Source organism: Leiobunum rupestre, chromosome 5 (assembly GCF_980474605.1).
Source record: "Leiobunum rupestre chromosome 5, qqLeiRupe1.1.hap1, whole genome shotgun sequence".
In the NCBI taxonomy this organism is placed as follows: domain Eukaryota; kingdom Metazoa; phylum Arthropoda; class Arachnida; order Opiliones; family Sclerosomatidae; genus Leiobunum; species Leiobunum rupestre.
The window spans coordinates 72,370,369-72,514,547 of NC_143388.1; the positions used below are offsets into that span (position 1 = coordinate 72,370,369).

At 34.1% G+C, this 144,179-nt stretch overlaps 3 protein-coding genes across 3 annotated transcripts; 2 read left to right on the top strand and 1 right to left on the bottom strand.

Annotated features, from left to right (window-relative positions):
• Positions 1 to 15,854: 15,854 nt before the first annotated feature.
• Positions 15,855 to 16,729, bottom strand: LOC149945816 (uncharacterized). The gene is made up of 2 exons (XM_090176723.1): positions 16,160 to 16,729; positions 15,855 to 16,106 (listed from the first exon to the last, which is right to left on the bottom strand). Exons 1-2 carry the CDS (start codon positions 16,727 to 16,729, stop codon positions 15,855 to 15,857), a joined length of 822 nt encoding a protein of 273 aa, XP_090032849.1.
• Positions 16,730 to 31,911: 15,182 nt separating this feature from the next.
• Positions 31,912 to 85,542, top strand: LOC149945817 (ATP-binding cassette sub-family C member 1-like). Its single transcript, XM_090176724.1, has 17 exons — positions 31,912 to 31,941; positions 38,698 to 38,835; positions 48,718 to 48,972; positions 49,827 to 50,030; positions 52,012 to 52,158; positions 52,884 to 52,977; positions 53,041 to 53,225; positions 62,199 to 62,375; positions 65,082 to 65,249; positions 69,166 to 69,380; positions 70,517 to 70,619; positions 79,873 to 79,953; positions 80,605 to 80,706; positions 81,077 to 81,223; positions 81,442 to 81,767; positions 83,546 to 83,740; positions 85,427 to 85,542. The coding sequence occupies exons 1-17, from the start codon at positions 31,912 to 31,914 to the stop codon at positions 85,536 to 85,538; spliced, it is 2,679 nt and encodes an 892-aa protein (XP_090032850.1). The 3' UTR covers positions 85,539 to 85,542.
• Positions 85,543 to 105,029: 19,487 nt separating this feature from the next.
• LOC149945818 (uncharacterized protein F54H12.2-like) lies at positions 105,030 to 106,343 on the top strand. The gene has a single exon (XM_090176725.1). The coding sequence runs from the start codon at positions 105,030 to 105,032 to the stop codon at positions 106,341 to 106,343; it is 1,314 nt and encodes a 437-aa protein (XP_090032851.1).
• Positions 106,344 to 144,179: the final 37,836 nt, after the last annotated feature.

A 144,179-nucleotide genomic window follows, 5' to 3' on the forward strand; every position in this document is an offset into this window, starting at 1 on the left:
TCGCGATTACCAAAATATTTTATTCTTGATTTCTTTTCAAGTTTCTTTTCCATAAGAGCGATGGAACGTCAAAATACCCTGAACCTCTCCTCATCTCACATGTTTTTATTTATTTGTAGGTAATGTTAATTAGTAGGCGTGATCCTTACTGCGTGAAGCTCTCGGTGAAACCAAAACCAATTTGCTACTCTTGGATATCGTGTCGTGTTACCCCTGTCAGTGAAACATCGGGAAACGTGTTTTATTTTTTAATATTTGGGCGTCGTCTACCGGATTAAGCATAAATAAAATAAATACGTCAAATTTGTTATTGTCTTCTTACTTGTTATACCATTATTTTTATTTATGTTGTGTAGCGTTAACATTTAAATTGGCTGCCCTTTATATGGCAAAATTAAGAGGCGTATAAATTTCATAGAATTAGGTATGAATGTTATATAATACTCAAACCTCTAAAATTAGTGATAAAGGTAAAGTGAAAGCTTTTATGTAGACCTGGAATTAAAATTGGACTTGAGTATTAATCCAACTACGGCTTAGCTTAAGATATCTTTCCGATGGAGAAGGTAGTAAATCTATGAACTGGAACATGGGATCCAGACCCCATTTTTTATCTGTATCTCTGGGTGGGGGTATGAAAAATACGTTTATTGTGGAGATATTTTTAAGGTTCGAGTAGAGATGTTTGAAAGTTCACGTACACAATCATGGCACCAAATTTCAAACACAAATTAAGGAATTCCGCATCCTTCGCTTTGATTACAATAGATTAAATCCCAATCGCGAAACCCTTTTCGATTAAATCGACATTTCCCCACAAGACTAAAACGTTTCCCCACGTGAGTAAGACGTTTCAAACGAGAATAAGACGTTTCCCCACGGGAGTAAAACATCTCCACACCGGACGTATAAATAATTTGGTCTCGTTTGGCGTGCCATACTATTGTTACACCCGTTGTATATTTCAATTTGGGACCTTGGACAGAGGAAGTGCAATCACACTGACCGAAAATGAAGTTACGAAACGTTGGGGAGAATGTCATAATATTATGTCATTTTTTAATTCGATTCTACAAATATTCCGTCTTCATGGTTTTTCGAAGGGTCAGAGACCAGAGGTGGCCAAAAATTGTGAGCTCTCGTTTTTGATAATACCCTCGCAACGAACGAGAATTTGAAATTCGAAGGTCAGTGATCTTGTTCGGAGAGAAAGCCAAACTGAGCGAGCTCTAGGCGAGCGCGGAACATTTATATCTGTCAGTTATGTTTCACGGCGCGGTGAGAGAGATCGGCCTATCGTCGGACTAGTCTTCTCATTATTGAGCGATACTCCCTCTAGCGGGGTAGGGGTTTGTTCAGATGTGAGAGATGGCGGCCCGCTGTGCAAGATCACGCAGAGATAGGGTATATTTTTCTCGTAATTGAAAGCTAGCTCCACGTGGGTAAAAAAAGAGACTTTTACTAAATAAATTATAATTCGTGAACGGCGAATAAATTTTATTTTATCTCCTACTCGCGCATATTTTCTGTATTATTTATTTTTGCTACCTGGGATTATTGAACTTGTTCAACCGTGTTGTTGGGCAAGAAGGTCTGAAGAACTTGTACATTCTAAAATATCAAGTCAAGCATAAATAATAAGAAATGAAATTTCAAACGTAAACTTTCAGAAAAAAATTGAGTATTTATAATATATTTAATTTAGCAGAGCGCCCACAAAGATATAATGTCTGGTTTCAACGTTCTATATAATAGTCTTTAATAGAAAGGGTAACTTTACAAAGAATCGACAATGAAGCCTCGCTGGCCGCCTGCGAGTGCCTTTTTCGTCTTTTTTGGGAGTACGGTGGGACTACGCCGAGGTATACACTACGAAATGTTACGTGTAGACTAATAGGTAGTAGACTTTACTATCCAATTCAGCAATGCGCTCATATTTGCGAGTGTGAACCAAATGCTACGATTACAATAGAAAAAAAAAACATTTATTTTAGATTCTGTTTTCGCAAAACAACCATTTGCTTTACATGTTTTTACTATTCACAACGTTGTACTTTTTATATACACAAATACGATTAAAATGTTTTTTTTATCAACGCCCTAGATAGATTTTCCGAAAACAGTTAATTATACAAAATATTAACACAAAGCAAATCACTTTTGAAATATAGCTCGCAGATGGCCGTACTAAAATAGCCTGCTTATGCGACTTTATTTTTAAAATTCAGTCAAATATAAAGTCATCACTTCTAGGTTTAACATACCAGCTCTGATTTTGTTTATTGATAGCAATGGTCAGGGTCAGCGCGCTCACTAAACCTAACCATGAAGTCAGAATTCTGGTTTGACTGAAATTACGTCGAGTTAGATAAATTTTAAAAAAGATGTTTCAACCAATTTTTGCACGTTCCTATAACTACTTCTCAAATTATTTAATCGGAATTAAATATTGACTATTGTAAGCACTGAAAGTAGCGCGGTTAACTGGCAGCGACTTTTCCGATTTCACAATCATTCTATCATTAACCAAAATCATATTTGTTGTTATCATGTTACTTATGATATGATATTATTTGAAATAAAAATTTAGTTTACATTTTATACCAAGGTTTATAATGCAATATACATATTTCTTGTTAGAAGGCATATTTATTCGAAAAAAGGATACTTTAAATTTAGATAGAGGCAGTTCAGAAATAACTAACTGCGGTTTACTTAATGTTTAAACTTAAAAATTATATTTTTATTGTAGTATTTATTCCATTTGGTATCTGTTTTGTTTCACGTTCTTCCCTTTTTTTGTCACACGCGACATGCTTTAAAATCTCGCTCTTATTAAATTGATATGAATAGGCTTAAACAAGTGGATTGATAAAGGGCCACGGCTCGAAACGTCTCCAAATAATAAATTATACCGTGTGATCTTCTCCAGTTTCATTTTTTAATACATATTTCCCTTTTTAAATATATACTATACCTTGCTATTTAATATGTCGTGGAACTTGTCTACCACGTGGCTTTGGGGAACTTAGGGATATGAAGTGAAGCGAGCCTAAGATGGTAACACTCATCAAATTAAAATCTTATATAGAGGGTGACACTTTTTGAGTTACCATACCGGGTGTCATCCAGTAATGTTGCAACTATTCGCAGCGACATATTTTGACTTTACGTTTGCCTCAATGTGATTAAGTTGAAGAATATTCGTTTCACGGATGCTCGCATGCGTTTTTCGGCTTTCCGGCTTGAAATGAAATATAACAAATATGGTCGAACGACGTCGAGAATATACGAGCATTCAGGCAAAACGGGTTTAATTTCTAGTCAAATTTAATGATCGTTCATAAATAATACAAAATCTAGTTGCAAATTGAGTTTGTGCAATAAAATAATTTGCGATTTGACCTGTATGTAATTGTAATTTTATTATTTCTGGCTTTTTCGTTATCAATTCATCATTATGACTTGGATGCTTTAATATATATATATATATATATATATATACGTATTTACCATTTTGAACACAATACACAGCGAAGAGGCTGCTGTAATGGTTAAAGAAGCGCGTCTGAAATTAACTGTCGTGAGTTAGAATCTCGATGCTTCTAATATTTTTTATTAGATTTTTCATTTTCTTTTTACTTTCAGTTTGAACATTTTCTCTGATTTTTATATCAAATAATTTATATTACTTAAATTCCTCGAGTTCTATTTTGTCATTTTAACTCATTTTGGGCTCCCAACGCCATCTCGTTACCAAAAAATAACTAAGAATTTGGTAATTGCTGTATTTTTCACTTATAATTATTTTTAATACTATTTAATTTCAGTAATATTTCCAAAAATATTGTTCAAAATATTAAATTACACTCTTTAAACTAAAATAACGACTAACAATAAACAATCTGAGCAAACCAGCCCCTACACACGGGTACACGATTCATATTACAAAAATTTATTTTTGTTTCCTCTTTTTTAATTTTCGCAATAAAAGTATTTGAACTCTAAACTTCTGCGTCGTCGTTTCTCTACGTAACAATATTATCTACGACTTATAATGGAATCGTGTAATTATAGTAAGAATGTTGATTAATTTACGTTATACATGTATACCCACAGCGAAAATTTATCTCCCCACGGTTTTTGAAAAAGGGGATTTTCTTACTGAAGTAGCCCTGCCCGGCGAAACCAGATATTTCGTCTGTCCAGCCAGAGGTAAAGGTCATCGACGGTTCGCGTTTTAGGCACCCGGTTTTTATAAGGAGGGATTTCTCTCTGTCGTTTTCCTCGTAGCCTGTGCTAGGAATATGAAAACTCGGTACCCTGGAATAGAAAATTGTATTCCCCCACTACGAGCTCCTCTCTCTCTCACTCTCCACGGCAACTTAGCGCGAACCAGAATCACGGACATTATGCTATTTTTCGTATATGAAAATTCATCGACTATTCCTACTAAACACACGAGACTAGAAATACGCGAATATAAAAACTGGCAGACGAAATGCCGATTAAAAGTGTAAAGGTTCTATGATAGATGGCGATACTTGTTATGTCCGTGAATTTTTTACTGCCCCGCCTAAAACGGGAGGCACCCACTCCCGGTTAGCTTGAATCCTCCTAGGCCTGTGAAGACCAGGCGATCGACGGTTCACGATTAAAGCTCCCCGGGTTTTGAAAAAAGGGGATTTTCTTAATGAAAGTTAACTCTCACAAAATAGCGTGGGGAAAGAGAGGGCCCTATCCATACGTACAGACTTGACTGGCCGGCCCGCTACCCAGTGAAACACGTTTAAAACAAAACAAGTGCTGACGACGTCGAACAGAATGGGAGCGGTGGCGGCGGCGGCGGCGTCGTCCTAGTTCCTCTCCCAATATTTTGGTCCACCCCGGGTGGGCGGCCAGAAATAAAAAATAATGTCGATTTTTTTCTTTCATGAAAATTAATTAACTCATCATGGCGAGAGTTTTTATATTGTTTCCGCGCGCTGTTTCTTATTTAAGTAAATTGTGTATTTAAAGTTATGTTAAAATAAGGGGTCATCCATACATCGATCATTTCGTAACTCGAAATGGTGGCTTCAATCTAAAAATGTCATGGAACATTTACGTCTCAAAATAGAACCCGTATACGCTCGGTCCTACCACCTGTTTACCACTGAAATTGAGAATCTCCAAACCTTCGGTGGTAAACTCGGTCGCTTGGTCAGTGCTATTTATTAAAAATATTTCTACGCCCCGACCTTTGGTGGTAAATAAACGGCCTTTGAGGATAACCTGAAGTTCATCTAAAATAGGGGTAACTAGAAATTTGGAATTTAACAGGCTATTAGCGATATTTTATGGGATTCGAGAACCGTTAAATTTTTCTACATTTCATTTAGTTTTGTACTATCCAAAAATGTGTTTTTAACTATCCAAACCTGGTTCTAAGTTTTAAAGCAGTTAAAAAATATACCTCAGATGGCGGGTCAGGTGCATATGTCTTACCAAATATCTCACACATCTACATGTATCCTCAACGTTTGCCATTTAAGTCTTTATTTGGATCACCAAAGAGCACGGGAGATGAGCTGCAGGGGCCGTGACAGCTGAAATGTAAATAAAACATTTGTTAGCTTTTTGTAGCATCTACTTCGTTCGAAACAAATATAGCGGTTTCAAGAGTTTTTTAAATACGACTACATGAAGTAAGCTGCAGTTTAAACTTCATTTAGGAATTTTCAATATAACGCTGTAGTGCTCTCACCACCAGTACACACTTAACGTGGATGGAAATGGACTTACAGGGATTTTGTAAAACAGCCTTTTGGGTAAGTTTAAAAACCAACCTCTTAAAGGAAAGGCACATGAGATAGCAGCGAAGCATTTATATCTATTATTTGTGATTTATTATATAAGGCTTTATTATTTAGTTGCATTTTTGAATTTGGTCGAAATAAATTTTGAGTGGGACAATTTTTTTAACCAAAGTTATTTATGGTTATAATAAATGACTAATTCTACGAAAATCTCATGACTTTATTTTGAATATTCAAAATGATAAAAGCACGCACTAAAATAAAGCAACAGACCGCGGCGACACAACGTTTCGGATCTGACGAGATCTTTTGTCAAGTGTAAAGGTAAACAAAATCATACAATCTTATTCAAAATCAAAAAGAGTATAAAGACGACACGTTTCAAATAATATACATTTACCATATTACTGATCAGTATATGAAGACGATCATGACTGGCGACATCTATGTCTGCAAAAAAATTCGTTTTCTATGTTCCAAATTGCTATGTTTTACAAAGTGGAGTATTTTTATTATTAAAGATAATATTATGCCCTGATGTAAAGGTATGATAAGCGAAACCATTATTTTGGTCGAGATTTGTTACGGCACGTTAATGTTATTTAATGCGAGTAAGAACAGGACGCATTGTTTCTCCGACATAAGTGTCGCTGCAGGCACCGTAAAGAATTTGGTATATAATACTATCTGGATTTTGTTAAATGTTTTGTTTGTTAATTATATTTCTGTTGGACTTTTTAATACATTTTTAAGGGTTTTACCTTTTTTATAGACAAAATTGATATCAATATTTTTAAGTTTGTGTTCTAACGCATTATTTGAACAAGTAGGCAAGCCATAATAAACCTCTCCTCGGAAAAATGGTCCCTAGTGTTTTTAATTTCTCGAGACTACCCTTAAAGATATATCCGCGATTCAGAGTTATTACTAAAAACGTAATCCCGGTTCAATACCGCCAGGTATAAAATTTTAATTAAAATAATTGAGATGAAATAACCGAGTTTAATTTATTCAGAATAATATAAATTAAGTAGTAACAACAGCGAGTTAGACGTACTAAAACAATGCACAATTGATTTTAAAACTATTTACAGAAGAAGTTTATCAGTTAAATATAATACGAAGCAAATTTTAATGAAAAAAATATCTACAGAGGGTATTTGTATTTTTCTCACCACATCTTGAACACTCATGTTATTTCAACACTCGCCCTGAAGTAGATACCGTAGAATAACTATATTTGGCAGCTGTTAGTGGACGACTCGTAGACTTCCTGTTAACGTTGTGACACATACCGCATTAAAAGGACCAATACCGTCCAATTTCCAATATCATATAGTAAATAACGAAGTAATGACGACCCAGTTTAAAACCTCACCAACATAAGTGTAAGAGCACGGTGTATACAACTCAATATTTTCTTCATACTAATACGCTAAACACAAAATAGATAAAAATATACGAATTAAAAAACGAAATGAAGTACAAAAAACTAACGGGTACTACCATTTAACCATCTTATCTGCGGACTGCGTTAAAAGAAGATTTGACCGTTTAATTTTCATACGTAACAAATTTAGACTTTAAAAAAGATTAACATAATATTCCGCTTACGCTGAGCTTATATTTTTTTGAACCGTAACATGAATCGGTGATTCTGTGGTAGAACAATCGCTTGTCATGCAGGAGGGCTCGGGTTCGAATCCCGCCCGATGCGATCGCAAATTGATACTAAGACGCATTGCGTTTATCGTAAGCCGGTCCGTCCCAAAAGTCAATAAGAAGACGTTGTAGAGTTAACACCCATAAATACAAAACGCATACACAACAAACTCATCACCCACAACCGCCATAACACAAACAATACACATAAAATTTACAAAAAACACACTTGCCAATAAAACTGAGTTGAAACCGTAGCGACGGTGACCGTAAACGAAAAAAAAAAGAGCAACCGCACCCAACCCAACCGCAAAATTTTCCGTTAACGCTCACCGTCACACTGTGGTTTTGCCTCCCGTTTAACCTGCAAACAAGGTTTTTGAGTTTGCCCCGGTAACGCGTTCGCAGCACACAGACCCACAGACACGGTGATTGTAAAACCCCTCCTAGAGGACATTGTCCCCTCGGAGAGGTAATTACCCAAATATGGGAGTTTTCAGTATTTATTCTCATTTTTTAAAGGTAGTGGTTTACATGTAAGTAAGTTAGATTTGAAGTGGGAATTATTTATAAGTCTATTTGGATAACCACAAGTTTTAAATTGTTTAACAATGTTATAATTGTCACTCTTATTCTAAGACCTGTATTTATTTTTCTATTAAACATATTTATAGACACATTGGATTTAATTTTGAAAGGTTAAAATGAATGAAAATTGTATATCTTTCAGCGTGGGTAGTTTTTTGGTACAGATTTGTTTTAAGCGTGTTTTTGGAATTTATTATGTTAGTATCTAGGAAATATGTGGGTCATATGAATTCAGGGTGTCAATGATACGGGTTGGGGCCATTCATTAAGGATGACAGAATCTCATCAACAAACCAAAACCTAAACTTAACAAATTTATCAATTTCTTTCTAAAAACGTTTTTTAAAAGCTTGCATACACATATTAGCTAACACAGGGGAAAAGGGGCCACCCATTGGTACATCTTTGATCTTTTTTAAGTTTTTTTAGTAAATTTAAAGTAGGTAGAGTTTAAGCATAATTCCACAGAATAGAGAATATTCATGAGACTAAATTTGGAAGCATGTCTCCATTCAGAGTTAGAGCGTAAATTTTGTTCTAACACTTGAAGGACACCATCTATGGGTATATTGCCTCATAAATTAACGACGTCGAAACTTAAAAGTTGATAATTTTGAAGATTTATTTGTTTTTGAGTTTTCAATTCCTAGCGGGGCTTCCAAGGACACCTATGTCGGCAAAATAATGCGTCCAGTTTTTACTCGCATTAAAGAACATGAGCGTGCCATTAAAAATCTCGACCAAAATAATAGTTAAGCTTATCATACCTTTACATCAGGGCATAATATTTACTTAAATAATAAAAAAATACTCCACTTTGAAAAACATACTTATAAACGTAAAATAGTGGAAAAATAATTATATACGATATTGGTAAATTAATTAATACAGAAGGTGAACTTTCACCAATTTGGAACATTAAAAGCGTTGAAAATATTTCGCAGACTTAGATGTCTCCAATCATGACCGTCTTCATATACTGATCAAAAATATGGTAAATGTATATTGTTTGAAACGTAACGTCTTTATACTCTTTTTTATTTTTAATTTTTGATTTTATAAATAAACTTGTATGATTTGTTAACCTTTACCCTTGACAAAAGATCTCGTCAGATTCGAAACATTGTGTCAGCGCGTGCGATGGTAAATGTTTTATGACGATACCAAAACGAAGGTTAAATCCTTTATAGCAGCAGTTTATACGCTTACGCTTCTCTGTTGAGTAACTGGTTTTAGAAATAGATTTAGTGGACTACATTGATAGTTGCTTTTTGAGTCACAGCTTGTGTGAACAACTTTGAAAATTTGTTTGTTCCGTGTAGAATTTAGGGTTAAGAAACCAAGGTTATGAAAATTTTTTTCCGAGGCTTGTTCTTAACAATAATGTCTTAAACATACTAGGATATTAAAATAAACAGGATTTTTTAGAAAGATACAAGGTGAAACAATTATTGATGATTTCGATAGATCAGCCATACAAAATTTGGGGTTTTTCAAATAATTTTAATTTCCTTCCAACAAATGGTTAATTAATAGATGCTTAATGAATATTGAAGTTGATTTTGTTCTTTCACCAAGAAATAACTATTTAAAATTATATAAAATATGGATTTAAAGTCATTGTTTATTTACTTGGAGCTTTCGGACCGCGGTCCTTCCTCAGCCAAAATTGTTCGGCTGAGGAAGGACCGCAGTCCGCGAGCTCCAAGTAAATAAACAATGTTTTAAATCCATGCAGTAACTGATCTTTTATTCAATTTTATCAAGATATAGGAACATAAACCAAATATTTTGGATAATAACTATGTTAATCTTTTTTATTTTTTATTATAAACTATGTTCATAATGATAGAATAAACCCCCAACCGAAGGGTTAAGAAAAACCGTAACTTTGGTTAGTTTCAATCGCGTTGGAGGAGAACCAATGAGATACCGGGAAGATTGATTTTTTTCTGAGCACCCCTTGGAAAATAGCGAATATTCGAAAACAGCTCCAACAAGCTATTTTTTTTTCAAAATAAGCATTTCCGTAGTTTAAAAATTTAAAAACCTGTGTTGCATTGTGAAAAGATAAAAATATTCCCCCGACTAGTTTCGTTAACCGTACGGTAACATCATTAGGTGTGTTACCGTACGGTTAACAAACCTAGTCGTGGGAATATTTTGAAAATAAAATATTGTTAACTTTTCACTATGCAACAGTGGTATTTTAAATTTTAAACTAGTTTTAATGCTTATGGTTAGAAATTCGAAAGAAGTATTTCCGTGCCAAGAAACAACATTAAAAAATTTTCTTTTGATTATCCTTGGCTTTGGGAACTGGAAGTAAAAATAACACCTTTTACCTTTTTATTGTTCAAAGTTTTTACAGCAAATAACACAGGATTCATTTTTCTCTGGATTCTTTATCAGAATTTAAAACGCGATTTTAGTATTATTAAATTTTCGGTTTTATTAATGCATATGGACAATGATTAAATGAAGACGATTTGAACAGGTACTCCCAATCCTTCGTGCCGGAAGGGTAAGCTACTTCTCTCTCAAAATGTCAAATCAACCCGGTTTCTAATTGTGTCCCTGATTTTATTAACAAAATAATTCATTCAAAAAAACTATGATATTGAATGTTTAATATTTTTTAATGTAAAGGGATCCGTTATTATTTAAATTAAAGATTATTTTGAGTTATTTTTTATTTGAACCTCAATTTGTGATTTTCAGGACGCCAGCATTACCTGGTACACCTCGAATCCTGATTTTACTGACTGTTTCTCGAACACAGTCTTAGTCTGGATTCCTATAGCCTTCATTTGGATGATGACACCAATCGAAATCATGAAATTCCGAAAATCAAAGCGCAGAGACATTCCATTTAACAGACTTAATATTTCAAAAATTGTGAGTTTATTTGTCTTATCATTAAAATGAACGGTTCAATGTCAATTTGACGTTCCAATAGACCCAAATGAAACTATCTTTATGAAAACTGATTATTTTAAGGAAATTGGGTCTTTGTTAAATGTTCGCCTTTCAGCTCACTTTCAGACGCGAAGGAATAATTATACCGTTACATCTATCGCTGCTTTTAAACGTAAAGTAAGGATATTTCTGTCCAGCTATATGTTTCCTCATTTTGGATGGTCGCATTTTATTTTGTTATGTTCAAAGAAATAATTTTTCGTATAGAATTAAATTGAGGGTATAGATTTTGGATTTAAAAACAAAATGTGTATTTAATTCAGATGTTTATTGTTTATCACACTTATAAACCAGAAGCTCAAGAAATTAACACGCTATGTCATCCCTACTCTCTCATCTGTTAGAAGTTGGACAAAAATGGATCCAAGTTTTTGTCTCTAGATCGACACACTAGGCAGATTTTTTATTTTTATCATGATGATTTCGGTAAACATGTTTTCTTAGTGACCAAAGTTTGGAGTACACGCTTTTGCACGGTACAAAAGCACACTTTAAACGAATATAAGATACATGTCCATGAAGTTTTTGTAAACGTTTAAGCCAGGCTTGATGGGTCACAGTTTTGTAGGAGTCCGGATTTTCTGCCTACAAAGGCATGTATATAGGGTGATTTTACAAGTCCTTAAAACTCCTAACACCCCAGTGCAGCCTGAAGTGGTGGAAAGAAGATTTAGCATGACATAAAGGTATTGATTACTCAGGATTTAAAGATAAATCGTGAAAACCTAAGACAATCTCATAGGTCTTGTGCTTTCTATAGATGCTAAGAAAAAGGAGAATCCTCCAGATCACTGCATTTTTCGTAAAGACGAGGCCGCATTACAATAAGAAGTATAATTCAGGAAACCTGCTAATTATTTGCGCTACGCTGAAAGATTCCCATATGCCTGTGAACGATTTATGGATAATTTTTTTAATTATTCTTGGGTACTCAAATCAAATAGATGGCGCAATATTGCCAAAGATTTAAATGAAAGATGGCAATTTCTACTATGCTTGGGCGCAAAAGATGAAAAACAACGTAGCCATGCAATGCCTCGATAACGCTGGATCAGATTTATATAATTATAAGGCTTCCACAGTAACGTAATGTTGTCAATCGCGGATGCTTAAATACCGATTTCGGTTTGCTGATTTCGAGGGTTTGGCAGAGAAGGTGACGCGAGGTTTTCGAAGATTGTTCACAAGACAAATGCTAAATAATGAAAAATTGGATATACCAGAAGGTCACCAACCATCTTCATTAGACGCAAACGCCGCGTTTCACTTAATGAAAAACTCGATTAAGCCGTTCAGTGGTAACTTCTTACCCCAGAACCGAAGAGTTTTCAATTTTCGGCTGTCTTGGACACGTTTAATAGTAGAAAACGCATTTGGTTTAAAAGTTTTGAAAAGATAGTAGCACTATTATTTTTTTTTTAAATGTAATTTGTGAATGGTCTAGGATCTCTGGCATGCAAAAGAAAAGCATTCAGGCGTCCAATTGACTAAAAAGTTGAGACAATAAATTCTGTTGTAAAAGCATGCTGCATTATGCAAAATTTTATCATCACTGACTCTAAAAATAGTAACGGAATCCCAGAGTACATGACTGGGAAATGTCAAATTCTAACGATTCCTTTTGTTTAAATTCCGTTTCAAACATGAGATCAAACAATTCTACCTACTATGCTCAATACTGTAGAATATAATTCAAACGGTACGTCATGTCACCTATGGGTTAACTTGAAAGGACACACAGACATTCCGACATTGGTTAAAACAAAATTATTTACCAAATATAAAGCAAATGACAAGAATATTAGCTATTTATTTTTCAATAAATATTTACTATTGGAATTAGATTGATATGTCATTACACAATATATTTTAAAATTGGTACTTCAGGTAGTTTTAGAAGAATAAAAACAAATAATCAATATATAATAATAATTAGCTAGGCTAATACCCAAGGCACCACCACAGGCCTAAGTTATCCTGAGAACTTTAAGACCTTAAAGCGGGTGGCCGAGTTAAATTGAGTAGTAGGGTTGAATTTCTTCTCCAGGATTTCTTTTAGAATAAAATGTTTTTTATTTTTATATTTACTTAAATATTTGAATAAAACGATTTTTCAAACGAAGTTAATTCCTAGAATTCGATATTGAAATAGCAATTGAAAGTTATTTTTTATTAAAGTTAGATTAGTCACCCTTTGGTACGAAAAGCTCACTGCTGTTTTAAACAAATTACCAGAATAATTATTTAGTAATAAATGTTCATAGTCTTATATTTGATTACACTTTTCGGGTATTAGAGTAATTTGAGCCCTAAGACATAAATTTAGTGCATTATATAACGTTGGTGAATTTAATAATAATAATAATAATAATAATCAGCTAGGCTAATACCCAAAGCACCACCTTAGACCTAAGTCATCATGCGACTTTTGAAGCCCTTAATTCAGGTGGCCGGGTTACATTGCGTAGGAGGGTGGTGGCAAGCCCTGCATGCCACGAGATCGAGCCATCAGCTCCCTACACTAACTATTACCCTTAACCTCTACAAGTTTTTATGGGAAGGGGAAACCGAAGAACTCGGGGGAAAACCCCTTAGACCAGTGGGGAGAGAACTTGCAAACTCAACGCCTAAGCCCATTTAAACATTATCATTTCATATAGTTATTTTGCATAGCTTGCATCAAATCTTCAGTATATCGCCGAGGACTATTACCAAAGCATAAGTGAAAAAAATGCATATAACCACGAAAGGCCATATTTTAAAATTAATAAACATCATACCGTTTGAAAACTTAGTCAGACGTATCCTTGAAATTTTTTTTTTAATTATGAATTCAGATGGTTTATCCAGTGCCGTAACTAGCCTTTTATGCACCCGGTGCGAGCTTCTACAACTGCGCCCTTGAAAAAAATTGTTTAAGAGGGGGTTTACATACGTAGCGTCGAACCATTCGAAGTCGCACCGTTACTTATCCTTTTGCTGGACGCGTTTTCGAAACGGGTTTACAAGGTCGAACTTTGACCAACGGGAAATCGGGGCGATCTTTTTTAGGGTTTTTTTTTGTACTTTTAGGAGGACTTTCCAGAGTGGAAATGGACGCGAATCAAATTGGTCAAAGCTTATTTCAGTTGTTTAATATTTTTTGGTTTGTGACATATATACAAAGAAACTATTTGATGAAAATTATTTTACACTCGCGTCTAGTGTTAATAGAAATACTTAAAAATCAATTGCAAGCTAGACGGCGTATCTTTTACAACAAGTTAATCATGGAAAACTGTAACATCGCAATAATGTTGCGCATACCAACGCAGTAAGTGACAGAAATAATAACTCACGAATTAAAAGTACCGAACAGTAATTTATTGATCGTTCGTATCTACTTCGAGTATTTAACAATACTGCCCATAAATTGACAGATTATGATATTTATACAGAAAATCAGAATATAAAAAATAAAGTTTAGATAACAATCATCTTACTCTGCGATTAAAAAACACATTACAAATAATAAAAACGTGTAGTTGCGAACATCCCGGTGTTCTTAAAATCTCATTTTAATTATTCAGATTACATTATTCCCTTGGTAGTAAGCATAATTTATTGATGAGTCACTGCAGCACACGGACAGTGGTCTTGATGGTGACCACTCTTACACAACCGTCTGCGCCAGGATGTATCTCCGGTATTCTGCCCAGCTTCCATTTGGTCGGAGGAAGATCTTTGTTCTTAAGTAGGACTAATCGCTGACATGTAAGCTTCGTTTGAATGAAAGCCATTTAGGGCGTTGTTGTAATCGGGTGAGGTAATCATTGTTTCATCTACGCCAAAAGCGCCGAAGGAATTGTTGTCCCAACTGCCATCGTGTGAGATTGTTTGTTTCGGTAATCGTTAGGTCTGGTTCTGGAATTGCAGTCAAGGCATCACCAAACAGGAAATGTCCGGGTGTTAAAGCCACAGGGCGATCGGGATCAGTTGATAATGCTACAATTCAGGCACGCTTCGACTTGGCATAGTAAGGTATTCATCTCTTCGAACGTCAAAAGCAGTCAGTCCCACGATTCGACTTAGATGAGACCACCAAAGGTTGGCGTGCTGGGTGGATTAAAATTCCAGCGAATACTTCATTCGATGTCGACCGTGAAATTGCACCGCGACTACTCTGTGTTGTCGTGGACTTTAGAAAAACCTTAAGTTCTCGATTTGCACCGTGGAAGTTGGACCCACAGTCAGTATAAATGTCGGAGCTCTATCCTCTTTGACCTGTGAATCGTCTCAAGGCAGCTAGGAAGGCATCTGCAGTCATGTCGCTAACAATTTCAATGTGAATCGCTCGGGTTACAAAACAAACGAAGAGAGCTACGTACGCCTTGAAATGGTCCGGCGTAGTCCACACCGCATCGTGTGAACGCTCTAGCTGGGTTGACTCGTGCTGCTGGTAAATCTGCCATTTTCTGCTGGAAGATGGTCGCTTTCTGTCGGACTCATGGCAAGCAACGTCGAATATGAAATCTGACCGCATCTCGAATGCCGAATACCCAGAAGCGTCGCTGAATGACTGATATAAGTAGCTGCGACCGGCATGTAAATGCCTTAAATGTTCATGGACAAGTATCAGATCTGTTAATTGGTTTCTTCGTGGTAAGATCATCGGATGGAATCGATCGGTATTCATTTTTGCTCTTCGAATCCGATCTTCAACTTGAAGTTATTCATCTGGATTAAGAAATGCATTTAATCACAGTAATTTACTTTTTGACAGTATTGGTGAAGATGTCTTTAACATGTTATTTCTTCACTGAAATTTTGTTGTTGAACAGTCTTTACTCAATATTGGAGTGCGGAGTCGATATCGGTTGCAGATAACGGACCAGTTGTCCTGTTTCGTTTGGACGTTCGAGTGTTTTTCAGGAATCGATGGATGTACGCCGTAACTCGAAGTAACACGGACAATGATGAGTAATTATCAAGTAAGGACGCATCTACCTTACCCAGCGAAGAAAGTTCAGGAATAGGTCGACCCTGGAGTAGGCGCTCTTCAGATTCGTCTGGAATGACCTGATGGTGGGATTCCCTAGCCTGATTGAGCCAAGACGGCCCATTCACCATAATAAATAATTGTGGAGTTCAACAGCTGGGATGTTTTCACTTTTGACATGATGCCATTGTACTCCAGTGACCGAACCATGGATCTCTGATACTCGGTTAGCGATAAATGTCTTCCAACGTTGTGGTGGTGAAGCAAGCCATCCAAAGACCGTCATCGAGTCTGTCCAACAGTAAGTGTCTAAGGTGGTTTTCTTAAGTGCGTCATGGATTGTCTTGACTAGACGAATGAGAAGCACGGCGCCACAAAGTTCGAGCTTCGGTAATGACACTTGTTTCATGGTTGCTACCTTGGTTTTTGCTGCGATCAAATGCGTTTGTACTTTACCATCCTGATTTCTGATCCGTAAGTATACTGACTCAGCGTTAGCCTTCTCGGACGCAATGCAGAAACCTTGGAGGCTGAATTCTTGAGCTCGCTGTTGCGAGAAGTGACGCTGAATGTTTAATCGTTTGATCTCCTTCAGGTCTATCTGAAACGCCTTTCTATTCTTGTTAACACCTTCATGGAGATGATCGTCCCAATCCAACTTGAGTTTCCATAAACCTTGAAGTAAGAGTTTCGTTTTGATGATTATCGGGTCTAAGAGTCCCATCGGATCCAAGATCTAAGCTACTTCAGAAAGAATGACTCGTTTAGTTATCGGCTCTGGTCATCAAATCATCGACATAGAAGTCTTCGGTTAGAGCCAGTGCTGCTTTAGGATATTGTTGTTGAACGTCTATCGCTAGTTGCTTGAGCAGACGCAGTCCCATAGTAACTTGTAGTCACGTAATTGCTCTGATGGACTTGTTCGCCAGACAATTCGTTGTAGATTTTTGTCCTGTGAATGGACTAAGATTTGTGTGTAAATTTTCTATATGTCAGCCGTCATTACGACAGCGTGTAGCCTGAAACAAATCAATAACAATATTAAGTCGTCTTGAATTTTGGGCCTGAGAAGCATGAGGTCATTTGTTGATTTAGCTGACGCATCGAAAATTACTCTTAATTTTGTAGTAGTACTGCTCGCTTTGACAATGGCGTGTTGTGGTAAATAGAATCCTTTATGAGCAGTTCTTTCTTCTTCATAGAGCAAGGACATGTGTCTGAGGTCGATATTTTATTTCACGAATGTCCGATATTGTTCGTATACACCAGGATTTGTTTGTAGTCGTCTCTCTTGGTTCGTAAATCTTCGTACTGCCATGTGTCGGGATTCTCCAATTCTTGATGACCCTTTAATGAAAGACGAAATACGTATCTTCCGTCAATGTGTCGGGTGGTGAATTTTGAGAAGCTTCCTTCGCATTGAAGTTCGTCGACAGTGAGTGTTCTTTTCGGACATATCTCTTCTAGCTCCCAGTATCTAGACAATTGGTCATCGATTGTACACGAATGAATTTGGACCATCGGATGTCGTTGTTCTGGAATCATCAGTCCCTTCGGACCGCAAATCACGCAACCGAAGACGGTGTTCAATGCTTTGGCCGTGCCCGGTCGTCCAGCGCGAATACCATATCGTACTAGATTAAAATAGCACTTAGCAACACGTCGATAGGACCAGGTTGATGAAATGTTGAGTCCGCCAATTTTAGGTTCTTGATATGAGTCCAGGAACTAATGTTAATCGAAAAATTTGGTAGATCGTTAGTAACAGTTCTCTTTACCACTGCGTCAACCTGGATTGGGCCATCTCCATCGTTTAGTTTGATGGTAAACTGGACGCTTCCTCGTGATGTGCTAACGTCGCCGGCTCCAACTCCTGATATGGCAACCGTGAGACGTTTTCGTTTAAGTTGTAGTTTCTTGCAGCATTATTCAGAGATAAAACTGGCTTGTGAGCCTGAATCTAACAATGCTCGTATTGATCGTAGTTGCCCGTCTGAGGGTTCAACCTCGGTCACTGCTGTGGCTTAGACAACCTGGGATGATGTCCAAGATTCTCTTGATACCAAGCAATCGACTCCATTAGAATTCATTGATGATTCTTCAGACTGACTTGGTTTGTTACGCTGTTGCGGCTGTTCGCTGAGCCAAAGGATCGTTAAAGAATATGCGAAGTGTCTCTGCCCCTCCAATCTGGTCGTTGAACTCAGTTTCATTTGTGTCAAAATCTATGGCAGTACTGGCTAATATAAAAGACGTTTGAAGCATTTCCAACTCATGTACAACTCTCTCCGCTTTGCCTTGGTATAGTTTTACTGCGGTGTCCGTGAATGTTTAAGTTGCGTGACTGGTGACGATTCCTTCAAGTCTTGTTAACTGCCCCTTGATGCCATATCGTTTGTTGATCAGATTATCAATACTTCGTTGAATTAGATGACTATCACGAACCAAACTGTCCCACACGCCTGGATTAGAAGACCAGATCCCCCAGTTTGAGTTGTAGCGGCTCACTGATGTAACAAGGATCCTGCTCGACGGACCAATAGCTAGAAACTGATAATAACAAATATGAAACTTACTGTTAATATCTTAAGGTTAGCTTTCGAGTCCATCTTCTTGCGCTTTGGCTATCGTTCTTGAGCCTAAAATTTCGTGCATTTCATCGAAATACTTGAAGCCTGAACAAGACGCGTCTCCCGATCCTGATTTCGATCGCTTAGATTTTTCCGTTTTAAATTTTTCCATTTATTTATAATTTGTTGCCAATCCTTATTTTTACAAAGTCCCCTAGGAGGGGTTATACAACCAGCGTGTCCGTCTGTGGGTGTGTGTGTGTGGCCTGCGAACTCGTTCGCATTTTCGGGGCAAAGGGTAATCACTGAGTACGCAGTTTCTCAAAGCATTGGAAAAACCACCGTGTGACGGTGAGCGTTAACTGATTGTTTGCGGTTGGGTTTGGTCTCGTTGGTCTTTTTTAGTCAACGCTCACCGTCGCGACAGTGTTAATTCAGTTTGATTGGATATTCCGTTATTGTAATGTTTATGTGTAGGTTGTGAATGTTGAGTTCGTGTTGTGATGGTTTTGGGTGTTAAGTTTGTTGTGAATGTGGTGGGTGTTTAGTTTGTAGTGTTTGTGTTATGATGGTTGTGGATGTTGAATCTGTTGTGTTTGAATGGGCGTGTTCTCTCCAACTTCTTCTTAATGACTTTGGGACGGACCGAGTGCTGAGTGTTATGCAACCTCTCAACGTCCAATGGCAGGGTTTCCACCAATTGTACACGGTATTCGTCTTCGTATCAATTTGCGATTTATTGGCGCCGGCCGGGAATAGAACCCGGGTCTGCCTCGTGCAAGAGATTTACTCTAACCACTCAGCCACCAACGCTTGTTAAAATGCGGTGTTTTTCCAAAAAACAGCTTTGACGAATGTCCTTTACAAAGTTATAACGTTAGGTACTATAATGTATTCTACATCATTTTAAATATTTATAAATTATATTAATCTTATATTTATAAATTATATTAATCTTATATTTAATTAAATATTTATAAATTATATTAATCTTATATTTAATTAAATATTTATAAATTATATTAATCTTATATTTAATTAAATATTTATAAATTATATTAATCTTATATTTAATTAAATATTTATAAATTATATTAATCTTATATTTAATTAAATATTTATAAATTATATTAATCTTATATTTAATTAAATATTTATAAATTATGTTAATCTTATATTTAATTAAATATTTATAAATTATATTAATCTTATATTTAATTAAATATTTATAAATTATATTAATCTTATATTTAATTAAATATTTTAGTACTTTAATGTAAAATTTGATCGTGATCAGGAATTGAACTCGGGTCGCATTGTAACAATGCGGATAGTTCACCGCCGAGCCATTGACTTCCTTAGGAAATATATTAAACAAAAGGAACAATTACGATAAGGCGTTTTTTTACTAAACGGATTAATAAAATATCTGAATATATTGTTTATTGAACTTTGTTTGTTTATTCTTTGGTACGATTTTTGTTTTGTTTTAAATTTTTGTTAAATTCTCAACAAAATTTCGTTAAAACACAAAAAGTAGTTCATTGTTACCTTTTAATAACGCTTAGAAAAAAAAATTATTATTTAAAACTCCCGCGGAAACTATATCAAAGTAATATAGCGCTAATTTTCAATTTTTCGAACTTTAGTCAAATCTCGACGGGTCAAACAAACACAAAATAAAGGTATATAAAGCCGTTGCCGTCAAGAACTCGTCTTTCTTAGTTCTTGGCGGTCAGACGAACTACTACAGGACGGGGTCCTGGCGTCGGGCAAAAGTAATAAGGTATCTTTGCGGTTTTAGTTTATATGTTCGGTCTTCGGTCAAGAAAAGAGTTAAATTGTGTTTCGCGTTTGGAACGAGAGTGAATGGACTTAAGTGTATCAACAGTGCGTATTTAAGACTGAAAGTGCTAAAGTAATTGTAAACTAACTCAAGTCAGCTGTAAGATAAAATTGATTGTTATTATTTTTTGAATTGGAATAACTTAATTATACCCTTGAAGTTATCAACTCAACCTGTGAGGCTAATTAAGTAGATTTGAAGTAATTAGTAGCTCTCAGCTGTTAATTAAGACAGTATATAGTTAGGTAGTTTGAATTTAGTTAAAAATACTCAGTTTAATTTATGATGTTTACTTAAGTGTAGGTGTGTTTTGGTTAATGTTTCAATCACGATGAACTAAGACAAATCTAGTCTTAGACACTTGAGTACCAGTTCTGTACAATTACGTAGAAGTTATATATATTGTTGGTCATTGATGAAAGTTAAATCTAGAACGTTCCATAGACTGTTCTGAATAAAAATAAACATTTATAATTTTGCATAATTCTGGTTGCCATTTTATTTTCTAATCATTCGCAGTTCTTACAATCCCGAATCAAATAAATTTTCGATATAACGGCGACGGGAAATTATTCTCGTAAATTTATCGCGCGGCCTTAGGGAATATTCTTTTAACAAAATTTCGATAAACTATCGTTTAATTAAAATCGGCCCATTCCGTTAAAATTAAAAAACCAAAAAGCGAACGGTCGTTATAATACCCTCTGTAGATATTTCTTTCATTAAAATTTGCTTCGTATTATATTCAACTGATACACTTGTACTGTAAAAGGGTTTAATTCAATTGGGCATTGTTATAGTACGTCTAACTCACTGTTGTAACAACTAACGTATGATATTCTGAATAAATTAAAATTGGTGGTTTCGTCTCAATTATTTTAATTATAATTAAAATTTTATACCGGGCGGGATAGAACTAGGAAAACATTTTTAACAAAGATATATCTCCGCAATTTAAGAGTTATTTAAGGGTTATCTCGAGAAATTAATACCACTAGGGACAATTCTTCTGAGGAGAGGTATATTTTGGGTTGCCAACTTGTTAAACCCTAATTTTTTCAACTCTTTTTCGGTATTTTTAAAAACATCTGCATTATTCTGCCTTTTCCCTTCTAAAATACTTAGCAGCTTTCTTTCATGAATAACATAAATCAAAGCTTTAATTCCGAATCGTTAAATCTTTTGCGGAGGACTTTTTAGGGAAAAACCTCTACGAAAGGGTTTGACAGCGTCTTTATGGCGATTTCCGGTCGCTCCAAATGAAAAAACCTACCTCATGCTGTCCGACCTTTCTACCAAAATTGGAGCGATACTTTCTGTCAATTTTTTGCGTTTACATGACGAACCAATAAAAGATCGCTCTGCTTGTCGCGTAAAGTGCGACCATGTTAACGCGGTCTAAATATAGGTCCGGGTCTGGTCTTTATGCGCCCCTGGCACCGCCCTAGTTACGGCACTGGGTTTACCTTCCCCATTATACAAGATTATTCGAAACTAAAATTGAAACAAAGAATAACTTATACAGTACTTTTTAATTTGCATTGCGCTTTTTGTTATGAAAGGCGAATAGTATTATTTTGTTAGAAATACCAAAATAACCATTACTATTTCAGCCTCTAATAGCGTAAATATACCCCAGTTATTTTCAAATTATACAAATAAAAGTAAGTAAATTTTACGTCGCTTGGACTCACGTGACGGTGGTCGAAAATCTTTCACTTGAATATTTTTTCTGTCCCTCCCGCGATTAGGGATGACACAAATTATCTGTCAAACATTGTCCATTAGTCCACGGCCTACCTTACACTATTTTTGGAGAGGTAGGTGAAGAAGATTCAGTCTGAGTCTATTAGTAGACGGATTTTCATAAATAGGAAAATTTTGTTCTGAATAAATTAAAGGAAGTAAATGTAGAAAATCAAACCCTCCAAAGCGAACCAAAAAGCTAAACACACAAGAGTTAGTCTGTAAAGACTATGGGATGAGGTCTAAAATTGTCAAAATCATAATGAATCAAATGTCTATAACGAAATGATTTCTAATACGGTCGAAACAATTGTCGATCAAGCTATTATTCAATCCGCTGAGCAGGTTATTGTGGTCTGAGAAACTAAAACCTCCGTTTATGTGATTGACGAAATAACAGCCTACTAACATCTAAATGTGTCCTTGGGCAAATTGAGTATAGTTCAGTAATTCATATTCCAATGAATTATTTTAATTTTTTGGGTTAGTTAAAATCAATTTTTAGGTCGTACTTGTGGAACTATCGGGAAATGGTAAACACTACGAATCTCAAGAGAAAATGGAAGGATTGAGAATTATAGAAGTGTCTCTTATCATGGGTTGGAGTATGAAACTACAGCGAGAGCATACTGAAATTTGCACAATTGTAAATCTTGAATTTCACAGTGAACACCGTGAGAGATTACGCAGCACCAGAATTGTCATCCCTATTTTTTACAAATTTAAAAAGCCCGAGAATGTTATGGCGGTAGAACTTAATTCCGAGATGGAAATACAAACACGGGCCTTACAGTGGACTGTATCCCAGTAATAATAATAATCAGCTAGGCTAATACCCAAGGCACCACCCTAGGCCTAAGTCATCGAGCGACTTTTAAAGCCTTTAATTCAGGTGGCCGGGTTACAATGCGTAGGAGGGTGGTGGCAAGCCCTGCATGCCACGCGAGCCAACAGCTCCCTACACTAACTGTTACCGTTAACTTCAACAAGTTTTTATGAAAGGGAAACGGAAGATCTCAGGGGAATACCCCTTAAAACAGTGGGGAGAGAACTTGCAAACTCAACGCAGAAGGAGTTGTTCCGAGTATTATGTCACCACTTGAAAGAGTGGTGAGAAAAGCCGATCGACTGGCAGAGAACGAAACAAGCAATCGCGTGGAGCTCTTGATGGGCAAAATTTTATCTGTAAACAGAATCAATTATTCTTAGCGAGGAGCGTACAATCTAAAAGCTACAATGACTGGCCAGAGCTACCAGACGGGAGGTTCCGTACAAGAGACTTCAAAGGTAAAATCAGGGGATACATTTTAAAAAGTTCGTAGCGAGATCGGATATAAGAAAATAATTATCGAGGAAAAGGTTATTCGGTACCACGTCAAAGCAAGCTCTGCCAAAATACCAGAAGAAAAGAAAAACCAAGAAAATTTTCATTGATCGCTATAACATTCGTCAGCCCAGCAGTCGCCAATGAGCCCGGAAGACATGAAGCTTGCTATTAACAACAAACTCGCGACTCTACTGGTTAGTTGGCCACTTTAATCTTAGAGTCAGAAGTTGACTTTTGGCTATTATAATGAAATATTGATAATCAACGTTTTTGCTTTAAACTTAGGTGAGTGAGAAAGAACGTGACTATATTGAGATTTTGTCGCGTGGTCAACACGGAAATCCGTAATACGACCGACACATTAACCAGCGTTTGACAGCGCCTAACTTTTAGAGCGATGTCCAAAAAATGGCAACGACTTCCTCTCATTCGTTGGTGAATTACATCGTGTACAAGAAGCCTATTTTAAGCAGCGGCACAATATGGGGAAAACAATAAGAAAGTGGCGCTGTACCTTGTTCAGGAGATGTATAACATAAAGGTCAGACAAACTGCGTAAGAAATCAACCTCGAAAACGGATTCATCGGTGCTAGTCCCGGCGGAAAAGAGGTTGAAATAAAAACAGATCCATCAGCTAGAGGCCATATGATAACGGAATATGCGGGTGGAAAATGATAGTTTTTGTTCTCAAGTGAAAGGTTACGAATTTTGTTTAATTCAAGGTCAATTGAATATAACATAACGATCAAAAAGCTTATTTCATTTTGTACACAAGTCAAAAAACCCCTATCTTTCTGGAGAGGATCTCAAAAGCCGAGGCACTGTGGCAAAACTTCATATTCCCAAAACTAGAGAATTCCTATTAAGACGCATTTTGGGAGGAATTATTGATCAACAGGTTTCCTTGGGGAAAAATTGTCGAGATCCGGGTATTATATCAAAAGCTTCGGTCGTCGCGAAAAATAAACCAAAAAACGGAAACGTGGCGACCTAGATTCAGATGAGGAACCCTTGATCAACCAAGGAAATCATGAGTATACATATATCTATTATGTATTTATGTATGTACATAAATACATACATACATTACATATATGTTTGTATATTTCGCCAATCCGTTATGCATATTTGTTTCCGTCCATCGCCCTTCCTTTCTTTTGTTTCTATTATTCACCCGATCTTTAATCATACTTAACTTGACCACCAGCGCGAGGGGCTGCTAACTCGCGAATCTGGTGTACATCTCTAGATGAATTAAATGAGAATTCCCTACAGATAATACTTGAATTCTGTAAATTAATTCATGCATTCCAGGAATTCAAGTTTTGTAAATTTCTTATAATTCACTTGAATTCCTTACAAATTACGCGAATTCTTTAAAATATACAAGAATTCCCCTCGGTATTTCCTGAAGCATTGTATGAATTCCGTAGAAATATAAATGAATTCCTTCAACTCCTAGTGTAATTTGTGAAATCCCAATGAATTCGAACAAAGATTGTAATTTCACGTGAATTCCAAAATTTTATTTTATTTCATTAAAAACTCCCGCGAATTCCTTAAAATATGGCGTGAATTCAATGAATTCTGCGTTGAATTCTTGGAAATTGTGTTATATTTTTCCTATAAATGGGAGAAGCATTTTTTAAGAACCTTGGCTAAAACCGTCCCCTAGACAGCAAAAATATTTCGAAATTATTTGAAATAAATTATTTAAAAAAAAAACGATTATAGTTTATAGGAATTGATTGAAATAAATTATTTTTGAAATATCAGTATGATTATTAGGTCAACAATGATCAAATGATAAATTTTAAATATAAAAAAAGACTAAATTTTACAAAAAATCTCAAAAGTTTGAAATAAAATATATTTTTTCAAAATTTATGAAATTGAAGAAATGCGTACCAATTTGATCAAAAGCAGAAGTTTTGATCAAAATTTAAAGGAATTAATTGAAATTTATTAGTTCCGTAAAATTGGATTAATATATAGATAATTTTTTTTAAGAAATTTATTTATTTTGATCTATTTGGTCAAACTTGACCAAAATTGATAAAAATAAATCAAATTTAGCTAAATTTTAAAATTTTGAAAAAATATTTTAAGAGTAAAATTTATAAAAAATTTATTAAAATTTTGCCCATTGTGATAAATTAATTCGAATTTTGATCATTGTTGGCCAAATTGACCAAAATATTTTTTTAAATACAATACTTTATCTATATATTATTTGGATATTTCACAAGTAATCTATTTCTATCAATTCCTATCAATAATAAACGTTTCTCATAAAATTTACTGCTTTTGATAAATATTTTTTTTTAATTTGAAAAATAATTTATTTCAAACTATTTCGAAATATTTTTTCAATGTTTGTATGATTTTAAATTTGCTCCCAAATTTTTCCAATTTGAGTTATTTTGGTTTATTTTCACCCATTTTGTTCAAATTGATCAAAAGTTAATTTTGATTTTTTTTCGTCAATTTTAATCTATTTTTTTCTATTTTTGGCATTTTAAAAATTTTGAAATTTGTTCATATTTTCAATCGGTCAAAATCCCATGTTATTTTCAATGGGAAAATTTTAATTTTTTTGTTTTCAAAAACATATTTCGTTGCCATGGCAAAACGGTTGCCCATTGAATAAATTCCCTTAAGGATTTTCCATGATACAGTCATGAAGGTCTACCAATTCCCCGAGTTTGAACAAAATCGGTGGGTTACACTTCAGGATGTCTCCTTGTTAGTAATAAACTTTTTAAAAGGATAATTTTTATTAAATTATATTTTATCAAATACTGTAGCCCAAAAGGTGTTATTGCTTACAAAGAGTGCTTGGGTTTTACCTTGAAATTATTGAAACTTATACACTAAATTCTTTAGGTAAGTCACTAAATCCAAAACTCAGCCTAGAGTGCTGCCGTTGTGTTTCGTTTACAATTGAATTTATTTTGGAATTGTGGGATATCTGACTAAACAAAAGTATGCCTGTAGACGTCACTTTAAATTATTATTTTTTTTTATTAATAGGCGTAGGTATATAGTGTAATAATTTTCAATATACTAAACAAATAAAGGATTTTCTACAATTCAGCTCCAAATAAACTCGATTTTAAATTTACTGTGTGCTGTAGGGTTAACAACGTCAGTATATGCCCTAAGTTATTCAAAAAGATGAATTCCGGGTATTCACTTGCATGGGACTAACGAATTCCGTGTGTTCACTTAAAAAATTACCGAATTCTGCTGAATTCACTTCAAATTTTACGGGTTTCAGCTGAATTAACATTTATTTTGTGAATTCATTTTGATTCTTTGAATTCTCACAAACATTCAGTATTAAGTCGAAATACAGGAATTCATCAGGTTAAAAAAAGAGGAATTCACGAATCTGAAATCAGGTGTAAAAATCTAGGGAGAGAGAGCAGCCCCTCGCACCAGCGTTGCCAACCCCCAAGTCATTCTCGCCCGGATTTGTAGGCCAAAAATTTTATAAATACATAAAAACGCTGCGAAATGTTAGTAAAAATATATTATACAAAAACCAGTTCTACAAACTGAAAAAACAGTGTTTATTCTTGTAAGTGTTACGGCTAAGAAGGGACAGACATTAAAATAAATTTAGAATTAATGTTTTTACGAAACATCATAACAAAAAATGTACGCAAAGTTTATCCAGAATAAACTCTATAAACGTTAAGAGATTATATACAAAATTAAAGAGTCGAATAATAATTATAAAGAGCGATTCGAATCGCACGTCATAATTATTTCTCCACTCTTAGGAAAACGTTTATTGATAAGACGAAAAATATTTATTAAGCAAACATGCCGATCATTAGGGAGTGTTGTGCCGTCTTATTGTACGAAAAATAAAATTGCCGAAATGCGCTACATTTTTATAAAGCCAGCCGAAATTTAAGGCACCATTCAAAAGAGAAATAGAGAATGCGATATAAAATTTAAAATTCAGTTCGTACCTTCCCGCTAGTTCTTCTGCTAGACCTCCTATACTGTTATTTGACCGCCCGAGAGGGCAAAGTACAAATGGACTCGGTGATACGCGTGTTTTCGTCCGTAAGGACAAAGTGCCAATTGAGTCGTTGTCACGTGCATTTAAGTCGGAGCGTCAGTCGAAAACAAAAGAGACCATAGTATTGGATATTTGGAGCATCTAGAGTTAGGATGGATTCTGAAAACTGTGTTTTTTGCAATAAAACAATAACTGCTAATGCCAAAGCTTTCGGATTAACTGAAAAAGGTATTGCGAGTATACATACAGCGTGTAAAAAAAGACACGTTCCATATTTTAAGTTAAAAATGCCAAAAAGCTCATAGCAAATGTCGTTCCGATTTCATCAATGCAAAGTTGATAGATCAAGCCAAGATAGCCTCGCAAGCTACGACTAGTAAAGCAACTCTTCACTTCAGAAAAACTGTTTATTTTGTGGAAATGAAGTATCGGAAAATGCTAAAGCAAATAAAGAAGCGTACACTGTCAGAACCAAAAATTACGACCATACAAAACAAAGCATTTGCTTAGAGCGAAATGATTCTTGGGCACTTGAAGTTAAAGAAAGATTCGACATGTCCTATGATTAACACGCGAGCGACGTGGTTTATCATAAATTGTGTGATACAAATTTTAGAACTTTGCGCAACGTTCCATCGCAGTATTCTTCAAATTAAAACGACCCACTAAAACATCCCGGAAGACCAATTAACGAAGTAAGGCTACGTGCCTATAATCAACTCACTAATTAACTAGAGGATAATGACAAGGAACAAACTTCCGTTCACGACCTAAGGGATTCATGGAAACCTATTTAGAAGAAACAGGCTACCAGCCATATTCCGCGAAATACTTGAAGAAAAAAATTAATGGATCGTAATAACTGCTATCAATGGAAAGGATGACATTGTAACGTTTCGTAAAACAGCTGCCTTTATATTGAACAAACTCCGTGAAACATGTGATAAAGCATCGAAAAAGAGAAGGAACGACTTTATAAAGCAGTAGCAGAAATGATAAGAAGCGATATAAAATGCGCTCAAATACCGAAACGGTTTATAGAATCTACACAGGTTTGAGCACCCTGTACTTTCGTACATGCTAGCGATTAGATCCCCTTATTTTCTACTGCCTGCCAACCCTGTTCCAGACTTCGCTATCTATGCGCCACCTGTTTGTTATAAAGAGTAGTAATTAACTTTATACACAATTTGTTAAAAATTAATTTGAAATATAAATACCACAAAAGCTTCACCTGTTTTTTATTCAATTTATATATTTTAAAATTTTAATTTAAAACCAAGATTATAGAGAAAAAATACACGTGTATATCTACGCTAACGCCTAATAATAATATCATATTTTTAACAGGAAGCTTAAAACACATTCCAAAATACAATTTTTAAAATTATAAGGTGTTTTAGGATTAAATAATATGAAAAATAAAGAATTAGTATAAACAATATATTTACCTTAAATATGAATTCAGGAAACCTTCCATGATCCACGTTTCTATCTACGGTAAGGCCTAATAATAATATCATATTTTTAAACAGGAAGCTTAAAACACATTCCATAATACGATTTTGAAAATTATAAGGTGTTTTAGGATTAAATAATAAAAAAAAATTTCATCCAAGGCTGGAGTCCCGAAGCATTCAGTAAAATTAAATAACTAGGTTTCGTTAGATGACGCTTTCGGCGCCTTAGCCTGATTTCAAACTTCTAAACGCGGGAGTAGAGAGTAAGTGGACCCTCCCAAATCCCAAGCGCCCCAATATACAACCTGTGGAGATTCTATAAACCGTGATACCGGAAAGGATATCTACGCTTCATTATTCGAAATTGCGGACATTTCTGATAAGAAAATGTTCTGGTTAATATTTTACATTGTTTGTTTCGATTTTTATTCACTGGCAAAAACGTTGACGTTAAAATCGCATCCGTAGGTCAATGTATAATGCAAGCTGTCCGACCACGCATTTTAATCGCGTCTTTACAGCTTGGTCTTGGAGTTTTAATCCACCACCAATAAGCTTCAAAAAACGGTAGTAGTTTTACACGTTATGGGATTCTGCTGTTCCTACGAAGAAGTACAACGCTTTGAAAAATGCGCCGCTAAAAAATCTCAAACCAATGTTGGTGAATTTTCGTCGGAACATTTTGTACAGTAATAACGTTGATCATAATATATGTACGATAGATGATTACGGAACTTTTCACGGAATGGGAAAATATCAGCAATAACACCAGCAATCAAAGATAAAAGCGTCATCCAGCGGGCTAAAATATCGGAAGAAGAGATTCTTCAGGCGGGAAAGTAAAAGTAGCGCAAACGGAACATTTGTCTTTAATTAAATATACAACTTTACCAGAAGAAAGTTTCGAAAAGCTTCCGACAAATAATCTAGAATTTCCCGTTTACTTAAAACCCCGAGACCAAATTTTAATGGCTATATGTAAACTGCCAACTTCGATATACACCCTGGCGTGGCATCTTTTTGTTACTTACCTATGATTGACATGGATCCATCGAATGAAATCTGCATATATTCTACTCTTTCATTTGTGGCCGATAATGCGGCGAAATATAATTCGATACCCATATTAACATTTGATCAGCCACTTTATTTAAAAGCATTTAGACTTCTTGAAAATGAAGCGCCCAATGGTGAACTTAAAAATATTGTCCTACAATTTGGTGGACTCCATACAGAAATGAGTTTTCTAGGAACAATCGGATATATTATGGCAGAGTCTGGAATTATATAACTTTTTGAACTAATATGCGCGAAAAATACAGTGGTGCATATCAGTGGCGTAGCTGAGAATTCGGAGGCCCCCCGAAAAAATCTCTATGAGGCCCCCCTTTGATTATTATAGTTAGCGGGGCCCCCTCCCGAAACTCGAGGCACCCCCGCACCGCGGGCCCTGCTGACAATCAGCTATGGCACAGGTGCATATGCTTTCAAGTACTGCTATATCTAGAGCTGTAAGAGCGCACTTGCTTTTAGAAAGTGCAATATGGTCAATTTTAATTTCAAAGTGCTTCCCGGATTTTTCGAAAAATCCGGATATACCCGTAACTGAATTCTCAGATATTTTAGATGCTATTTTATCGTCAAATATTTATCCCGAAGAAGTCTTATCCTACGATTCACTAAAAAAATTGCCGTCGCTCTAGCAGAGCACCTAGTTAATCTCAGTCAAATCTCAGAAACTGTCCGATTATGGACTCCGTATTTGGATGGTCGTTTATAAAAGTCGAACAAACTATTGACTGGACTTTACATTTGAAATTGGTTAGTTTAATGTTGCCATATTTCGCCGCATCTGGGCATAATAACTACGCGAAATCAGCTAGAATATACGTTCAAAACATGCAAAGACTTGAAAGTGAATCGCCAAAAACGTTCCAATTCTTCGAGGACGGCTATCTCGTTGTTAGGCGGTCAAACAAATTTTGGGCAGAACTCTCAACCGATTTAATTATCGAACAACTTTTAATGAGAGGAATTAAAACATCCGGAGGTTTGACTAGAGATCGTGGTATGAGGGAATTGCAAAGAGCTATTTGGTTGCTCTGAAATGACTAACGCCATGGAAGAACTCACAAGTTAACACATGCACTCTCGAGATCAACATGTGGATTTGGCTTTGTCGCGACAAGAACACGACAAAAATGACACTAAAGTATTAGAAGACCTTTTGCTTAAAACCGATCTTTTTGAAGAATATTCTACGTTGAAAAACATTGCGACTGAAATAGTACCGAGCGACCGAGTGAACGTCTACGACTCCAAAACAATAAGAGTTCGTATAATGCGTGATATGGATGGGAAAAGTGCTAACTGTTTTAATATCCAATGAGAATGTAGAAATCGACTCTTCAAAGGCTGTTGATATCCGCTCAAGCCAACGAAGTTGATTTATCAGAAATATTTAAGTACGAACTATGTAACCACCCGGCTTCTTTATTTGACGATAAGGGATATACGCGTTCAGCTGCTAAAAGCACGCTAGCAGATTCATTATGGGAGATAGAGAAGCGCGATAAAGTGGAAACCACTGAAAACGCCAAATACGTACTAGATGGAGGAAGTTTACTTCACAAATTACCGTGGCTTAGAGGAAAAACGTATTTGGATATAATAAAGTTGTACGTTGACTACGTTAAGAAGAACAACTCGTGTATTGTGGTTTTTGACGGTTACGAGTCTGGCCCATCAACGAAAGATCACGTCCACGAACAACGAAAACACTAAGCCCCAGGTATTCGAGTTTCGTACGAGTTGGTTAAAAATTGTAATATTAGAGGATGAATTTCTAAATAATGACGAAAATAAACAGCTTTTCATCACTCATCACAATGCAGTTTCTGACACCAACTAGGATATAGTCATGGCTGCTATTCAGCAATCGCAGCAACAGGTTACGGAACTAATCGGTGTAGATACCGACCTTCTGATACTACTTCTTGAGCGTACAATTGAAAAAAGCAAAGATATACATTTTAGAAGTAAATCAAAAAGTCAAGCTAAGAAAAACAAAGTTTTCAGTATCAGAAGTTTACTGGAAAAGTAAGGTAAAGAAATTTACCCTAATATACTCGGATGTGATACAACTTCTAGATTTTATGGCGTCGGAAAAGCACTTCGTTTAAAGTTACTAAGAAAAAGTAAGATATTCCGAGAACGCGCTTCAATTTTCCGTGCACTGAAACGAAAACACGAAAACAAGGCGATATAAAATTAGGTGTTGAAAAATGTATGTTAGAGGTCTATTGTGGTCGAATGAACGAAGAAATTCATAAACTAAGGTTTAGAATTTTCACAGAAAAGGTTGGAAAATCGAAAAAAGAAATAAACGCTTAATCCTTGCCTCCTACATTAAATGCGGTAACGTATCATAGCTTCCGAGTTTACTTACAAGTCCAGTATTGGCTGGGAAATACGTTAAACCCTTTAGAATGGGGCTGGAAACTTGTAAATGATGTATTAACGCCAATAAAATCGAACGAATCGATGGCTCCAAGCTACCTCTTAAATATCATTCGATGCGGCTGTAAAACTGACTGTTCGAATAACAAAAGTTCATGTAGAAAAAACAATTTGGAGTGTAATTTGGCATGCACCAATTGTAACAATATGTGTAAAAACTCCCCAATGGTCGACATGTTTGCTGAATAAATATTTTTTGACTTAATCAATAAACGTTTCCCTAAGAAATCGATTTTTTCATCATTAAATACGGATAGATTTGTATTTCTAAAAAAATATTAAGAGTCGCCCAACTTGTTTACGGCTAAACGTAGCGATATTTACTAAATAACCTTAATTATAGATAGGAACGTGAGCATTCCAAAAATGTATTTGGGTATCAAATAAGTTACACAGAACTTGAGCTACAAGGGAATAAGTACTTTTACCACCAAAAAGGGGCAAAAGGGGGAAATAAACAAGATAGAGCGGCAAACTTTTTTTTATTGAAATCAGCGAATTTTTTTCATCTAGAACCTAAAATAAAAAATGATCTTGCAATTTGTTCTCGGTCAAACCTTATATCGATTCTACTATATTTTGAGTTTTCGCTATCCCTTCTAAATACGGAACAACGAGTGTTTAGACCTTTTTTGAGAGGGGTTCATTATTGTTATATTTAAATGACCCTCTCCACTGTGGGGGAGTTCCAAGACTGACACTCACGAGTTTTCTATTCTAGCCCGAAATAATGGGATGGGTACCCTAAAACCTAACCCAATGAACGTTTGGGCAATGGGGAAATAAATAGGCCGTTTAGATGTTAAAATTTGATATCGCTCATTTTGATCGGTGGCGCCATGTGGTGTGCCAGATCTGTGACTTTTGGTTAAGGAGGGGCCTTTAAATTATAATCGTGATTTCATAGTGATTCAACTAATTTCATTTAGTTTGTACACTTAACTTCAAGATTGATTAACCCCTCGGTACACCACTCCTATCAGAGTGCTTCTTGTTGAGGTTCGCGGTAATAGTTTGTGTAGGGAGCTGGTGGCATATAGGGCTTGCCACCATCCTCCTACGCATTGTTACCCGGCCACCTGAATGAGGGGCTTTAAAAGTTGCTTGATGACTTAAGCCTAAGGTGGTGCCTTGGATATTAGCTAAGCTGATTATTATTATTATTATTTTCACAAAATGTTTACCTTCATTCGGAAACGGAAACTAATGGGTGATTCTTATTCCTACTTATCCCGTAATGACTTAACCCCAATTAGCGTGAGGACTCTATTTCAAAGCCAAGGAAGAACTATACTTGATGATAAATGGGGATATCGAACACTCGGTGATTCGCCTTTGTAGGAGCTAAAACCTAACCAAGCCTCTTTGACTTAGGCAATTCTTCCCACTGCGGCTTTCCTGTCTTCTAGTGCCATTGTGGCTTTACCAAATGTAATGAGTGCAACTTAGGGTGGGTGCAAGGGTTTTTCGGGGTGCAAAGTTTTATTTAGTTAATAACATAGCGCAAAGTCTTAAAGGGTGGGGTCCACCACCAATCAAAGCTTTGCCACTGGTTAAGACCTATATGGTGTCTTTATAGTGTCCGTCGTTGAATAAGCTATTGCGTTTAATGATTACATTGCCTCTGCTGTTCAACCTCAGCCCCTTATCTCTACTCTATCTCGTTCTCCTACAAGTTGTTACTATTAAGAGCATAGGTCAAGCAAGTTTTAAAACCCTTAGTTGTGAAAAACCGGATTATGTTTTATATCCAGAGTAATAACAATAATAAGGATATAATAAAGGATATATTTAAAATATTTCTGCGGAAAAGGATAGATACGTAAAAGTCTAGAATGAAACAAAGCAACACGTGAATAGGTCTTTGACATGAAAAGAGGAACGGGATTTTATCATAGGCTAAAGTGTAAAATAAACTGTAGATATCCAAAGAGTGTAAATTAATTAATAAATTGATCTTCTTTTGATTCAATGAATAGGTTTTTTCGATACTTTTGATTGTTACATCAGCTTGCAACATTTGGTATTGCGTTTTTCTTGGAAGTTACACCCAGGACGAACTATCGGCATATGTTTTCAAAGCAATAAACTTTGCAAGTATTTTTTAAATTTTACCTACCATAAAGCTGTAATCCCAACATATCGAAATCTTAATAACGATGCAACCGTAATTCACCCGTACACCAGTTGTCCCAATAGACAGAAACTTTAATCGATCGAAACCGTAAAACTGTACAACAGTTATCCCAATCAATCGATAGAAACCTTTAACCGTACAACCGTTATCTTAAATAATCGATTGAAAACGTATAATTGCACCACCGTGATCGCAATGTATAGGAATTAGCAACGTATTGTTTGATTTCGAAAAAAATTACAGAACAGCCCCGATGTTCTTTCGTTTCGTCTATTTTAAAAGAATAAGGCTGCTAAAATGAGAAAAATTTCAATGTGGCAAGTCCGAGTTTTATACATACCCTGTATCCTAAATCAGTTGTTTATGAATAGGTTTTGTTACTGATGTTAATAATGCTATCTCGGAAATATGGCATTCGATCATCGGGAATTCAATTAATGTTTTGGCTGTTGGCCTCAGTTGCGGCAATACTCAGATTTATATCTCTCATTAAACACGAACTAATTGAGGTAAGTTGCAAATATATATATATATATATATATATATATATATATATATATATATATATATATATATATATATATATATATATATATATATATATATATATATATTGATCACATTTCGCTATCTCAGGGTAAACGAAGAAATAGAAATATAGTAGAACAATACTAAAACCGGCGTTATGTAATTGTTTAAGTATTGTGGAAATACATTTGCTTCTTTGTGTTCCGGGGTGAAACGCCAGGTAAAATGAAAAATCGCACAACTTGCACTTCTAACGAACGAATTGAAAGAGTTGCCAGGTATTTTTGATGGTCCATGGCCCAAATGCAAATTCATTCACTATTAAAAACGTTCTTGATAAAAAGGGGGCAAAGTTCCAATTATCACCCATTTATTGAAATAAATGAGAACATTTTATGTCCAGTTTTTAAATATTTTAATTAATTTACTGAATGAATAACTGAAAGTGTTTTTTTTAATAATTTGTCATTTCTATGTAACATTTATCGTGCAGGGGACGGTTTATAGTGTAAAACTGAATTACCTTGAATTATGTCTTCAAGGTCATTCATTTGATTTAGTCACATTAAAACGAATCAGATTATTTTATAATCAAACACTGAATTCATTAACATTCAATCGGGCGGCAAAATGTCTAAACAAACAACCTTAGCTTTAGTATGCTTCTTTCCCATTTACAAGATATTATTCCATTTATTCGCTAATTTTCTCATTTTAGGAAACAAATCTTACCTATTTCCTCTCAATGTGCAATTATTTTTATAACTGCAAACAACAAAATTTTACAACTTTGAAATTGTCATGAAACTTAATTGATAAACGTGTAAGATCTGTAATTATTTCCCTTTTTGGTTTCCCCAGACCGCGTCATTTTGGACAGTTCTTAGCGCCTCCTATCGAAACTGTAGGTTGCGAATAACAATATCAATTTCATGTATCCTACTGAACCACTTTCATTAATATAATATACAATCTGCTTATGTCGTGCGCTATATTTGATTACGGTTCAGTATAAAATCGAAATAAAAAAAACCGGTGAAACATATTTTTCATGCTCCACGTCTTCTAATTACTCTGCAAAAGTTCTTTTCTGTAGGGAACCAGAAAACTTTAATTTAATGCAACTTCTTGGGACAATTCCCAATGCGTAACGTAACGGTTGGGGTACGGTTTATAGAATCTCCACAGGTTGGGGCGCTTGGGATTTGGGAGGGTCCACTTACTCTCTACTCCCGCGTTTAGAAGTTTGAAATCTGGCTAAGGCGCCGAAAGCGTCATCTAACGAATTCTAGTTATTTAATTTTACTGAATGCTTCGGGACTCCAGCCTTGGATGAAAAAAAATTTTATTATTTAATCCTAAAACACCTTATAATTTTCAAAATTGTATTATGTTTTAAGCTTCCTGTTTAAAAATATGATATTATTATTAGGCCTTAGCGTAGATAGAAACGTGGGTCATGGAAGGTTTTCTGAATTTCATATTTAACTAAAGTAAAAATATTGTTTATACTAATTCTTTATTTTTCATATTATTTAATCCTAAAACACCTTATAATTTTAAAAATTGTATTTTGGAATGTGTTTTAAGCTTCCTGTTAAAAATATGATATTATTATTAAGCGTTAGCGTAGATAGGCACGTGTATTTTTTTCTCTCTAATCTTGGTTTTAAATTAATATTTTAAAATATGTAAATTAAATAAAAAACAGGTGAAGCTTTTGTGGTATTTATATTTCAAATTAATTTTTAACCAATTGTATATAAAGTACATTAGTACTCTTTATAATATACAGGTGGCGCAAAGTCTGGAACAGGGTTGGCAGGGAGTAGACAATAAGGGGACCTAATCGCTAGCATGTACGAAGGTACAGGTAGCTCCAACCAGTGTAGATTCTATAAACTGTGGTTGGGATAACGATTATGGTCTAGTTAATATTCCTAACCCTCGCCCAACGATATTAATTCACCAAGGCTGTAGAAATGGCGAGAAAATGCGAGTCGTGTCCTTTAGTGTCTACGGAAAAAGTTCAACTTGAGTCTCGTGATGGTTAGGTCACCACGACTATTGTTACTTTCTCTACTCAAAATATTATGAGCGGTGAATTTAAACAAAATAATACATTTGGCCCATAGATTAATTAAAATTTGATTATTTTTTACTATCTTCCAAGGGTTCAGTCCCTGCATTCATAGCTTCTGGCATCTTGGGCTCGAAAAAGCGAGGGCAAAACAATTTATACACTGAACACTAAATATATCAATTAAAATACTGATAAAAGCGAGGGCCTATGCCTTTTTCTAAGCATTTTCTACGTTTAACTGGCTATTTCCGATTGGACCCTGGTTATTCAACAAAGGTGGGGGGGGGGGGGGATGGAAAATTTTGACTCATCCATGGATTACTTTTTTATGGCTGCTCTTCGCTTACGGTACGGAAACGGATGCTTGGATGGCGCAAGACCCGCACACCCACACATTGGGGGGGGGGGGGGGGGTTGGAAATGGGGTTCTTGTTTAGCGGTGACATTTCTTCTCGTCTTACGGCACGGATGCCCGGATTACGGTATGAAACAGGCCAAACTACAATACGGATGTTCGGATGACGATGGCTTGAGGATGGAAAAGTCATTGCTGTTCCCAGATTCATGGTTAGCGATGATTATTTCGTTTGCGACATGGCGCGAGGGATTAAGTGAGGGTAATTGAATATTCGAGCGCAACTTATCGAGCGTTCTTTTATCATGGCTTCTCTCGCTTTCGGACTGTCAGAATCTTGAATGTTTGGTGCTCGGTTATCCGGTTTTTTTCCGGGAATTGTTCGGCGGGGTTTGAAAAAAAAATTAAATAAAGACCATGCTTTTTGCGGGTTATTGGTTATATTTAGGACTTCGTCTGATCTAGAGTGTCTCGGGTAATTTTAACTTTCGTTTCCAAGTAAAAACTCGTGGTTCACCCTAGACATTGAGTACAAGCGGGGGAGTACGCTGAAGCTGGTAATATCTATCGCCATACTGAGATACGTGGTACGCCTGAAGCCGCGAACATGTAAATGGTTTCATGGGATCACTGTGAGCTAAGGAAATGTCGCATGTTTTGTCTTTTGCCAGCTTGAGAAGGAGAGGGGCGGTTTTACACCACGGTCATATGACTGAGATAAAAACACTTTCACTAGCACTTTATGGCGAGGGATTCAATTTGAGCCTTTCTGAAGGCAGGGATTTAATTTATTCAAGAAAACTGTTTAATTAATTATCCGTATTTTATATTTTTAACCGAGGGTAGTCAAATTTCTTCGATCTGTATAAACTATATTTAATTCGTATTAACGTTAATTTTATATTTAACTATTGTGGAATAACTTTTATTATTTAGGCTTTTGCATTCTAAGACTTTTGATTGATTGAACTCTCGGTATATTAAAGAATAACTATCAGTAAATAGCTAAATTAATACCGTATATACGAGTTCGTTTCAACTCCTCAGTTCTAGTAAATATCAAACAAAAATTTTATATTTTTAGGACGTCATAGACGATGTAGCAAAGTTCGTGCTGAGTTCCAGTGAATACATTTTAATTGTTGCCCTATTTGCCTTATCGTTTAAATCAGATACTTTACCTCGGTATCATCTGGGACACGAAGGCTACATTTCGGAGGAGGTAAGTTGCAACTTATTAGTTTAATTTTTGGTAAAGTATTATAAAGATTTTTCAACTTTAAGTCCGATTGTCTCCCCCCGCATTAGCTGAAAAGGGGTAAATTAATATGAATTTGCTAATTGTTAATTAGTAGAAACTCGTGAAATATTAAAAACCAATGTTGTCAGGACCACAAACATTTTTAGATCATTTTCTCAATTGTGAATAAAGTTGAAATCTCTGAAAAACTAACAAATATTAGGCATTTTTGGTTTTGATCAACAAATTATTAGGAAAAACTTCAGGACAATCAAGAATAAGCAGTTTTGTATAGAGAAATAATCTGATCTTGATCAAGTTTATAGTCCTCCACCTCGAGCAGCTCCTGGTGGGTTCTTTAAATCGATAAAGTAATTTATCCCACTAATATACTTTTATGACACAAACTAAAATTAAATCTTCTATATAAATATTTATATTAAAAAATTGCATTGTGATAATTTGTTAATTTAATTATCTTAAAGTTTAAAGCGCCTAGATAGCGCTCGTATGTAAGAACTATAAAAGCGATGGAAGAGAGGGGGAGTCGGATCGGAACTTTCGGCGGCGGTCCAAAGCGCCCGACAGCCAACCTTACAGTTGGATAATCTTGATATTATTGTTCAGTTGGTTAACGAACTAACGAACTCTGTTGATCCATGGATCCATTTGATGCAAAATAACGCTTCTGCATTTTTAATAAAGTCTAAAATTTAGTTTTAAAACCAATGTTTTTATTACAAAATGAATGGTGAATTGACTTCTTTGAAGCTTCCCAACTCTGTCCACGAAGAAAAGAGCTTGGTTGGGATCCACTGGTCCTTGTATTAAATTCTATACTATTAAACTACTTTTGTCACGTTGACTACATATTTAAAATTACTGGGCCAAATAAACATACTCGATAAACAAAATAAGCCTAAAATAAATCCATCGAAACTTATGCAATTTATTTTAAAATATATTTTATATTTTGTCACAGGAATGTAGCTTTCTTATGGTGTTAATAAAAACTACAACTGTTAATAATATAAGGAAACATAACCACTCAAAACTATCGCAGAATTATTTAATAATTATCTTTCCGTCTCTTAAAGGAGAATGACATTCCTTCTGAAATACAGTGCAACACGTTCTGTTACAAAAATTTCACTGAAACTTGTATGAAGTTGAGAGTTCAGTTGAATGCTCGGTAACATCTTTTACAGACCGTGTATAAACTCAAGACGGTTATCTCAGTTTTATTTATTTTAAAAATTTTAAAATACCAAATCATCCCCTTTCAATATTTCAGTTTTGTTACAAAAAATTATTTATCTTTTAAAGCATCTTTCGCCCGAAGAGGACGCGTCCGTATGTTCAAAGTTAGTCTATCATTGGATGAATGGGTGAGCAATATCTGATTCAAGGTATCAAATACTTAGAACGACAGTCGTAATAGTGCTCGGGGCATCGTTTCTTAGGATATTCTGAGAAGTGAATATTACATATTAGGCGGGAGTTTAATAGCACAGATGTAAGTGGAAGGCTACCGTAGAGTAGAATTTCTACACACTGGTGAAAGAAGTTATTTTCAAAGCAGTGTCGGTGAAAAATCTTTATTTTGTGGTTTCCAAAGACAATACGCTTTGCACAAGTGCAAGCACAAGCTTCAATTTAAGCTTAAATTATGCGTGTAGATCAAATTTATATTTGACTAAAGTAATATAACCACTTGTTAAACACAATTTAAAACGAATTGTTGAGTTAAATCTAAAGCTATAGGTACGATTTTTCGAGAATCCGACATAAACAAAAAAGATCGTGTTTCAGAATTCCAAAGACCAAACCATAGGCTTTATTATACGGGTTATATTATTTGCCCAGTTCGACGAAGAGATGCCCGTTGGTTCACCTTCGGAATTTTATCCCGGTAATTCAACTTAATCAGGTTGTATTATGAGGTTATGCCAGTATTAAAAATTCGTGTCCTACAATAAGTCATATTCCCCCCCCCCCCTGTGTAATGGATTCTATGTTGATTTGTAAACCACTCCTTCCATTGCAGATAATAAGAAGATCTTTAATAATAAGAAAATAAAGAACTTATTCTAAATAAAAATTTACTTACATTTTTATTTCCTTTAACGCAATAACTGAATATAGAAAGTTAGAGGTCGCTCCTGTGCAATAACAGAGGGATAGCTAAGGTGAAAGCAGATATAAATTATGGGCAGCAATCAAATTTTGTTTATCTAACTTTGATTAAATGGCCCTTAACGGTCGAAGGAGTGCTTTACTGGGTGTCGGATCCGGCACTTGTTACCCATAAGGGTGGTGGTGCACTGTGGCATGTTACCCTTGGTCAGATAGTCCTATCCTCCCCTTAGCTACTTCGGTCAGGTTAGTTCAGGGAGTGGGCTAAGGCTACTGGAGGAGGTTCCCGCACTGCCGACGCTCTAGCCAACGCGCACACTAATGAACTCTCCCGGAGGTCGGGTACGGTTAATCATTATCCATGTTTAAATTGATTTTTTTCGAGGGTAAAATTAAACTAAGAAATTTACCGGTTAATATTTCGGAAAAGGATTTAAAAACATGGATTATTCGTGAAATTTAGCTTTTTATCGAAAAAACGTCGTTTTTCCGATTAATTTTAAAAACTTATCAAAAAATTAGTCGGATAACACAGAAATATAAATTACGTGATCAAAACGTACTACGCATAATTTTGAGAGCTTTATCTATTACATAAATGTTAACCATCCCCGACCGCTACCGTTGTCCGCCTTTTGCTACCTTCACTTCGGATCTTTTACTCCCGCTCTATGCCAACTGGAGGTCTATACTTGGCCATCCCGCAACTAAGCGCAAACTGGTGGAAACATCTCATTGCTGCGTTTTCGGAGGGTCCGATGGATTATGTCAGCTGTTGCTCCGGGATGTGGACGCTATTGCGTTGCATTATGAAGAGACTATTGATAATTAGAGTATATTTGAAATCCCAGGATCACCGGAATATAAGCACTGACCCTAATGGCCATCTAAAGTTGAGTAACCCTACCTAAATTATGGACCCACTCGTAGCATAGACTAAGAAATGCTGCTACAAGCACATACTTCTTTTTCCACCTTTCCCTGTCTGAAATGGTCCCATGGAGTGGTTGCTAAAGCCACGCACTAAGTGGATATTCGAGAAAGCCCTAATCACGAGGCCATGCTATGTTTTTAATAAAAAGATTTAGGGTTTTAAAATGTGGAAAACACTCGTGCCAAATGGAAAATATGATTTTCAGAAGGTGTTTCCTAATATAATCTAGGACATTTGATAAGATAATTTAATATTAATACCCATATTCAATTACACATTTTTAAACCAAATCTTGATATGTTGTTAATTGTCCTGCTCAGAGATCCATATGCCAATATTACTTTGAGATTTCTTAACCAATGTTTTTTGTTAAGTGTAGTAAGTAATATCAGGAAACTATACAAAGCGACGAATGCGTCTGGGAAAACGGGTGAACGTTGGATGTAAGAAGTGGCGTCTGTTTTAAAATTCATTAGATTACTGGTGTCGCTAACAATACCTTCCACAAAGTTAATGAAAGAAACTCACCAGATAATGATTTGAAGAAACAGATAATTTTTCTTGTTCTACGATAAAATTATCTATTAAAATGAAATGGTTTGAAACGGAATACAGACTCCGACAAAGCTTAAAATCAACTCGGCGGCGTGTTTAGCTAACCACAGCTTTCAAGGAAATATCGGCTGTAAACCATGGCCATTTCTGTGATACTGATATGGGCCACGTCTTCCTGAGACATTCAAAGTGTATAAATAAAGAGTTTCCTGGTAATATATTTATGATTTAAGCTACTTTAATTTTATGTGGATGATTGGTTTTCTCGATCATCAATTTTTTTACGGTTATAACAACGATACTTTTAATTTTGTTTTGTGTTAATTTTTTTAATTTTTGTTTTGAAAATATTAAGGGTGATTTATCAATATATCAACAAAAGTTTAAAAAAATCTGAGATTTCCAAATGGTGGATTTCGGAACCTACTCATAATAATGAACCATCAAATGCAAAAATGAATTCCGACAGGTAAAGCATTTTTTTAAGCAAATTGTGGTAAGATTGCACATTAAAAGATCGACCTAGTAATTAATGGTCGATTGGCTTTTACGCGTGATTATTAACATCGTGATAATTAAAATAATAAGATTTTATCGAAGGCGAACGAATTTTGATATTATAGTAAATATGGAGCCTGAATGTGACTTCTAATTGAAAAATGGAAAGCAAATTTGACAGAGATATCACCAATTTTCAAAAAAACTCATCACTGTGTTAGCCTATTAGATTGGTTTAAATGCGAATTGAACATGGTCGGTTATACACGTTGAGATGGAAGTCATTTAAACGGACCTTCAAGGGAGGTGTGAGAACTGTGAAATCGATTTAAAAACGTCACCGAAACGTCATCATAGTGGGACTTTGTGAATGCGACGAAGGTAGACCTAATGCCGTATTTTTAAATAGAGTTCAACACCCCGACAAATCTTCCTTGAAAGTACATTTAAGTATTCAGTTGCGCAAGTGATATGAAAATCATTGGAATTCACTAAGGCTGTGCGAGTAGTGGTTTATCGAGTACTCGTAAAAGGTAACATTTTCGTTATTCGAGTAATTGAGTTTTTATCAAAACAATCGGGTACACGTCCTTCAGTATTTATCATTCGGGTAATCGATTAGTTAAGAAATTCACGCGATATCTTGACAATTAATCAAATAATTAAGTCAATTTATTACTTATAAGTAATTATTGTTCAAAGTGATAATCAATATATCACATTATATAAATATATCACATTATAAGAGTAGAAGTGTTCATTGACATTTCAAAGTTCGGATCATGTTCTGATTTTTCCAGATTTTTTATTCATTTCAATTAAATTAAGTTTGACTAGATCACCCTTTGTCACAATTTATCATAAATTTATAATTTGTTTTCCAAATCAACTTCAAGTTATCAATAAAATTAACCAAGTAATAACCACACTATTTTCTGTAAGTTTTTATCATAGTAATTAAGAAGTTTTAGCTTTAAAATTATAAGGTTATTAGGTGTTTAACTTGAAAACTGTTTCGTTTTTCTCAGTCAATTACAAACTTTACAATTACACCCATTAGGCTATTAACTTTTTCACCATACTCAATCGAACTTTCATCAAAGAAGTGCTAAAGTTACTAAGAAAACCTGGGGGTCATTACAAGATTTAAGGGCAAAATCCTGTGAAATTTAAAAAAATTTGGATTTTAAATCGAAGTAGTATTGCAAAAATCAGGAAAATTAGACAGAACAAAACATTTTCCCAAGTTAGTATTTCTTGCTAAATGTTTTGTTGTGTCCGAGAAGACCTAGAATTAACAGGAAAGTCTGATAAATACATTTGTTAATCTAACAAATTTGAGGATTTTCGAAAATAATTGAAAATTTGAAAACGAGATATATCAATAGAAACAACAGAAGAAATCAGGTTTTTGAGAAAATTTGTTTAAAATCAATGAAATTTATATAAAATATTCCAATATTCGATAATCGGGCGTACGTTTTCCTTAACATTAGTTTTGATCCTAGAGTTTGTTCCAACTCTAGAAATATAAGTCAACATAATTTTAGTATTAATCAGAAATAGTGTAAAAGATTAACAACAGAATGGTAGTAGCAGAGATCCTGGCAGTTATAGAGATGCGAAACTCCCTATACCCTAAGAAAACCTTTTTTTTTTTAATTTTTGCCGATCGCAGCGACGCCTGTGCGTGGGAAGTAATCGCAGAGATCCTAGGCTTGAAACGGGCGTTTCCTCCCGGCCGAAGGGCGGCGCTGATGCTTGCATTTTTTGTAAGGTTTTCGACGGAGTTTCGCATCTCTATAACTGCCAGGATCTCTGGTAGTAAGTTTGACCTAAACTATTGCTGCTATCAGATGAAAATTTTCTAGATTAACCTAAACTGGGCGCTATTTACCGACAACAAAGGGCGCACTTGATTTTAGCATTATCACTATCGCTACACGTATTTTCAGCTTACTATATTCTTTTTTTTTAATTGTCTCGTTATTTTACGAAATCCGATATCCATTTATTGCGTTATAGTACAATAACTAAAACCAAATTTGATTTTCGTTTTTAGTGTACCGGAACTTTCAACTTTGTTAAGATTACTTGGGAAGAAGTATTTCTTTTATTATCTCTTTGGTTTATTTATTTTTATAATTTCCGACCTCTTATACACAATTCAAGCCTTCAATATTTTGTAAGTAATTTTTTTATATATTTATTGACACAAGAAAGTAACTATAGTTATTCAACTGAATAAATACGATAGTATTGTATATATTAATACCGTGGACTTTTTAGCCCGACCCCGATAATGGCGATGGAAAATCAACTGCGGGATTGTTTCGGGGTTTTTTTTATTAGTGATTGTAACGTGTGGGACAAATTCAGTCCGCTCGTCCACCTGATTAATCAGGTCGAGGGATGTGTAACGGCCACGCCAAGGGGGGTTACGCGGGGACAGCTAGGGGTGGGGACACCCGTGGCGGAAGTATTCCGACCATCCGTTGCGGGATTGGTGGTCGTTCTCAAACGGCCATCCACAAACTCTGCCTCCCAAACGCTTGGGATTACAGGTGTACGCCACTGCTCCCGGCATTGTTTTGGGGTTGAATCTAAGGAGGTGGAATATGCCTTATATGAAAATAAAATATTCCGATTATTAGTTCTGAAACAAAGTCTTCGTTTTTTAACCGGAAGTATAGGGAATAGATTTTTCGGTACCTTTAAAAAAATTCATCCCAAAAAATTCCATTGAGTTGATTTTTTTGGCAAAGTAACTCAAGTAACATTTGTTTATACTGAAACAATTAAAATTTCTAAATATTTTTCTTAAAATTTTCTAACCCCGTTTTCTACTTAATGTTCCAGGATAACATTACCACGACTTCATCACGGATCTAAATACTTTGCTAAACACGTGCGAAAGCTTTCGAGGAAATTTATGTTAAGATCGTTAATTATCTAACTGAAGTTAGGCCAGAAATGAAACTTTTGAAATTGTTAAAACCTTTAACGTGGTTTAGCAACGACCTGGCAATTAACGGACAATTAACTGAAGCTTTGTAAAGAAAAAGTCCGTCTTTAATTCTGACCAACAAAGACTTTAAACATTTTAAGTAGTCACTTAAATTTTGATAGGATTCTGCTCTGCTACATATGGAGCCATTGTTATGTGGATTCACACTCCTTTTCTCAGTGAGAAGCTGCGCCCACTAAAATTTGACGTTTTTTAGCTCCAGTTCTGAGGGTTCATCACCATTTTATTATCTTTAAGTGTTGGTTGCACGAAATTTTAGCTATGGCTAATTAATGATATATAAGAAAGTGCAAATATTTTATACACTCTCTTTAGAAACGTTTACTGGGCCCCGCCATAATCCTTCAGACAACCAACGAGCAAGCCCTCTACCAAAGAAATTTCATCCCCCCCAAAACCGTTTTTTTTAATCACCCTCCCCGTAGACTGTAAGGTGATGGCGGTCGATTGGGAAGGCGCATTTAAGAGTCTAATTATAGCAAGTACAGAAAATTTCATCAAAAACGTTTTATTTTAAAAATAAGTCAAAATAGTGTAAATCGAGTTATTCGGTATCATTGGCTAATTTTCTGAAATACACCTAGTATTAAATGCAGGTTGATTTAACACCCAGAAAAAATTCTACGCAATAGAAATTGAGATAGGCATACACAAGGCTACGTAGTAGAAAAATTATATGAAACCGAAGGTTCCTCGCCCATAAAAAAGTCTTGTCGCACGCGTCGCGAAGCCCGCGCGTAAAAAAAAACATTTTATTTTGATAATAAGCCTATTATTATGATTAGTTCTACAAGTAACAGAATCACTCCAATTCAGTTCCTTTTACTTAAGGAATAAAACTACAGCTTGGGTTTGCTCGTGCTACGGAGGAGAAAATTATCCCAAAATTAGTTCACTTAGGCTTGGAAATTTTTTCGACAGTAACATTTTTGGAAAGAGAGCTTCCAGGGCTTCAAAACAAGCCCTCATTAATTCGATTTTATTAATATCGACTTTTTGTGCAACCAACATTTTAAAATGATAATTTTATTTTAACAATATCACCTTAAGATGATAATTATACTTAAATAATATTATCTTAAAATTATAATTTTATTTAAACAATATTACCTTAAAATGATAATTTCATTTTAACAATATTATCTTCAAATAGAAATTTAATTGAAATGACGTACACTAAATACAACAATAATATGAAGTGTTATACTTTTCAGTTTAATAACTGATTTTGTGGAAAACAACGACCCAATTTGGAAAGGAATTTTCTACACTATTATCTATTTTGTGATTGAGTTAACCCAAACCATAACTTATGAAGTGCACTCAAGAAGGATGCTGAATGTTAAAATTCATCTGAAAACTACACTGACAGCAGCTTTGTATAAAAAAGTGGGTAATTTAGCAAAACGCTTATTCCATCATCATAGCAGCATGCTACGAAACATTTTCAAGCGATACAGATTTCGTTTTAAAAATCGTTGCTAACCCTGACACTAGCTTTGACTTCTTAAAAAAGATAACATATTATTTTTATTAATTATTATTTGCCTTATTAGACTATTTCGTAGAAATTTTGAAAAACGTCTGTATTCTTTTTCGATATAAATCTAATTCTTCTTTCTAACACTTATGGAATCCATCCATTTTAATTTTAAGTTGATTTGATAGATTTTATGGTTACATTGGCAATCCTGTTTCTCGGTTACAGGTAACAACGACTCCTTATTTAACCGAAATCTGAGCTTGAAAGATATTGCACACGCGGAAATTTGATTAAGAATTTGAACCAATTTCAAGACCGCCTTTAACCCAATGAAGTTAAAGAAATTAGGAACGTATTTTCAAACTCTTGTAGTGGGCGTTGATTGCCAATCAACAGATGTCCAGACTCTCAGGTCATAACTGGACTCTTCTCACTGCTCTAGACACGTAAAAATCCCAATTTAAATAATGTATCAGTACCAATATTAAAAATTCATTAAGAGGTCCTGATTCTAATTTTCGATGGCCCTGAAATTACCTTATATATGTAAAATAACTATAATTAGCTCTCGAAAAGAATTGGTTTTGGCGAACGTGAAGACAATAATGAACGCGTAATAGTTTATATCCGTTTCTGGATGCCAAACATAAAATTAACTAAGCTTTGAAAAATAAATCTCTAATCTGCTATGGCGAACTTTTTTGCTAAGTGAAAAATTGTTCGTTTGTGATCGAACTGACGTAATTTGTAGGTTTACAAGTTTGCTCTACAATTTGCTCATTTAAAATATGTATCTAGCCCCTATCATTCATAACATAAATTTAAAAGAAACTTGAAAACGTTTTCGAGTTTTCTTCATTTTTCGATTTTAAACGTTCCCCACTTAATATGCATACCACTGAAAACTTAAATATTAAATCTCAAATAGTTTTTGAGAAAAAAGCCTTGTCATAGCAAATATAGCAACCCTGTAATACTCTTTTGTGAGCGGGTTAGGTTTCCTACTCATTGATTTTTCCCTGCTGTTTTGATTGGCATAACTCTTTAGGGCTTTTACTCCGCCGAAATTTCCTACCTCATTATCTTTAAATTTCTAATGAACTCTGATGCACGGTAAGATAACTCGGGCCTATAAAATATTTTCTTTCGCTAAACAAGAGGTGGGAAAGTTTTGCATATGTATTATCCTTTAACCTAAATGCATTCTTCTAGATATTATTGTATTTTTAGGCCCTTAGATTATCCTGCTCAGCCAAATGCAAATTTTCCAGTGGTTCTCTGCTGAATCTTGTTTCCGTGGATGTTCAACGTGTCGCAAACGCATTTTCACAATTGCAATATATAGCATCACTTCCTATTCAAGTTGCGCTGATCTCTTACTTCACTTATCTGTTCATGGGAGTTTCCGGGTTGTACGGAATGTGTTTCACCTTCGTTGCCTTTATCATCGTTTGCATTTTGATGAAATTGAAGAAGAGATTTGAAGTATGTATTTATGCGCCATTTTCTAACGATTATCGCACACAAGACAGCAACTGGATAAAAACTTCGTTATATTTCCACATTTTCTCAAGTTAGTTGGTTTTTGCGATGATTTAACAGTTTTGGAGAGGCCCAGCCTTTCACCATCATAAATGGAATTCGTGTGTACTATTTGTGTGGCCTCAATAAGAGTCACGGTCATCAAGCAAAAAACAAAAAATCCAAGGTTGTAGAAGCCTAATTTGTTTTTGTAACAAGAATAAGGCATTTGAAAAGCGATACGGCCAATGGCCAAGCGGCAAAATCACCGATCTAGAAAATATTATCTAATACCATTAAGGCGGATGGCTAACTAATATCATCAATAATGCAGGGGGAAATCAACAATAATCATAATGTTTAATGACCAGGTTGTGTCTTCACTGATGCGGAGCAAGCATTATTATACTCAGTAATTGTTCTGGACATGCTTACGCTGATGACGGCTTGCGTTAGGAGTCATCTGAAATGTATAGTCATAAGCCAGAACTAATTGGAGATATTTGTAATTCAGTTAATCGAAATCATTGATTAATCCTCATTACAAACGAAAAGAGCTCTAAACATCGAAAATTCTTGTTAACAAGTTTATTACAATGTAGCCACATGGATTAATGGATTTATATACCCCCGTACCGTAAAAATACATACCGGGGGTGACAATGTAGCCACAATGACTTAGAATAACAGCAGTATACAAAAGCCCGCAACAAATATGAACCTTACATCCGTTCCCATTCCTTACAGCAATGATACGCGTCAATGTATATCAAGCTGTTTTTCCGGTTTTAGTATTACTTATATATGTTCATTTGCAGCTTCGTTTTATAAACATCGTAGATCAGAGAGTGACGAAAATGAACGAAATACTGAACGGAATCAAAGTCTTGAAACTCTACGGATGGGACATGTCTTTCGAGAAGCAAATTAACCATTTGAAATCGCAAGAAAATATCATTCTACGAAAAATAGCGATATTAAGCACCTTTACAACAACAATTGCGTTTGCCCTAGCATTCCCGGTATAAAAAAATATTTATATTATTGTCATTTTGAATTTGATTACTTTATACGAAATGCGTATTATGGTTCTGCTAAATGGTCATATTAATTTAAACAATGTGTCAATGACATTTAAGTACACACAATTGATATATTTACCTCTTTTTTATTAAAGTTTATGGTGCTCCTTTTAAAGAAAAGTCCAACCGTCTGGATTCAATTCCTTTATAATTAATTTAATGCTGGGAGATTAAGTTTGGGAGTAAACTAATTTTAAATACTAATAATAAGCGGGATTTAATTAATGTTCCCAATTTGTGGGCTAACTTAAATTTTAATGTAATAATTTGACTTCGTAACAAAAAACCATTTTATTTTTACGAAAAAATGTTCTGCTCTGAAAGAGCTCCAAATGCGAAGTGAGGATGGAGTTCTTTTTTCTCTGTCCTCAAGAATACAAATTTCAAATCTCAACGGAACTTTTTGTCTATTCCCAACTGCCTTTCCTAAACTCCTTAAACTATGACATGCCTGAAGCAAAAAGCTTTCGGTCATAAAAGGAGAGATGACTTTCTCCGAAACCATTATCCAAGCGAGATAACCAACGCGCGGTGTATCAATCGTCCCGCGAAAGGTACGCCACTTTGACTTAATACAATAGTACCATGCCCGGACGGCCCGAGAAGTCGCGAAGCCTCTCCCGATATTCCCGAAACCCTTTCTTCAATTTCGCCAAGCACCTGTCAATAGTTTTACGACCAATTTATCATTTGGACAAGTTGGGGGTTCTTCTAATTTTGTTATACCTACATTTTATACAATTTTAAAGAAGTAATATCTTTTTCTTCTAAAAAAAGATTTAATTATTAAATGTTTGAATTTTACCTTTATTTTAATTTTAATTTTAAGAAATTTTAGTTAATATTTAGTACACTTTTTAACACCTTTAAACTTTGTTTCCACCAAAAAGTGGACAAACCATTTTTTTTAAATGTTATTTTGTGAATGTTCGTTATAAAGAGCTGCACGGAAAAAGTTTATTTTCAAACACCACCTTAACCGTGAGAATACCACGGAAATTATACGTTATTTTCGGTTTAGAAATGTATGGATATTATATTTTTAGCTCCTGAATGGTTGGAAATGGATTTTCTATCCGGTCACAATATGTCAAATGAAATGCGAATGGTTGGAGGACAAATATTTGAATATAAACGGGAATCGATTATATTATGTTCCAAACTGGAATGGGTGGAAATGGCAAAGTTTATGCTTGTAATGCGAATTAGTGATAATAATATTCTGTTTGCATCCATTCAGAGCATGAAAAATATGCCGTTTCCTTCTTTTCCTTTTTACTTCCTTCAATCAAATGGTTAAGGTAAGCAATATGCAGGATACCGATTTCAAATAACGCTTATAGTGACGTCCTCTTATTGTTGCTAAAACACTTTATAAGCGAAGGTCGAAGTGGTAAATTCCTAAGAATAATTAAAAATTAAATGTTTTCAAAAAAATAAAATTTATTTTAAATCTTCAAGGTCAAAATCATTAATTTTATCATCGTGATGTGTGATTTAAACCAAAATGATATTTTAAAGGGTTTGAAAACTAAACCTTTTAATTTAAGAGCGTCAAAAGTGACGTAATAACCAAATACCCAGCTATTTGAGTGGATGATTGATATCCCAGGTGTATAGTTAACAAGTACTGAACCCAAAATCATAAATTGGCACGCGGAAAGAACAGAACTAAATACAAATGGCGGCTCTTCTATTCCCGAAAAACCTTAAAATAAAAACTAAATCATAGGGTCTTAAGGGCCTCAATTTCGGACAGTGAACATAAATAGAATGATTCTCTTAATTTGTACACTAAGAACAATTGTGCAAAGTGTGTAGACGACAATATCTAGAGAAACATAGACGATGGGCAAATACGCTTTCGAAAATATTCGACTTACAATTAGAAACATTGTTTTGCATCTAAGTATCATTTCAGGGATTTCTTTTCGCATTGGTGATGTACACGAAAGACGAAAACTTTGGTGTTATATCCGCCAAAACTCTGTATTTTGTGTTCCGGCTATTCGCCCAAAGTCGAAATATTTTTAGGTATATGCCCCCGGCGGTCAATTCTCTAATTTTGGTAAGTGGTTTTAAATATTTTACATTTTTAATTTAAAATTAAAGTAGTAATAGCGTTTTAATGCAAATTGAAAAAGGTTTTTGGGCTATAGTTAAACCATTGATATAACTTACAAGCAAGATTTAATGGTCTATTAAAATATTTAGTTCATTAGCAAAACCAGATTCCAAATATAATTGCTTACACAAAATTGCGCAAATTCGAAATTTCCGTCAATAGTGGTGTTCGTTGCAGAGGCAAAGACTTCCAACCGAAAGCTAAAACTATATTTTTTCATCACTAACCCTTAAAGATAGAACTTCTACATGACGTCTACCGACTTGAATATCGAAATAGATGTTAGAAATATTAAGCGTCTGGAATATAATTGTGAAACCAATTTAAATTTAAATCAGTCTTTGGAGCTATTTGAAGTAACAGTTTACATGGACACGGTATTTAATTAAATATCTCTTTACTGTAAAATTAACACGCAAATATGCCCAAACTTCTTTATACTAATATAACGAGAAGCAGGCGCTCAAAGAAATGCCACTTTTCGCCAAATCTTATGTCCACTTCACGCTCAAACATAAAATTCGTTCGCTCTAAAAAAAAATAAATCATTCCGGTATTTCATTGCTTATCTAAAACATCTCTTCTGGGGAAATACTAAACGTGGTTCCTGGCAGATCATCCAATCTACATAAACAAATAAATGTGCATTAAAAATTAATCTTTTTCAGGCTAAGGTTTCTGTTGATAGAATAAGATTTTTTTTAAAAATCGAAGAAATAGAGAACTACATCAACCTTATCAATGAAAATAAAACGAATGAAGGTAATTTTTAAATCATTTAAAACATATGTTGATTAAAAATTAAACTGTCTCCCTTTCTTTCAGTAATTTCTCTTTCCGACACGTCCTTTTCTTGGGAGGAAAAAAATTTGACCATTCAAGACATAAATTTTACAGTCACGAAAGGAAAATTAGTGGCAGTTATCGGAGAAGTAGGATGCGGAAAGTCATCCTTGCTAAGTGCACTTTTGGGAAATATGGAGAAAGTCAAAGGGACAGTAACAGTCCAGGTAACTAAATATAGTTTCCACATGCAACTTCTGTAGGACGCTAACGGGTAATTTAATGGTTAGCAAATTTGGCTTTTCTCTTTGACTGTCACTTTAAAGTGGGTCGCAGTACATGAAATTTATAAGACACAATTTCATTTATATGACGATTTTTTAAGCCACTTACACAGATGCAATTTAGCGCACGATAATTTTATCCCTATTACATACGACTTGCTTACGGTCGCTAGTGAGCAGTGATGTCCACGGATACTATTTTGGTCATAAAACAGATAAGAATTTTAACGACATTTTTTATAAGAGCACATTAGTTTCAGATAGTCCTGTATCGTGGTATCCATTCACGGTTCCTCCCAAGATATGCGTGATAACCAAATATTGTCCGGAGCAAAGGTTTGGACTCTGACCTTTACTCTCCGCCATCGGGAGTGAGAGATTTAACCTCCATAATTTGCCCACTGGAGTAACAGTTTCAGAGGCCGTCTTAAGGAGCAGATATGAGGGTGGATAGCGGCTATTGTACCCACGTGTACAAGAGTTGCGGTTGAGCAAATTATAATGTATCCGTAAAACGCTGTTTATATAAAACATTTCTGTTGGTTTTAAAATAAGGAGTGTATCTATTCGACTTGTTCATGAAGCACCCCGCTCGTTTAACATCAAAATGTGTTTACCGGTTATTTTCTGGAAATTTTGTTTAAAGATAGATCTTGTTGCGCCGAGTAATGTTTCAATGTACAGAGCTGTACCTTTGCCTTACTAATGGGATTACGCGTAATCTTTGAAGTCCCTGTCTTTGGCAGTGCTAATCTTAGCGAAATCCGGCGTAATCGATGTACATACTTTCTAAGTGTGGTTAACCCCTCGGTGCAAGTATTCGCACTACATAAGTTAAGTCTAATCGTTTAAATACTATTTAAAATTTAAGTTTTATGTTTTATATAAATGTTTGCGGAGGTTGTTAGTGTGGCCGAGCGGTTCACGCTCTACCATATCAACCTTCCGTACGTTGTTCGATTCCTGAGTGACCAGGTTTTATTTTCTTAAAATGTGTTTTTTACCTCTCCGAGGGGACAAAGTCCCCTAGGAGGGGTTATACAACGACCGTGTCTGTCTGTGGGTGGGTCTGTGGGTCTGTCTGTCTGTCTGTCAGGACTGCGAACGCGTTCGCATTTTCGGTGCAAAGTGTAATCACTGCGTACGCAGTTTCTCAAAGGGTTGGCAAAACCACCGGGTGACGGTGAGCGTTAACGGATGCATTTGCGGTTTGGTTTGGATGGTGTTTTTTCGCTCACCGTCGTGACGGTTTGGTGTATTACGTTTTTGTAATGTTTATGCGTAGGTTGTGAGTGTTGAATTTGTTGTGTTTGTGTTCTGATGGTTGTGCATGTTGAGTCTGTTGTGTTTATATGGGCGTTTTCTCTCCAACTTCTTCTTAAGGACTTTGGGACGGACCGAGTGCTGAGTGTAATGCTACCTCTCAACGTCCAATGGCAGGGTTTCCACCAGTTGTACACGGTATTCGTCTTAGTATCAATTTGCGATCGCATCGGGCGGGATTTGAACCCGAGACCTCCTGATTGACAGGCGGACGTTCTACCACAAAACCACCGACACGTGTTACGCCTTATTGAAAATTAGACCTTCAGCTTTATCGGAAGCGTATTTAATAGAGTAGGAAATTTTGGTTTAATTGAAATAGAATTGAAATTGAAATTATTGCATCGAAGAAATTCTAATTTAGCGTTTCTCTATTGATTAAAAACAAATGCGCCACCCAGGTTTCGAACCCAGACCATTCGGCTTAGCAGTCGAGCGCTCTACCACAGAACCACCGATAGCTGCTTAGATTCACTGAAATTAAGACAGGCATCGTAAGCATAATAGGTAATAAAGTCTTTTTTTATTAATGAATTTATGAAGGCCTAATCTGGTATTTTTTAAAGGTTAAATCTTGTTTTAGCGCAGTCAGCCGAGATTAGAGGGTTAAAGGGTAGACCCTGTGGGTGGTCCACTTTCTTAACGACCTATATATAGTTCTGTTAATTCAAAGGAGATAATTTAACGTTAATTGCTTTAAGAGCTGGCGGTTTGTCAAGTGGCTCTCTGTGCTTTGTTGATGGTAAGGTTTTTGCTTCTTGTAAATACATTTGGTGTGGATATTTGGATATCTACGATTTCTAACGCATTCAATGATTTCTTGGGTGTGCGAGTCATTATATGATATTGGAAATTGGACGGCATTGGTCTTTTTCATGTGGTATGCGTCACAACGTCAACAGGAAGTGAACGAGTCGTCCACTACCAGATATCTACGGTATCTTCATCAAGGGCGAGTGTTGAAATAAAATGAGCGTTAAAGATGCGGCAAGTATTTCGTAAGCGAGTAATTCCAAAAAGCCTCTGTAGATATTTATTTCATTAAAATTTGCTTCGTATTATATTTAACTGATAAACTTGTTCTGTAAAAGGGTTTAATTCAATTGTGCATTGTTATAGTACGTCTAACTTACTGTTGTAACTACTTAACTTATGATATTCTGAATAAATTAAAATTGGTCGTTTCGTCTCAATTATTTTAATTATAATTAAAATTTTATACCGGGCGGGATAGAAATGGGTTAATATTTTTAACAAATAACTCTAAATTGCGGAGATATATCTTTAAGGGTTATCTCGAGAAATTAATACCACTAGGGACAATTCTTCCGAGGAGAGGTATATTTTGGCTTGCCAACTTGTTTTAATTTGAAACCGTGCTCTCGAGGAACTTAGGATGCATATCTTTTAAAAAATAATATTTTTAACTTATATATGCATTATATTGGTGTGGCGGAGGGGTTAGCAGCTTGGGGCACTGGGTGAAAAATCGGAACAATTCCTTCTACTTTGAATTTGCAAGTTCTCTCCCCACTGGTTTAGGGGTTTTCCTCCGAGTTCTTCGGTATCCTATTCCATAAGAACTTGTTGAGGCTAACGTTTATAATAAGCGTAGGGACTGTTGGTTCGCGTGGCATCAAGTGCTTGCCACCACCCTCCTACGCATGCGGCATTGTAACCCGGCCACCTGAATAAATGGTTTCAAAAGCCGCTTGATGACTCAGGGCTAAAGTGGTGCCAAGCTGATTATTATTAAAGAAAATAGTATAACTCGGAGATTTCAAATGTTATTTTTCAAGTACAAAATCTCTGAAGCATAATTATATAGAAATACCTATCGCTTGTGCAAAATTATTGTTAAGATAAAAGAACAACGTATTTTAGTGCACTATAAAGTTTTCCTATAATGGTAAAAATTAAAAGCACGACTCAACTAGTTTCGGCTTCTGCGTATTACGCTGCCATCATCCGGAGTGAGAAAAATCGTTATTTCGTCTTAAACGAACACGTCAAAAAGGCACGTGATATCAATGGAGAAAAACATACACTTATTAAAAGAAATCAGTCCAGGTTACAATATTATCTGTGCCCGGTCTTTGATCGCGGTTTAAGTTATTTTTATTTTTAAAAATCTCAATTGTTTCCCAAAAATTAAGCGCTTTGTAATTGGAATTTTTATGTATAAGTTTAGATCCCCTGTTCACCCCTTGTGGAATATATTCTTAAAAATACTGACAAAAAAGTAACAATAAAGAAACTCGCATTATTGATTGTAAAGAAGTTAGACTTATACATAAAAATTCCAATTTCAAAACTCTTAATTTTTTGAAAACCATTAAGATTTTTAAAAACAAAAATAACTTGAACCACGATAATATTGTACCCGGGACTGATTTCTTTTAAAAAGTGTATGTTTTATCTCCATTGATATCACGTGACTTTTTGACGTGTTCGTTTAAGACGAAATAACGATTTATCTAACTCCTGATGTAGGCAGCGTAATTCGCAATAGCCGAAACTAGTTGAGTCGTGCTTTTAATTTTTATAATTAAAGGAAAAATTGATAGTGCACTAAAACACTTTGTTTTTATTTATTTTAACTATCTTTAGAGTGATTTTGGATATTCGCACATTGGTTTCTCTAAAACCATTGAGGTTAACTCTAAATTGTTACCCCGGCACATCCTTGTGATTTTTACTGGAAGATTGGAAAAACTCCACAAATATTCGCCTTCTTTGTTCTGAAAAATTTATTTCGTAAACATTTTCCCAAACAAAGGCAATCCACTAGGATCCCTTACTTTATTAATTGGACATTGTTAGATGACTTACCTATTCTACGATAAATATAATTCTAAAAGGTTTGCGACTTATGTACACTCTGTTTAAAAAGTCTTCGACAGGTGAAATTTTTGCCCTCTTTTTAATTCTGCTAGAAAAATATATTAGATAGATCGATGAAACCAATTGCAACTATTATTTATTTTCCAATATCTTTCGTTATTTATCGGTTTCGTCCGCCAACAATTAATGGTTTAGGCGGGTACCGTCAAAACTCATTTTTGACAACTTTTTAAATATTGGTTCTACGGCACTGACTCGCGCGTTTTTGAATTCACAATGGTCGATTCATATTTAGAAAGTGGAAACATTTTCCCTCTACAACCAACGGTTGAGAAGTTATAGCATTTACAAACTTTCGTCGAAACTAGGAAACACCTAAAATGCATCAAGCGATTATTAATAAGGCAACTTCCCATTTAGTACGCAAAGATACACCAAGATATGTCCCTTTGTTAGAGTGTTGCTTTCTGCTACCTTGGAGAAACAAGGGTTGGCTGGTTCCATTGTTCAGCCCACTAATCTGCAGAACATGACACTTCTATCCACTAAACTCCAAGCCACACTCAGACGCAAAAAAGCTAGCAATGTCCAACAGACCTTGGAGGTCCACCAAATTCTACGCAGTTGCGTAAATATCATCTGAAAATAACTGGCTACAAATGATAGTTCCAACTTCAGACAACGGGTGCGGTAAACAAAAGCCTAAGTTTGAAGTATAAAGTCGCTGGTCAAGTGGCTGAAGATACAGTGCAAACAGCAAGGGTGACATTGGAGATCCCTGCTTCAGACCAATATTTGAACGAATATATCCAGTTGAGACGTTGTCGAACCAATAACGGTAAAAGGTATTCGCATAGATTGCCTTTAAGTGATTCACAAACGCAACAGGAACGCCAAGGTTGACCAAAATCCTCCACAGAATATCTCTGTTTACACTATCGTAGGCTTTCCGTAAGTCCAAGAAGGCGATGTAAAGTGACCGGTTTTTCAAACGTGCAATTTCGATCAGCTGAGATAGCGTAAACAGACCCTCTGCGGTCTCTGCGAAAGCCATTCTGAAGTTCGCCCAATATTTTCTTATCTTCGACAAACGCACTGAGTCGACTTTTCAGTATGCTTAAGTAAAGCTTCGATAGGCATTGAGATAACGCAATAGGCCGCACAGTGTTTTAAAATCGACTTTTTGCGGCCAAAATTAAATACCGATAAAATGTAACCTAACATTATATATTCTTATTTGATTTTGTGCGTAGAATCTGAAATCGTTGATCATTTTTTTCTAAGTGACACCAGGAGGCCAAATGTTTTCTTTACGGAATTGTTCAGGATTTTTTAGCGCAATTTATGCTAATGGTGGTCATAGACGTTACTTGAAAGTTTGGTAAGTCTATAATAAATACAACCGCTGAAAATTGAATATAAAGCGTCAAATTCCATCAAAATGTGGCATTTTCAAATGGCTTTTTTTGCAAAAACTAAGTGAGGTAAACATCGTCAAGGTGTGTAGATACAGCAACTTTTATAACACGCAAAAAATCATATTTTAATCGGGGATTTTATCGCGTCTTTGATCATCTTGTTTTCTTTTAAACTTCAACAAAACGCACTATAGGAGGATAACATATAACTTTTCCCACCATCTGTTCTTATCTGTCGGTTTATCTAAAACATTATATACGAGCATAGTCCAAAATAATACCTGTAAATAGTTAGCGGGATTTCAAACTTCGACGGCTTACGTTTACATTTTTATGTCGATCGCCGCGCCTTATCATAATTCGAATAAATTACGTATATTTAAAAAAACAATTGGTTTGCCATTACAAGTTAGGAAATTTTGTCCAAAACAACCAAAGAAACCGGTAGCCCAAATGTTTTAAAATTGGCATTCGCTACGCAGTTGCATCTTAACTTTTTAATAATGGGGAAAATATAATACAACTAGTGTTAAGACACTGAAAGGTAGTTCTGGACGGACTTCACATCGGCGGAAATTTCGAAATCGACCAGTTTACGTTTGAATGAATAAGTGTAGCCGCGCGAATGAACGTACTTGAACTTAAATTTATAATAATATAATAAACTTTTGAATTGACTTAAATTGAGCCCTACGCCTAATTATAATCATAAAATTTGCGCATATCCATATTCCGAAGGTTTAATTTACACTTTACCTATTCTTTATTTAGTCTGCTGGAATCGCGTAGAGGAAGTTATGAATGGAATATCTTAATTTTAGTTAAAAAAAGGCTTCAAAGGGCTCTAATCTTCAATATTTTTTTAATTGTCACCAATTGCTTTTTAAATATACGTAATTTACTCGAATTAAGATAAGGCGCGGCGGTCGACATAAAAATTAAAACGTAAGCCGTCCAAGTTCGAAATCCCGCTAACTATGTACAGGTATTATTTTACTATGTTCGTATATAATGTTTTAGATAAACCGACAGATTAGAACAGATGGTGAGAAAAGTTATATGTTATTATCCTATAGTGCGTTTGGTAGAAGTTTAAAAGAAAACAAGATGATCAAAGGCGAGATAAAATTCCCGATGAAAATATGACTTTTTGCGTGTTATAAAAGTTGCTGTATCTACACACCTTGACGACGTTTACCTCGCTTAGTTTTTGCATTGTATTCTACAATAATTTATTCACGAGATAAATCTAAAATTACTCGCATTCACTTGCACTCTTTTACAAAAAAGCCATTTGAAAATGCCACATTTTGATGAAATTTAAAGCTTTATATTCAATTTTCAGCAGTTGTATTTATTATAGACTTACCAAACTTTTAAGTAACGTCTATGACCACCCTTAACATAAATTGCGCTAAAAAATCCTGAAAAATTCCGTAAAGAAAACGTTTGGCCTCCTGGTGTCACTTAGAAAAAAATAATCAATGTTTTCAGTTTCTACGCACAAAATCACATAAGAATATATAATGTTATGTTACATTTTATCGGTATTTAATTTTGGCCGCAAAAAGTCGGTATGCGTTAAGATCTTCCGGATCCTTATCCCCGCCTCTAAATAGCAACTGAATTTCAGTTGCCGACCAAGCCTCCGGTATTTCATCTGAAGCCAACACACGATTGAAGAGTTCACACAACGTACGGCGAGACAGTTCAGGAAGAGCGCGAATCAGCTCATTTGAGATTTTGTCTACTCCGGCGGCTTTACCCAGAGGCAGAGCAATAATGGCAACGTTCAGTTCTTCTGTTGATATTGAATGCTTGAGTGTATCTTGTGTAGGTTTGTCGATACAAGGCGGCACCACCGAAATTGATTCGTGTATCATACGAAGCCTCCTTTCTTCATCCAGAACGTAGCTCTCTATGCGTCCTGCAATCCCCGTACTCTTCTTGAGAACCACACCATTGCCGTGTTTAATACCAGGCAACGAAGGTCGAGGACCTAACTTATCATCCTTAAAGAGTTTCCAAAATTGACCACCTCGCCACTTCAAGCACAGCTATGGGAATAAGAGCACATGATCTAGCACCTCCAGTCGACATCCTATCTACGTAGGTAGAGTGCCTAGCCCTTAAGAAAAGGCTTCTAAAGGGGAACAACGGGCACACTGCGATCAAACTTAACCCGGAACAATTGACATCGGAGATCCCGTTGGGTTTAAAAAGGCTGGGAAAGAGGACCACAGCGCCTCATACGGAGATCTGCCACCCCACAGCTGGCTACCAATTCCGCTGAGGTGGCCAGGAGGCCGGGACCCTCTCCATTAGCCGAAGCCCAGTTTCCAGGCCATTCATGACTGAAGTCGTAGGTGGAGATAGCATCACTTGACCACGGCTTACATCTCCCAGCGCGCCACCACCCTTATGGCTTACAAGAGCTGGGCCACGACTGCATGGTTAAGTCACCAGTTATTGCACACTCCGAATTATTAAAAGCCACTCCCGCAAGTAGCACGGGATTTGTCGATACTTTTGGAGATAATCCGGAATGTACCCTTAACGGAACGTCGGTAGAAGATATCGCTTATGAATGTTTTTCTAGAGTGTCCGAGCATCGTGAATGTAAGAAAAGATTATATTTTCGCTGACGAATTAAATCAGTCGATTGTGTGTCTTCTTTACTAAGGCTAGGGTGTAAGTGTTGAGTGGAGAAACTTGAACGTCACCAAAATAATCACTGTCAATGGGAAAGCCTCCGAATACAGCCATTTAAAGGGCACGAAATTATATCTTTCTTATTAAATAACTTTACTATCGGTAGGGCGGCTATTGTCCTCACATATTTCTCGTAAACTTTGAATACATCTTTTAATTGCAATGTTATACATGTAAATACAGTAAAATAATTATCTTTATCTTTTCATACTTTGTTTATTTCGATATCAGAGAACGTGAAGTTTTCGGTTTTTCATTCAACCTGCTCGCGGATCCAGTAATTGGATTCCTCCCCGATTTAAAAGGAATTTGTACAAAATACATAGAGCTAATAAATATTCATTTACCTAAAGTATCGTTACACTTCTATCTAAAGGTCAAGACAACTTCTAGATTTCGTTTTCACTTTGCTTTTATTTTTTATTTTATCTACGCAATTGCTTGTAGATATTTTAAAAGTATAATAATAGTTATAATTATAATAATTTCACTTGACCCGAATGAGAAGTTTGTGATATCTTTTAATGGACATTTTTTTTCTAGGATTAGATTGACTATCCCAACTATAGTAGAAAAAAGGTCAGCTGCTAATAATTAAACTTTAATTATAATTTCCCAGGGTTCAATTGCTTATGTTCCACAATTACCTTGGATTCTGAACGCTTCGGCGAAGAAGAACATAATAATGGAAGAAACATTTGACCCAGTCAGTTATCAGAATGTGGTAGACGGTTGCGCTCTTACACAGGATTTCAAAATCTTACCCGCGAGCGAAGACACAGAAATTGGAGAAAAGGTATTGTGTACCTCATCAGTAAGAATATTTTATTGCATATATTTCCAAGTAACACGGTAAAATAAAACTTCTAAGTTCAATTTAACGCAATAGTTTTAACTTATGTACGCAACACATTTTAGCCCCATGGCTTTCATAAAGAGCCAGATACTGCGTTGAACCTGCTCCAATGTTCTATAACAGTGCTTCAAAAAAGTTAACATTTCTTTAAAGGATCAATTTCTATTATCCAACAATGGTCTTGACTTCTTAAAACTTCGGCAAAAAATCCCTTACAAATACTTTCTTAAGAATTTTCATAATATCTACAATATAAATTATTTGGAATTTCCTTAGTGATTTTCTTGGTAAATATTTCAAATAATAATTTTAAACAACATGCGAATGAATATTTAATTATTTTATGTTAAGTAATTTATAAACATTGAATCTGAGGGTTTAAATTTACGCGTATCAATAATTGGTTTCCATACATTTAGAATTGAATAACCAAAATTAAATTTTCTATATCATTTTACCGACACAACATTATTTTTACCAACTGAATTTTTAAAATTAACATTATGTGACATATTTTATTTTCAGAAAAATGTTTAAATGATGAATGAGCAATTGAAATTTCAAAATTGATATTAAGCAATTGTTATTTTAAAACTGCTAATGCAATAACAAAATAATTTTATAATTTGAATGCATCAAATTCTGAAATAAATTTTTTTTTATTCTTAATTTCTTACTTTACCAGATATGTAAAACCTTACTAATTAAGGTGCCTATCTTCACTGGATCCAGTGGTTGTTTCGCGGGATTATTATTAAGAGCTTAAGACTGCTAACCCGTATTTGACGTGTTTATGAGTTCACTTTCAGAGAATTAACATTAAAGAATGCTCCTTTCGAAAATCTCTTAATAAGCACGTTTTTTCCAATGTCAACCTTATTTTAACTCCGTATTAGCATAATTTTATACACTCTCAAAATAGGGTTGCAAATTATTTTAAAATAAATATTAACGGACCTTTTTAAGGACAAAATGCGTTAATTTATAACTTCATATTTTACTTATATCACTTAACAGAAGTAAAAGAATTGACTTTTGCTTATGTTTTAGTATAAAATATGACTCGTTAAATTTAAACTTTTTATAGCCACATTCAAATAACGTTTAAAAAGTTTTCACGATGAATTTAAATTTGTAAATTTTTAGGCCTAGTTTATAATTTATCACTTTTCCCGGACCTGTGGCAACCCTGTTGAATATATTTTACTCGCACCATTTCAACCTGTTCCTTTGTTTTCTGTTACTGCTGAACTGTTTTTCACTAAATTATTTAACTCTTCAGCGAGGCTCGTTATGCTCTGACCGGGTTTTTTTTCTTTAAAACCATTTGAGATATAATTCTGAAATTTTCAGGGTATGCGTAATTAGTTGGAAATGCTTTAAATTGTAAATTGCGGTAAACTCACGTTTTGTTAAAAACAATTTGACCATTAGGTGCTATAGAACCATTTTCAATGATAGATGTGTACAGCTTACTTTGAAACCTACAAATCCCGTTTGTTCGATATTAAACGAACAATTTTTCACTTAGAAAATTAGGTCAGCAAAAAAAAACAAGTTCACCATAGCATGCTCGTAACAGGTGTCACTAAATCATGAACTTGGATGAAAGCCCACTGGAAGAAGTCCATCGGTGTGAGGTTAAGCAACCTTGAAGGCCATTGAACTTTTCCATTTCATCCTATCAGTCGTTGTTGGATTTCCGCCTAAAGGTAGTCTACTACAGCTCGAGTTTGATGTGGAGGCCCACGGAATTTCCGTAGTTCGTCGATTTTTGACAACTCCATTTTTCCGGAAATCTCGAACAGCTCCGATAACGGTATTGTGACTGGGTACACTGTCAGGATACCTCATACTTTAAAGTTAGCAAACCCTACGATCGTTTCGATGGGCTTCGCTAAAAAAATAATTGAACCATTAAAGCGCGCTGTAAAGCAGAAAACAAAGGCTTTGTTGATCTTTGCAAAATTGCGAGACTCAGACTGCGCTTCATTTTGGGTTTTTTCACTTTAAAAACATAAACTAAACTAATCCTTTGTACACATTAATTAAGAAAAAAACATGTTTTGTAAATTTTAAGTAGTTTTAAGTATAATTAAGATTGATAAAATTGGGGAATATGTAGATAAGTCCATAATGAAAAGGGATTATAAAGCTAAACCCTAAACAGATCTTCGAGTGAATAATTAAATTAAATTAAATAAAATTGCCAGAAAATCCAACGGTACACCGGTTTCGTCCTATTTAATTAATTATTCCCTCGAAGATCTATTTGGTCCGAGTTTCGCGTTTTTGCTTGCTCGAAGACCTATCAGTACGAGCTATTAGTAAGTTCTTAAATGTCTTCAAATGTGTTAAGGGTTTAGCTTTATTATCCCTTTTCATTATGGACTTATCTACTTATTCGCCAATTTTATCATCCGTCACAATGCAGTCCATAGGGGTTTCCTTTTAACTAAGCAAAATGGTTTGAAAAATGTTGAAAGTTGCAAAAAAAACAAAAATTTAATCTATTAAACTGAAAAAACTAATATAATTGAAAGCTGATAGAACTTACACAAATTGATTAGGGTGACACCATATATTAGTATATTTTCTATAATTTAATTTTAATAAAGAAACAATTTAATGTCGATTTGTTGTCAGGGAATTAACTTGAGCGGAGGCCAGAAGCATCGCATGAGTCTGGCCAGAGCAGTGTACTTGAACGCCGATGTTTACTTGTTGGACGATCCTCTGGGCGCTGTTGACTCGCATGTTGGAAAACACATTTTCGAAAACATCATTGGTCCTAAGGGAATGCTCAAAGATAAAGTAAGGATTTAAATACTTTAAAGCAAAATTAATTTAGGTAGTAGCGCTATGTTTTAAATATTAATCTTAATGAGAAGAAAAAGCATCTAGACCCCGACCCCAACAACTGGGAATATATCATTTTTATTTTTAAAATTATGTAGCTTTTTACCTCGATTTCGATACAAAAGAGGACGGCGAATGTTTCTTATTAATAGCAAACAGTAATCAGCGATCACTTTACGACTGTGCTTTGTGTTTTAAATGATTTTTATTGTAATATTAAATATTTAATCTCAATTCATTGTCAGTATCAGTGTCGTATTTAAAAATCTTTAAAGGAATTTGTAAAAAAATATTTTTTTTTAGTAACCAACCTTTTTAAACAGCTGTTTTAGAAACTGCCTACATTAACAAATTGCCTAATTTATTAACTACCCTTCAAAAACTGCTTTTTTAGAAACTTTACGATTAACAAATTATCTTATATAGAAACAACCCTTTTAAAAACTATTTTTCTAGAAACTACCCGTTTTTGCGAATTAACTTTGTTAGAAATCATCCTTTAGAAATTTCCGTTTTTAGAAACTACCATTGAATACAAATTGTGTTATTTCGAAAATACAATTTTTTAAAAATTCTGTTATTTAAAAACTACCATTATTTACAAATTTTATTATTTAGAAACTACTATTTTTTACAAATTGTATTATTTCAAAACTACCATTAATAATTATCCTGATAAGGAAACTAACGATTACAAATTGTATTATTTAGAAACTACCAATAACCATATGTAACATAATTACTCATAAGTATGCCACTAGCTCTATTTCTTCACTAACGGTTTGTTTCACAGATATTGCGTCATCCGTACCCTACGTAATATATGACGTCATATTTGATGTCATATTTGACGTCATCGAATCTCAAATGCGGATAATGCCGTCGTATAATTAGCTTTACTTCTGATAAACCGACGGCCATTATTTTAGTAAAAAACCGGTTTGAACAACCAAGCCTTAGGAGCTAAAATGAACTACAATATAGTGGCAAGTTCTGTTAATGTAATTAATTTGCAAATTAATTAAATTCTCGGAGACTCACGTTCTAAAATTGTCCAATTAAAGAAGCAAATTTATTGAAAAAATAGTTGAAATTCAGGTTGAGCTTTTCTGGCGCATCATGGAGGAATAGCTATTCCTCTATGGGCGCATCTACAAGTATGGAGTCTTTGCAGATTCTTTTGAGACTAGTCCTACTTCGACGAATTGTTCCATTTTCGGAAAGCGATCACTAGTTGGTCATTTCCCTCAACTTTTTATTTTTATAAATTACTCATAATTTAACTTCCTCCGCACAAACCGAGCGAGTTTATAAATTTAAATAAAGCTACATTGGGCTGACTAAAATTCCGACCCAAAAATATCCTTCTCAATTTCGAAGTTTTCCATGGCTTAAATAAATATGGTACTAGCCAATAGTATGACTCCCAAAATTACTAGGATGAATAAAAAGGTTAAAATCTAACGTAGTCCACCTTTTTACTGGTTCGTGGTGAAATGTGCTATAACAAACCACGTTTTTGGGAAACTACCCTTTTTACAACCAACCATATTTATTTTGATTTATTTATAAACTACCCACATCGAAAAATTGCCTGATTTAGAAAATACCCTTTTTAAGAAATTGCCTTATTTAGAAACTAGACTTTGCAAACTGTTTTTTAGATACTACCTCTTTTAACAATTATCCTTATAAAGAAACTACCGTTTTCTAACTGGTTTTTTTAAGAAAAAAAGCTTTACAAACTGTTTTTTTAAAGAACCCTTTTTTACAAATTGCCTTATTTAGAAAGTACCCTTTACTAACTGCCTTTCTTAGAAACTAGCCATTTTACAAACCACCTGAAATAATTATCGATTTCATGAATTGCCTTTTAAGGGTTGGCGATTTACGGGATCAGTAACGTTTGAGATTTTTTTTCAATGGCGGATTTATGGTACTGTGCTTAGGAGAATTGTTGAAAACTCTTTTTGATAGTAAAATCATGAAGGGCGTAGTAAAAACCGGATATTAAAATATAAAATTAAAACTAAGTCCTAGTTTTCTAAGACACAGTGGCTCAGTGTCTACATGGCATACTCGATTTTCGCTCTTGTGGGCTTTCCAAAATTAGAAGCACTATCCCAAAATCCACCTTGGAAAATACTTTGAATTGTCAGTCACCTCGTACTAGTTGCTTAGTTTTGACAATGTTTACCAGTGTTGACAAAACTCGATTCTTTGAAATAATGGAACTTGCAATTCATAAAACCATTGTCGCATTTAGTACACTTCTGCTAGTTTAATAATGAACTTTTGGCATTTGGTGTTGCGTTTAAAAACACATTGAATATTAAATGTAAACAATTGGGTTTGAGGCAAAATACCGAAAATACTGAATATTTCGTTGTTTTGGGGTCCTCTTTTTGTGGGCCTAAAACTCCGAAATAAAGCTTTTTAGGACCCATATTCATTTTACTTTTTTGATTCATTAAGACCCTAAGATTACGCTCTAAAATTTATAAAATACTAATCTGTAACCAAGACTTCAAACTAAATGAAAGATGGTGGTTTTCTAGGAGCCGTTTTATAAATAAAACATAAAACTTAAACCACGGCTTTGAGAGCTGAAATTTAATTGTTATTTATTAGTGGAGACAACCAACAGCTGGGAAAAACTCGTGGTTTTCCCTCTAGCATATCATGGAAGGGTTCCAATACCCAGCGTAACAATAAACTCTTAAAAAATGAGAAAATTAACGTACTCGGTTTCCTGACTTAGGTGTTTATAAACGAAAATCAGCTTGCTGCTCAATTAGGTTTCAATCCTAGGCTTTCATATCGTACATGAGAGGATAGGCAAGCTATTCGTCAATAAGGGCTTGTGATTAAGAGCTTTTCTGGGTCGTTTTCCGAGATATTTTCGAAATAGAATTTGCTCCGAGGTTTTAAAGCCTAGTTATGCCTCTTTTTTGTTCACGGCTAAAGATGACATGGAGCTGTAATACACTTAATAATAATAATCATCTAGGCTTATACTCAAGGCACAACCTTAGGCCAAAGTCATCAAGTGACTTTCAAAGCCATTAGTTCAGGAGGCCGGGTTACAATGCGTAGGAGGGTGGTTGCAAGCCCTGCGTACCACGCGAGCCAACAGCTCCCTACGCTTACTATTAACGTTAAACTCAACAAGTTCTTATGGAAGGGGATATTTAAGAACTGGGGGAAAACCCCTAAACCAGTGTGGAGAGAACTTGCAAATTCAAAGCAGAAGGAGCTGTTCCAAGTTTTCAGCCAGTGAATGCAGTTTCCGGGAAATGGCTCAAGCTGGCAATCTTCTGACTATAGTTTTATAATTTTGTACCACTTTATCATCTAGAATCTACTTTTAAAATATGTGTAATATAAAATTTTATGTATTTCGCTGGTAACGGCCATTTCAACATTCAATATCCTCTGGATTTCAAAACCCTAGAAAAAACTTAAACTATGTTATGAAAACTCAGGTCCAGGTTTTATATGTAATCCACTTTTGCTAGCACCTGGTCTATGAGCCAACGAAAGATATATCAGACTTGAGCTTATCTATAAACACTTGCTGGTCCTAATGCTACACATGCAATAATTATATCGATTGATAAAAAATCAGTGGCTGAACTTTCGATATCCAAGTCTTTCTTACACAGTTGTTTTTGACAAAGATGAAAGAAACTAAACGATACCAAATGGCGGCCATTTCTAGACAGGTTTTCCTTATCACAATATACCAATTTCTTTATTATTAGATATATACTGCAAATTTTTTTAACCACCGTTATGTCATGTTTGACTTTTCAACTTTTTTTCCAATAAAAATGATTGCAATGATTTAATTTTAATTATCATAATTTAGACTCGAATTCTAGTGACTCACAATATTGGGTTCTTGTCAGACGTGGATGAGATATACTTCATGAAAAAAGGCCGGATTGTCGATAAAGGTTCTTTCCAAGAACTTCTTACAAGAAATGGTCCGTTTAAAGAGTTTTTTTCGACTCATAGTAATTTAACGAATGAAACCATTGTAACGAATATTCAATATCCTTCTTCCACGAGGTGCATTAAAAGGTAATAAATTTTACAAAATAATATAAATCAAACTTTACTTAACAAGAAATGAAAAGTTACTTTCCACATTTACAAAAAGGATTTCATTGACCCGAAAAATTTCAATACTGCAACAGTTGAAAGGGTTTTAACAAAATGGTGATAGCGCAATTCAAGCTTAACACTTTTTCTGAAATGCTCCTATAATCCATTAGAAATCAAGCAATCAAGAAATCACGCATTGCCGAAAAATGTTTTATTCAATTATTCGTCATAATAAAACCTTTTTCTTAATATTGTTTTAACTTACAGCACTAAAACGCAGTACATATTTTTTTCAATTGATTAAAACGATCATACCATGTCAATTTGAAACTTTAATTCGCCAGCTAAAAATTGTAGGGTTGAAAAACATTAATTATTCAAACGGAACCTGGTACCCAGCAGGGGCGTAGGAACCGTTGGAAGCCCTCCCAAAAATCTTGATTGAAGTGCAACTAATTTGATGGCCCCTGCAATTTTTGGTTTCGTCAAAATCTTCAAATTGACTAATTAAAAATATAAGAGGTTAAATCGAGATGTTCTTAACCTATGGTCCTTATTTTTTTAAGAAACATTTGTTTTGTATCATAATTTCCTTGAAACTTACTAAAATATTTAAATCCATCTATTAAATTTTGAAACACAAAAAATACTAAATCGGAAGCTGAAATAGTCATTTTTATCAAACATGTGTAACTCACTACTACTCATCCTTGAAATGTAAGGTTCTCCCTCCCCCGCAAAAAACATAAAATTATCCTGAAATCTCATTTGTTCCCTTCCTATGTGATTGACCAAACGAAAGTGACTATTTCCTCATCGTGCCAACTCAATCATTATGCCTCATTATTAATAAATACATTCTTATATTTATGAAAATTAAAACCACTTTTAATTTATTAAAATAGGTATATTGTATTCATTTATTCATTTAAACAAGAATATTTATTGCTATATTAAGAAAAGTGTATTTATTGATATATTAAGAAAAGTGTATTTATTGATATATTAAGAAAAGTGTATTTATTGATATATTAAGAAAAGTATATTTAATGATTTATTTAAAAGTATTATAAACATTCTTGTATATTAAACCAAATATTTTTCGGTTGTAGGTCTTTTAATACTAACTTGGAAATTACCAGTGCGAAAGTTGAAAATATATGCGTTGAGGAGAAGAAAAATCTTATAGTTGTTGAACACGTTCTGGATGGAGATGTAAGTTAATTTCATTGATCAAAAAATATTAAATAAAATAATCAAATAAAACTTGGAGAAGTTTATCACTATAAATAGAATGATTTAAAATAATAATTTAATGAAAATTTAAAATTATCTTTGAGTTGGTGGTATTATTCGGCCTAAATTTGACCAAGGAAAATTCATTTAATGGAAAATTTCACAATCATTAAAATTATTGTTGATGATAAATTTCCTCTTTAATTTTAAATTAATTATAAACATAAATTTTATTTTTTAGGTGCGGTGGAATATTTATAGTACACTCTCAAGAGAAATAGGATGGTTTTGGTTAGCAATTATAACAACGCTTTTCATTGCCCATAATGGTTTTGTAGTAGCTTTGAGTTATTGGCTCAGTCGTTGGGCTAATGATTCACACGTCGTTGAAAAGAACGATATTGTGGTACCAACTCTGTTAGCGATTGGCCAATTTGCGTCACTTTTCCTGGGCATTTTGTTTCTTTCTTTTCACGTGCTAAAAGCGTTAAATAAAATGCATTCCAAGATGCTGCACAGTGTCATCTTCTCTCCAATGTCGTTTTTCGATTGCACACCTTCTGCGAGAATCCTTAATCGGTTTTCGAGAGATCTACAGGAGTTGGACACTTTTCTTGGACTGAGAGCGGTGATGATTTTTACCAATGGAATGGTTGTTTTAGTTAATGCGATAGGGAGTACTATAATTGTCCTCGAAAATTGGCTATTTGTTTTCATTTTGTGTCTCCTAATCATTATTTTAAAGGTAAGATTTTTTTAATATATCATTATAATCTTTACAATAAGATGGTTTTTAATATTCAAGGTGCTTCGGAGAAGTATGCAAAACAATTCAGGGGTGTGTTATTTGGGTCCCAATTAGTAAAATTTTATAATAAACAGGGTTCCTAAAGAGCTTCGGCTCGAGGACTAAGAAAGACGTCCAAGATAAAGCTTACAAATATATTTCCGTCTCTAATACAGGAATGAATCCGTCGCACAAGTGATTCTTTTACTCGCATAAAAATTCGTTTATTACGTATGTTCTAACAACGTGCAATTGTGCGTTGTTGCAAATCATCAGGTTTACGTTCTTCTCACTTGTACACCGAATCGTTATGATAACCTTAGAGGAAACAATCGCTTGGATTTATATCAAGTCATCGGGTTGGCTATTCAACTGCTATACTATCCATCTAAACGCACGTTTTCGAGTAACTCGGGTAAAGTATCTTGCAGAAAACGAAGTTATGCGTCACCATTTAGCCTGGAGAGCTAGAGAAGAAGGTCAAACAAATGCAAGCCAGAAATGTACACCTTTCGTAGAGGAAAAACTGGTTTTAGTGATACAAAGCATTTGTTGCGTGAGGGTAACTTGAGTATTCCGTCACGAGAAAAATTGTACTCATCGTATTTTATAAAAATACAAAACTCAATCCTACGAAGCTACTCAGCTTCGTTTAAAGCTTGTCCTTTTTGTTGCTGGTGTGGATGGAATAGGTACCAAGTAGAACTTGCCAGACCATTAAGTTATTAACACCTAATTGCCTGTGACTTCTACTAAGATCATCTTAAAAAATGGTAAGTAGCTATTGTGTTAAGTTAATATGATACATTGAAAGACAGATTTAGTGATAACGTATCTGTATCTTTTCCTTAACCTCTTCTGGAACGTTTTGCGCTTTTTCGTGAACTTGAGCTGGTTGTACTTGTTCGCCCTCGCTTACGCGCCAATCTACACCCTCGAACGTGATTCGATCTCACACCCATCTTTGATGAAACTGTTCCTGGTATAATATTTAAGCATCTAGACCATTTCCTTAAACATAGTGCCATATTTATCGCAATTTGTTTTTACAAAAACATGCTATTTTATAACATTTCCTAACAATTCTTGTCAAAATGTGAACTAAGGAATGATTTCGTTGTCAGACTTATTTTATTTTTGATAGATTATTAATGAACTTTTGTCACTTGGTATTAATTTTATGGCTTCACCGATAAAAAACCACTGATGATATTAAACTAACAATTTGCTCAGTTTCAAAACTGTGAACCCCTCCATATCTCTGAAACGAAGCACTTAAGGGCCCATGTTCATTAACCATTGTCTACACTTTTGGACCAAATAACACTCTCTGGAGCTTACGACATAGATTTTGGAAACACCCTGAATAAAATAATTTACTTAACTTCATTAAGGACCTAACTGAATCAGTCTTACATATATTAAACAAAATAAATTAAATCCCAACCTTCTTTGTTAGAAAAGTGTCTTAGAAAGCTGTCCACAAAATTAAAAAAATATTGAGTTTAAGTATTGAACCGAATATTGGAATTTTTAATCCAAATAATTTAAGGTTATACTAAAATTCGGCTCCACGAGAAACCATTAAATACCAGAAAACGCCATTTTGACAGTGTTGTTCCCGAAGAGTTATATTCCAGACCTGCACGACACATTGAACATGGATGTACAACGTTCCTTTAAGGGTTTTACTCAAAATTAGTAATTAATGTTATTTCAACAATAGAAACCAAATAAACGATTTAATGACAGATCCAGGTAATACAATAAAGGATAATCCATGTTTTTTTTACCTCGACCCGTTTCCAAATCTTCACCAAAATATATAAAAATATCAAGGTATTATTTTGGGTTCCCGATAAATTAATATATTTTATCAATTTTAATTATTTTTACAATTCTTTCCAAAAAATATTTCCAGTATTATTTCAAAGAAACCAGCCTTCACTTCAAGCGACTGAACGGGAATTCAATTTCAACGCTCTTGTCTCACTTCTCCGAATCGATCAACGGCGCTGCTGTCATCAGGTCAATGAATGCCACTAAACGATTCAAAGAGAAAGCGTTAGAACTGCTGGACATCAATAACTCAATTGACTACCTGGAAAATACTATCACGAAGTAGGAATATATTCTTGCTCTGCTTAAAAGAAAACGGCCAACCTCCTTATCTTAAGTTACAAAAGGGTTTTCTAGATTAAATGACACGATTTTCTAAGTCGAGATCGCCATTGGTGTGATTTTATGCTACCCGCCTTATTGGAATACGGGCATGAATTAATATTAACGCCTTCTTGGCGAACTTTCATTTTGGTGACAAAAATTATTAGTTCGGTTTGTCTTCTTTAAGAGTTTAATGTAATTGCCTACGTAGGAGGGGTTCTAGTAGCGGCTGCAGGGCCACCGGCGCTAGTAAACCATAATGAGCTAGGATAAAACCAGGATGTGATCGACCTAAACGTCGCGTCGCAAAAGAACATTGCAGGGAAATTAACATTTTAAAATAATAATACAAACACTTTTCCAATGCGAAGAAAGTAATTAATTCCATTCCTAGAATGTTTAACAATTCAATTAATCCAATACCTAAATTAAATTCATTTTTTAAACATTATTTAGGTATGTAAATTTAAACAAAGTAACAATTTTTAATTTATAGTAAACACTAATTTCAGTCATTTAATCTTTTCTATACTTTTTGAGTAAAATAAACTATAAAATTTCAAGGGTACAATAAATTTAGAAAAATGCTATATATTAATAACTTCAACTTTTTAATCGGATTTTTGGCTAATCATTTTTAAAGAAGCTGTACATATTATATTGCGCGAGTTTTTACTAACTTCTAATGAAACTGGTCCATTAAACCTTGCTTTATTTCCCTTTCTACAAAAAATGAAACAATTTCATATTAAAATTCAAGATATGTTTCATAATTTTTGGTCTTTTTAAAAGATAGCATTACCGGCTATAGTGATAAGTAATAAAGATATTCATTAATTTCTTACAAGGAAACCAATATTTAGAGCACAGCCCTTATATTTTGGTTTTTAATGCTTCTTTTTACACTAGATGGGCCCAATTTTAACTTTAGTAACGGGAAGTGTCTAATGAAATACTTTCTTATTACTAAAACTGGTTTATCCATTTAATTTTTGCGTATAGAATTATAAACTAAAGTTCCACCCTGGAATAAATTCATAAGATTCTGTTAGGACTGGGTATTGTAAAATCAGCCTCTTAAGGCGATATTGTGAAAGTTTTCTCTCTCTGGACTAATTTTATAGGTCTATTTCGCCATTTGGGCTTTACCATAAGACTATTTTATTAAGGCCCCCTTAGATTGAATTGGACATAAGGCCCATCCATGTCTTCTGTAGTAGAAAGGAGTGGTGAAATCAAAAATACGATCTACGCTACCTCGCGGAGAAAAAGAGCAACTCATCCCAACCACCTTAACTACCTCTCTCCATCTGCGAAGCATGAGTAGGCGGATTTGTGCAAAAGTTTCAGTTTTATTCCACCACGTGGATTCATGTAGCCAGTCTCGCTAGTCACTAGCCTAACGCCAAAATCATATAATTTTCAAACTTATGGGGCCCTAATTGATTCAAACTTTTAACCTGCTATTTTTACATTTGTGTCGATAAATAAAAAAGGAATGACCTTTTTCGGAAACGTCCAAAATACCACCGTCGCGTTCTTCATGACTTTCAGTCAGACATGACGATGTTTTACTAATTACTGTTATTTGTTTTCTTTAAAGCTGGTGTATAGCCCGAGGTCGCATTAGCCATGCTACATTTTTCCTAGTATTTGGAATAGTTCTGGTTTGCAAATCGCAATATTTATCACCAAGTGAAGTGGGATACACGATGGTTTGCTTAACAATTGTAAGTTATTAATTATTAAACCAAATCAATTTTAAACATAAAACAGTATTTTTTTGGTTCGCAGAGTAAAAGGTATTGTATCCCTTATCAAAATCAGGATTTGAAAATAAAACCTTAGAAAAGACTGGTTTTACGCGTATCACAAATCCCAAATAAGTCTCCCACATTTCAAAACTAAGACTAAAAATATATTTAAATATACAATCAAGTCTTATTTAGGTTTCTTTAGGCTTACCTAAAAGAAAACTCATTGATAGCTTTATTTGAGAGTGCGCTTTGAGACTCGTTTAAATATAAATTCAAAATACTTAATTTAGACTTGTATTTTGGGAATTGTTTGAGACTTGATTTAATCCCGATTTCCCTGACTTCTAGGAGATTCGTTTAAAACCCATAGTGTGTGACTTGTCTGAGACCCAATTTAGTCCAGTGTTTTACTCTTTGTAGGAGCAGAACCGTAACCAGGAGGGGGGCCCACCCTGAAACGTATGGTTGTATGTACAATTTTGTATTATAATTTTTTCATTGCGTGCCCCCCCCCTGAAATCAAATCCTGGTTACGGTGCTGTGTAGGAGACTTCATTTAGACTGCGATTTATTTGAGACTTGATTCATTCCCGACTTCCGTGACTTCTAGGAGATTTGATTTCTTTGATTTTTTAAGCCTATATTTTTTCTATTGTAGGACACCCTATTTAGACTTATTTTTTACTTGATTTGGAAGCGACCCGACCTAAACTTGGCTTTGACGGTTTGAAAGCAGCTACATGCGATTTATATCCCTTTTCGGAATTCGTCAGAAATATTCAATGTTTAGAAAGTTTAAGGTAATGTTTACTTGATCCAGATGAATACCAAATTTGTATAACTGTTTTTGGTTTTGCAACAGGGTTTCGTAACCCAAGTGCGCTATATTTAGCAAATTCTAGAAATGGAAAAATTGCTTCAAATAGTTTCCTAACAATTTATCCCGGGTCTTGGTCAGACATTAGCTTTATTATTGAAAGTTGTTCTTCTGAAATAGAAACTCCCGACCTCAGATCCAGTTCCACCTTCAACCAATTTACAAGAGATTCGTTTAACTCGAGCATTCATTATAAAAATTGAAAAATATAAAAATTGCACCACACCATTTTGTAATTAAATAAAAAATGCTTTTATCAAAGCAGTTGGAAGGTTGATTTAAGGGGTAGTTCGGATCTATGAAGGAACATATATTGGAAATGTTTTAGAATTAAAAAGTGATTTTTTGGAATTATTTTAGAAAGCAAAATATATTTCTAAAATAATTTTCATCAATTTTTCCTCACCTTTTATATATTTTAAAACCCTTTCCTTAAATTTGAGCCTTGAAACTGTAACAGTAACTTGAGAAAATATTAAATTGTAAAGGAGAACGCGGGTTTAGTTCAGAATTATGTATATTCTAATGGAAATATTTAAAATAAAGTTTAAAATCAGCTGCCATGGATGTAAAATAGGGCTGTGGGATAAAAAATTCGAAAGAAAAAGACATACTACGAGCTGAGTTATGCTGCTTGATAAGACACCATATTTTTGAAACGCTTATTTCTGGCCGTGCTTCTAGTTGCGGGGAATTTTTCTTTTTTCCGGAATTTTTCCAACCTTTAAAAACGCTAAAAGGGAGTAATGCAATTTAAGAGGGAAAACGGGAAAATCGATAGAAATTTAATAAAGGATCATTATAAAAGTAATGAAAGTCACGATCTAAATATCTAAAGCAACTTTTGAGGATATGTTTATGCAACATTATTCAAATGTACGTAATTTTGTAATAAATAAAACCTTAAATTTTTATTCATTTTCAGAATTAATCTGAATATCTATATAAATTAGTATTAAGAGCGAGGGATACAAAATTGAAATATCTAGGTCAAAAACGCGAAAAACGGGATTTTTCATTTAATGAAATTATCGCAAGAGGAAAATTTTAGATATCAAATGTGGAAGCCCTGTTTAGACGTCTGCTATGCTGTCGTAACTGTCTTCTGCAGTTTTGTGTTTCAACCTACTACTCGCCGAATATTATAACCTTAATTAATGTGCTGTTTTAAATTAAATTTTTGCATAAATACACATGAAATTAAACGGTCAAAGGAGTTTGCAACTTTCTACGTAAGCTAATTCTCTTAACGAATTTAATGAATTTATAAAACAGACATGTACTTAATTATATATATTCAAGTCTGTACTTATTATTTTAAACTTCTGATTTAAAGTAGAATTATACATCAGTATTTAAATTTGGAATGGATCATGAAAAACTGAAGATCCTCACAAGTCAAGTACCCGCTGGTAGTAAAAAATAGTGACATTAAAATGACCACATTTCTTTCTTGAAAAGCCTGATGAAATGTGTGCAGTTACACTGCAGTAGCCTATTTGAATTGTTAAAGGGACTTTCAAGAAAGACCTAGTCGAATTGAAATAAGTCATTCAGTCGTAACTTTGGGTTCACAATGTACGGCATGTTAACTTTAATAACTTTCTTGATTAAATTGATTTCAAATCTCTTGTATTAATGACTTTTTTACTTGTTTATTTTCTATGATGAGTTTCAGCTATTTAAATGCTGTAATTTCACACTTAATCCTTTACAATTTAAAATTTTCTTAGTTTACTGTTACAGTTCAAGGCTCAAATTTAAGGAAAGGGTTTTAAAATATATGAAAGGTGAGGAAAAATTGATGGAAATTATTTTAGAAATATATTTTGCTTTTTAAAATAATTCCCAAAAATAACTCTTTAATTCTAAAACATTTCCAATATATGTGCCTTCAGAAATCCCAAATACCCCTAAATCAACTTTCCAACTGCTTTGATAAAATCATTTTTTATTTAATAGTTTTCCCTTTTCTCTGCCTCACTGGGCATTTTTTGTCTAAAATTTATAATTGAAGATAAAAGTCAAAAGTTAGAAAATAAAAAGATTTTATTTTTAAATATATTTTGAACAGACATGTTAATATTATTATATGTGATTTAATTTATTGAATATTATTTTAAATATTTTACTTAACATTTTGAAATAATTATGATAATTGGTTATGTCAATTTGAGTTAGATAACAAGGTAATAGGTGTATAACTGGTTCTAGTAAGCAAGTGAAATATGCTAATTTTGCTAAAACTTTCAATCAAAAACAGACCTTTGATAAGATACTGATTATGGGTAGAGCTTTTAATCGTTTACTTTTATCTCAATCATGTATCAAGAGTTTTCCAACTCGCCCGAACTTTCAAATAAAGAAACAACCACGTGCAATTTATATTCACCGAGGCAAAGTGTTATTTATATTCACGAAGGCAACGTGTAATTTCTAGCCACGAAGGCATAGTGTAATTTATAGCCACAAGGCAATATAAATAAAATGGGGTACAGTACACAGACATTGTTAATAGCCACAAAGGCAATTAATATGAATATGTGTTATTTTAAAAACCAAAAAAAATTTAACGTGCTTAGTGTAAGTAAGCACATTTATCAACAGTAAACCTTAATTATTCGCGGTTGCACAGAAATATGACTACGCATTACCATTTACTACAGCTTCCGAGTCGAATATAACCCACTCGGCTATTAAACTATTCCAGAATAATGCGAAAATATTAGCGATTCCATTTGAAGAAATGTATACGCTTTTCTACAATGTTTGGTTAAAAGATAACCAAAATATTATTGAGCCTTGTAACATTAAAGAAGAAAATTAAATCGGTTTGAATTAATGAATATGTATAAATAATAATAATACTAATCAGCTAGGCTAATACCCAAGGCCACACCATATGCCTAAGCAGCCTCATGTAGCTTAAGTTAAAAATGAATATTTAAAAATCATAGAGCGAATCACGTGGTTTAATTTTAATATGCAAATATACACAATTGAAATTTACTATGGTGCATAATAAGTTGTCCATCCGTGAGCATCATTAATAATCAACTTATAAACAAGCTCGATCCATGCAAGTATTTCATCAGCTTACTTCATTTCTGTAAGATTAAAAAAAATTCTATCCTAAGTCGTTTCTTATGTACCTTATTTGTTGAATCTACGTGATATGCATAGCAATTGTGTACTCATTAGGTTTCAGAATCATGTCTTGAAAGTGCTTTTTACGTTATTTCTTTTCCTCGCCTCATTTAATTCAAAACCCTTCCAAGAAACTAGTTTAACAACAAACATTTTAGGCACTGGATGAAGAATAGTGTAGGGTTTTATGGTTAAGCATTTTATTTTTCAGTTGTTTTACTACTCCACTGCTAAAAATAAAATACAAATTCAAAAAATTAAGAAGCAAACCAAATTAATCCACAAAACATTCTTATTAAAAATTACTTACCGCAGAAAGAAAAATTCATTCTTGAGTCAGAAAAAGGTATTTCTGAATTTATTTTCGCTTCTCTAAATGGTCAATTACAGAAAAAGGCCCGCAACTCAAAGTAGATGAGGTGATAGTTCATTTTAAAGAGCGCTACAGAAATCGAAAATTAAACATGATTTTTACTATTACTCTTATTTTTCTTATTTTAGTCTACAATTGTTACCCACAATGAACTCTCAATTACGTCTTTTTCAAATCCTCAGAAATGCGTCTTCCCATTTGAGCCTAAAGTAAAGTAAATGACTCTTATTTTAGTTTAATATTGTAACCCACAATCAACTCTCAATATGGTGTCTTTCAAGTCCCCAGTCTATTCATATGGGACTTAAATGAGTTTCAATGAAATATATTAAAATAATACTCGTTTCGTGAGACAAAAATAGATCTTATTTAAGAATAAATAATTCGGGTCTCACTTTTTATGCTTATATAATACTTAAAAAATCCTTGTACCTACAATGAGACTAATTGGTGACCAAAGTAAGACTCCCATTTTGATAAGGGACCTCAAACTGTTCCAGTTTAGAAACCCAGAAGTGCGACTCATGCAAAAATATTTTGTCGGATTGTAGGACAAGAACCTTGAAACGCCTTTCAAATATTTTAGAGATAAATCTACCTCTTAATACAGAATCTAATTAAGTCTTAAATAGCTGTAGGTTGAAGCCTTCTAGAAAAGTAAAGTAACGGTTAAATCGTTAACAAAATTCTAAAAGAGTGTGAAAATTAAGTTAGTTCAAAATATAGACCAATTATTTTATGACGAAAGCGGGAGAAATAAGTGTTATAGTTTGATTAAATAAAATATTCGAAAATTTTATCAGAAAAATCATTGTGACAAAATATCTTAAATAATTTAATTTCGACTATTCGTTATTCAGTCTCTTGTAACATTCCCACCGATATGCGTATTTTTGACTGATTTGGACACATCGATGATTTCTGTGGAGCGCATTCTGGAATACGGCAGTTTGATATCAGAGGTAAAATTGATAATTTTAAGCGACTTTAAATCAATGTTTTATTTATGGTATTTGTGAGTCGTGCATTTCTTAAAATGTCGGTTCACTCTCGAAAACGTTTTGAACCAACTGAAATCATGACAAATCTAGTACAATCCAATTCTGCTTAGATCAAATAATTTAAATAAAATCTTGATTAATTTGAGTAATTATAGAATAGATCATCTGAAAATGAAATTGAATCTCCTATTTCCGTTTCCAGTTTCTTCTCTTACGTCAATTTTATAAGCTTTTAATTTGAACCGTACTTTAACGTTGTACGGTGCCAAAAATTCCTTTTATCTTTTCGTTATTTATCCAAAATAAGTATTTAAGTTTTATTCCCAAACAGGCTACCTGGAAAAAGGATGATATTATTATTGCGCCGTCGTGGCCAAACAGAGGAGAAATCTCATTTTGCAACTACTCGACGCGTTACCGGCCAGGAACGGACCTCGTCTTAAAAAATATTTCGTTTACCATCAAACCAAGTGAAAAGGTTCCTACATACTCTTTATTAAATATTTTTTTAACAAGTGCATTTCGTATAACCTGGGAATTATTGAATTAAGAATTTTAAATGTCCTTGAACTATGTCGTTAATGTCATTTAAAAAAATTTCGAGATTCTTTTACCTTTTAATCGTAACTTTTGACGATTTACATTGCTTATGGATGAAGAACTAAGATAAGCTTTTTAATATTTTATACTTGACAGGTCGGCATTGTTGGTCGTACTGGAGCTGGAAAATCGTCAATAACATTAGCTCTTTTCCGATTAATCGAACCAGCCCATGGCGAAATTGTGATCGACGGAGTGGACATCTCGGTTCTGGGTCTGTTCGATTTGCGCTCCAGACTGACCATCATTCCGCAAGACCCAATTCTCTTCTCTGGAACTCTGCGGTCTAACTTGGATCCTCTTGAGCAGTACACGGATCAAGAAATTTGGCTTGCTTTGGAAAGAGCTCATTTGAAATCAACGGTTCAAAATTTCAATGAGGGCATAAACTGTGAAATTTCAGAGAGTGGACAGAACCTCAGGTAACACCAAAAAGAACCAGTCTTTACTATTGTCTTTCGAGTCCGTAAAACATGTTTTGCGGAACGTAAAAATTATTTAAGGGGTACCGCCTAGTTATGTCAAAATTAAATGTAAGATTCAGAATACGTTAAAGCTGCCAACAAAATCCTATAAAACTATTTTAGTGTTAGAAACTACCGCAAAAAGTCCCAAATCTCTAAAACATACTAAGGCCAGAATTTTAAAAATTATATCAAATGTCTGAAATAAACAAAAAAATACAAATACACTATTATCAGGCTGCGTCACTAGCGTTTCAAAGGTATAATTTTTCTTGTTATGGAAAATGCCGTGAAAATCACCTGGTAGGTTTCGTCTCTGAAGATGTAAAACGTGGCTTTCCACAGTGTTCCAAAAGCCCGATTTTTTGGCCAAAATTCCAGAGTGCATAGAATAAATATTTGTTCATATTTCGTTTATTCAGAATACCTGGATTTGTCAAATATATATATTTTTTCATGCGACCCCTAGCGGCCAAGTTAGCTTCCTGTTAAGTTTTACACAATTGTGACTTTTACATATTGGATAGATTAAGCTATTCAAATAACGAAGTATTTTTTGGATGATGATTTTTAGCATATAAATATACAAAACTAAAACCATCTCAAAATGCACAAAAGCAGCCATCTTTTACTGACTTTAACTTCAAACCTTGGGAGCCAATTTCATAAATATTATTACTATGGGTAGACAGGAAGTCATATAATATAATAACGGTGGAAAATCGTTGCTATCTCTGTTAGTTCGGTTACCATTGCATTGATGTTTATCTACGAGCAAACAATTTTGTTTAATATAGCCCATATCTAGCCAAGATTTGGGCATATTTTTAACTGGAAAAATAAAATATTTAAAAAACAATTCCGTAATGTAAATATGCTAAGAAATAATATTTTTCCCTTTTATAATAGCAAAATATCCTTGAACTTTGTACGCAAACGTTGCAAGAGTCTTTATTTTAGTATAACAAAGGGGGAAAAACTATTTTGAGTAAATTTAATTTTTTGGAATTTTATTTATCCAGCCCAAAAACCGCACCAATCTTGGCTAGATTTCGGCTACATTAAAGAAATTGATTTATCATAGATAAACGTCCCAGGTTTCCGAAGTAACAAAGATCGCAACGATTTTTCACCGTTATTACATTAAATGACGTCTTCTCTACGCAAAGTGAAATGATCTACGAAATTGGCTCGCAACATTTGGAGTTAAAGCCATTCACAGATAGCTGATTTTGTCCATTTTGAGATGTTAATCGTTTCGTTTCTTTAGTTATATGTAAAACATCGCTATCCAAAAAATTACTGCGTTATATGAATAGCTTAATCCATCCAATGTAAAAGTCAAAATTGCCCAATTCGCAATCTGAAGCTAACTTGGCCACTAGGGGTCGCATGAAAAAATATTTAGATTTGTAAAATCCAGGTATTCTGAATAAACGAAATGTACAAATATATATTATCTGCACTCTCTTGAATTTGGATGAAAAATCGGGCTTTTGGAACACTGTTCTTTCGAATCTGGGCAGAACATTTAAAAAATTTACGCGTTTATATTTTAACACCCTTTCAAATACAGTTTTTAAAAAGCGTATTACATAATTATCTAACAAGGTAAGATCGTCTTCACCTGTAACTATAATCAAGCAATAAATACCTCATACCCGTATAACGTTTATATTGAAAAGAGTTCTTATCCGTAAAATGTTTCCTTTGAAATTGGTTCAATACTATTTCAGCGTTGGCCAGCGCCAACTGATCTGTTTGGCGAGAGCTCTGTTGAGGAACAGTAAAGTGCTTATTATGGACGAAGCGACGGCGTCAGTCGATCTGGACACGGACGACACCATCCAAGAAACTGTTAGAAAGGAATTCAAAACGTGCACAGTTATAACCATCGCTCATCGTCTCAAAACCATCTTGGATTATGACAGGTGGGTTTCCATCTTCGCTACAAGTGCTACTTGCGCGAAAATATAATTGAATTATATCTTATTGAACTTAGGATAATTATTAAGGCCCCAAAGTCTTCTGAAACCTTTGTCCGCTCCTAAGTGCATTACTTTAAGCTCGAATTTAGTCACAATATTAGTGTATGTTATTAAAATAGAGAAGCGACTAAAAGTAGCAACGGTGCTAATATTCCGTCATCTAGTTTATTTCTTGAAACTTTATTTTGAACTGCGAGAGGTCTTTGGACCAATGAAAATTGCGATATCTTGCTACGTTCATTAACAGTTTAAAATATGATTTTTATTAGAACAAAAATATTTTTTTTATTATTGAAAATTTCCGATAACCTTGCAGGTTCTCCCATTTATACTTAAAGCTTTTAGTGAAAACATTAAAAGGATTTTAATTTAATTTTATCATAAAGAGTATAGTATATATCTAAGACAGAAGTTTCATTTTCGTACTCTGCTAATGGTTTTCGCTTGAAACTTGTATATTTGCAGGCTTCAGCAATTTTACCAAAACATTTTCAGAAGTTATAATGGTTGGGGTGAAATTAGCTATTGTAATGTTTTTGGGAAACAATTTTATAGGGATAATAGGGTATATAAATACATTATACTGATATTCTTAAATTTTTACAAACCTACAAACTGAAAATTATGTATTCTAATCCACCTACAAACAGAAATTTATCTATTTTACATCATCAGGTGGAGTAAAAACATCGGTTAGTTTGAGCCATGTTACCTTTTGGCGGAAAATGATCACAAACTGATAGGTGTCGTTTGCCTTAATAAATGCATATCGCATATTTTATAAACATCTGATATTTGCTTGTAAATTCCAAACTGCTTTCCTAATGCAATAAAGGTCATAAAATTAAACGTTCGTGCAACCCACAATTTCGTAACAAAGTTAATGTTGGGAAGTCCAAATAAGTTGATGTAGCGAAAAAAAATAAATCATGAGACTTAAAGATACTTAACTTGGAATATTGCTTTCACATTTCCAACTTTTCGGAGGATAAATTAGTCCTCCCTCGAGGATATTTAAGACATACAACTCTAAATAGTGATTATTACATTTTTATAAAAATTTCATTTTAAAATAAATATTACTCTGAATTAGAACCGTTTTGACCTTTTTATCTCGGCAATTAAGATTTCATTTCAACACAGCAGCATAAATTTTATTTTTAAATACTTATCTCACATTTTCGCTTTGATCTCCTATTTATATTTGACTTGCTTCTCGTAAAGATTATAGAATTCAAACAAATTAGTAAGAATTTGTAGATAAAATTGGATTTTCCATTTGAATTGTGCTATAAATTGTATATTATCCATCAACATACACACAATTCAGAGAGTAATTTGAGCGAATTACCTTGCCATGCATACTATTGGACGTATACAAACGTATATATTATCCCTTAAAGTACACTGTTCCTAAATTTGCCAGGGAGATCATGCAACTAGAAAGACGTATCAGCGGAGAACTATCTCGCCCTTAGATTCAGTAGTTAAATTAAGGGATAATTCTGATGTTTTTTCGACTTAAGTGTTCAATCTCATTTATTTTATTTTTTTATTAGCCTCCAAATTACGTTCTGTACAATTTTTGGTTTTCTGAGTAATATAATAATGATTTTATTTTTATTTTAGAGTTATGGTTCTTGACAGTGGAATAATTGCGGAGTTCGACAAACCTTCAGAACTACTAGCAGATCGTAGTTCTATGTTCTTTTCCTTGGCAGAAGACGCGGGAGTTGTCTAAATTATACCAGGGTCAGTTATTCGTCAATTTCCCCAACACTTTATTGGAAAAAAATGTTTATGTAATCTTAAAATCAACGTGAATGTTTGAGTGAGAATCGATTCTAAAAACTAATAGACAGAACAACCAACACTTCAAAATTTGTAAATCAGTTATGAATTATTAGATCACTTTGATATTCAATATTTCCATTGTTCGTAAGACACATCAAATTCTAATTAATCACCAATTATATTAATGATGTGGTTCATATTATATTGCTAACTTTTGTGTATTATCAATTTATTATTAAAACTTTTATGCATCACAAATGTCCTATCACATGTGTAAATACAATGGTTTGAATTGGTCTTTTAACTGTATAGCTTTACTATCCTAAAATCAGGCGAGTAACCTGTCAGCACATTTGGTGGATTTATTAAGCTGTGACGTTACTACATACACATTTTGGTCTATTTAAAAATAGGGGTTGGTGATAGGATTTCGAAAACGGCTCTTCTTCCGTGATTCGACAACCTCTATGAGTCGGTTAAGCAGGGCGTGTCAAATAACCCATGTTTTAAGGCATAATAATGATTCCATATGACATACGCTATAAGTCGCACATGGACTAGTATGGAACTAATCTTAAAACGGCTCAGTGTGTTTGAGAAGAATCAATAATGGCATAAATATCAGTAAAAATCTTTGAAGTTATCGTTCTTCTATGCATTCGTTGTAGCTATTATGAAAAGAACCAAGTGGTTTCATATTTATAATCCACAAACCATGATTTTAAGTTTTAAAAAATTTTAAACTTCCACAAAGGATTTTTTACTTTTGTTGAAATCAGATAATGAGCCACCTCTCAATGGAAAGAGTTCAAGAAATTGGTCGAAGTTTAAATTTTGGGAAAGGAAAATTTAATACTCATTACAATTATTAATAAAAAACAATTAACATCGCCGAAAATAATAATAATAGCATGATCAATTTTCTTAAAGATATTCCAAATAGTTATATATTATCATTTGAAGACAAAATGTAAAAACAGAAAAGACTGTATAATTTTTGTTCTCATTGATAGATGGCTTTTTTGGAGAGTCGCGAAAGAGGGCTCATGCGGTAGGTGACATTGTTTTTGCGAATGCCTTCGAGCTGTTTTAGTAAAAAGAATGATCAATTTGTATGTTTTTGAACATGATCGATTGTGGGAATTTTGAAGCGATACATGGAGTCAAATAGGCTTACAAGCGAAGAATCAAAAAGAGGAGCGCTGCTAGAAGAAATTTGCGTAAAGTCCAAATCGGGACAGTTTGCGAGGTCGGCGAAAGAGCCTTGGGGGAACATGTTGGGTGATTGATTACTTTTTTAAAGACATTGTCTCCTGCGGGGATGGAGATTGACGCTTTGATTTGGAAAGAACGGTTAAACCAGGGGTTTGCTTAAAGCCATGAGTAGACGATGGAGGCTTAAGCCAACTTACGCCGTCGGATACATATTTTATTGGTAGAGTCTATATTTTAGGCTAGAAAGAAAAAATTGTTTGGATTTTAAAGTTTCTGGACTGAATGATCATTTTGTTACTTAGTTGCTATTTGCACTATAAAATTATTTTAATTCTGTTATCAACCTAAAATTGCCAAAAATATCAGAATTATTTCTGTTGAGAAGGCCTGGAGTTTTTAATTTTGGAATTCAATGATCATATCCAAAATAGAAATTAAATGATTACAGGTAAAAGGGAGGATTTAAAGTATTGATAAGAAATTGTGGATTCTCTACAAAAGTTTAAAATAAATGTTCATTGCTTAGTAGCGATATTATCGTTGGAGTTTATATTAATATTAAAATCACCTACTAACATTATATTAGGAGCGTTTTTATAACGACTGTAAACTTAAGTTAATTTTTTTATAAATTCTTGGACGTCATTAATATGTTGAACAATGCCTCGTTATTCAGTAGCTGAGCGTACTGAGATAGTTGCCATTTACTTTTTAGAAGCTGGCTGGGCTAAACCTTAGAAAAGTTACCAAAATCTTCGCAGAAAAACATCGAAATGGAGAACCTTCAGTAAATGCAGTACGACGAGCACTTCATGATTTCAATCAATTTGTTAACTTGCAATCCAGGTTTCGCGGATTGAGTCAACCGGATTTAGACTTCGAGAACAATGTTCTCGCGTACTTTGAGGCATATCCTCTTAACAGTGGCGCAAAAGCCGCTGCTGATTTGGTTTGTTCCGCATATCGTGCGTAGAAAATTCTGCTTAAGAATCGCTACAGCCCATACAGTGCTACGTTTCACCTAGAACTAATTGACGGAGAACAGCAAAACCATTTTTGGACCGGTTCAGAAACGGTTTATATTTGAAAAATGCGGGATATTTATATATATTTAAGAGAAACTTAATATTAGGCCTATAGGCGTAGGCTTAACAAACATTGTTTTATCTTTTCGACATAAGTAGAGAATAACTAAATATGAACCATTTTTCCAAGATGGCCGCCATAACACCCCCCCACCCCCAAAATATTTTCAAAAAAAAAATTTTTGTCCTTGGAAAAAGTCAAAAAAATATTTTAATTTAAAACTCAAATTTCACCTTGAAGATGATCTTTGACCTCGACGCTCGAACACTGTCCACAACCAAGGTCGAACCGAGATATCGGCGGTAATATGTAACCCCACCAAATACCTCCACTTATTTACTTTTGGTGTCATTTTTTTCTTTTTTTCGTTTTTTCGCGGTTTAAAATGCTAATTAGTTATTTGCGAGATGGGGAAACGAATTCGCGACCTTCGCTTTATATCCTTGGCAACTTTTGGCCCCACCCAAAATACTTTAAATAACTAAACTAATATAAATGAGTTTTCATTTATCCGCAAATATTTTATTATTTTAAAAACAATGCTAGTTTAAGTAATCAAAAAAACACAATTAGTTATTATAATATTTAATAACTATGATATTTCAATATATTTTTTAAACACTTAACAACATATGAAACACTACCAATAAAAATAAAAGCTAACAAATTAAATTAATAAATAATAAAGAATTAAAGAAGGTTGTATAAATAATTTGAAGGCTGAAAAATATAAAAAACACAATGTTAAAAATATTTTAAGTGTATAATTAAAAAATAATTATAATTACATCAATTCGTAGAAGGTATTTTTCCTCTTCGATACAAAATGACATGTTGGGTTGGAAATTCGGGCTAGAATTTATAAATATAAATAAATTAACCTATTAAAAATGAATATATCTAAATAAATATTTACCACAAGAATTCTTTTTGTTGCTCTACCATCGCACGAATAAAACACTGGTTTTGGTCTTAATCGCTTCGGAAGTATACAGTTCGAGAGTGTCTGAATTAAAACAGATCGAAAGGTATGTTGTACAATGCCAACATTATGAATTTGATCTAACACATGAAGTTCAGACTCAAAATGATTTAAATTCTTGTGATTCCACCACGAAATTTGACGGAGTATTACAAAGATTATACATTCTTACTACTCGAAGAGAGAGAAATTTTAAAGATCGCGGCAAAGAAAGTACAGGCTTTAGATGTAATTCACCAGACATCTTGATTCTAGATTTCTTTTGGTAAAATCCTTTACATTGAGATTTTATAGTTTAAACCCGACCTTTATTTTAAAAATTTAAAAATATTGTCTTTGGGAATAATTATTAATTTTTTAATACAACTAAGGTTAACTAATTATCCCTATCCTTCTTAAACAAGTTTTTATAAATTAATAAAAACAATTATATTCAATTTTTAAAAACAACCTAGTACAAAATTTACTTATACAATTTTCAGTTAATATACTAATCAATTACCAAAAAAAACATAAAACATTAAAGTTTAACTGATATTAGTATAAAAAAGTACATAGAGGACATGAAAAAAATCAAAAAGAATAATAAATAATCAATGGGTCGTTTGATATAGGAGATGGATTGTATCCCAGATGAAGGGTATATAGCGCAAGAGATGAAAAAGCAAAGAGATTAATAATAATAATAATAATAGAAAAACATCAAATCTAGTACAAAGCGTACTAATAAAATTTCAGTTAATAAAATCTAATACTATAAATTAAATTAATAAAGCTAGTTAAAAAAGAAAAAATAGAGTATGAACCATTAAAAAGAACCTCCACCTCGTAAATTAAATTAATAAAGCTAGTTATTTTTGAAAACATATTTGAAAAACACTTAAAATAAAAAATATAAAACATTTCAAAAATTATCACTTTCACCAAAATAAAAACAATTAAAAAATAAAAAAAACACAAATAAAGTCTTTAAATAAAATATTCTTATGAACAATTCTAGAATTTTATAAGATTTGAGTCCTATTTCAAAAAAATAAATAGTTTGTTTTTTAAAAAAATAAATAAAATATTGTAAATACCTTGAGTCGCAGTTGGAAAAGTTGCCGACGATCGTTTAAATTTTGATCTGTTCGAGATAATTTGCAACTAAAAATAAAAATATTTATTTTAATTATTGTAATTATTTTTTTAAATTAAGTATTCCTTACTCTAAAGTTGTGACTATTTTAACTTCCTGTCTATCCAAATCATTAATAAAAAATAGAACTATCATGCCTAATTCTAAACGGATAGTATATCTTGTTAGGTGAAAGTTATTTGTAATTGATAATTGTTTTTTTTCGAAAAAAGGAAACTTGTTGCAATTGAAACAGTAACAAGAGGTCACGTTGAAGGCTCCTACGTCAAACTCAAAACCCTCGTGGGGACAGACAAAATTAATAGAATGAACGTCAAATAGACAAGAATTGTTATTGATTCTTCTAGAAAAAACCGAAGCGAAAACAGCTGGCGATAATTTGAAAGATTTTTTTTATAAAGGGGCAAGCAAAAATGATTTTTTTAAAAGGTTCTACTAAGGCTTGACACTCAAGAAAGACTGTTTTCATACAGTAATTTTCAAGTCTAATTGAAATATCGTTAATTTTAAAAAGATTACAATTCCTAACTTTGCGTAATGCTAGATATTTAAGTGAAAAAGGGTTAATAGCGAGAGGATGAGAAATCTTACCAGAAACAGTCAAAACTTCGCGAGAGCCCATGGTTTATAAAAGGAATACGTTGAAAAACACTCTTTTATAAGAAAAAATTTCAGAATATTTAATTTTTACATCCTGATTTTAACCTGTTTTAAAATCAAGTCAAAAGACAATTTTTTATCAAATACACCCTGCAGAAATATAATTTTATCCCTTCGTTTAAATTTTATACCTCGCAGAAATATATTTCTTCCCATAGAATTTTAAATCATCTAACCCTGTAATTAACAAAATTCTTACATCTATAATCGATTTTTAAAGCAAAAATATTAAAACTCTTAGGGCGTTGTCTTTTTTGTCACGGAAAATTCAATGATAAAAAACTGATTAAATATAAAGTCCTTCAAAAAATAATTAATAATTTTATAATTTTATACACATCTACATATTTAAATTGTTATTCACAAACAATTTTAAATACCGTTTACGTACTGATAAATTATAACTAGGTTCTATAATTGTAGTATTAATCACTTTAATATTCAAGGTTTTATATTTTGAAAAAATTAATGAAAAAATACATTTGGTATAAAAGGGCAAAAATTTTACTATTGAAACATAACAGGCTAAAATGGCTCCGCGAGTCAGGTAGTTTCAGTTTTTGATAGGCCTGAAGAGTCGGACAAATCGGATGGGGACTATATTCAAGAGGTCCGTAGAATGTCAAACATCGAAGAAGTTGGAATCGAACAATCAGTGAAAGTCAAGAAAGGTGGAGTGTCTTACGAAACTAAAACTCCGAGAAAAAAAGCGAGCGACAAGGGGGTGTATCTAGATATCCAGATATATTCATATAAAAACATCAAACATCTTCCCCAAGATGAACTCTGGAAGGGTGATTATAAAAGGGTGAAATTCTTAGCTAACACCCTATCCATGGACGTTATTCGAATCATAAACTCAACAAACAGGATGAAAAAATTAATTGATCAGACGGAAGGAAAAATTGTTGTTCCACCCACGAAGGCAAGTTAAACTCATTAATTAATTATTCGTAATAGTAATTAGAATAACATTTTAGACCTGGAAACGAAATTAGAACATGGATGACTCCAGTGATTACGATTCGGACTCTCAATTAGACTTTTCATCTTTAAACAGTTTTAATTTTAAAAAGTTTTATAAAATTAAAAATTAAGCCCTAGAAATTCAAAAAAGTGGAAATGTAAACAATTGGATATTGACCTAGAACTAATAGACTTAAACGAAATCCCCACACATTTATTTTTTACAGTATTTGAAAAGATTCTGTCCAAAATTATCAAATACGTAAGACAACAAGCACCCGGTTTCGATTTCCTCAGATTTGCAATTCAATCGGAAAATTTAGAACATCCAATTAACATTAAATTTATTAAAATTGATCAGTTAACTGTTTCTCGAATATTTAACCATATAGCTCGCGTTGCTCAATCGAAAAAAGATTTCTTACTAGATGGAGAAATTAAATTTAGTATAATTCTTTTGAAATCCCCACAGAAAATGGGAAAAAAATTTTTAGCTCTAAAAAACAGAGATATTATCGATCTTGATGCTTTTTTAAAAACTAAAACCAATTTTTACTATATAAACAACATCGATAATATATGCGTAGCGAGAGGCCTCACAGTCGGAATAAAACTCTGTGAAATTGCCGAGTACAAAAAGAAAAAACTTCCATTAACAAGTGTTCTTAAAGAATATAGAGCCTTATCATTATTTCGTAGTAAATTACAAACTAAAGCCGCTAAGAAATTGCACGATGATGTAGGAATTGCACAAGGAGCTGTAGAAATTGGTGATATAGCTAAATTTCAGACATTTTTAGCCCCAAAGTATCAGATAATAATATTTCACGCCACGGAAAATTTTCAAATTTATTTCAAGGGTTTTCCCCCTGCCGAACACAAAATTCTACTTGTAAAAATTGGCACGCACGTTCATTTAGCTAAAAATCTACATTCCATTTGGGGTGGGGTAGCTTCGTGCTTAGACTGTGAAATTTTTTTTATTCCACCACACATAGAAACAAGCACCACTGCTTTGACACTAGAAATATTAAATGTAAAAGGTGTTTAGGTCAAAATTTTCACGAAATTTTAGAAATTCCTTTAATTCGTTGTAAACTTTGCAATAGATATTTAAAACAAGGTGAATGTTATAGTTTTCACCTGAAAAATGAAACTTGCAAGCTTTTCCACAGATGTGAAAAATGCTGTATTCAATTTGAAACTTCAAAAACTCACAAATGTGAAACAGCTTGCGAGTCTTGTAAAATTGATCATCCTCCAAACCAACATTATGTTAAACAGTCGACCTTTAAAAAGAATCCAAGATCCTATGTATATTTCGATATTGAAACTATAATCGAGAATAATATGCATAAACCTGTTCTGTTAGTGGCACAAAGTGAAATTTTAAATCAGCCTGTGGAAACCACGGTTTTTGAAGGACAATATTGTGTAAATAACTTTCTCAATTTTTTGTTTCAACATGAAACTATTTCACTTACGGATGGGAAACGGAAGAGAAAAACAATTAGGCCGAAATTTACCAACCTCATCGTAATGGCCCATAATCTAAGATCTTTCGACGGAATGTTTATTATTTCTAAATTAATTAATCATGTCATTCCCGAGGATACTTACTATTTATATTAAAGGGGTAGACATTCGTTTTGTAGATTCTTTGAACTTTGTTAGTGCTCCACTAAGGCATTTTCCTAAAATGTTTTCTTTGCCTCAATCTAAAGGATATTTTCCCTATATTTTTTGGACGAAAGACACTTTGAACTATTCAGGTAAAATTCCGGACGAAAAATACTTTGAACCCCATAAAATGAAAGAATTTGAATACCGAGAATTTAAAAATTGGTATTCACACCAACAGCTCGAACCGGTCTATTGTATTAAATCAGAATCCAGAGCTTATTGTCTTTTAGATTGTAATTTATTACGCTTAGCTATGCAGAAATTTCGCATCTTATATAAAGAACTAATTGAAATTGATATCAGTAATTATGGGGGTATTTATCTTTCTGGGGCACTTGATAATGTTTTTATTGACAAGTTTTTAGAACCATATACCTTATGTACTATTCCGGCTATCGGTTTGGCAAGTAGACAGAATCAAAGCGAGATTGCATTAAAATATTTATCTTGGTATGAGAAGGAAAATAATTTAATTTTGCAAACGGTCAGAAGTTCAGGGGGAGAACAGGCAGTAGGTCCGTATTTCGTAGATGGCTACTGAGAAAATCCGGCCATAGTAATTGATGTAATGGGTGATTTCTGGCACGGTTGTCCAAAGCATTTTTCTGGCTCGAGCTTTAACACAGTTTTAGGAAAAACATTCAAAGAAATTAGAGAAAGAGAATTAGATCGAAAAGAATTTATTGAACAAAATTTACCAAACCACACATATATTCAAATTTTTTAATGTGAAATATTAGACTTGTTGGGAAAAAATGCCGAGGCGAAAACTTTTTTAATACAATTAAAATTATTCCTAAAATTAACCCTAGAGATTCGCTAGTGGGTGGCCGTGTAGAAACAATTAAGCTGTACCATGAAGTTGAACCCTTACTTGGAGAACAAATCAGATATTTTGACTTTTGTAGTCTGTATGCGTATTGCTTACAAAAAATGGAGTACGGTTGTAAAAATGTTAAAGTTATCACACACAACTTTGATTATGCACCGGACGCGTATTTTGGAATAATTAGCTGTCGAATCCTCCCCCCAGAGACCTCTACTTACCCGTTCTTCCCTATCGATTTAATAAAAAACTTTATTATCCTTTATACGGAAGTTGTGTGATAAATAATGATGACAAATGTACCCATAGTATTGACGAACGAGCTATAACGGTAGTCTTACCCTCGGTGGAAATCTACTAATCAATAAAAGAGTGTAACTACAAACTGTTAGAAATTTTCGAAGTGTACCATTACAATATTACAACCAATTTTTTCAAACCATATATTGACATTTTTTTAGAGCAAAAGTTAAAAATTCAGGATTTCCACCCAATATTAAAACATATCAAGAGCAAAAAGAGTATTTAGACGCGATATACGAAGCTGATGGAGTAAGGTTAGAGCCTGAGGAAATTGTTGATAACCCATCCTTAAGAACTTCCGCAAAATTGGCGCAAAATTCGTTATATGGCAGAATGGCGTTAAGAATGGATAAATCATCAACTAAAATTATACATAGATACTCCCAATTAACCGAGATTATAGCAGACACATCGAATAAATTAACAGACTTTCTTTTAATCAACAACGATGTTGCCATGGTAATCTATAAAAAAAGTGAGCTATCCCCAACATTTCGCAAAGGTAATGTTATTGTTGCTTCGTTTGTCACCAGTTACGGTCGTATTCATCTGCATAAGTTAATTAATAAGTTGGGAAAGCGTGCAATTTATTATGACACTGACGGAGTAAAATTTACACATAAACCAAACGAGTGGCTACCCCCCCTTGGTGTTAATTTAGGTGAACTTACGTGCGAGACTCCGAATTCATATATCACAAAATTCGTATCAACTGGACCTAAAAGCTACAGCTATAAACTTGAAAATAATCAGACAATTATAAAACTTAAAGGAATAACTCTTACCAGGGAGAATTCCGAAATCATACATTTCGATTCTTTTAAACAAATGATTTTTGTACCAAATACCGAGTTTAAGGTGAAAATTCCCTTTAACGTAATAAAAGATAAGTACAAAATGCTTTTACGTGTTGGCAACTTAAGTAAAACTTTCAAAAAGACTTTTTGTAAACGTGTGCTACAAGATAATATTTCTAGTGTCCCCTATGGTTATTTAGAATGTTAAAATGAGGAATTGTAAAATAAAGTTGTCTTTTAATTATAAATCTAAAAAACATGTAACAAAAAAACTTGCAAAACAGGTGTCATTTAACAACATAGTTATCGTAAATGAAATCTCTTCCGAAAATCGAGTAAATACTTTAATTTTAAATAACCTAAGATTTAAACTTTTAACAAAATTGAATTTTTACTAAAAAACGGGAATTAATAATTTTTTTGGTGAAGGAGATATTATGATTTATTTTTTATTCAAAAATGTTATTTTTGTATGTTATTATGAAGTTTATATAACTGGTGAAGGAATGTTTTTGATAAGAAACATTATTCTTTAATAAAATAATTTTTTAAATTTAAAAATGTGTTTGTTTATTTTTTCATATATTCTATAAATCAGTCAATTTACTAACAAAATACGTAGTATGTTGTCTTTGTTTAAACAGTAATGTCTTATATAAAATTTCTTTCACCATTTCGAATGATGGTGTCAGGCCCTACTATGTCGGGCAAATCATCATGGACGAACTCACTAATTAGATGTAGGAATGAATTAATTGATAAACCTCCAATTAAAATTATTTATTGTTATTCGGTTTGGCAATCAGGTTACCACGATTTATCTCAGTTTTTAACCGATATAGAGTTTATTCAAGGACTTCCTCCAATGGACAGCGAGTTCTGGGAATCAAATAGAAATTCCTTACTTATTATTGATGACTTAGCAGAAGAACTTTACAAAAATGATCAAATTGCTAAATTGGTTACCGTAGACAGTCATCATTATGAAATTTCAGTCGTATTAATCTCACAAACCCTATTTCCTCGAGGCAAACAATCTCGTTTAATCTCTCTTAATATGTCATATCTAAATCTGTTTAAATCTCCTCGAGATCTAAGTCAAATCCAATATCTGGCCAATCAAATATCTCCAAATAATACAAAAATAATTATAATGACCTACGATATGGCTACTAGAGAACCTTACAATTCACTATTTATAGACACATCTGTCACAACTCCAGATAGCTTACGATTAAGATCGTACACATTTAATCAAATCGGACCACAAATGGTAGTTTTTTCCAATAATAAATAATTTACTATATTATTATCAAGTTCATTAAAGAAAATGGCACCAAAAAAGACAGTACGTAAAAAAACTACTCCTATTGCAAATCCCTCTGACAGGTTTCAAACACACTATCCATATTTAAATTTATTGTATAAATCTAAAGGAGGGATACGTAAAAATTTATTAGCTAACAGTTCTCCAACGCAATTAAAAGCCTTACAGACCGTTTGCAAAAACTTGAAAGGGGGTGGAATTATATTATCTAAAGCCAAAAAAAACAACTTTCTAAATATAAAAAAACAATACGGTTCTTAGCCAGTCCGAAAATTTCGCAAAAAAAGAATCGTGCTCTCATAATTCAGAATGGTACGGAATTCTTCATACCGGCTTTATTAGGCTCTATTGTTCCTTTAATTGCCAATTTATTCAATAAAAGATAAAATGAAAAAAATGATTTTAGTTCCCGCATCGAGTGTCGGACAAATATCTCAAGAAAATAAACAGCTTGTTTCTCCCCAGGAAACGTATTATAACTTATTAGATAATGAGTTGCAAAATATATTATCTTCTAATTTAAACAGTCGTTCCAAATTACGAGAATTTTTAAAAATACTGAGCGAGGCCCGGGAAATGAGAAAAGCGATTCCGGTACCTAAAGTTGAAATTACAAACTTTCAAGCACCCGTACCTGTTGCTCCATTAAATTCCCCGTTCACCTCGCAAATTTATTCACCCATCAAAACGCCCGAGGGAGTTAACGCTGGCGACGCTGCAGAGCTGCGTTTAAATACTATGACACGCAAAATGAAAGACTATCTGAGCGAGAGAGAAAATGAACAAACTAGGAAATTCCCGAGTTTTTTCAAAAAATGTAGAATCTTGGAAAAGAAAAGCATCTACGCCGATTGTTAAGCAACAAAAGACAATTACTGATGATAGAATGCATAAACGATTAAATCGAGAAAATGAAATATTTGAAGAATACTTAGAAAATACCGATATTGGAAGTCAATTAAGCAAGGAAGATGATTGGGATCGAGAGCTATCTTTGGAGGGTGCTGTTGGTGGCGTTCCAATATCGCCGCAAAAAAAATTAAAATTACCATCCCCCAAAAAATCGCCAAGGCCCAAAAGACAGACCCGGCCTCCTTCTCGTTGGCAAGAATAATAAAAATGTGTAAAAATAATTATGTGTGAAATAAATAAACATTTTTTATTTTAAACAAATCGATTTATTTCGTTTCCACTCTTTCATCAAATGAATACATATATTCAACAACGCTAAACTATCATTTCTTTTTAAATCGAAATTATACAATTCGTTAATTATTTTACTGTAAGAAATCCCCATACATCTCGAGGTTATAAAATAAATTACATGAGGTCCGCAGTTTTGGCTTTTATTTGATTGAAATTTATGAGTATTGAATTGAATTCGCTTGCTATATCGCTGTAGCAAAAATCCATAGTCACGATGTGATCTTCCTAGAGAACAAAAAAGTCCAGAGTGTTGCCCGATTCGTAAACAGCCGTCCGATGAGAGCCTGGAAGCGTATCAGGATCGGTGTTGATTACGAAACAATATGATTTTTTTTTAATTGGAACTTTTGGTAATCTATTAGCGGGAAACACTCCGATAAATTTATCTCTCGAGCGGGGGTCACATTTAAGTATAGATTGGATTTGATTAGTGTTCATCTTTCACGTCACTGTCAAAATGCATAATTTCTCATATTGATCTTTTGTTAAGTTAATTCCCCTGATAGATGGCTTCAAACTCCCCTCTTCTTTTTTAAAATGTCGCACGTCGAAAGTCTCGTTACATTTTACGAGGTACGTGTCTCTTCCTAAATCGTAGGCTTTGTCGCAAACTCCAATATCTAAGCTGTATTCGGGACTTCTTTTTTTTAAATTTCATCGCGGATGTTACTATTGTTGCACTCACGCCAAATATTACAATCGCGAGACCCAGGAGAATGTGTACTTCACCCATGGTTAACAAAATGTTGAATAAAGACTTTAGCACTCTACACTTGAATTTTAACTATTTCTTGAGCGTAAAAAGCTCCTTTAATTATATTGCCGGTTAAATCTTTCACAATATACATACAGGGATCTCTCGTAATTACTCTATGAATTTCAAATATTTCGGCTGTAAACGTTCCCTTGTATGCTTTATCAAATGTTGTTTTTGCAATGGCTAATCGAATCTTATCCCCAATTTTTAAATTTGGCTTTCCAATCATACTAAGTTTGCCATAGTGTTTTTCCCAAATTGCCGATTCATTGTTTTTATTGACACCTTTAGGGGCGATTCCCGTTGTTGAATGTTTTCGAGCGTTATAAGATTTTGCAATTAATGGTAGTTTATTAAGATACTGTAAATCGCCGGTCTTGGTAATTATTTTAAAAATTTTAGATTTTACCGTGCGAACGAGTCTCTCAACCATAGAAGCCTTTTTCTCAGAGTACGTGAGGTAATGGTGGATTTTATAACGCTTTAAGAGAGCGCGAAATGGGGCGTTTCGAAATTCTGTCCCTGCGTCGGTACATAAATTAAGGGGTACCCGTTTTTTGAAAATCTCTCTAAAGGCCTTCACAATCTCGCTCGAGGTTTTATTTTTAATTGGCAGAATAAAAACGAATTTGCTTAAGATATCCTGAACTAATAACGTATAGCGGTAATTTTTATTAAAAGTTTGTAAATAAATCGGCCATTAATGTCTCATCAATCGTCGTTACATATAATTTTGTACGTTTAAAATTTAACCTCCTAGCTCTGTGTTTCGTGTAAGTTGGTTGTTTACTGAGAAAATTTTTTATTTCTTTTTCCGAAATTTTGGGAATTTTTTTTCTTAAAGTAACACTGTCAGAATAACTGTATGGGCTTTCAACATCGTAATAAACTTTACTAAATTGTTTGTCTGTTTTTGACAACACCATCTTTAAATGTGTGAATAGAAATAATAAAAACAAACTATAGTAAAAGTTTTTATTTTAATAAATTAAATCACATTTTAAGTTTGACACATTTTGAACAATATCAAAATATAATTGACTTTCTACTATTAAGGGGTCAAGACCAAATTCCTTTTGGAATCTTACAACAATATGATCGTAGTTTAATTGGGGGATAGCTATTAATATCATATTTTCCAATCGGTCTTCAAAATTTGTGCTAAATCCTAGTTTACAAGAGACATCGTGAGCAATCGAAGATTTACAATGCGGATTCTCACAATTTTCGGTAATTTCAAACATTTTATCCGTGAGCTCATGTACAATTATGTCACGCATAATATTTTTTGCCGACAAAATTAAATTAATCTCATGATCAATTGTATGTTTACAATGTTTTAATCTTTTCCACCCTGCTTGGTTGAGATTAAATCCATAATTTGTTGAATAAAAAAGATGATACAAATGGTTTTTTTCTCTGGCACAAGCGCGTACATCCACGAGTTTTTCCTTTTGTCCCTTGAAACAGTCGATTTTTATCTTTGAACCTTCAAGAGGAAGCCAGGTGTGAAAACTAGCAACTTGGTCTTCAAAAAAATCAGTTATTTCCTTTTCGAATGTGAATAGAGATTGCCAGGCTTCCAAATTCAGTTCAAATTCGGCGCAAGTGTCTAGTCGGTAAATTTTGATGGATGGATTTACATAACCTAGCACCGTTACTTCTTGTTTAGGTGAGAGACTGTGAGTTCGATACATCTTTACCACTACGATTTCGCGAAACAACTAACCAATCTTTGCCCTCGTTGATTGATTTTATTCCGTAATATACGTAACTTGACGCTCTTGGTTAATGACAAATCGGTTTTCGTATTCTCCAATAATAATTATGTTTTGAATATTAGTTAAGTGGGAAGAAAACTTCATTACCATCCGTAAACTACCATTTCGTTGAATTGAGAGATTGTTAGAGTTTGCCGAGGAATCGTAAGTTAAATCAAACGCGAATAATGTATTACCGTTTTTATAATTTTCGTAATCAATACAATTACCAGAGTTATTTCCAATTAAATCCATTGCCGAGAATAGTGAATAATATGACCTAGTGTAGAGAGTTTTATTAAAATCTGGAGTTACAGCAGTTTCTGGTATATTCTGGTCGTCTAATGAAAGTTGTAAGAACGAGAGATTATTATGGTTAAATTGAAAGGGATTTTCTCGACTAGATCCATTGTAAGTAGAATTATTTATCATTCCGATTATTACACGATTTGGAATTTTACCTAAAAAATATTTGACTTCACGAAATCGCTAGCGCCTGCTGAGATTGTCAGAGTTTTAACAACAGTTTGTGTTAGATCGTACAAAGCTCTCTGTTTGTGCAATATAGCATTATGTGCCAGCTGGAGATCTGGATTTACGAGAATATGTTTAGCAGTAAGAACATAATCTATATTTGATATTAACATCTTCTTGTGAAATAATTATAAATTCATCGGATTTTTTTCAAGAGTCGAATTCTTAAATTCACTTTGTTTAAAAGAAATTTGTCTATTTTAAAAGAATCTACATGAAGTCTTCACATATATTCACAAAGTTTCGATCCAGCAATATCAGTAGTTAAGGACCCTATTCCTAGCCAAGCGGGGGCGTGGCTACCGCGTCCACAGCTGCGTGACGGGGGGAATGAAGCGGGGAATCGATATTCCGCCCCCCCTCACGTGCGTGTCACGCGCGCGTGACCTGAATAATTAATGAGATTAACAGGTGTTTTGAATAATTAATTAGTTGACCTGTCAATCAACTAGAGTAGGTAAGCAAGTGTTTTAAAAAGGGTGAATATTAATGAGCGTGGTATTGTTTTACCGTTATGGGTCATTGACCTGTTAGATAGTAACATGTGTTTAGGATCATCAAGTAGTTATATTATATGTTTGAATATTAATTTTTGGCGGGAAAGTGTAAGCGTCGCGTGTATAAAAATCAACAAGTGGTTAAACTCTTTAGGTTTATTAATGTACACTTATGTTTGACATGATTTTGGCGGGGAAACGGGTAAAGTTTGTACTCTATAGGTCTATTACATGTTTGTATCTTTATAATTAACCGTTAGGGTTCATGACCTGGTAGCTATATGGTTGTTAAAGTTTTGGCGCGAATTTAACATGTGTTCTGAAGACCGTTAGAAATTGTAAGCGTCGATTAACAAGTGTTTAAACTCTTTAGGTTTTTTATATGTTTGAATATTAATTTTTACCGGGAAAATGTTAGCGTCGCGTGCATAAATCAGCAAGTGGTTAAACAAAAATAGTTAAAAAGGTGTATTGAACATTTTCGGTTTGACCAACACCGAACCATAAATCTCTAAGTGTAAGACTTCTTCAGGTGTCCAGAGTCCAGGATCAACAGTGTCCAAATATTTAGTTGCTGAAACTATTTTTGACCTTCATCCTCTAATTCGAAATTTAAGACTTCTTCAGATGTCCAGGATTATCAGTGTCCAAATATTTAGTTGCTGAAACTCTTTTGACTGCCATAGAACTCGTATTGAATTCATTATACCAGATGGCCATTATTCCTATTATACAAAGCATAAAGTTTACGATAAATAACTTAACATTTTATATTGACATTTCGAATTTACCGCGCCTCCACGAAAATCCCTACTTTCCAAGCGCACTAGCGCCATCTATTGTACTAAATCACTACCGTAAAAATATATTTTTGGGCTGTTAAAAATATATAAAATAAATATCAGTCTAATTTGTTTAATATATACCAATATTCATAACACTTTATAATTAATATAATATAACATTTAACCTAACCGATAATTTTAAGCAACTCGCCTCCTGAAAAATTGCCAAAATCTCTCCTTTCCAAGCCCACTAGCGCCATCTATGTATTACGTTGCAAGATTACCATAAAAATATATTTTCGAACAAAAACTTTTTAAAATATATAGCATAAATATCAGGCTAATTTGATTATTATATACCAATATTAATAACACTTTATAAATTACTAAATTTTTTATATATAATATTTAAGTTAGATGGCGCCACTTTCTTCACCCAGCATCTTAAGCAACGCGGTCGAAATAGCCATTCTCCAAAAGAAAGTTAAGCCAGAAGTATTGTTAAGATAATGTTTTAAGTTTTGAACGTTTTAAATAGTATTTCGGTCACTCTAGTTATTGCTAATGGGAACTAAATTGTGCTAAGTATCTAACCGCGTAACTTTTAACATTTTTTTTAGATTTCTAGGAATTATATTGGCCGCATACTTTCCAGGTAAACTTTTAGGCTTATAAATGAACATTTTTTAAAATATTTTAACGTTCTAGGATGTACGCCATTACTAACGGCCATTGGTAAAGCTCAACGAACAGTAACGGACTCATCATTGTCATTTGACAAGGTAAAAAACTATTATTTTGAGCTAGTATTTTGTTTTGGGTCGTATATATAAATATATATATTGTATTATTCAATTTAAATAAGGTGTATGATAGAAAGATTTATGGGAGGTCGGGGGGTTAAACTGGGTACGAGGCCCCGTCAAAAAGTTTCTCCAGCGCCACCAAGTGAGGCGTTTTAGAACGTATGTCGGGGAAACATTAAGTTGTTTTAAGACTAGTTTTACACACATTTTTGGTGGAATATTTTAAAATAATTTGAATGTTATTATAAGTATATTACCATGTCGAGAGAGATCCCAGCTACTAGTAGATTGTTGATTTTTCATAAGGAACGTAAGACTTTTTATCAGAAACATTAACGAATTGTGAGAAAACATGGAAAAAATCCCGTCCTTTTATATCAGTAAATCCAGGAAAAACTGGAAATCAGAATCAGGTTATCGATAACTAGAGGTGAATAGCCCTATAAATTAGAAAGGAATGTCATAGTATATAACCAGTTGTTAATATCGTATCTAATTAAAGTTTACGTGGTGGTTCAGACTAGTGGCCATATTATTTTTGCAATGGACGATCTATTTTTAACATTACCGAGTAACGCTTCGAGCGATTTATACCCGGAAAATACAGCGTCTACTTATAAAGCAAATTTAGGACGACCTTTAAATGTACCTTCAAATTTTGAAGTTGGAATTAGCGAAATTATATAACCGCCAACATGGGAAAATATTACAGAAAAAAACCGGTCATTTTTAGCAGTTTCCACGACAACCCTTAAAAACGTGCAACCGTTTACATACTTTAAAATATCAGTGAAAGTGGGTAAAATTGAAGCGGAGAAAGACCAGAATGGAAATATCCTTCGATATAGTGTCGTGCGAAAACTTATTGCAGCGCTTAATGAAAGTTTAAAAGAATTCGGGCTTGATAATGAAATTAAAAATTGAACTCCACACAAAACCAAACGGGCTTTGTTGGAATTTGGTAACCACCAATAACTTCCATATTAGAATTCCCAATGGACCAATTAAAGAGCTTCTCGATTTTGAACCTAACATAAATCCATATCGGAAAGACGGATTTCATATTGGGTCATATTTTTGTACGAAACCTTTTGCTGGTTATATAAAGTCCTTATCGTTAAATAACTTTAATTACCTTGAAATTAGAAGTGATAATGTACAAGACGCCGCGTTTAGAGTCGAAACTCGAATTGATTATCAAATACCGACTGGTGCTTACTCGAGTGTCCAAGACATTTTAGACGCAATGATGTTAACCTTGGATGAGGAAATAGGGGATAAATTTAAATTAACCATTAACCATAATGGATCCGTTCACATTGGAGCCGCGGCGGGGTTTGCAATTATATTTCATTCATCTGAGAAAGGTCTCGGTGAAATGCTAGGCTTTACGCGCTTTAGTGAACTCTTGGCCAATACAGATAGTCTCTACGCTGCTGATTTATCAATGGGAGCCAGAACACTATATATATATTCAAATTTAATATACCCTCAATATGTAGGCGATACGTTTGCCCCTTTGATGAAAATAATACCGCTAGCTGGAAATGATAAGCCGTTTGAAAAATCTATAATTTTTGACAAAATTGATTACTATCCTTTGAGAACAAATAATACAGAAATAGTTGACATTGACATGAAAACGGATTTTGGCGAAACAATAGCCTTTATAAACGGAAAAAGTGTCGTTAGACTTCATTTGAGACGAAATGGCCGACAGTGAAAGTTATTTCAAATATTACCGCGAACAATATGGTGGCGGACCATTTTTTGCCGGACCTGTTTATCAACGGGGGAGAGGCGTGGGCGGAATTTTTAAAAAGCTGATAAAATATATAACACCCATTATCAAACCCGTGACCAATGAGGCTTTTGGAGTAGGCAAGAGATGGTGGCAAGATTTAAAACAAGGACATGACCCTAAAGAAACGTTAAAGATCAATTTAAGAATCGCCGGTAGCAATTTATAACATAAAGCGGCTGATCGATTAACGAGAAATCAGTCTGGCAGCGGCTGCCGTAAACGACGAACGGGCCCCATTAGGAAACGAAAAAAAGTGTCCAAACGGAGAGTTACAAAAAGAACCAAACTTGACTTTTTAGGATAATAATGGCGGTTTACGAGGGAATGCTAAGTCAGCTGGATATTTTTCAACGCCCATTGGTCAATACTAATGTAATTACCACAACGGAAATAAGATATTTACCAACAAACAATTTATCGGACAATGGCCCTCTGGAATTTTTTACTCCCGCGTCGGAAGATTTATATATGGATTTATCAAAAACTATGTTAAAATTGAAACTGAGACTTTTACATAACGATGGATCGAATGTCCCCGCCGTTGAAACAAAAGTGGCACCAACGAATAATCTAATAGGGTCGCTTTTTAGTCAATGCGATTGTTATCTCTGGGATACTTCTACCCAGTCCGCGAACAACTGCTACTCTTACAGTTCATACATTGAAAAATTAGTCAACTATGGAGAAGTTGCAAAAAATTCGCAACTCCAAAACGGAATGTTTTATATGGACTCTACGACCAAGCCTACGGAAATGTGGTTAGATACGTTCAAGTCAGAGTCCAACGGGGCCCTGAAGCGAGGCTCAAGATCAAAAGAATCGCAATCCTTTGAAATAATGGGGCCCTTGTCTGTTGATGTGTGTAAAATTAATAAGTTTATGTTAAACCAAGTTTCGGTACGATTTCGTTTAGTTAGAAGCCCGCGCCTAACTACCGTCATGTCTATGGAAGCTGGCAAGGATTATAAATTAGTTATAGACCAAGCGTACTTGTACGTGACAAAAGTTAAAGTTAATCCTTCAATCGTATTGGCGCATGCAAAAATGCTAGAATCAGATATTCCAGCTATCTATCCCTTAACGCAAACGATTGTTAAAAATTTTAGCGTAGCGAGAGGCCTAACGAGTATAAACCGCGATAACATCATTTTAGGTAGATTACCGAAACGAGCTATTGTGGTTTTTGTCAAGGAAGATGCGTTTATTGGGTCATTGAATAGTAATAGTTTACAATTTGAACATTTTAACGTGACCGATTTGTCCCTCTCGGTGGGTCCTGATCGTTATCCTCCCGATGGGTTCCAAATGGACTACGGCGAAGGGAATTATTGTTTACCTTATCAGAGTCTATTTTCCGCGATGGGGATCGATGGGGCCGACCGTGGTAATTTCATAAGTTTTAAAAATTTTAATTACGGGTATAACATGTATCTATTCGATCTAACAAGCGACAACAATGCTAGTGGGGATTATATGTCTCTTAGAAAGGACGGTAGTTTACGACTCGATGTGCAATTTAAAAACGCATTAACACATAATGTGACATGTATAATGTATTTTGAATTCGATAATGAGATTTTGATAACACGCGATCGCAAAGTCATTTATAACGCCGAATAAAACCCATTTAAAGCACTTTACCATAAGCGGTTTAACAGTTCCTCGCTTGCAATCCTTCAACCATGTCACGCTCTCATTATCTCTCCGATAAACTGGAAATTTTTCTTTCAAATGACATTCCGGGTACCGATCTTAAAATTAAACGTAAAGGGCATAGAAAATACGTTTCATTTAATCTTAACGTTTGGGAAAACTTATGGACATTTTCCGATGAAATTGACACATTCTTTGACTTGACAAAACCCCCAACCCGATTTCATAGTTGGCTAACCGATTACGTAAAACTCGAAGGATTTATATGTCAAAGAGGTAAATTTATTGATTTGCGTTCGCACGTCCGCGGAGCTAATGACAAGTATAATGTCTTGTACTCGACTTCAAACGGTTTTGCAATGTGTAAAACAAGCTGGGAGCGGTTAAAAATTATTCGCTTAAGTCTTAATACGGAAATTCAGGAGAGAAAAAACTGTTACCAATGTATGAAGAAATGTATTAAAGACGAATTAACCGAGATTCTAATGTCGTTAACGGGATCCTGTGAAAATACAGCTTGTCACTTTCAATTGGCTCATGACATTACGTGCCTTCCCGTAGCTTCGCATTGGTCTGAAGGCTTGAGGCTAATGTGAAAAGAGCTCTTCCTCTGGTCAATTATCAAAAGACTCTAAATAATTTTAACGAAAACTACCCACATTGTTCTTTAAACATACATAATTTATTTCATGCAATGGTTAACGATGTAAATGAAATTATTACAGAATTTTTGTTTTAATAAATGGTATAAATTTAAGAATATGGTTTGTTTAATTTTTATTAAAAGTTAAAAGGTCAAAGCGCGCGGCCATGAATAAAACCATAGAGAAAGTCTATTACGATACTGAAAATCCAGGGGGATTAGGCGGTGTCAAGCGATTAGAAAAAAGTTTGCCCTTAATTCCAAAGACCAAAATTAAAAAATGGTTGTTAACGCAAGACCCCTATACGTTGCATAGAGACCGAAAGCTTAAATTTGCTCGTAATGAAATTCATCAAATGGATTTAATAGTTTTGGACGAGTTGAAACCGGATTATAATTATATTTTAGTTAACATTGACGTTTTATCGCGCTTTTTATCCGCGTTACCTTTGAAAACAAAGAGCGGGAAAGACGTTCTACAGGCGCTAAAAAAATTCACAAAGTTAATAAACCCATGAAAATTAATACGGATCAAGGGAAGGAATTTCTTAATAAGACCGTACAGGATTATTTAAAAAAGAACGATATAAAACATTTTGTAAGTTACGGGGACATAAAATGTGGAATCGTAGAACGCGCCAATAGAACTCTCGAGAACAAAATATATCGTTTAATTACTAAAACTAAGAAACCAAATTTCATTAAGGATTTACCGAAAATTGTTAGATCGTATAATAACAGTGTACACAGGTCGACCGGGTTCAAACCGTGTGAAGTAACGGTTGATAATGAGCATTTAGTTTGGAAAAATCTTTACGGTAAAAAATCAATTAGGGAAAAAGCCAAATTCAAAGTCGGTGAACGTGTTCGATTAACAAAAGCCCCGAAAGCGTTTACTAAAGGCTACAAGGGATACTGGTCGAAGGAAGTGTTTACTATTAAGAGAGTGATTAATAGACCTCGTCCTGTTTACGTCATACAAGATCAAAATAATCAAGTCATCTTGGGTTCATTCTATCCCGAAGAACTACAAAAGATTCTATCATGAATACTAATAAGCTTGATGAATTTTTGAAATGTGATTATAGAACGCGCCCATTTTATATTGGTACATTTTCCAAAGACACGATTCCCAAAAAAGTGCCGAAACAGAAAACGTATTGTTTTATTATAAATACGGACGATTCGACGGAACCAGGTTCTCATTGGGTCGCTGTGTTTATTGAATCGGGAAAGGGAGCATTTTTCTGTTCGTTTGGAAATTCACCTGTTACGTACAATTTTAACTTGGGTCATTTATCTAAAAAGTGGGTATATAATAAAAATATTATCCAACCAATTGACTCGGAAACATGCGGTGCTCATTGTTTATTTTATATCGTATGTAAATGTTCGGGGTATACTTATAGAGAAATATTAGATATGTATAATGATACTCTATATATCAATGACATAATCTCGTTATGGAATATGTGTCTGCATTTAATGAATCACGAAAATAAATATTGTAATCAATAAATTTTTTATTGTATCAATTTTTCCATTTTTTAAGAGGGCTTAATGCGCGGCGTCTGTTTTTAGGTGTCGGATAAGGTTTGCGAACATTTAGTCTCCTCTTCACGTGCTTTTCATTCGTTTGTAAATCTTTATCCGAAAATGGTAGAGACACAGCCTCCGATAAATTCTCCACGCTTTCAGCCGATGGCCTATACGTTACGTCGCTGTCTCGTGTAGTACCCGTCACGCCTTCAGACGTATTGAAGAGGTTCCTTATGTTACTGGTACTTTCGGAACGGCGTGGTGTACTACTTGAAAGAGGATCAAACTCGCGGCGGAGTGCTTCGTGGACGGCTTCGGGAATATTCGGTGTTGACTCCGCTATCAAATGATCCGGTAGAAACGCCGGGACTGGGGGAGTAGGTCGAAGAGGGGGTCTCGGTTCCGCGTGTAGATAAACGGGAATCGGATCGGGAGAAATCAACGTAGTACTGGGTGAAACGGGGGAACCGCGAGAGACATTTCTCGGAGAATTTGTTGGTGTAGCTACGGGTCGTATCATCTGCGCCGGTGCGAGAAGAGGGGCCACGGGCCGTATAATCTGCGCCGGTGCGAGAAGAGGAGCTAACGTATTCGATGGAGGAGGTATCGCTGGGGGCTCTAAACGAACGGCGGGGACTCCTTGAAATTCTTTAATTTTAAAGTACCTTTGAAGCATAGTTAAATACTCTCGTAACGTATCCTCCTCACTTCCTACTTTAATCGGTTTATTTATGATACTTTTCATTTGATTTTGAATAATGTCTATTAATTTGGCCGTATCGCTAAAATAGCTATCGGCGGGGACTAAAACGAATTTTTTCATCGATTAATAATACTTTTAAGAACCACGGGAATTAATGAACCGAGAATTGCACCCCAGAATCCACCTCGCTGAGATATTAGAATTTTTCGACGGTTTAAGTCGGTTAAATTTTTACGAGCAAGTTTTCTGATGCACGCTTTATAGCGCTGTAATATTTTTTTCCTATTTGCGCCTACAGGTAGCGCCCCCCGGGTGATATTAAGACAAATATTAGAAATAGAGTTTAATTGTTCGGGACTAGCGTTTTTAATTAAAAATTTGCGTTGACTGGGGGAAGCTTTTTTAATGAGCGTTAAATAAGGTTTATGTTCCCATATCGCTCGTGGCCAAGTCATCTTACGTAATGAAACAATTTTATAAATACATTCAAATTTATTCAAAAAACACAAAGAATTTATACAATGAAAACATTTTCACATATTTTTTATAGAATATATTTAACAGAATAAATTTTTTTTAAACATTATTTTTAAACCCGTCACCATTACTCTAGAAAAGTTATCATTGGGCCCTCTTCAAATAAGCAATTTGTTCGCACTTTGAAATGTTCTGGTGTTTCTTGATTTAAATCTAAAACAATATTAGAATAGGGTCGAGAAGCAGTTACATTATTGTACACAGTACTTAGAAAATTTGGGTTATTAGGAAATACTTGTCGACTGAGACATTTAATCTGACTAGGATCACGCGGACTCTTAAATAGAACAATGTACGATGAGTTCAAGCTAATATCGCGAGCCGCTCGACCTTGACCAAAAACATTTTGGGTTAAGAATAATATAGTTAAATTTAAGTGGTGACTACCAACACGAAATAATTCCGAAACGTACGCGTTATTTAAACAACTTTGAGAGAGATCGTCGAGAACGAGCAAGTTATTTATAAAACTATCAAATATTTCTTCCGGTTTCTCACTTAATAAACCCTGATGAAACTCGATATCAGGTATAATTTTTTTAAGCTCATTGAATTTTTCCGACCAAATATTATAACAATAAATGATTCGCTCGGGAGGTTTCTCGAACAGCGTGTGTCGATTTTTTAAAAGCCGAAAAGTCCAAACTGTTTTTCCGCATCGACTCGGTCCACTGATGAGGAACGTGGTCGGCGATTTAAACTTGAGCCGCGTTACTGACATTTTTGTAGCCGAAGGGAATACTGGTACCGTCGCTCTTGAAGATTCGCTTGTTAGACGTAAATCCAACGAGTTTTTCAGCTGGTTTTTGGAATAGCTGCCCCGTTTTTAAACGTTTCACGTTAAATGGGACTTCGACGCTGTATTTCAATTGTTGGTTGCGTGTAGCGAGGTCTTTTAAAGCTTGAAAGTTGACAATTGACTGATTTTTTTAGTCAATGTAATGCCCTTAAGTTTAGTGACAATCTTTCCAGATTCGAATAAAATTGAATAAGCTTTACATCCCAAGGAAACGAAGGCTTTTATATTTTCATTGGGATACTGGTCAGCTAATGTACCTAGGGTAGTCCCTAGCGGAATATTTAAGTCTTTACTCATATAAAGAAAAGCAGAATCAGTATCGACGTAATTTAAATTAGAACCAATTTGAGCCATTAATTTGTATAATTTAATACGGCCGTAACTGGCTACAAACGCGCCTATCGTTGGTGACCCTTTCCGATAAGTTGGAACGTAGTCTTCCCGAAAACGAGTGGTGACTAAGGCTATATCATCGTCTAGTAGTTTAAAATCCGTTAATTCTTTGGTTTTATCGGCCAAAATTTCGACTAATTCCTTATAAGAATTAATAAAAACACTTTGGCCTCGATTTAAATTAATGGAATTTTTGCCCCACAGACTGTTTAGACTAAGTTTGCCAATAGCTTTTAAAGCGGGATTATCGGTTATATCGTCTAAATTTAAATCTAACCCGTCAATTTCATTAAAGTCTCGTAAATAATTAAGTTTTTGTTCTAATGGAATTATGTCTTTTGGATACGACGAATTTTGAACTTTGATTTTGTAAAAAAGCCGAATATAGTCATCGAATAGCGGACAATCTTTATCGAATGTCTCTCGGTAATGATGTACTTCGTGAATTGTAATAATTTTGTAACCGTACTCTATCGCTAGATAAAACTCGGGGGTCGTCCACACGTCGGTTATGCTACGCTCTCGATCAATATGGGTACATTCGAAACATTGTTCAGCTGCACATTTGTAGCAGAGAGTATAAAAAATTTTACTATTAATTTTAGCTGAGAGAATAGGGAGGTTTAAATTGGTAGGTGGCAGCACCGTAGCTTTCATCAGACCAAAATAAGCGTTAACGGAAAAATTAAAGTTACAAGTTATAATTTCGGGGCTTGATTTGGGATATTTATAGGAACTCATCTGGACGGACGGGTACATGCTATTGAAATCCACGACTTTGATTGGTCGATCGGGAGTGGCTTCGGCGTTAATTACAAAGTTTTCGACCCTCCCCCCGCGAATGGCGTCTCTCGCTCCTATCGGTTTGGTAAAGGGTAGGGAATCGCAGAAACTCGCAATTGCTGGGTCTTCTACTAACTGATCATACTCGTGCTCCCATATACTAATAAACTGTGCATTAGGCCTTTCCTTTTTTAAAAAATTTTCGCGGTCGAGGGTTTTGAGATAAATATTTAAATTTGAATCTTTTAACTGTTTATCGTAAGCCTGGTGGTCAGTGTGCAATGGGCATTTATGGTAATGGCAGCCGTAAAATTCGGCAATTATTTCGGGCGAGGAACAATAACCGTCTAATCGATAGGGGTAAATGACATGTTCTCCACCTAGCGATCGCGCCGTTTGAAATTTCACGTTGAGTTTTTTTCCCCAAATAAGCTAACCATTTTAGGGCCTTGACACTATGGAGTTTCCTATAACCTTTCCCCGGAACAATCGCGATAGTGTTTGGTTCGACAAATCTACTAAGGAATAAATTTGTGACGGCTCCCGGCAACGTTATGGCGTTTGACCCTAACAAATCAAAATCGACTGTTTTTAAAAATAAATTTCTAAAACTATCGAATCCTTTCTGTAAAAGTTTAACGTCATCGATCGCGTATTCGGTTAAAACTTTATTTAGATCAAAAACGACGTAACGCTGGGAGTCGTACCATTGATTAAATTCTACGATTTCCTCGTCCGTAAATTTGTCGATACCAAAATATTCTTTCTCGGGGAGGGCGCCGATGTAATCTAAATTGTTTTCCGTAGCGAATGAATAACAAAAATAACCTTTCTTTTGGACAATCTTAAAAGTTTTCGAGAAATTTCGAAGGGCTGTAGGTAGGAACATGAAACTATCGATAAAGGCTATTTTAAATTGGGCGAGAAACATACCCAGGGCTTTGGAACCGGTATAAATTATCTCGGGTTTAATCTTTCGTTTTAATAGACCGTTAAGAATAAGCAACGTATCGAAACCACTCCCGAAATGGCTAATTAATATGACGTTTTCAAAGACCGGCCTCGTAACCGTATCTCTTTTCCGACCATTAACTGTCACCTGGCATGCTAATAAATAATCTAGGAAATTTTGAACGCAATCAAAGCCGTGAAATTTTCGGTAATCATAATTGGTCGAAAATAGCGCTTCTTGCATCGCGGAAATGATTAAAATTGGTCTAATTTTAGTGTCAGTCGTTATGGTCTCAAAATCAAAATAACATAGTCGTTTCTCATTTGATTTTATTTCTAATGGGCGGACGTGACACTCGTTTTTGGGATGCTCAATTTTGCAAAAAGCGCATTTGTTGTCGCAATTATGATTGCCTTCATAGTCTTTCCCGCAATTTAAACAGCGCCTTAAAACCTGACAGGTTCCTAGTTCTACGTGTTGGGAGAAACAATTTGGTCCGGCAAAATACCTATTACAGTCATTACAACGGGTAGCCTGTTCTAAACTAGGATGGAATTCCGGACCGTGACACCGGCGGCATTTAAGCTCGGGTCCGCAGTCATGACCTTTTTTTTGTTTGTCAGAATAAAAAAGGACTAGACAATATTTACAATAATATTTTGCCCCAAACATGGCCGAATAAGATCGTACGACGTGGGTGTGGTCTTTAATTTTTAAGAGGAAAATTTGTTTTTCTTTGAAGGGACCAATAAACACTTTATCGAAATTATCGTCCGCCGAGATTAATATAATTTGGTAGTCGGGTAATATATTTTGGAATCGGTTAATATCAATTATTTCTACGGGGCCTTCGGGAACCACCGCTTGGGCGTGTAATTTTTTGGCTTCAAGTTCTTGTTCGGGTTTTGTCCCGTTTCTAATTGTCTTTAAATCGTTTTGATTAAAACTAGCACCCTGTCCTAAACTTTTTAAATGCTGATAGTCGGCCAAAACTCTTCCCACCGCCAGGGCTCTCGTAAAACATAAATTGTCCGTATTTCTAATGGGGATGAATGTGTTACCCTGGTTGATATACTGATCTAAACATTCATAACTTCTTGTTCTAACGCTGCGAGGAAGTCCTCTCATAGGGGTATCTTGAAGAAATATTAGGTGAAATCGGAGGGGTGAATCTAGATAAATGGTTTTTACGGACTGCGCTACCTTTGCAATCCCCGTTAAAATTCTCTCAGCTGTCAACTCATTAATATTCATTAATTGGAAATTTATCGGATCGTGCAGCTCATCGGAAATTACCACCACCCTGACGCACGTGTAGCCTAAATTATCGGCCGTAATTCTATCTAATATTGATTGGAAAATACGGGTCAGTTGGTTACTGATAGCCGCGTGGTTTAATTGGTCTAATTTTTTAAAATTACACTCGAATTGCATAGATTTACACCTATACTTTCGAGAAGAACTGGCAATGATTTTATCTATTGAGTAAAAGTTTTTAGGGTTGAAACGGGTGCTAAGATCGAGGGCCATGGTGTTTTTAAAGTCCTGCGTAAATATTTAATACGGTTTGAATCGTTGTCGCGACGTCGTAAACTTCGCCGGAATTCTGCAAGTTTAATAGTTTTTCGTAGTGACGTCCACGGTTCTTGTAAACTAGAACTTCACCTCGCCGACCCGCTAGAATTTCAACCTTCTCGTTTCTTAGTTGAAAATCACCTTCTTCATAAACTATCTGTTCTAGATACTCTATTAACTCATACGCCGAATCTAGTTTGACGCAAACGCCGTCTTTTGTCGCGGTTGGCCGATCGCTATTTTTGACGTAACGCCTTATATCTAAATACAAGTTATTTTTGAAACTTGCAATTTTTATCCCGAAATTTTTATGGCGGGAAAACTCTACCGACTATATCCGTCCAGCCGTCGTCTACTGGCTTAGATGGACCGGCTTGAGATGGACCGGCTTGAGATGGGCCTGGCTTGGATAGGGGGCTTTTGGGTGGCGCATCAACTGGTTTGAATGGCGATTGTTTCGAAGGGCTATCGAGTACCTCGTGGCATGTTAAATCTATGATATCGGGTTGATTCTTCGGGATGTCTACTTCGAAACGAGTTTTCTTAATATTTACTTTATTTTCGAAATCTAATCGACGACGGACCTTATTGACCTGGGAGCAGGGAGGTGTTTCGGATTGGTTCTAAAAATTAAACTAAATTAAATGGTATAAAAAATAGACTGAATTAATAAACTATTACTCTGCGGTCAAAGTCCATCGTGCCAGAATAATTTCCTAACAATAAACGGTCATTTAAAAAAGGTAATTCCCCAAATTTTAAAATTTACTTACAATTTCTTCAAGTCGAATGCAAGTTGTGAAATAAATGCAAATAAAGCGCGTCCCTCTATTTATAGTCGCAAAACCCCTAGCGGGACGCTTAGGAACTTCTATAACACATGCTAATTTATCTAACGCTTTTATTAATACATGCGTAATTTTTCGTAATAAACAAAAATCCCCTAGCGGGACGCTTAGGAACTTCTATAACACATGCTAATTTTCATAACGGTTTTAGGTACTCGTAATTTTTCGTAACGGTTTTTTATATCAACATGTGGTAAATAAACCCCTAGCGGGATGCTTAGGAAACTCCATTTTCTAATGGTTTTGTAACAATTGTTTTACGTACTCTATTAACGCAACGGTTTTTTATATCAACATGTGGTAAATAAACCCCTAGCGGGATGCTTAGGAAACTCCATTTTCTAATGGTTTTGTAACAATTTTTACGTACTCTATTAATGCAACGGTTTTTTTAAAATAAATCAATGTTTTCTCGAGAAAAATTCCATACACGAACCTAACCTCGAGCTATAGTAAATCAAATATTTAGGTTAAGATTGCCGGGTATAAAAGGCGTGATTTTTTCATGTTTTATCACATTTCGTTCCTGAACTACAATGTAAGTTGTAAAACGTCTTAATACGAACCTTTTCAACAAAAATTTAAAAATTTAGGGCTTCCAACACTACAGCAGATTTTATTAAAGTAGTGAAGGGGAGAGGACGCGGAAGTAATGTACTTTTGATAATATACTGTAACAAGTAATTGATAAATATTAAATTATAGGAGAAAACGCGGACCTAGGACCAGTTCGAAGTAATTATTTTCTATTTTTTATTATACTTTTATAAAATTTCTAACAATAGGACCCGACACGTTGCCACCACCCTCCACGCCTTCGGACCCACCAACACCCGGGAACTCCCGAACGCCCTCGAACTCTCCCACAATTCCCTATCGGGAGATTTTGATCAACCCGTCATTGTCGGCGGAAATGCGAGTACTGGACTTGAGAAAAGGTAATTCGTTAAAAATATTTTAATACGTATGAAATTATAATATGAATTTTTTCTAGCGCCGGGGATCAAAATCATCGTGGAAGGGGGTAATATATTCAACATGTTTTATTATATTAGCAACTAATTTATGTAATTTTAGGTGGCGCCCTTAAAATTTTAATTTAAATAAACTGTTTATATTTATTTTTGTCTCTTTCTTAATAAACACGTTAGTTGTATTATATAAACCGTTTTCATACAGATTGGTTAAAACGTACCATTCCTACTTAACTTGTTAATCGACGCTTACAATTTCTAACGGTATTCAGAACACATGTTAAATTCGCGCCAAAACTTTAACAACCATATAGCTACCAGGTCATGAACCCTAACGGTTAATTATAAAGATACAAACATGTAATAGACCTATAGAGTACAAACTTTACCCGTTTCCCCGCCAAAATCATGTCAAACATAAGTGTACATTAATAAACCTAAAGAGTTTAACCACTTGTTGATTTTTATACACGCGACGCTTACACTTTCCCGCCAAAAATTAATATTCAAACATATAATATAACTACTTGATGATCCTAAACACATGTTACTATCTAACAGGTCAATGACCCATAACGGTAAAACAATACCACGCTCATTAATATTCACCCTTTTTAAAACACTTGCTTACCTACTCTAGTTGATTGTCAGGTCAACTAATTAATTATTCAAAACACCTGTTAATCTCATTAATTATTCAGGTCACGCGCGCGTGACACGCGCCCGAGGGGGGGCGGAACCGCGATTCCCCGCTTCATTCCCCCCCGTCACGCAGTTGTGGACGCGGTAGCCACGCCCCCGTTCGGCTAGGAATAGGGTCCTTAACTACTAATATCTTTACTTCTTTTTAAAATTCCATTGTTTTTTTATCCTTATGAACATCGTCAAACGCTAGGGCTGGGTCGCAAAACCCGTCTTTGTAATAATCCTCGGCGGTTTTGTAAGATTGTTTGGCTCCCTTATCAAAATTTAAAACTGTTGCTAAATATGCTAAATATGGGTAGCAGTTGTTGCTAGATTGTACTAAAGTCTCATTCATAAACACGTCTATTTGGCTAAAAATAGAATGCAATGGAAGAATACATAGTGATACTTTTTTTCGGCTGCTGGAATATCTATTAAAACACCGTTTTGTTCTTTTTTAACCCGAATTCGAATTTTAAGCATCAAGTTTGTCATGTCAATATAATAATCTCCCCCGGGGATAGAAAAATCAATCTGTGTAGCATTAGACAAGGGAGCTATAGGGAAATAATTTACAAATTTATTCCCCTCAATATTACCATTAATCAGGGGTTCGTTAAAAAGTTCTAACTCTGAACACATAGATTCAAATTGAGGCATAATGCTTTAGTCAAGAAAATCGGTTTTTGTTCTCTTGCGTTTTCTTTGATTATTGCGTAATTTTGATTTGCGCTTCTTTACTCTCCGAGCTCCAGAGCCTTTCTGTGTATTTAATATGGTATCAACGAGACTATTTAAAAGATTTGTTCCAGCAATTTTACTATTTTTTTTAACGACTCCTTAAAATTTTGACCCGCAACAACATCGTCCATAATTCTCTTCCCCATAACCAACCCTTGAATACCGAGTGATTTAGCTACGGGTCTAAAAAGAGGTGTTACGAATCTTGCTAAACTTTTAAAAATTGGCCCAAATCCACGACCAGTCTGATATTGGCTTCCTCGAAAGACGTTATATCCGCGTCCTGTTTGTACATAATGATGATAATATCTTTCCATGATGAGCTTGTTTTAAGTGTACTTTAGACTAAGCATCCAGTCTTTTAAATATTAATTTAATAATAGTCTTGCCTGTTTTATATGGCAGGAGTTCACCGTTATCCGACCTTAAAGAAATTTCTATAGTTTGTATTTGATCGTAGAGAACTGGAAAATAGTCTAAAAAATGAAATCTTTCAACCTGTGCTCGATTTTTATTTTCGTTTAATTTGATAATTCTCAGTAGGGGTGTATTAGTGTGGCCTGTGATTATAGGTTGTATAATATTTGTATAGACATAAATTCCAGATATTCCATGGTTGAGATCTGCGGGGTACATACCTATTTCGTTAAATTTGATTGTTTGAAAAACCTAACATTTGCCCAAGTTTGGGGTTATCTATTGGAAAGGTTAAAAAACTGTCGAATCTGAATTAAAATTAAACTCGAATTTAGCCAAACTCTGATGTGGCAATGATTGTTTCATCGCAATTAAAATATCCTCAATAGTGTGGTAAACACCAGTTGGAATTCGACAATGGAATTTGTCTACAATATTTAGTTTATTTTTTTACCATGTTCGTAATTGTTGAAATCAATATCACGTTTTTGTCGTCGACTATTCTCAACTCTGTTTAAATCGTTTCGAAAAATTTTAAAATTAGCCGTATTATCTAATTCTAATCTAATTTGAAGTGGGTCTAATGCTTTGCTTTTATAAACTGAGGAGATATAATCTACTTTGTACTCAATTTGTAAGAGGTCTGCTAGAGGACCGAATATTTTAATTTCCAAGCCACTCATTAACTCAATTTGAAAATAATAATTTCCATTTTCTTTGAAAATAAAAAATCCAGCCTTAAGTGAGATATGCGAATCAAAATATTTTTGAAGTTCATTTAAAATTTTGAAATGAAGAGATAACGGTATAAAATTTCCTCTTAAATCCTTATCAGACTCGTAATAGTTACGTTCAAACGTATAACTGTCATTTTCCCAATTAGGGGCTTCAATTGGAAAATTTTTATTGTACCTAAAATCTATAACAGATTCCTCATCTGACATAAATTTTTCCTCATACACTTTTAAAGGATTTTTACTGCTAATTACACCATTTTGAAATTCTGGCGCGTTTATATTAAAAATATTTGCTAATCTCCCGGTGAAGGCAATTTGTAGATCTTTAGGGAATGAAATTCTTAAGTAATGACCTCGATTTATTTCTTCTATTGCGTAACTAATTTCGTACCGATTCAAAGGGGGTAGTTAGTAGCTTGTTGAATGTCGTTTTTTAATTGCCTATGCAAAGATAATGGGATAATATTTCCAAAATCATCTCTCTGACCTTCAAATAAAAAAGGTTGGATAATTGATCGGAGTAAAAAGTCCAATCTTCCTGCTCAAATTGCGGTATTTTTGTAATCTCAATACGTATGTCGATAAAATTGTTACGCGAATTAAAAGTAATATTATTTAAATTATTTAACGGTCCAAATTTTTGATTACCCGTAAAATAAGTGTCTGGTGGAATTTTAAAAAGGTCTGCTAATGGATTTTGAAATTTAATTTCCATCCCTACCGGTATTTCTAAATTAAAATATAAATTATCTTCATCATCGGAAGATATCGCTGTTTTTAATCCATCAAACTGTCTTGGTTTACATCGTTCTAATAAATCACGTATAATTAAGTGTTATGTGAACGGTTGAATTTCATTATTATATTGTCTTTCTCCCTTATATCTGACCGTCTCAAACACAATTGCGTAATTATTCCATTGTATTTGTTTAATAACAGGCTGAGATGGTAGATTAATGGGTATTGGGAGAGAACTTGGTAATCTAATTTCTTCGGAAGGATTTAAAACTTTTGGTTGGTTGACGTCTCCATTAATATTTGGAATTAAAGGTTCTGTTGGTAAAATGTTGTTTAGATTTTCTTCTGGTTTCAAATTTGACTTTTCTTCTAAATTTGTTTTTGGTTCAAGTTTTGGTTTTTCCTCTTGTTTCACTTCTGGTTTTAGTTTCGGTTTCTTGTTAATTTTCTGTTTTTTCTCCTGGGTTGTGATTGTAATTCTTCCACGGGAATTTGTCGTGGTAAATATTTTTGTTGATATTTATTCACAACTAACGCTTTTTTAATTCATACTTCGATAAAATTTGTTGCGTAAGTTAAAGAAGTAGTTTTGGTGTGATTCGAGAGAGGATAATTAGAAAGATAATCACTGTCGACAAAATCATTTTCTCGAAATTTCAGAACAGACGCTAGGGGCGATGCTTGAGGTATTCTTACTTGCACATCTTTTTGTAACTGTATTTTTAATTTTGAACTGTCTTCGTTTTCATCTGCTTTTACCGTATTCATATGTATTTTTCCTTTAAGTGTTTGATTGGCCTCAATAGTTTTAGCAAACTCGTTGAGTATATTATTTTGAAGAGATGTTGGAATATTATTCTTATTTCTGTCTAGATCACCCTCGTAACGTTTGGGTGGAATTTCAATTTTAATAAAATCCCATTGATTTTCTTCGGGTGAAATAACATCTGACACGTGCCCTACTTGGAAATGCGAATACTCATTTGTTATATTCGAATAAGTTTCAGGAAGAATTATTTCTGCTAATGCACAAGCCCATTTTTCATTGTTAAAATTTAATGGTTTTGATAATTGTACTTTAAAGCTAGAAGGTGTATTTTCCGGGTAAATATCGGTTGATGCGTTCGAAGGTAGAAATACTACGAAACTTGACATCTTTATAATGACAGTTTCAGTTGGGCGACATCTCGTTTTATACTAATAAAAGATTTAGCGTGATAGATCGAAAGGATTGGGATTTGAACTTGAGACTGTTTGAATAATATCCTGCAACGATACCGATCTACCACGCTAAACCTTAACATGAAAGAGTTAAAATATCTATTTTACGTAGGAAAAATAATCACAATATATTTATTAGAAAAACATATTTATTCACATATTTTCAATCATTTGACAAGTTTGTTCAAGATTTTCCACAAACTCAATGAGTGTTTCAACTTGATTAAGAGTTAAAATTTGATTATTTTTACAATATTCTTGAAAAAAAAATAATAGCTTCCATCTGCTCATCAGATGGCATGACAAAGTCCGGTGGAAATACAATATTTGATTTAATTGTTGAATTTAAAGTTTCTTCACTCTTAATACCAGTTGTCTTTTTTTACGATGAATTTTCTTTGGAGTTCCAGTACCATTAACAAACTTGTCGAGCCATTCTTGATTTTTTACGTTAAACTCGTTCAAATAATCAATAATTTGGTCGTCTAATATTTCTTCTTCGCTTGTGTATTTTGGTTGATTTGAATGAAGACAATCGCAAACATCAATACGAATTTGATTTTTATAACTACTCGATAAGTGATCCATTAAGTGTTGCTTAAAAATTGTCTTGTCAAGATATTGATCTTGACAAATCCAGCATTTAACACTAAAGTTTAAATTATCAAAGAAACTAAAAGCGTGTTTGCGACATGGCTCATTATAATAACAAGGATTCTCGTTAGGCGATTTGCATTTAATTTCTGGTTTCCCCATAAATAACTTCATTTTCTTAACCTTTAAAGAGCTCGATTTTTGAGACGTCTTACGCTTACACATATCCTTTGACTTTTAAATGTAAAAACCATTATTATTTATAGAAATAGCTACTATCTCAAGTTTATATTCGTTTATCAGTTGTTTAAAATATTTTGGGTGGGGCCAAAACCGCCAAGGATATAAAACGAAGGTCGCGAATTCGTTTCCCCATCTCGCAAATAACTAATTAGCATTTTAAACGGCGAAAAAACGAAAAAACTAAAAAAGTTACACCAAAAGTAAATAAGTGAAAGTATTTGGTGGGGTTACATATTACCCACGATATCTCGGTTCGACCTTGTCCGATCGTGACCAAACTTGTTGGGGTGATAGACCGAGGCTTAGAGGTTGTGGACAGGTGTCAGGCGTCGAGGTCAAAGATCATCTTCAAGGTGAAATTTGAGATTGAAAACAAAATATTATGTTGATTTTTTTCCAAGGACAAAAATTTTGTTTTTGAAAAATATTTTTGGGGGTGGGGGGGGGGGTGTTATGGCGGCCATCTTGGAAAAAATGGTTCATATTTAGTTATTATCTACTGACATATGTCAAGACTAATAGTTATGTGATATATACATATTTTTTTCATTTAAGCCTACCAAGTTCAATTTTTGTTCCACTTTTTTGCAATACTTAACCATTTCTTTAAAGTTGGTCAAAACAGAGGTTTATACAGTTTTATATTTGCAGTAGAAACGTTTAAGTCCAGTACGATTTAATTTGTATTAATCTATCAAATAAATGTTGCATTTGTTTTAAAAAACCTTTACATTCAGTTTCATTTTTTAATACGTAGGCCTATGCCTATTTAAAATATTTAAGTTAGGTTTCCTATGTCTAGAAGTAGGCCTATAGTTTAAAATTGTGGTTAATTAATAGAAATCTACCGGTCCACTGTAGGGCACCTCGTGGTCCGCTTTAGGTCACCCCGTGGTCCACGTTAGGTCGCCTCCCGGTTCACTTTAGGGCACATTGCCCACAAATGGTCAAATTGCATATATTGAAAAAAATTATGATATAAAAAAATTATCAAGAACGCCTTTTTTAAATTAGAATTTCTAAAACGCAACAGTTAAATTAATAGTTTAAAAAATGGTTTTATTTTTACGAATATAACCTTTTAAAATTGAATTTTTCAAGCGCACCAAAAAAGAATTGGTTACTTTGCCTTAACAGTATTAAAATAACAGTCGTCAAAATTTAAATTTATAATCAATAATTTTCTTTGCACCCCAAAATAAACCATTGCCGGCGACCATTTTTATTATTACGTAACCTTATTTACAATTTGTGAAATAGATGTCGCTACGATACTATTAAGTTTGAATATATAGTAAGCTACACCTTCAAACTATTCTATAGCATAAAGGCATTTGAAAGAAAGAGTTTATAGTAAAGAAGCGATTAGAGTGTTATTCTCCAATATTCTTTATATTAATCAGGGGGGAAGAGTTTTGAAGTTCCACTAACCCCCCCCCCCTTATCACAGCAGGATATTGGGATATGGACGGTTGGGGTTTGGTTTGTCTTTCGTTTGAGCGATTGTACGTTTGGAACGTGTACACTAGGTATTTTAAAACCCCACGCGGTATTTTCTAGTGGTGAATTTTATTATCGAAACGCTGTAGAAGTTCTGATGTTTTTCATTACTGGTCAGCACACCACATGTTAACGTGATCTTATGTTACACTGATACGATTTATTACGCGTTTAGTTTGCGGTTATTCTAAAATTAATTCGGTGGATCGGATAATCAAATTATGGCTGATAAACCGAAAAAAACAATTTAAAGAATATAAAGTAAATATTGGTATTGCGAATTTCAATCGATGAACGGAAGAAATAAAAACCTTTGGGTTGAGTAATGAGCAAAATTCTTCTTACTTATTTGATTTGTGGTAAGAAATATTTTTAAATGTTTTGGTATTTTTTACGAAATACGTCACACCTTCAGCGAGAGTTAGTGCAGCCAAATTGTGACAACAGAGTATAAACAGTGCGTTGTCACACAACATCTCCCATGCATTTTCCCATAGAGAAAAACACGCCTAAGTTGATATAACTGGTTGAAGGGGTGGCTTATTTTGTTAACAGGGAACGTTTCGCTCTTAAACTAAAACTATTATAGTGATCGTGCTCCAAATAAAAAAGGTCTATTTATCCTAAGAAAAGAATTAAAGTTAATACCGTAAAAACAGGTAAATTAAAATGTGTAATTTTAAAACTAATAAAGGATCTAATACTTCATGGATTAAAATAATTTTGTTTATTTTAAAAACTTAGTTTTTAGTGAAATTCTCGAGTAATGCATGTCTCCAACAATATCACGTTTTATGCCAATTGCGATTTTATAATACAAAATATGTTTATGTTTGGATGAAGATCATCAGTACCAGACGTGATTAATTTGTTTTTCACAGATTCAGCTATTGGTGGCTTGATTATTATTAATTTTATTATTACACTTTTCTAATTAATTGTTGAAATATTTAAATTAGAACTACATTATAGAATCAAGAAAACAATTGTTTACCATTGATGAAAATACTACACCGAAACAGTCTGACACACTGGAACAATGTACGGTATGCTTGACACTTTTTAATAGATTAGGAAAATCCTTGAATAGATATAACTTGTAATGAATTTTAAAACTAGGAATGTGACAGTAGGAGTGTCCAAAATATTTGAGTTTTTTCCATGTAGATGTACACGTGGGGGTCGGCATCGGAACTCCCTGCTACCTTCCCCCTTCCGGCAGGTGGCGCGGGGGGTCGACATTTTTATCCCCCAGGGAACTCATGGTCATTGACCGCCGCCGAGTGGCGCGTTAACTATGCGCTGATTGGCTGGCGCGGGGACCACGCGGTTACTACGCGGCGTGTGTACTTCGCGCTAATTGGCTGGCGCGAAATTATTCAAAGTGGCGCTGATTGGTTGGTGTTTTGGCGCGAAAAGGGGTCAGTGCTCCTTTAAAGGAATTCCCAGGCTCGCTATACTCGGGCTTTTCCATTGTTAACGGTGTGACAGGTTTTGATTAAGTGTTTATCGGGGAATGCGCCGTTGCTAGGTTACTCCGCGCGCTGTTAGAGGAACAACAAACTTAGCAAATACCTTTAGTGACAATACCGAGAGAATCGCAAACACCTATTAATTATGTCATATTTCTCGAATTATTACGTCACTTGAAATTAGGAAAAATGGCCGGGTTAAATAGCCACCGTGTGACCTTGTAGCTATAAAATAAAAGCAGTTTTGGCGGGAATTAAACATGTGTTTTGTTAAGGTAATGTAAACGCATAGACTCTGAATTATAAAAGATTTATTATCATGAATATGAAATTTTGGCGGATAAATCGGCATATTTATTAGGGGTTTATCAACAAGTGGTCTTAAAAAGGAAATATTTATCAGTTGTATAAGCTGTGTTTTATTAACCGTTAGGAAGCGCGATAAAAATGACAAAGGCTTAACATAAGCTTGTCATGTCACTCTTTAAACGGTTATTATATGAACTCTTAGTAATTTGGAAAATTCACGTGATATAGCCGCCATCTTTAATGTTGCATATTCAAACGGGTTCTGTAGGGTGGCCATCTTTGTTATTTTTAGGAAATTTACGATATTAACGTTAATTTTTTTAACAAGTTGTTCCTAATGGATTTTTCATATCGTTACGTACCTAGATGACTTGGACTTGATTATTATTATGACATATGCATCATATATTACCGTCACTTAACTTTAAATAACGACGCGCGGGAAAGTTTGTGAAGAAATTAGAGAGTGGCCATCTTGGATATTTCAAGTTTTTTAAACATAGTCAATACGTTAATAACGTGGAAAAGATTGTATTACCTGTCATCCGTTTGGGTCATCTCGCGTAAACATGTGTTAAAAAGGGGAATTATATATCAAGACATTACAAGAACTCGCGTTTCGGCGTGTGTAACAAAGTCGGTTCGCGCTCATGAAATTTAAATAAACGTTAATAATGCAGTAAAAAGCTAAGCCTAACCAATTTAAGAAATACTTTGTCATCAAAACTACTGTTGAAAACATTTTCAGTTACACTTTTTGTTATAATCTCCCGCGTAGTGATTTAATAATAAAGGCTAAACGTATTTAATAGCGTCATATGAATCCTACGAAGCAAGAATTACATTGGTAGAATAACAAATAAAACATTAACTAATATTAAAATTATTTATAAACTGAAAATGTTTTTGAATATATTACGTCATTTAAACAATGATCAATCAAATCCCTTACGTCAAATGGACAATGTTATAGTATTATGTACATTTATAACGCTACCAAGAAAAAACGGTTTTAAATGTGCGGTAGATGGCCAAGTCAAACAGCGATTTTTAGTCCTCCTGTATTCATCCATACAACACATTATAAACATAACTATTAAAATATAACTTAACATTTTTAAATACAATACAAAAGTAAATTAATTAAAATTTAAAAAATGCAGCCGATACATTTAAGCGATCATACAAAATAGTAAGAAATCAATTTCATTACACGAAACATCGTTAATTTGTTTGATTTATAATACATTTTTAAGACTCGCTTTACGATCTGCTACGTTTTACATTCGGTGATGTTAATATGTTAATTTTTGGATTTTAGTTCTTAACCATTTAATCTAGTTTACATCTAAAAAACTAACTTATACCGTCAATGTGTTGCTTATTTGAAGAAAATTTATAATAAAACTTTTGTACAAAACTCAAAAATTAATATACAATATGTTATAAAATAATTTTCAACACTGAACCTGAAATTAAATATGTTTGTCAAATTGTTATCATTTGTTTTTTAAATTATCTTACATCCTTCTAGCTATCACAATTTAAAATAAAAAAACTGATTTAAAATTTAAAACGTTTATTAATATTTTACAACATTTGTTGTTGACACATAGGAACTATCGTTAATGTAATAAAAGTTATTTTATCCAAAATATTCTGAGGTCAATCATTTTTCGCCAACCCAAAAATGCCCGCTTCTTGTTTCGGCCGTTAGGGCACAAAATCGGGTAGCAAAAAGCGACGTAAAAGAGCAATATTATGAAAAAGCGTAATATTTTTCCAAGGAGAAAAAAATAGTTCAATATCAGCCATTTCACATATCGACAAAGACGTGAACACACTAATATCATTACCGAAAGGACCTGCCAGTTCTATTATTCCCGCCCATTATTCGGTCTTCCATGAAACCTAATGATCGTTTTGTCGTTATAAAATACTAACGAGCTTGTCAAGTCTTTAAAGCAATCTTGTGACGTATACGCTAAAATTTAAAATGTAATTTTCCATTATTAAATATTTGTACCCAAATATAACTTGATATAATTTACATAAATGGTTATAATTACTGTTTTACAAAAATGTGTCCAAACCGAAACGATGGCATAGTTATTTACGTTAAAATAGATTTAAGTTTTGTTGAGAATGTATTTACAATAGCCAAAGCAACTATCAAAAGTATCGACGTCCAATTACCTAATAAGAAAATTTACAGGAATATAGGATGTTACCGATCCCCTAGTAACAGTGCTCTAGAATTTATTAGTGATATGAATTCCAAATTGTCTTATTATACGAATATTGAAAATGTAATTTGGGCTGGAGATATAAATATAGATCTTTTATTGCCACGCGAGAAATTTTTTACTGAGTACCTAAACGTACTACACGCAAACGTCTTTTTTCCATGTATAAATAACCCTACTCGAGTAACTTCCACTACTAAAACGTGTATTGACCACTTTTTCATTAAGCAAAACGTAAAAAATGAAGTGTTATCCACTACTCATATAGTTAATATAACAGACCACTACCCAATTTATATTAGTATCCCTTACATACGCCAAAGAAGTTATCGAAATTGATTATGAAATTTTAACCAAAAATATCGGAGAAGAAACGTGGAACTCAGTTTTTTAGGAAAACGACCCCAATGAAGCCTCGAAACTATTTGTTGATGTATTAAAAAAACATATTGAACTAACGTCATATTTATTTATCTCATAAAAAAAATAAAACTTTGGATAACAAATTCAATAATTGTATCGATAAGGAAAAGAGATGCATTAGCTAAGCGTATTAAAAAAGAACCATTTAACGTTGCATTATTATATAAAATATCGAAATAAATTAACCCAGTTAATCAGATCCAAAAAACGATCACTTTAAAATTAAAAAAGAAAATTGTAACCGTAACTCCAAATTAATATGGAAAGCTATAAATGAATCAACAAATAACTCTAAAAAATTCAACCCTTTAGACAAAATAAAATATAAAAATAATATTTATATAAGCGATAAACAACCGAAAGAAATAGTGAATTCTTTTAATGAATATTTCTCTTCTATTGGTGAAAAATTGGCTAATACTCTTGCGCTCTAGAGAAAAGTACGATATATGCCGAGTGGCTATATATAAATTTCTTTATTGTAAATTCGAGATTATGTGAATAAAAAGCAATTTATTTATAAAACGAACAACTGTTCGGTACGTTTTCTATCAATAACGGTTTATATTTAAAAATCATCGTATAATTGTCACCCTTAAAATGTTATTAAAAATAACAATGTATTCAATAGAAAGAACGTTTATTTATTTACTACATGATTAGGAATTTGATTAGTTTTACAATATTCTTGAAAATAAACCAAAGCATCCATTTGTTTTTCCGTCGACATCTTGAATTCGCCCGGAAAAACCACGTTAGATGTAGTTTTTGTTGAATCGTTTGATTCCATGGTTTCATCGTGCTTTTTACAAGCCACAATAAGTTCGTTAACATAATCGATAATTTTATCATCTGACATTTCCTCTTGCTCGGTATAGTGGAGAGATTCACTTGCCGCACAATCACACGCCAGATCCGATTCTTTTTTAATATTATTACAAGATACATGAGTCATTAAATGTTTTTTGAAACCCCCCACGGACTGGTATATTTCCGCACAGATCCAGCATTTTTTTGGTACCCTAGGTGAAGACATCTTTCTCTTTCCCATATCGGCTAGCTTATGAAAACAACCACGCATCTATGAGAATCACGACTTGTGACAGTTTATATCACGTGATGTGTTGGATAATGAAATTGAAACATTCAGAATTGAAATGGATTTGATGACACATAAGACTGGGTCAACGAAACGTTATAACAGGTAGCTATAGCAATCGAGATGCGCTTGTGTTCCATCGCGTCCCCCTTAAGTAATTAATCATTTTGACAGCTCAACGGGTTATTGAAAACACCGGTTAATATGACTTATTCGTTAACTGTCACGCGATTATTTTTTCATAATCTGATACCTTAGGGAGAATGATAGGAAATTAAGAAACTACCATTTTTTATTTTATAATAAACTAAGATAGTGCCTTGGGGTACAGTGGCGTTGGAGACATGTTAAAATGTAGAAAAATTAATTACTTCTGAGGGTGGCCCGGTAAAAATTATCAATTACTTGTAAAAGTATATTAACAACGTCTTTGTAGACTTCTTAATAGTACGTAACGGGGTAAATTACTTGTCATGCGGGGCGTGGCCCTAAATGGGTTAGAGTGTGCAATAACTGGTGGCTTTATCGTAGAGTCGGGGTCCGGCTCTTGTAACCCATAAGGGCGGTGGCGCACTGGGAGATGTTAGCTCTGATAAAATGGTCCTATCTCCACCTCCGACTTCGGTCAGGTTTGGGCTGGATACTGAACTTCGGTTCAGGCTAACGGAGAGGGTCCAGGCAAACTGGCTGCCTTGGCTGATTGGGTAGCCTGCTGTGGGGTGGCGAGCCTCCATATGCGGGCACGGCGGTCCTGTTTCCCGGCCTTTTGGAGCCCACCGGGATCTCCGGTGCCAGCTGTGCCGGGTTACTTGGGCTGCTGTGTGCTCGTCGTTCCCCTTTAGGAGCTCTTTCCAAAGGGTTTGGCTCCTTACCTTCATAAGTAGGGTGTCGACTGGAGTTGCTATGGCATCCATTCTAAATCCCACTGTTGTGTGCGAAGTGGGGATTGGTCCACCCATTGCTGCACCTTCTGCTGGGTTGAGTGGCTTGCGTCGAAGGTGAGACCATCAGTAGTAGGGTTCTGCTACCCATGTTGGATTTGTCACCTGTCCGGGCTAGGGGGACGGTGGCGTAGAGCACTATGATGATAGGCCTCCGGTGGTATGGTCTCTGTTACTAGGTACACCGGGCTATAAATTCTGACACACTGTCATGCGGGGCGTTTTTTAAAATGTTCTTAACATAAAAATAAAACTCTTGATCTATATAAAATTGCTTTTTATTCACATAATCTCGAATTTACAATAAAGAAATTTATATATAGCCACTCGGCATATATCGTACTTTTCTCTAGAGCGCAAGAGTATTTCTTACTTTCAAAATTAGTATTGTTTCTAATAAGACACGTAAACAATAATTTAATTGTATAAATTATTTGTGTTTTTTAATAAATTAAAATGTATTTATAAAATGTTTTCCTTGTATAAATTGTTTGTGTTTTTCTAAGCCCGCAGGATACCTCGGCGCTGGCGGTTTGGCGAGAGGGAAGACAGAGGGAGCTGTTAGGCACGCGGTGAAATTATTCAACACACACACATTCCTCATTCTATGAAAAAACGTTTTTAAGAAAATATCTCAAAGCCGTTAACGATTGTAGTTTCATAAGTACCACCCCAGCCGATTATTCCGTATGATATAATTGATTGAATTAGGGCGTAATATACTGTTTTTAACAACGGTATTTCTAGAAAGTTTTAAATTTCACGGAATTTATACATAGTCGAATTTTATTAGTGATATAGGTAACATGTTCATTCCACTTTAGATTACTGTCTATTATTACCCCCAGATATTTTAGTTTATTTACTCTTTCTAACTTTAAACATTTTGCAGTGCAGTTTCTACAATTATTATTTTCGTGAATTTTTAATTCATGTAACAAATCTATAGTCGTTCTCGAGGAGAAACAAATGTAATTAGTTTTATTTATGTTGAGTGTTAATAAATTTTCCTTAAGATTCATATAAACTCTATTTAGAGCCCTTTGTGTCTTGGAAAAAACTTCTGCCCAACTGCTTCCTTCAAATAGCAATGCAGTATCATCCGCAAACGATACGAGTTTCCCATCAATTTCGATGTTATATAAATTATTTATGTATATTAAAAACAATATCGGGCCAATAATTGTACCTTTGGGTATACCAAATTTCATTACTAGTGAGTTACTTATGGTATTATTTATTTTAACGATTGTATATCTCTCGAGTAAATAACTTCTTAACCAATCTAATACAATTCCACGTATACCAGCTTTTGCTAATATCTGTATTAATATAGGGTGGGAGACAGTATCGCATGCCTTTTTTAAGTCCAAAAACACGCCAATAGATTTTACATTTTGATCAATAGTTTTATAAAGCATTTCTGTTAGCTCAAAAATAGCGTCGCTAGTACTAAGACCTTTTCTAAAACCGTATTGATTTTTCGATAAATATTTTGAGCTCTCCAGGAAGTTAATTAACTGATTTTTTATAACTTTTTCAAATATTTTAGAAATGTTACTAAGAAGGGCAATAGGGCGGTAGTTTCCCACTTCTGTTTTGTCTCCTGTTTTGAATATTGGCATAATTATTTTTTTTTTAAATATATCTGGAATAATTCCCAGGTTAATGATAAATTTATAATATGAGATAAGGGAGTTACTATGTACGGCTTTAATATCTATGTCGTCGTGGCCATTAGAACTAGAATTTTTATAATATGAGATAAGGGAGTTACTATGTACGGCTTTAGTTTTTTAAGGTTTTAATATCTATGTCGTCGTGGCCATTAGAACTAGAATTTTTTAAAGATGCAATTATTATTTTTATATAATTCGGAATAACCGGCGAGAAAAAAGACCTGGTATTATTTTCAGTTGGGTCTGTGTTAGAGGATGCATTTACATTAGTCTTTAGGAAATCATTGGCTAATTTTTCACCAATAGAAGAGAAATATTCATTAAAAGAATTCGCTATTTCTTTCGGTTGTTTATCGCTTATATAGATATTATTTTTATATTTTATTTTGTCTATTGGGTTGAATTTTTTAGAGTTATTTGTTGATTCATTTATAGCTTTCCATATTAATTTGGAGTTACGGTTACAATTTTCTATTTTAATTTTAAAGTGATCGTTTTTTATGGATCTGATTAACTGGGTTAATTTATTTCGATATTTTATATAATAATTTTTTAATGCAACGTTAAATGGTTCTTTTTAATACGCTTAGCTAATGCATCTCTTTTCCTTATCGATACAATTATTGAATATGTTATCCAAGGTTTTATTTTTTTTGTGAGAGAAAGAAATATGACGTTAGATCAATATGTTTTTTAATACATCAAAAAATAGTTTCGAGGCTTCATTAGGGTCGTTTTCTTCAAAAACTGAGTTCCATGTTTCTTTTCCGATATTTTTGGTTAAAATTTCATAATCAATTCCGATAACTTCTTTTGAATTATTCAGTTTATTTGTTTCGCGTATGTTAGGGATACTAATATAAATTAAGTAGTGGTCTGTAATATTAGCTATATGAGTAGTGGATAACATATCATTTTTTACGTTTTGCTTAATGAAAAAGTGGTCAATACACGTTTTAGTGGTGGAAGTAACTCGAGTAGGGTTATTTATTCATGGAAAAAAGCCGTTTGCGTGTAGTACGTTTAGGTACTCAGTAAATATTTTCTCGCGTGGCAATAAAAGATCTATATTTATATCTCCAGCCCAAATTACATTTTCAATATTCGTATAATAAGACAATTTGGAATTCATATCACTAATAAATTCTAGAGCACTGTTTCTAGGGGATCGGTAACATCCTATAATCCTGTAAGTTTTATTATTAGGTAATTTGACGTCGATACTTTTGATAGTTGCTTCGGCTATCGTAAATACATTCTCAACAAAACTTAAATCTATTTTAACGTAAATAACTATGCCATCGTTTCGGTTTTGATACATTTTTGTAAAACAGTAATTATAACCATTTATGTAAATTATATCAAGTTATATTTGGGTACCAATATTTATTAATGTAAAATTACATTTTTAACACATACAGCCATCTATTATTTTAAATTTTAGCGTATACGTCACAAGATTGCTTTAAAGACTTGACAAGCTCGTTAGTATTTTATAACGACAAAACGATCGTTAGGTTTCATTTAAGACCGAATAATGGGCGGGAATAATAGAACTGGCAGGTCCTTTCGGTAATGATATTAGTGTGTTCACGTCTTTATCGATATGTGAAATGGCTGATTTTGAACTATTTATTTCTCCTTGGAAAAATATTACGCTTTTTCATGATATTGCTCTTTTACGTCGCTTTTTGCTACCCCCATTTTGTGCCCTAACGGCTGAAACAAGAAGCGGGTATTTTTGGGATGGCGAAAAATGATTGATCTCAGAATATTTTGGATAAAATAACTTATATTACATTAACGATAGTTCCTTTGTGTCAACAACAAATGTTGTAAAATATTAATAAAAGTTTTAAATTTTAAATCAGTTTTTTTATTTTTAAGTGTGATAGCTAGAAGGATGTAAGATAATTTAAAAAACAAATGATAACAATTTGACAAACATATTTAATTTCAGGTTCAGTGTTGAAAATTATTTTATAACATATTGTATATTAATTTTTGAGTTTTGTACAAAAGTTTTATTATAAATTTTCTTCAAATAAGAAACACATTGACGGTGTAATTTAGTTTTTTAGATGTGAACTAGATTAATTGGTAAATAACTAAAATCCAAAAATTAACATATTAACATCACCGAATGTAAAACGTAGCAGATCGTAAAGCGAGTCTTAAAAATGTATTATAAATCAAACAAATTAACGATGTTTCGTGTAATGAAATTGATTTCTTACTATTTTGTATGATCGCTTAAATGTATCGGCTGCATTTTTTAAATTTTAATTAATTTAAAAATGTTAAGTTATATTTTAATAGTTATATTTATAATATGTTGTATGGATGAATACAGGAGGACTATAAATCGCTGTTTGACTTGGCCATCTACCGCACATTTAAAACCGTTTTCTTGGTAGCGTTATAAATGTACATAATACTATTACATTGTCCATTTGACGTAAGGGATTTGATTGATCATTGTTTAAATGACGTAATATATTTCAAAAACATTTTCAATTTATAAATAATTTTTTTATTAGTAAATGTTTTATTTGTTATTCTACCAATGTAATTCTTGCTTCGTAGGATTAATATGACGCTATTAAATACTTTAAGCCTTTATTATAAAGTCACTACGCGGAATATTATAACAAAAAGTATAACTGAAAAAGTTTTCAAAAGTAGTTTTGACGACAAAGTATTTCTTAAATTTGTTAGGCTTAGCTTTTTACTGCATTATTAACGTTTATTTAAATTTCATGAGTGCGAACCGACCTTGTTACACATGCCGAAAAGCGAGTTCTTGTAATGTCTTGATATATAATTCCCATTCTTAACACATGTTTACGCGATATGACCCCAACGGATGACAGGTGATACAATCTTTTCCCCGTTATTACCGTATTGACTATGTTTAAAAAACTTGAAATATCCAAGATGGCCACTCCCTAATTTCTTCACAAACTTTCCCGCGCGTCGTTATTTAAAGTTAAGTGACGGTAATATATGATGCATGTGTCATAATAATAATCAAGTCCAAGTCATCTAGGTACGTAACGATATGAAAAATCCATTAGGAACAACTTGTTTAAAAAATTAAAGTTAATATGGTAAATTTCCTAAAAATAACAAAGATGGCCACCCTACAGAACCCGTTTGAATATGCAACATTAAAGATGGCGGCTATATCACGTGAATTTTCCAAATTACTAAGAGTTCATATAATAACCGTTTAAAGAGTGACAAACTTATGTTAAGCCTTTGCCACTTTTATCGCGCTTCCTAACGGTTTATAAAACACAGCTTATAAAACTGATTAATATTTCCTTTTTAAGACCACTTGTTGATTAACCATTAATAAATATGCCGATTTATCCGCCAAAATTTCATATTCATGATAATAAATCTTTTATAATTCAGAGTCTATGCGTTTACATTACCTAAACAAAACACATGTTTAATTCCCGCCAAAACTGCTTTTATTTTATAGCTACAAGGTCACACGGTGGCTATTTAACCCGGCCATTTTTCCTAATTTCAAGTGACGTAATAATTCGAGAAATATGACATAATAAATAGGTGTTTGCGATTCTCTCGGTATTGTCACTAAAGGTATTTGCTAAGTTTGTTGTTCCTCTAACAGCGCGCGGAGTAACCTAGCAACGGCGCATTCCCCGATAAACACTTAATAAAAACCTGTCACACCGTTAACAATGGAAAAGCCCGAGTATAGCGAGCCTGGGAATTCCTTTAAAGGAGCACTGACCCCTTTTCGCGCCAAAACACCAACCAATCAGCGCCATTTTGAATAATTTCGCGCCAGCCAATTAGCGTGAAGTACACGTGCCGCGTAGTAACCACGTGGTCCCCGCGCCAGCCAATCAGCGCATAGTTCACGCGCCACTCGGCGGGGGTCAATGACCTCGAGCTCCCTGGGGGAGGAAAATGTCGACCCAGCGCGCCACCTGCCGGAAGGGGGAAAGAAGCGGGAACTTCCGGTGCCGACCCCCACGTGTACCTCTACATGGAAAACCCTAAAAGATTGTGGACACTCCTACTTGTGACATTCACTAGTCCAACTGGAAATATAATTTATAACTTCATTTTCCCATTACTACAAGTCAATTGTGCACATTTAATTAATCGGGTGTGTATTTTTATAATATTTTTGCCAAAATTATCTATGAAACTAACAATTGCCTAACTTATTCCCGTGCTTCAAACCAAGCGAGTTTACCAAAAAAGATGCGGTAGAAGAAGAGATGGCTGATGATTTGCTAAAACAGGCTTTTGGGCATGAATGTTGTTGCGGGAAAGAATTAATCTTTTCGAAAACATTTAATTACACTGCCATTGTTTACTCATGGATGTTTCCTAATGGAAAATGATTAAAACATAAACGTGTACGGAAATCTTTTATCGTAAGGTTGGATTATACCGCATTTAAATAAATTTTAATAGGGTTCATGCGAAAGTCAAAATTATTTTCATGGAAATTTTGCTGGAAATATTAAAATAGCTAGTTCCATTCTACTTTCTGGAAATGATTTTTCCAAATTAAAAAAATTAGCAAAATTTTCAGAATTACATTTCATATCACAGGGATTATGTTTCAGGTATAAATAACTATTCTTGTAGGAGTTAATGTAATAATGACAATCTAAATTTTTAACCTCATTTCAGATATCAAAGGTATTTTATATAGTCATCTGTGTTGAAATACTAGAAAGATATGTAATACAAAACTTTCACTGAACTTGCTGGAAAAGAACTGATAATTGTCGGAGATGCCCGCATGGATAGTCCTGGTCACTTTAGCTACTTACACCATTGTCACCATTGATGTGAGTAAAGCTAAAGGTGCCGGTACAAATATGGAAGTGATTGGATTTCGAACATCTAGGCCACATTTCGAACCTGTCTAAACCATGGTGTTGATAAATATGAATGGTATAGAGACTTTGGGGCAGGTTACAAATTTCTTTGGCCGAAGGAGAAAGAGACAAACCTTGGATTCATAAAAACTCAACTGTATACCAGGTGCTGAAAAGTATTGTTAACAACAAATATTTCGAAAATAACATGGAATATTACGTTCGGTTAAGTTTGTTCTGAAAATCAAGTGCATTTCTTTTTTTTCTCCGAGTACGTGCTAACATTTATCTATATTAACCAGGCACTCTGGATTCTTAGAATATTTCCATAATCAGCTTCTGGCTAATGCGTCCAAGTGAAATTATTTCAAGTAAGTAAGCCACTTTCTGTTTTTGGAAAATTTACTAAATTACGCTATTATTTCAGCTGGCCTAGCTGCAATTGATTACAATCAACATACTAACAGGAAACACGCCGTCAAACACAAAGGATAATTAAGGTACATGTTTTTCTACAACAAAAGGTCCAAATCACACTGTGTTGGCAAATTCTAAAAGAAAAAAAAGTACATATACGTAAATTCTCTGATGGAAAGTATTTCTGGGGAGAAATCTGGATTCAAGGTGAGATAAGATTCAGAATTAGTCATACCATTATATAAATGAACTATTTATTTTTATATACATTACAGGGTTGTATGTCTGATAGAACTATTTTCTCCCATAATGAGCCCTGAAAAATAAATTATACGATAAACAGAGTTGAACGACCTTCAAGACAATTATTAGAAAAACATGTCTCCATTTTATATTTCAAATTCAATGGTTTAATAAAATACTTCAGACAAATATAAGGAAATTTTAATTTTTCAATAATAAGTAACCATCAACAATTTATCCATGTTTAAATACTTTGTTTGTATCTTCCATCTGGTGAGGGAAAAATTTAATGAATTTTTGTAACACAACAAGAAGGGACAACAATTATATTGCCCCGACTCAGTCTTCGATATTCCACAAGTGTATAATTTCTATACCCATGGTGCCTGCCATAAAGAAATTTTGTCTAAGTTTAGATTAAATAATTATTTTAAATTGTATGGTTTATACCTGAAATTTACATTTAAAACGTTAGGACCACGTCTTGTAGCATTGTCATTTCGAAACCTCATACTGATTACAAGAAATGTAGGAAACAGACAAACCATACGGAAAAGGGGTCTGGTTGAACCGCAGGGTCTTTGCTTTCAACAAACTTGTTCATCACCTGTTGGCATCAAAACGCAATTTCCACACTAACTGAACTTCAACTAGTAGGCTGGCGATTTTGGATTTGAATCGCTCTTCACATGTCATCTTGTTTCGCAGTTGATGCTTCTTCCCGATCAGGTTCAGGCTCTGGAATTCCATAATCTAAGAAATTTTAGCATTAAATTTGTAATAAGACTTAAATATTTGGCTGTTAATAGTTTTAGGATAAGCGCTAAAACAAGCGCTAAACTACCGATGGTTTTCGAAATTTCAGTGCTTACTTTCGTGACGTCAGAAGTTGTTGAATGAAGGTGTGACACTTCCTATTCGTCACATGCAAAAGTTTTACTGAGAGCTATTCACCAGACAGACTGCATTACGGACTTCGTCGCCGTTTTGCGTCCTCTGGCCTTTGACAGCGCCTCGCTAGGAGGATTTTACTTCTTGTGATGACGTCACTCCGTTACTAGCTCGCAGTAAAATATTCCCCAAAGTGACAAACTTATGGAACAATATTGTGGACTTATGCTACTATTTAATTTCGGGTAAGTGCTCGTAGTACAAAAGGCCTAAACCTTTGCTTATGGGGGACCTTATGATAACCTTATGGTTTTAACATAATTTTTTATTTTGGATAAAATAGATAAAGCTTCTGGAAATAGAGCCGCCAGAGCACATATCCATTTTCCCAATGTTTCGTGGCTTAAAGTTTTTGCAGTGTTCTTGAATATTAAATTTTTATATATAGTAGAAATTGTAGATATGCTTCAATGTCTATTTGGTGCTGTTCCAAAAGTTCTATGGCAGTTTGGTTTCCTTCATTTTCAGCATTAGTAAGAACATGAATAGAGAATTTAGCTCTAGCACCTCTTCCAGTACCTCTTCGCCTACACTTAATTCACAACCACGGCCCCTACTTCCAAGACTTCCAACAGATCGATGACCTTTTCTACCAGGAATTGTACCTCATTAACTAATTCATATGTATTAGATGAGTCGGCTGTTTTACATTTCTTGGCTAAAGTTTGAGTTTTTAAATCATTGTTTCACCATATTCTTCCAGTTCGTCGTAACTCGGCAGTACTTCCTGTCTGCGGTTAAATATCTTGTTAAATAAGTCTAGTCCTAGGTCATCATTGGAAATGATGGATTCAGTTTCCTATGAGAAAAAAATTACATTTTTAATGCGATTTAGTTGTTTAACTATTTTAAGTGAATTTAAGCTAAAAGAAATTAAACTTACATATTTTTCATCTGGTACATTTTCAACGAGAAACACTAGTTTTGCAGTCGGTTGATTCTCTATTGAATCTCTCGTTTTGGCAGCTTTCTTACGTTTCGGAATTTCTTATTTTGGCACCGTCTCGTTACCCGTTGTTTTTTACCTAAATAAAAAGGTGATAATTTTTTTTGCGAACCTCTACAGAATGGTAAAATAATAACATTTGTTAGGTAATTTAAAGGAACTCCAAAGAAGGCAGCGGGAGCGGGGTTGATTTTTTTTTAAATTCTCGCGCCGAGTCGGTCACGTGATCTCTGTCTCTAGAATATAGAAATCCGTCAAGTTGCACAAATTTCTTGTGAAATTTTTTAAAATATATATATTTTCCTGATATAACCTTAAATAATACTTAGAAACGTTTGTATAAAATTTTAATTACCGTTCTTTTACTATTTAGAGTAAAAGATAGGTAATTAAAAATTTATTTTGGTTTTATAAACCGAGTTTCAATTAATATTTAGTTCAAATTAACGCGCACTATATCCGAAAATCGACGTCTTTTCTGTTCGTTATTTAGTTTTAGTAGTCCCTTTTGATGATTCTGGCAAGTGCAAAGTGTTTGACGAAATAGACTGAAATCGTTTAATTAATGGAAAAAGAAAGGAGAATCGCGTTTCACTATATTTCCGATGAAGAACCCGACTCCTGTCCTGAGCCATGGGAACTATGCCCTACTAAATCTAAATGTAAACCTAAGAAATCAAGGCAACCAAGGCCTCGATCTGGTAAAATAACTAAAAGAAAAACAGGCAATGAGGTATTTTCATAGAATATACAATTAATCATTATATTGAAAGAAATTATGGATTTAAGTATTTAATGATATTATTTGCATAACAGGCAACGATATCCAAAATAACAAAGATTGAATTGGTTTAATTATTGATGAAAATAAAATAAAATCACCCTGATGCGTACTTCCAAAGTCTAAATGCAAACGCGAATAACATTAGCTTAGGACCAGTGACTCAAGGTTCATCTGAGGGTCATCTAGAAACTGCACCAACAAGCGAAATACCACCTTCAAGTACACCGAGAGACCCAACAAGCGAAATGCTACCTTCAAGTCCACCGAGAGTCCCACCAAGCGAAGTTGACTTACCAGGTTGGTGCAAACGCATCAATTGTGTAGACATGCCAACCCCTATTGAAAGGGAATGTTGTGCAGAAAGGCGGTAAGCTAAAACACTATTGACATTTCATATTTTATCATACAATGTAAAAATAAAATTTTCATAGGAACTGGTTGTATTACAAACGGTCCATTTGATGGCTTAATTGTGAACCAAGTGTATCTGCATATCATTATGGACATTGAAAGAGATGTGGTTAATATACGCTACATGGACAACAATCGTTGCTTAGGTCACGCTGCTTATAGAGCATATATTGCCTGGATCAATTGCCCTCTAGGAGCTCGTAACCGAAGGGTTGTACCATCCTGTGCCGTGAAGAAAATCTGACAAAGGTTTCCCAATGCTAATGGTATTTACACTGGATTTAAAGCTGCACCAGTTATTCAAGCTGGAATATGAGGTAGTGGACGAGGAAGAAGATAGTGATAACAAAATACCAAGTCTAAGTCATTTCGCACAAAAATACCAAAACTAAGTCGTGTTAAATAAAATTGTCATTTTAATAATTTTGCATAAAATTGAATTTAAAACATTTGGGTATCAATTTGTTGTTCATTGACCTACATGAAATAATACACCATTTTGAGACGTTTTTTCAAGATCAATAATTAATAGTTCAGAACATCCTAATGTTTTATCATACTCCTGTGAGTAACGAGAATTTAGTTTTCTGATAGATATTAATTCCTCCTTTGATGGACATGGCGGCTTGGAAATCTTCGCTAATATGGTGTTAGGAACAATATCACTATTTTTCCTACTTATTTCTTTACTTAGAGTTAATTCCATTAGTTGTTCTAGTTGGCTAGTCAATTTTGGTACCTTTACTTCAACAACCGAATATTTTGATGAAGCTTTAGAATACTTACGTTTATACCTATGGACAAAATTTAAAAAAAATTGGGGTTAAAAAACCATTAAAAAATTACTATATGACTACTCTCTCACTGGGTATCAGACTCTTGTTTTATATTTGTATTTTTTTAACTTTATGCATTTAAAATAGTAAAATTAGCTTTGCCCCTAAGTGAAACCTACCTGGGTTGGTTGTCCTTTTTAGTTCTGCCTTGTGGTCGATGGACATTATTATTGTGATCAATTACTGCTAGTAAATTCCTTGTAATGTAAGCTTTGGAACTTTAAAAGTAGGGTTAGTTATAATAACAAAACAAAATTGGGTAACCTTACTCAAAGGGAAATTGTTTTAGTGCGTAAGCCAAAATAACGGAATGGAATGATTCCAATGAACCGGTGTGTCTAAAAAAACCATTTTTAAAAATTAATGATATTTTAGAAAATATATAGAAGGTGCAATACAAACAACCTAAAGTTTTCATAATATTCAAAATTCCCCAACAACTGCTTGTCGCATATAATTTCCCTCAGTTTTCCATAAGCAATGCTTTCGTAATCAAGCCAGTTCTTTTCCCGTTCTTCACTAGGATCAATTTCCTCATGAGCACATGCTCCAGAGCCCCAATTATGTGCATTTGTTTTGTGACGCAATGACGTTAACCATAATCGCTACATTAAATTAATTTATAAACATTAATGATAAACATAAATATTTTAAAAACTTACCCTCATTGCATTTGCATCTTTACCACAATGCTCCGCAGACCACCAAAAGTGATTATCAATATCATTCACCCAATCTGCTACATCGTGACACCCCCTTCCTTTACTAGCCTGCAGTTGAAAGCAATTTACATAATATTTACACTCCAACTATAAAAACTTACTTTTAAAAGTCTTTTCCGGAGGTTTTTTGCCACATGCGAAATTTCATGGGAATGTTTTATGTTTGGGTATTCTTTCTCTAAAATAAAAATTAATGAAAAGTTCAGTTAGGAGGGAATGGTTTTAGTTTCATACTCATAATGCTTTTAATTTGGATGTGTGCATCAGTTACTACTTCAGCAATAGTACAATGAGGTAAGAGTTTTTGTAACACTCTCCTAAAACACAGTGGCTCGATATTGACACTTTTATTGTCAGTTTCCCTTTTCTTAGCGAACTCAATAGCAATAATTTTCCCAGTTGCTAAATCCACAGCAGTGTATGTACGAAACGTAGAGCAGTACCCGGGAGAATCATTTCTCGCTTCACAACAAATGATTAGTGGCCCTTTTATTTGGTTTAGTAGATAAATCTGTTCAGAAACCCAATATTGAAGAACCGTGGAAAATAAAATTTATCCATCAACTGATATACCACAGTTTTACTCATAAATTGCATTCCTAATATGGAAAAAAAGTTTCCACCTGTTTAAAATAAAATTATTAAATTATAAATACCATAAGTACCATAAAAATTATAAGTATGACACTTATTATGTTACTTATGTATATGCTCAATGGATTGGTGTGAGCTTACTTTTGCAACTGAGCTGCCAGAGTATAAAAGTGCTGAAGCTAATCGTAAATATAAGTTGTTATCAGACGATGTCGTCCACATTCCGAAATGAGCTGGTCGTCTCTTAGATGACCAAGTATTGTGAAAAAATGCTCCTTTAAAATATTTTTTCTACGTGACAAGTTTTCCACATCCCTCTACTGGGCAGTCTTAAGTTTGAATTTTTTCAAGCAAAGAAATGAGATTTTCAATAAGGCAGAATCGTTCTCTTTCACACCTCTTTGGTTCGGCAATTGGTAAAGAATTTTCACAATCCAGATTAACTTAACTACCACATGTAGCGCTACAGAAATAAAATTAGTGCTATTCAAATTATTCGCCACCTTAGTTCCAAATTTAAGTACCCCGAAAAGTGGAATTTGAGTAAAAAATTATTTAAATTTAAAAAGCCTTAATGCTTGTTAAAGTTTTCTACTGCCTGTTTTACTTTCCCACAGCGCAAATATCCTGGTGGTAGGCCAGAACATGTTGGCCTACCACCAGAATATAAGTGCTGCGGGGAATGGAAAAAAGGCAGAAAAAATCATAGGCATTTAAAAAATAAAATAAAAACATTTTACACTATATTAGTTCTAATTTTAATATAAACAAAGATTGAAATGCTCTTTAAAAAACACCAAAAAAAGCAAATTTTGGATAAGTCGAGTTTTATGGTTTGGAAATAAGGTTGCGCATTGTTGTGAAAATTCAAATATTGTAACTTACTTTGTTAATAAGCTGGCACACAAATCCTCTGATACATTGGGTGATGGCAATGAGTTTTCGCAAAAAAAATGAATACACTACATTACCCACTAGCTTCTGGTATTACATAAATTTACCCCTCCCCTCTTTCTCCACCCAACCACCCAAAAATATCTGAAACTGAACTTGAAGATTTGCTACAACTGCACTTACTCTCCTACCAATATCTATTTCTCCTTGTAACCAAATTTCAGTTGCACTACTATCAAATGATACCTCATCCGCAATATCCGACAAGTCATATTTGGCCATATTACTGGTATTGCTAAAAATAATATATCATTATAAAACAACAGGCTACAATACAAACTCCACTTAAAAAATCAGCTCCACTGGGAAGAAAAACAATAGAAGCCAGTTATATATTACTCAACAAAAGTTAATTTACGTCTCAGTATCGTAGTTCAGTTTCCTTCTCTTTAAAATTGGTAGTTCATAATTATCATTATAACTTTCTTCCAGGAAATTTAACGCCTTAACAGATTTGGGAGTACTAGTTTGCTGTGGCAAAGCCTTTGGAGAACTAGTTTGCACCGAACTATTAAAATATACAAAAATATACTAAATTCTATGAACTAAATAATGACTGAATTGTACCTAAATTTCTTGAAACGTGACTTTGGTGTGGTTGTTGAGAAGGATGAAATTTCTTTTTCTCTAAATTCAAATTTATGTAGTTACAATCATTTGATATAGATTAATAATAAATTCTTACTTCGAGCTTGTTTTTAGATCAAGGGCTTTTCTCTATTCTGTTAAATTTAGAGCTTTTTTAAATTCATACCGAAATTTTTCAAGTCGGGACACACTAACAGGCAGAAAAAACAATAGTAAGAAATGATATTTCAAAGGTTTTATAATAACAAATATAATTATATAATTAATGGGGAACTATCAGCTGCAAGTTCAGATTCTTCGTCTTCAACCGAAAATGTTTCTAAATTTGAACCACTAAAAAGTAAATAAAAATAAAGTCAATGAACTTTACAGAATTTATAAGACTGAAATTTTAACAATAATTGTGACCTTAAAAATTACAATGTGTGCCTTCATTATCATTATAATTTACAATAACATTAGAATTTCTAAACTATGCCTCCACAATATTTTCTGCACACTGGGTAGTCTGATCTTTCATTAAAGATGAACACTGGCTATTTCTTTTGTAAAATCTGACTGAACACTGGATAATTTTTTCCTTAACACTGATTGAACACTGCGTTGATTTATCTTCAAATTTTGGCTTAGTTTCTAATGGTTTGTAACAGTATTCACAATGCCTCTCATGAATATACATTTCACTCAAAAAAT

What these genes read in the sequence shown, in the direction of transcription:
- LOC149945816 (XM_090176723.1), bottom strand. Translation starts at nt 16,729, where the DNA reads ATGGGACTCTTAGACCCGATAATCATCAAAACGAAACTCTTACTTCAA. An exon ending in AAAGTGAAAACATCCCAGCT is followed by an intron (nt 16,107 to 16,159) that starts GTTGAACTCCAC and finishes TGGCTCAATCAG; the next exon opens with GCTAGGGAATCCCACCATCA.
- LOC149945817 (XM_090176724.1), top strand. Translation starts at nt 31,912, where the DNA reads ATGGCTGCTATTCAGCAATCGCAGCAACAG. An exon ending in TCTTCCCATTTGAGCCTAAA is followed by an intron (nt 79,954 to 80,604) that starts GTAAAGTAAATG and finishes TTCGTTATTCAG; the next exon opens with TCTCTTGTAACATTCCCACC. An exon ending in GAGAGTGGACAGAACCTCAG is followed by an intron (nt 81,768 to 83,545) that starts GTAACACCAAAA and finishes ATACTATTTCAG; the next exon opens with CGTTGGCCAGCGCCAACTGA.
- LOC149945818 (XM_090176725.1), top strand. Translation starts at nt 105,030, where the DNA reads ATGGCGGTTTACGAGGGAATGCTAAGTCAGCTGGATATTTTTCAACGC.